The 144,179-nt window shown below is 42.0% G+C and overlaps 1 long non-coding RNA gene and 1 pseudogene across 2 annotated transcripts; one reads left to right on the forward strand and one right to left on the reverse strand.

Annotated features, from left to right (window-relative positions):
- Positions 1–27,065: 27,065 nt before the first annotated feature.
- Positions 27,066–47,750, reverse strand: LOC109888951 (uncharacterized; annotated as a pseudogene).
- Positions 47,751–63,861: 16,111 nt separating this feature from the next.
- LOC109889813 (uncharacterized) lies at positions 63,862–110,623 on the forward strand. Of its 2 annotated transcripts, XR_004209817.1 has the most exons (9): positions 63,862–64,113; positions 67,587–67,724; positions 68,323–68,500; positions 104,913–105,053; positions 105,320–105,480; positions 105,602–105,799; positions 109,290–109,406; positions 109,929–110,110; positions 110,361–110,623. It is a non-coding gene; the product is annotated as an uncharacterized LOC109889813 (long non-coding RNA). The 2 variants fall into 2 exon arrangements; XR_004209816.1 differs by having other exon boundaries at positions 105,320–105,799.
- Positions 110,624–144,179: the final 33,556 nt, after the last annotated feature.

Genomic DNA, 144,179 nt, shown 5'->3' on the forward strand with positions numbered 1-144,179 from the left:
GTTGAGAGCCAGGGCCAGGTTGGTTCGGAAACTTGCTGGGAAGTGATGGCAGACATGGGGTTTGACTTTGGACTCCAATGGTCTGCGAGGGCTGAGGAGGTTTTGGAGCCAGGCGTGGCGCAAGAGAATGTGGGGGTTGAGTTTGAACCTCACTATTCTGTGGACGAGGTGGTGGTTTTGGGCCGGGTGTTCGTTGTGAAGTTGACTGATTCTGTGATGCATCCGGATGTTGAACCTCCGACTTCTCTGACTCCTCATCTTGAACCGGCAACTCCTCCTGATCCGGACCTGGATCTTGAACCTGTGACTCCCCCTCTGACTACTCACTGGCAGAGGAGAATGACAACATGTGGTGCTCTGCCTGCTCCTGTAAGCTCCTCCTCCCACTGTTGAAGAGGGCCATGATCTCTATGGTAGGGGTTAGGCTCAACCCTTTGTTGTTGCTCTCGGTCAGGTTGGTTATTTTCTAAGGCTGCTATCATCTGAGCCTCCTCCAGATCCCTTTCAGTTTGCCATAGATACCACTGTTTTTCAAGCCGTTTGAAGCATGTGAAACCATGGCCATAGGTTTGGGTGTCCAAGCACCTACACTCCTCGTCAGCTTGACTGTCCTCTATGATTTGGTGTTTGATTAACCTCCTGTAGTTTACGGAACTTCATATGCTACATGACAGCAGCAGCTTGTGAGTCACTCAGGGCCTCTAATAGGACTCCATCCACTCCCATGGCTCTGAGATGACCAGTATGACGAGCGGCCCTCTGTTCTCATTAAATTAGATTATTTTGTGGATCTGAGAGATTTAACAGAACGTCGCTCTGATCCCACAGCGTGCCTCCTCCGTGAGGTGTCTTCCAGAGACTGGTGAAATGGCAGGCCTTATTGTGTTGGGGCCTACATAGGCTCTGAGGAGGAGAGTTTGGATGGAGAGTGTTGAGGCAGGTAGGCTGCCACAGATAGCTGCTGTGGTTGTGTGAATAATCTCTTCTGTGGGGGTAAACCTCATTGTCTCTCAAATGGGTTGGGGGCTGTTTCACCCTTCCGGCTCTTCCCACCCAAAACAGGCTCCTCTTTAGGCCTAGCTCCTGCTGGATGTGTGCTTGGTTGTGAGACAGTGAAGTTTCCACTTGCTTGCATCTCACGTGCCGGGCCCAGCTATGGCAGAGTCAGGCTGAGGTTGTAATTGAGGGTGGAGTAGTTGAAGTCCTCATCCATAGGAACCACCTGTATCCTACTCCATATCTGGCCTATTTTGAATGCACTGGGTGAGGTAGGAGCTGATACAGGTGCAGGTGCCGCGGTTAGAGGACAGGGAGAGAGACTTGAGTTTGCGTTTTAGATAATCTATGCTGTTTGTTTTCTTCTTTCAATCATAATTCCATTCAATTCCCTTATTGACTTGTATGTGTGTTGTTGGATACTGTGACGCTATATTTGACAGTCTTTCAGTATTGACACCGACGTTAAAATAAGATAACGATAACCTACTCTTAGCCTAGCTAGCTACAAACAGTAACTCCAGTTCGAAATATTTTGATAAAACTACACGCAATAACTTTTAATATCCGATTTCTAACATTAAACTTTCTAGCGCAGGGGTTCCACATATTATTTTAGAAATATACATATGCTGTCCCTGTACAGGGATCAACATCAGCGGAAATTTCAGAGTGACACTAATAGTACTCGATACAACTCAAACTTTCATTAAAACACACATGCAGGGTACTCAATTAAAGCTACACTCGTTGTGAATCTAGCCAACATGTCAGATTTTTTAAATGCTTTTCGGCGAAAGCATGAGAAGCTATTATCTGATAGCATGCAACCCCCCGAAATACCTAAAGGGGACAAAATAATTAGCGTAGCCGGCGCTACACAAAATGCAGAAATAAAATATAAAACATTCATTACCTTTGACTAGCTTCTTTGTTGGCACTCCTATATGTCCCATAAACATCACAATTGGGCTTTTTTTTTTATTAAATCCGTCCATGTATACCCAAAATGTCCATTTATGAAGCCCATCTGATCCAGGAAAAAACTGCTTTCCAAAACGCAACGTCATTTTTGAAATTAAAAAAGTTGCCTATAAACTTTGACAAAACACTTCAAACTACTTTTGTAATCCAACTTTAGGTATTAGTAAACGTTAATAATCGATCAAATTGATTACGGGGTGATCTGTATTCAATAGCAGCAAGTCTTGAAATCATGGTCCATATTCTCTCTTTCATAAACTTCCCCCGGTGTACTCGATGACAGGAAGTGCCTATTTCTCATTTCACCAAGGATTAACTTCACCCCAATTGCCAAGACTGGCGACATCGTGTGGAACCTGTAGGAACTGTAAACAGGGCCCTATCTATTTTCCCTTGCCATAGACAATACAGAGACTGGCGGAGGGATATTTTTTATTTTTTTTTGTGAACAGTTGTCTTTGGGATTTTGCCTGCTACACACATTCTGTTATAGTCACAGACATGATGTAACCAGTTTTAGAAACTTCAGAGTGTTTTCTATCCACACATACTAATCATATGCATATACTATATTCCTGGCATGAGTAGCAGGACGTTGAAATCTTGCGCAATTTTTAACAAAAAGCTGAAAAAATTCACAGCCTCTTTAAGATTAACAAGTCCAATACAGCAAATGAAAGATAAACATCTTGTTAATCTACCCATCGTGTCCAATTTCAAAAATGCTTTACAGAGAAAGCACCACATATGATTATGTTAGTTCATAGTCAAGTCAAAAATACACACAGCCATTTTTCCAGCCAAAGATAGGAGTCACAAAAAGCAGAAATATAGATAGAATTAATCACTACCCTTTGATGATCTTCATCAGATGACACTCATAGGACATCATGTTATACAATACATGTATGTTTTGTTCGATCATGTGCATATTTATATCCAAAAATCTCAGTTTACATTGGCGCCTTACGTGCAGTAATGTTTTGATTCCAAAACATCCGGTGATTTTGCAGAAATACTCATAAACATTGATAGAAGATACAAGTGTTATTCACATAATTAAAGATAGACTTCTCCTTAATGCAACCGCTGTGTCAGATTTCTTTAAAACTTTACGGAAAAAGCATAATCTGAGAACGGCGCTCAGAACCAAAAACAGCCAGAGGAATATCCGCCATTTTGGAGTTAACAATCTTCTTCATCAGAAGGTACTCCCAGGAATACCAGGTTCACAATAAATGACTGATTTGGTCCATAAAGTCCATCATTTATGTCCAAACAGCCACTTGTTGTTAGCATGTTCAGCCCAGTAATCCATCTTCATGAGGCTCAGGCACTTCATCCAGACAAAAACTCTAAAAGTTACATTACAGTCCTTTAGAAACATGTCAAACGATGTATGGAATCAATCTTTAGGATGTTTTTAACATAAAACATCAATAATGTTCCAACTGGAGAATTCCTTTGTCTTGGAACGAGCACTGGAACGAGAGGTAACTCTGTCGGGAGCGCGCGTCACGAGAACAAGGCTCTCTGCCAGACCACTGACTCAGAGGTCTCATGAGCCCCTCCTTTATAGTAGAATCTCATTCAAGTTTCTAAAGACGGTTGACATCTAGTGGAAGCCGTAGGAAGTGCAACTTTATCCATATCTCAATGTGTATTCGGTAGGCCAAGCTTTGAAAAACTACAAACCTCAGATGTCCCATTTTCTGGTTGGATTTTTCTCAGGTTTTCACCTGCCATATGAGTTCTGTTACACTCAGACATCATTCAAACAGTTTTAGAAACTTCAGAGTGTTTTCTATCCAATACAAATAATAATATGCATATATTATCATCTGGGACAGAGTAGGAGACAGTTCACTCTGGTCACACTATTCATCCAAAAGTGAAAATGCTGCCCCCTATCTCAAAGGTTTAACTAGATATTGTAACGTTAGAGAAGTTGTTAGAGCCGATTTGGACATATTTGCATAAAAGACTGAACATACGGAGCTCCATGTATATTTGTGTAAATATATTAAATATCAATGTACATGATGAAATATTAGGTACGTACCTTTATGATTTATATTTACCTGATTGAGATATATTCATTTGTTAGTGTAACTCAGTTTTTGCCCCATCCCCTCCCCTCTTGCCTATTCATTCTATTGTGGTAAGTGTGTTAGGATAAAGGCAGGAAGTTGGGCCTAAGGTGGAGGGAGATGTATAGTTTTTTGACCATACAGACATACAGACAGGTCATAATATGTATTTTCCATATCAAGTATTCTATGCTTTAAGTTGATTGGAGAATAATTTATTTGTTAGATATAAGAAGAATAAACATTTTTGTTGCACCATATCCCTGGATGTCATTGAATGTTTGGCTGTTTGGAAACCTTGAGTGTGGACTGTATGCGTACCAAACAACCCCGCTTCAGGCTTGGGCAGTGGCTATGGTAAAGACGAAAGGAAGCCACTACAGAAGTATTCAATGACAATACTTACTATCAACTTTGTTAGCAATAGCAAATCAAGTGATGATGATCCTCTTGTCGTGACGTTGTATTAGTTAATGTTGTTCATCGAATGATTACAAGTTTCTAATTGCGTGATTATCTGAATCAAGCAATTATTAAGTCATTAACCTGGGGCACCATGGGAAAACTAGTTTTTATTGAGTTTCTATTTCCCAAATTAACTCAAAGAATATCAGAATATCGATTTCACAACAGCCGCTAATTAACCAGTTATCTCTACCAATCTCGATCTGAACGTCGTATAGCCCGTGAATCTGCACGGACCCGGGTCTCACCAATGAGTTCGTACCACACCAATCTTAGTTGAATATTTATTTACTAAAAAGCTAAAATGATGATAAAAGATACATATAGACAAAACACATTATAGGCTATTATTAAAGGAATTAAATTGCTCTCTGTTTTAATACCCAATTAAAATTAAACACTCTGTCAATTCATAAGGATTTGTAAGACCCTTATTCTATAATAATGGACAGAGCCCAGTCTTAAAGTCAACCAGCAGAGTTTATTCATGAGAGTACTGAACACGATACAGTTTACCACAGGTTATAAACTGAAAATGACGTCATTAGTTTCAGCACCAACCCGTGCAATCTCCGTTCCAGTACAAAGGCTGTATCTCAAGCCTTCCCATATCTGTCTCCCTACCAATTTAATATAATTTATGAGCCAAGGTCTTCTCGTGTAGATAAGCATTCTAGCCAGTCTGAAGATATCGTTCATTCATTTCTACCAAGGAACAGACAGTCATTGTTCTAACTCTTGACCACATTCACACACATTATATTCAGTACTGGGATCAAGAAAGAAAACTCATACATATACAGAAAAGTATTCTGATTAGTACATATACAGTAACATAATAGTATTCTGATTAGTCAGTCCTGATTGAAATGTATACATAATTAGTCATCATTGATAAAAATTCCCTTAACAGCTATTGATTAGAACTTAGTATAACGGGACAACACACTATGGCGCGTGTTACCCAAAATAGGGGATTTCAAAGAGAGAGAGAAAGAGAAAGTACACGAGAGAAATATAAATTTGGGTGAATTTGTCAGCTATGCTTATTCTAACCCTAGCCTTGCCCCAAACTGCCACTCTTATGGGTCAGAATATAATGATGTAATTATGTGGGGTTGATCTCCGACGATTCTCTGCGTGGACCGTTCAGGGGAATGTTCAGGCTGCTCAATGACGCACCTCTCCGGCGCACCTTTCTGATCGTCCTCCTGATGTCAGTGTCTTTTTGGCTTAGGAGTCTGTTCCCTCACCCTTGCTATGGAAGGGGTCTTCTGAGGACAGACAGCTCTGTAGCTCAGAGCTCACAGCATAGGAATGAAACCTTTTAGATACCACGATTCGCTGGGATTGGATGCTAAGGGGGTCCGGCTTGAATTCACCCGCTTAGACACAGCTACTCATCCGTAGCTTGAGTAGAAAAGGATTTCTTTGTCTTCAAACTTGTTTTGCGTTCTTGGTTCGTTTACTTTTTAGACCTTGGCTGCAGCTTGGGTCACGTAGTCTTGTCTGTAAATTCTATACTCAGAGGTTTTATACCCTTGGGTCAGAAGTGGGCGTAACCGCCTTCAGGGCAGTTCTTTGGACGTACCAAGTTAATGAGGCAAGGTCTAGATTTTACTCAAACCCAATTTTAGACAACTAACTTAACATTTCATCTTTACCAAAATATTCCCTTTGGTTTGGAAATTTTCCACACAACGTACCATGTATAAACATCAAACATATACTAGGAAAACTCTTCACGTTACAATGTTTTCGTAATAACGTCATCTATTAACCTCTAGTGTCGAGCAATCCCGTATCCGGGAGCGTAATTATAGCCTCAAGCTCATTACCATAACGCAACCTTAACTATTCATGAAAATCGCAAATTAAATGAAAGAAATATATTCACTCACAAGCTTAGCCTTTTGTTAACAACACTGCCATCTCAGATTTTCAAAATAGGCTTTTCAACCATAGCTACACAAGCATTTGTGTAAGAGTATTGATAGCTAGCATAGCATTAAGCCTAGCATTCAGCAGGCAACATTTTCACAAAAACAAGAAAAGCATTCAAATAAAATCATTTACCTTTGAAGAACTTCGGATGTTTTCAATGAGAGGACTCTCAGTTAGATAGCAAATGTTCATTTTTTCCAAAAAGATTATTTGTGTAGGAGAAATCGCTCCGTTTTGTTCATCACGTTTGGCTAAGAAAAAAACCTGAAAATGCAGTCTCTACAACGCCGAACTTTTTACCAAATTAACCTCATAATATCGACAGAAACATGGCAAACGTTGTTTAGAATCAATCCTCAAGGTGTTTTTCACATATCTATTCGATGACAAATCATTCATGGCAGCTGTGTTTCTCCTCGAAGCAAACTAAAAATACACGCAGCTGGAGATTACGCAATAATTGCAACGGAGGACACCAAGCGGCCACCTGGTAGATGTAGTCTCTTAAGGTCAATCTTTCAATGATTTGCCTACAAATACGTCACAATGCTGTCGACACCTTGGGGAAACGACAGAAAGTCTAAGCTCATTCGTGATCCATACACAGCCATATAAGGAGACATTGGAACACAGCGCATTCAAAATCTGGGGCACTTCCTGTATGAAATTTCATCTTGGTTTCGCCTGTAGCATTAGTTCTGTGGCACTCACAGACAATATCTTTGCAGTTTTGGAAACGTCAGAGTGTTTTCTTTCCAAATCTGTCAATTATATGCATAGTCGAGCATCTTTTCGTGACAAAATATCTTGTTTAAAACGGGAACATTTTTTAATCCATAAATTAAAAGAGCGCCCCCTATATCCAAGAAGTTAACCTTTAATAACAATACAAAAATGACATCTGTAGGGTTGTGGTCTCCTGTAACCTGACCTGATCAGGACAGTCATGACACTCTCCTCCTGCTTGTGACCAGCTGGTGTTGCAGTAGGAGAGATGGGAGAAAACCATACCATGAAAGAACATTCTGGAAGCCTCGATGGAGAAAGAGTTTCTGACCGGAAATTGGCTATAGGCTGTATTTAAAACTCAGATGTTTTAGTGAATCATTCACTGATATCAAAGGGAGACTCGCAAATGTCAAGTATCTAAAGACCCCACTTATTGTGTACAGCTCTGGTAAAGCCTAAATAGGACAATGAAGTGTTAAAAACATACATTTTTAGATGCTTTAGCTGTGTTTTTACAATGAGTAGGTTACTGAGGTGAGTAATAGGTGAGTTTGAGGTCAAACGTTGGAAAATGAACCTGTATAAAATCCTGCCTGTAACCAAATTTCTGCCTGGCAGATCTTAATGTCACTTTAGCTTACGCCAAGCCCCATTCGTCTCCTATGTAAACTACACCCAGTAGAGCATTGTATATGATGCAGAAGGAAAAGGCCTATGTTGTTAAATCAAATCTTATCAACACATTAAAATACTGTTCCATTCCTAATGAGCCATCTTTGTTTACAGCAATCAGAGACTTGGGCTAATGACAAAAGATGTAGCGGTTAAGATGCTGAGATTTCTGTTTACAATAGACTATTTGGGTCTGGGTGGAAAGCATAGAAAAGTCAGAGTGAATAAGAATCACATTTGTCTTCGTTTTCTCAGAGATCCATGGGCCATAAACAATGGTTGAATAATACCTTATTCTTGCCAACAAGAATATTAGATGGGGCAAATCTCAAAAATGTACGTGTTTAACAAGATTCAGCATTATTCATGACACCTTTCAGAAGACTTAAGTGAAATCCCATCACAGACTGCTCCGTATAAACACGAGGTACTGGTACCCTGTGTATATAGCCAAGTTATCGTTACTCATTGTGAATTTATTATTAGGTGTTTACCCTTTCTGTTATTTCTCAATTTTCTTTCTATCTGCATTGTTGAGAAGGCCCCGTAAGTAAGTATTTTACATTTAGTCTACACCTGTTGTTTACGAAGAATGTGCCGAATGAAATTTGATTTGATATTACACGTAACAACACCCTGAGCGCATCGGACACGAAACACAGCACAAATGTAACAACTGCACAACAAAAAATAGTTAAACAAGTTCCTTGAATGTTACTTTGCTGGTGCCTGTTCATTATAGTGTAGACACTTGTGGTTTAGCTGCACCAATCAAAGCAGTGAAGTGTGTAGTGAAGCACGACTTTAGTTGTCAAAACCTTTCACCCTGGTGCGACGGGGGAAGCTAAATGCAATCATATCATGCAATTATACTATTTATAAAATGATCGTGTGTATATTTACAGTGTGTTCAGAAAATATTCAGAACCCCTTGACTTTTTCCACATTTTGTTACATTACAGCTTTAATAATGAACAAAAATTGAAAACATTACAACCTTACATTGTTTTTTCCCCACATCAATCTACACACAATACCCTTTAATGACAAAGCAAAAACAGTTTTTACGCATTTGTGCTAATTTATTAAAAATAAAAACTGATATCACATTTACATAAGTATTCAGACCCTTTACTCAGTACTTTGTTTGAAGCACCTTTGGCAGTGATTACAGCCTTGAGTCTTCTTGGGTATGACACTACAAGTTTGGCACACCTATATTTGGGGAGTTTCTCCCTTCTCAGCAGATCCTCTCAAGCTCTGTCAGGTTAGATGGGGAGCGTTGCTGCACAGCTATTTTCAGGTCTCTCAAGAGATGTTGGATTGGGTTCAAGTCCAGGCTCTGGCTGGGCTACTCAAGGACATTCAGGACTTGTTCCGGTGACACTTCTACGTTGTCTTGGCGTTGTGCTTAGTGTTGTTGTCCTGTTGGAAGGGAAAGATTTGTCCCATTCTGAGGTTCTGAGCAAGCTTTCATCAAGGATGTCTCTGTACTTTGCTCTGTTCATCTTTGCCTCAATCCTGATTAGTCTCCCATTCCCTTCCGCTGAAAAACATCCCCACAGCATGATGCTGCCACCACCATGCTTCCCCATAGGGATGGTGTCAGGTTTCCTCCAGATGTGACGCTTGGCATTCAGGCCAAAGAGTTCAATCTTTGTTTTATCAGACCAGAGAATCTTGTTTCTAATGGTCTGAGAGCCTTTAGATGACTTTTGGCAAACTCGAAGCGGGCTGTCATGTGCCTTTTACTGTGGAGTGGCTTCTGTCTGGCCACTTTAAAACTTCTTTGGGATAGGGGGCGGTATTTTGACGTCCGGATGAAAAACGTGCCCAAAGTAAACTGCCGGCTACTCAGGCCCAGAAGCTAGGATATGCATATAATTGATAGAAAACACATATAAAGTTTGTTTCTACAATAATGTCTGTGAATTTAATAGAACTGACAGGCAAAACACCGAGGACAAACCCCCCCCCCCCCCCCCCCCCCCCAAAAAATATGTCATCCTACCACTGATTTCAATGGCTGGCACTTTTATAACAGGGCGAAATCGTGCCTGATTGCAGTTCCTAGGGCTTCCACTAGATGTCAGTCTTTAGAAAGAGTTTCAGGCTGGTTTTTGGAAAAATGAGGGAGACTAAGTAGTTTTTCTAAGGGCTCCCATTTTGGCTGTAGTGTTTCCATGCGCATGGCCGAGATAGCGCGTCCTTTAAAAAAAATCTCCGGTAAAGACAATAACGATTCTCTGTCTTAAATTTTGTTGTTTATTTGTGTATTAGGGTACCTAAGGATTGATTATAAACATTGATTGACTTGTTTGGATAAGTTTATTGGTAATGTTTAGGAATCATTTTCTATGCATTTTGACCGATGGAAACCGAGTGGATTATTGACTGAAGCGCGCCAGCTAAACTGAGTTTTTATGGATATAAAGAAGAAATTTATCGAACAAAAGGACCATTTGGAATGTAACTGAGACCTTTTGGAGTGCCAACAGAAGAAGATCTTCAAAGGTAAGGCATATATTATAGCGCTATTTCTGACTTTCGTGTCGCAACTCCCTCATTGAAAATGATTTGTTATGCATTGGCATGCTGGACGCTGTTCTCAGATATTCACATGGTTTGCTTTCGCCGTAAAGCCTTTTTGAAATCTGACACCTTGGCTGGATTAATAACAAGTTAAGCTTTATTTTGATGTATTGCACTTGTGATTTTATGAAAGTTTAATTTGGCACTCTGCCATTTCACCGGATGTTGGCCAGGTGGGACGCCATCAGGTTCTTACCAAAGCCCTTCTTCCCCGATTGCTCAGTTTAACAAGGGCGGCCAGCTCTAGGAAGAGTCTTGGTGGTTCCAAACTTTTTCCATTATGGAATGATGGAGGCCACTGTGTTCTTGGGGACCTTCAATGCTGCAGAAATGTTTTGGTACCCTTCCCAGATCTGTGCCCCGACCCACAATCCTGTCTCGGAGCTCGACAGACAAATCCTTCAAACTCATGGCTTCGTTTTTGCTCTGACATGCATTGTCAACTATGGGACCTTATTTAGACAGGTCTGTGTCTTTCCAAATCATGTCCAATCAATTGAATTTACCACAGGTTGTAGAAACGTCTCAAGGATAATCAATGGGAACAGGATGCACCTGAGCTCAATTTCCAGTCTCATAGCAAAGGGTCTGAGTACTTATGTAAATAAGGTATCAGTTTTTTATTTTTAATACTTAATAAATAATTTTAAATGTCTATTTATTTTTTATCAATTTTAGAATAATGCTGTAATGTAAAAGTCAAGGGGTCTGAACACTTTCCGAAGGCACTGTATATAGGGCCCACAGACATCCTATGAAATTACAGTTCTAATATGTAATTGTATGTGTCAATAAAGGGCTGCCTGAACGATCTCAATTAAAACCAAAGGGAATACATATCTATCACAGCCCAGAGTAATGTACGCTGTCATCCTTGGTGGATAAATTAGTAACTCTCAAATAGTCTCCACACCCTTTTTGTTGATCAATTCCCACCTCCAGTAATTGCTGTACTCCAAATGGAGATTTACCATAGGGATAAACTCTCCAGTGACTCATTAAAATACTTAAATTGTACTGTATACAGTACTTTCATTTGCAATTTATACACTCTTAGGAAAAAAGGTTCCACATGGGTTATTTGAGGAGGGATAGGGTTCTACCAATAATCATTTTGATCTGAAGAACCCTTTTTGAAAGACAAGGGTTCTTTGTAAAGCAAAGGGTTCTACATAGAACCTTTAACATCTATAACCTGTAATGTGATTCAGAAATGAGGAAAATAGATTTTTAATTACAGAACAATGGATTCACTTTTTTAATGCTAGTTAAGGATAATATAGTTATCACGTTTCACATTGGATTTATTAACTACAAAAAGGTAAGACTTGTTTTATTTTAATTCTGGTGCCATTCTGCACACACACGCTTGTTGCCTAGCTAGCTCCGGTCTAGCTCTCAAAAGCTCTAGTCGACATTATGTGTAATGCAATGGAACTGAGTGTCATGATCAAGGGCTAGCTCTGGTCCAATGTTAGTTAAGACAACTCTCTGAAATTAAAAGAAATTCATAGTTCTTTCATGGGTGTAATTCTGTGGACCTAATTTAGATAATGCATGTCATAACAACAAGATTCCCAGTGCTCTCCTTACCTGCAAAAATGTAAAGTCCCCTGTCGCACTACACTTACCTGTTCAGTGCATGTACATAGCTTGCCCGCTCCTGTCAAGCTGATATATCCATTGGTGAAGTAATTTAATATCGAGCTAAATGTACAAAAAAATTATAGATTTCAGAGGTTTAAAAAGGAACAATACAAAAAATTGTGGGTTCATACCGGTTCCGAATTTTTATTTTGCTGGTTGTAACAGTGGAACGGAACGAAAACAAATGATGGTTCTGTTCAGAACAAACAGCACCAAAAACGGTTCCCCTATGGGAACGAACCATAGGGGAATTATTTAGCACCTTTTTTTTGTGTGCAGGGAAGTTCATCCCAAGGTCAACACTTTGACGAAATTGAGACGTACTGTATAACTGCACAAAAAATATCAGATAGCGTTTTTCCAGCTTTGTAAATGTTTTTTTTCTTCTTCTCTCCCTCATCTTCTTTACTTTTGGGGCAGATACCACTTTGTGGTGTTCTTTGTTTTGGTGCTCTAATGGTCCGGCCAGACTACACTTGGAGGTCTTTGACTGTCATGCTCTGTCTCATCATACACTAAAGATCGGTGATGTCCCTCTATTATGACTCTGAAAATTGATGAATCAGAAAAAAGGAATACTTGAGTACAATGATTTGTGTTGAGGCACAGAATATAGTGATTGCTGTATCTATTGCCTCTGTACACGCAGAAACCTTGTCGAATTCCTTGTGGATGCAGGAAAAGCGAAGGAAGCTCCTAGTCCAAGGCCACCTCAGACTTCATAGTGTCACATACCCATGACCTATATCCAAAGATCTTTTCCCTCTTTAAGAATGTGCTGAATAAAGTAATGAATTCCTTTCCTGATGTTGTGTCGCGTCTTGGAAAGACACACAGCTAGGGTCTCCCTTGTTTTCATTGTTTTTGGGTAGAACATGGTTATGTGTGGGGTTTTCAGAATAAAGACATTATTTTAACTTGGTAGTTCTATTTATCTAATAATACAATTATGTTACAGATATGTAAAACACAAACTGTTTGCAGTAGCTGTGCATGGGTAAATACATTTCAGTTTTTAATTTAATACATTTGTTAAAATGTCTAAAAACCTGTTTTTGCTTCGTAATTATGGGTATTGTGTGAAGATTGAGGGATGTTTATTTTTTTACTAAGTTTATATATGTATGTGTGTGTTACATATATATATATGCAGGGATTTTCTATGTGTGTGTGTGTGTGTGTGTGTGTGTGTGTGTGTGTGTGTGTGTGTGTGTGTGTGTGTGTGTGTGTGTGTGCTGAGAGAGGCTGGACTGAGGGCTTGTAGGCCTGTTGTAAGGCAGGTCCTCACCAGACATCACTGGCAACAACGTCGCCTATGGGCACAAACCCACCGTCGCTGGACCAGACAGTACTGGCAAAAAGTGCTCTTCACTGACAAGTCGTGGTTTTGTCTCACTATGGGTGATTTTCGGATTTGCGTTTATCGTCGAACGAATGAGCGTTACACCGAGGCCTGTAGTCTGGAGCGGGATCAATTTGGAGGTGGAGGGTCCGTCATGGTCTGGGGCGGTGTGTCACAGCATCATCGGACTGAGCTTATTGTCATTGCAGGCATTCATTCCCTCATGTGGTACCCTTCCTGCAGGCTCATCCTGACATGACCCTCCAGCATGACAATGCCACCAGCCATACAACTCATTCTGTGTGTGATTTCCTGCAGGACAGGAATGTCAGTGTTCTGCAATGGCCAGTGAAGAGCATGGATCTCAATGCCATTGAGCACGTCTGGGACCTGTTGGATCGGAGGGTGAGGGCTAGGGCCATTCCCCCTAGAAATGTCCGGGAACTTGCAGGTTTCTTGGTGGAAGAGTGAGGTAACATCTCACAGCAAGAACTGGCAAATCTGGTGCAGTCCATGAGGAGGAGATGCACTGCAGTACTTAATGCAGCTGGTGGCCACACCAGATAATGACTGTTACTTTTGATTTTGACCCCCCCTTTGTTCAGGGACACATTATTCTATTTCTGTTAGTCACATGTCTGTGGAACTTGTTCAGTTTATGTCTCAGTTGTTGAATCTTGTTATGTTCATACAAATATTTACACATGTTAAGTTTGCTGAAAATGAACGCAGTTGACAGTGAGAGGACGTTTCTGTTTTTTGCTGAGATTATTTCCTTAATCACTATAAAGGAGGAGATGTTGCTTACTTGTTGAGCAAAATCAAAGCTTTTAATGTATCCTGATGTCTTTGCTTGCTGGTTCAGTAGTGCCCCCCCCCAGAGACAACTGCAGGTATTGACAGGTCTGTCCTGGGCTTAGTGCTTGAGATGTGGGGCAGCAATTTTCTCGACAGATTCCTGAAGGAAGACAGCCCGATTACATGTACCTCTGGAAAATACAGAAATAATATGAGACCAACAACTTGTTGTTTATGCTTTGCATACCAAGTGTTGTCATCGATTCCTTGTAGAAGCACCACACCGCTGCTTTTGTCACATGAGATGGCAGCAGCTTTCCACCAAACCTTGTGTCCTGAGTGGCGTCCTGGTAACATATTGCAATATCCTCTGCGTAGTTGTTGATTAAGTTCACAACTCGCTGCATGTCCTCATGCTTCAGGTGTAACTTGTGCTTGCTTCGGCCAAAAAAGGTGGCGGCATACGCCCGATCTTAGATCTACGTGCTTTGAACAGACACATGAGAAATTACTCGTTCAAAATGTTGACACACACTGCTCTGCTACATTCTGTGCCCCCAGGCGATTGGTTCGTATCCGTTGACCTAATGGACGCTTACTTTCACATACCTCCCCTCACAGGAAATTTCTCAGATTCGCTAATCTATGAATTTCTGGTGCTCCCTTTTGGCCTCTCTCTGTCACCTCGTGTTTTTACGAAGTGTACGGAGGCAACGATAGCTCCACTCCGAGAGAAGGGCATTCCAGCTGATGACGTACATAGACTATTGTCTCTGCGTGCAATCGAAACAAGAGGTCTTAGAACAGAGTCAGCTATTATTGGAACAACTGGCACTTCTAGGTTTCAGAATAAAGACAGTAAAGATTGTTCTGATTACCACGCAGATAATCTCTTTCCTAGGTTTAATCCTGGATTCGGCATCGTTCAAAGCTCAGTGGAAACGTATAAGAACATTCCAAGTTTGCGTAGCACTGTGAAATACCTCACTCATAGTATCAGAGAACCAGGGTTACAGTCATAGCCTATAGTTTTGGAACCACTAACCCTGGCAATTTGACTGTTCAACTCATGGGGACACTAGCAATGGCTGCCAGTCCTGACTTGAACGGGAACCTCCATCTATGGATTATATTTCTATGGTTGGTTAAGGCTGTCAGTTTGCCTTTTGACAAATTTCTAAATACAATTATGACAAAATGTACAGTTTGGAAAGCAAATGGAAAAGTCTAAACAGGTTCTTTCGGACATCCCAAATCTGGTGTCACCCCATTGAAGTTGAAATTTAAAACAGTTAAGGCAAGGGCAGTGGTGGAAAAAGTACCCAATTGCCATTGTCATACTTCAGTAAAAGTAAAGATACCTTAAAAGAAATTGACTCAAGTAAAGGTGGAAGTCAGTAAAATACTACTCAAGTAAAGGTGGAAGTCAGTAAAATACTACTCAAGTAAAGGTGGAAGTCAGTAAAATACTACTCAAGTAAAGGTGGAAGTCAGTAAAATACTACTCAAGTAAAGGTGGAAGTCAGTAAAATACTACTCGAGTAAAAGTCTAAAAGTATTTGGTTTGAAATGTACTTAAGTAGCAAAAGTAAATGTAATTGATAAAATGTACTTAAGTATCAAAAGTCATTTCAAATTCCTTATGTTAAGTAAACCAGATGACACAATTTTCTCGATTTTTTTAAATTAACAGTTAACCAGGGGCTCACTTCATCACTCAGACATAATTTACAAACAAAGCATTTGCGTTTAGTAAGTCTGACAGATCAGAGGCAGTAGGGATGACCGGGGATGTTTTCTTGATAAGTGTGATTTAGATAATTTTCCTGTCCTGCTAAGCATTCAAAATGTAACTAGTACATTTGGGGGTCAGGCAAAATGTAAGGAGTACAAAGTACATTCATTTGTTTAGGAATGTAGTGAAGTAAATGTAAAAGTAATGTACAGCTACCAAAAAAATATACTTAAGTCATACTTTAAAGTATTTTTACACCACTGGGTAAGGGTTAAGGTTAGTGTTAGGGTAGAGATGTCCCAAAGATCCTTTGTCCAGCAGCATACCACCCTGCATACGACTACTGGCTTACTTCTGAAGCTAAGACGGGTTAGTCCTGGTCAGTTCCTGGATGGGAGACCAGATCCTGCTGGAAGTGGTGTTGGAGGGCCAGTAGGAGGCACTCTTTTCTCTGGTCTAAACAAAATATCCCAATATCCCACTGCCCTGTGTAGTGTGCCTTCTTTCGGATGGGACGTTAAACAGGTGTCCTGACTCTCTGAGGTCATTAAAGATCCCATGGCACTTATCGTAAGGGTGTTAACCCAAGTGTCCTGGCTAAATTCCCAATCTGGCTCTCAAACCATCACGGTCACCTAACAATCCCCAGTTTACAATTGGCTCATTCATCCCCCTCCTCTCCCCTGTAACTATTCCCCAGGTCGTTGCTGCAAATGAGAACGTGTTCTCAGTCAACTTACCTGGTAAAATAACAGATAATTTTTTTTTAAATCCTACAAGATATACCACATTGTCTACTGCTGAAACGAGCATATTAATCTGTCTGTAGAAGTTAACAATTAAAATTATTTCTCAACAGCTTGAGCGATTCTGAGCAAGCATCATTGTTTTTAAAATGAGCTTATAGGTAGGGTATACACCAGGGGTCAGGAAGCAGGTGCAGAAGGTACATTTAATAATTAACTGATACAGATGAACAAACATGAGAAGCGTACTGAACGTGAGAGGAAACAATACTCCCTTATGACCGACGAATGCAGCTTAAAGAGCATGAACTGACACAATTGATTCATTTGGGAGGTATTTTCTCTGACTGAGTTGAAATGTGATTACATGAATACATTTTGTCTTTCAATTCAATAGCGTTTCAATAACACAATAACACGGAGGACGCTGGGCCTATTGTGCCCCGCCCCATGAGCCTGGACACAAACCCATAATCTCTAGTGGCACAGCTAGCACTGCGATGCAGTGCCTTAGACCACTGCGCCATTCTTCTAGTCTACAAGTAGGGTAGGGTGAGTTAAAATGTTTTTACTACTTGTGTGCGAGCACAAAGACACCGTACCGGTACCCCCTGTATATAGCCTCGTTACTGTTTTGTTGTTGCTCTTTAAATTGTGTTATTTTTTTATTGTTTCATTTTTTACTTCAGTTTATTTTAGTAAATACTTTAACACGTATTTTTCTTAAAACTGCCTTGTTGGCTAAGGGCTTGTAAGTAAGCATTTCACTGTAAGGTCTGTTGTGTATGGGGCACATGTGACAAATAACATTTGATTTGATTGGAAACACACACACCCACACACAGAGACAAAAATCAGTACCATGGATAGCCACATGATATTTAGCAAAGTCGATTGGATGAAATATATTGTTTCACTGTATTAGACTAAGCATATGTGACTCGTTTCAGGAAACTAGGCGTATGTCACAACTTCACAGGAGAGGCGTTTGAACGTTTATGTTTATATTTCATAAAAAATCATATTCATATTCAAATTCATAAATGACAGAAATGCCTTCTGGAATATTTGGACTTTCATGTGCCTTAATAATAAACGTGTATGCTATCTGTAAATATGAATAAAGTTGCTCAATTACGAGCCTAGTTGGTTGAGCCACAAAAAAAGACAGGAACCTTCCTACCAGCCATGATTGGTTGAGATAATGAAAGGGCTGGACATGCCGAAGAGATGAGTTTTGGATTGGTCTACCGTGTAGTATCTTCTGTCTATAAAACGAGCTGCTCGTTATGTGTAGACAATCCTTTCTATTGCAGTTTTTTAACCAAGGAGAACTGTAAATGTGTTGCTACTGCTCTCAACCAGAGTGACTTGACACAACGGGCCAAGCAAGCTGTACAAACAAAACAAATGACACAGGGCGTCTTATTTAATGAAAGGGGTTGCAGACTGCCGTGAAGCGTTCATCCATGTATACGGGTAAGAGTCTAGCTGATGTACAGTTTCAGACATTGTACATGTCATGGCAGAATGCAATTTAAAGCTTACTGTTAGCTAGCTATGACAATATCACAACGGTTTGTATTGCTAGTACTCTATGGATTGGGATCATAGTTCATTGTTAACTTCTTGCGTCGAGCAATCCCGTATCCGGGAGCGTAATCATAGCCTCAAGATCATTACCAACTATTCATGAAAATCGCAAATGAAATGAAAGAAATATATTCACTCACAAGCTTAGCCTTTTGTTAACAACACTGTCATCTCAGATTTTCAAAATATGCTTTTCAACCATAGCTACACAAGCATTTGTGTAAGAGTATTGATAGCTAGCATAGCATTAAGCCTAGCATTCAGCAGGCAACATTTTCACAAAAACAAGGAAAGCATTCAAATAAAATCATTTACCTTTGAAGAACTTCGGATGTTTTCAATGAGGAGACTCTCAGTTAGATAGCAAAAAACAAAAAATATTATTTGTGTAGGAGAAATCGCTCCGTTTTGTTCATCACGTTTGGCTAAGAAAACCCCCCGAAAATTCAGTCATTACAACGCCGAACTTTTCCAAATTAACTCCATAATATCGACAGAAACATGGCAAAAGTTGTTTAGAATCAATCCTCAAGGTGTTTTTCACATATCTATTCGATGATAAATCATTCGTGGCAGTTGGGTTTCTCCTCGGAAGCAAATGGAAAAATACATGCAGCTGGAGATTACGCAATAATTGCGACAGAGGACACCAAGCGACCACCTGGTAGATGTAGTGTAAAATGGTCAATCTTCCAATGATATGCCTACAAATAAGTCACAATTCTGCAGACACCTTGGGGAAATGACAGAAAGTGTAAGCCTATTCCTGACGCATTCACAGCCATATAAGGAGACATTGGAACACAGCGCCTTCAAAATCTGGGGCATTTCCTGTTTGAAATTTAATCTTGGTTTCGCCTGTAGCATCAGTTCAAAATATCTTGTTTAAAACGGTAAAGTTTTTTTATCCAAAAATTAAAAGAGCGCCCCCTATATCGAAGAAGTTAAGCTAGCTAGCTATATGTCCAAACAAAAGACCAAGTTAAAGCATACTGTAGCCTGGTTGCGCTAGTGTTAACATTTTTAATGTGAACTGACAATGGAGAGTGTTTGTGAGACAAGAGGAGGGCTTTGTGGAAGCATCCATCTGAACATTGTCTCTGTGTTGTTACGTGTTAATAACATTTATACTATGTTACACAGCAGGCTAGGCGGATGGTTAAAGAACGCCTTGCATGGCTAAACATGGAGTTTTCTATCTGAAGTGTATGCTCATTAAAAGTAGTTAAACCTACGCCCCGGTTTGTCATTATATAAGGAACAAACATAACATTGTGTCAGATTGGTAGTTGCTATGAGGAGACAGAGAAAAGAAAGGAGTAACTCTTTCCGGGTCGAAAATTTAACATTCTACCACAAGTCAAGTGACGTGAGTAGTCGAAGATGCTAGCTTGCAAGAGCGAGGACAACGAGCCGCAGCAGCGAGAGTGACGGCAGTGAGAGTGACGGCAGCGAGAGTGACGGCAGCGAGAGTGACGGCAGCGAGAGTGACGGCAGCGAGAGTGACGGTAGAGAGAGTGACGGCAGCGAGAGGGACAGCAGCGAGAGCGAGGCTGCATTGGAATCTGTTGACGAGCAAGTTGATGAGCAACATACTGAAGTAAGAGAAATTAACACTGTTCCTGTTCTCCGTCATGGATAGGCTTAGTTCTTCTACTTCTATGCAGTTAACAGGAATTTTAGCTGACAATTGGAAACGTTTCAAGCAGAGATTCAATATTTACCTAGCAGCCAGTGGTGCAGGGGAAGATGACAAAGTGAAAGCTTACATTTGTCTGCATGTTATTGGAGAGGATGCATTGGACATTTTACAGTAGCTTTCAGCAAGACGAGGCAAACTTGACATTGACTGTGCTAATGGCTAAATTTGAGGAGTACTTTGTACCAAGCCAGAACGTCACGTTTGAGAGATACACGTTTTTCTCTCATGATCAGAAACAGGGAGTCAGCTTTGACCAGTATTTGGCTGAGCTGAACACACTGAGCAAAACGTGTGAATTTGAAAATCTGAAAGACTCACTAGTGAAAGACAGTATAGTCTGTGGCATACTTGATAATGGACTCAATGAGAGATAGCTGCGTGAGCAAGATTTTACTTTGGATAAAGCAGTGAATATGTGTCGAGCAACTGAAACCACCAGAGCACAAGCTAAAGAGCTGTGCAGGGATGAGACGTCTGTGTATGCAATAAAAAGAGAGGTGCAATACACACAACGCCTTACAAAACAAAAACAAGCAAAAGAGAGAAATCAAAACACTACATGTGGAAAATGTGGATTTATCCACAAGCCAAAAAATGCCCTGCATATAGCAAATCATGTAACAACTGTGGGAAAAATTATAATTTCTCAAAATGCTGCAAAGCTGAGGCTACAAAGAAAAAGGTTCACATAGTCAAGGAGATGGAAGAATCCTTTGTTGATTCTGTGGAAATGTGCAATGTAGTAAATGCTGAATAGATTGTGCCATTGACTGTGAGTGAAACTATAATACCATTCAAGCTTGATACTGGAGCACAGGTAAACCTGTTATTTCTGGATGACTACAAAACACTGAAGGTGAAGAGCAAAATACACCCGGTGGAAATTAAGGTTACTGGTTATACTGGGGAGAACTTACCAGTCAAAGGTAGCTGCATAGGAACTTTACAGCATAAAGGAAAACAGTTCAGAGCACAGCTGCTGATTGTGGAAAAGAGTGTACAGACTATTCTAGGAATCAATGCATGTGAAAAGCTCAATTTTGTTGAGAAGAGTGTGACATCACAGACTGAAAATGACCAAGAATCACTACTGGCTGAGTATGAGGATGTGTTTGAGGGTCTTGGATATTTACCAAGAGAACACAAAATATGTACTGATGACAAAATTACTCCAGTTGTGCATGCATGCAGAAAGGTTCCATTTGCACTGAGGAAAAAGCTCAAAGAGGAAAATTTATGAACCTACAGACTGGGTAAGCTCACTGGTTATTGTGGTGAAAAAGAACGGCGATCTCAGGATATGTCTAGACCCGAGAGATCTCAACAAAGCAATCAAGATAGAGCATTTCAAGTTACCAGAGAAGAGATAATGTCACAGTTTGCTGGAGCAAAGTGTTTCAGTAAGCTTGATGCCTCATCAGGATTCTGGCAAATGAAGATAGATGATGCAAGCTCAAGGCTATGCACATTCAACACACCTGAGGGCAGGTACAGATTTCTTTGTCTACCATATGGGATTCTCTCAGCGCCAGAGGTCTACCACAAGACAATCCACATGATCTTCGAGCACATTCCAGGAGTGGAGACTATGACTGATGACATCCTCGTCTGGGGGTCCACAAAAGAAGAACACGATGCGAGAGTGAGACAAGTGCTGGACCTGACACGGAAAGTCAACTTAAAACTAAACAAGGACAAATGCGAGTTTGGTGTGAAAACACTTACCTTCGTGGGAGATGTACTTTCTAAGGACGGGGTCAAACCAGACCCGAGGAAAACATCAGCCATCAACAACATGGAGCGCCTGAAGAACAAGGACGATGTGAGACGCTTCATGGGCATGATCACCTACCTTGCAAAGTTCATACCTCAACTGTCAGCACAGTCCGCTCCACTCAGATGTCTTCTGGAACAGAAAAAGGAATGGGAATGGTCCCAAGAACAGGAAAAACTGCTTCAAAAACCTAAAGAAGACAATCACAGAAGAGCCAGTGCTCAGGTTCTATGATCCAGAGAAAAGCACAAGGATTTCTGCAGACGCGTCACAGTTTGGCCTGGGAGCAGTTCTTCTGCAACAGCATGACGACACATGGCAACCCGTCACTTATGCGTCCAGAGCCTTGACAGGTGCAGAGACAAGGTATGCACAAATAGAGAACGAACTACTGGCAAGCACATACGCTTGCGAAAGGTTTCACCAATACATCTACGGATGAGACTTCGAAGTAGAAACCGACCACAAACCATTGGTGTCAATCATGTCTAAGCTACTGAATGATTGTCCAATGAGAATCCAGAGAATGTTGATCAGACTGCAAAAGTATGATATGAAGATGATCTCTACCCCGGGAATGTTCATGTTCGCCGTCGACACTTTTTCTCGAGCAGTCGACAAGAAGGAGAGTTTCGACACACAGAAAAACACTGAGCTTCAGGCCTACATCGACATGCTCGTAGCATCACTTCCTGTGTCTTCTGAGAGAATGGAGCAGATCAAAAGAGAGACCGCAGCTGACAAACAATGACAGAGTTGAAAGAAACAACACTGTTATGATGGCCTGCACAGAAAAATAAATGTCCAAGGAGAATACAGGATTACTGGATGTGCAGAGCAGAGCTCACCGTTGTGGATGACATAGTGTTCAAAGGCAACAAGATTGTCATTCCCATGACGCTACGCAAAGAAATGCTACAGAAAATACACGAGGGCCACTTGGGTGGGGAAAAATGCAAACGACGAGCACAAGAAGTAATGTATTGGCCAAGAATGAACCAGGAAATCAGCCAGACCACTGCTTCATGTGAACTGTGTTTGACCTACAGGCCAAAGCAGCAAGCAGAGCCGCTAATACCTCATTCAGTACACAACAGACCCTACTACAAAATTGTCAAAGGTGTGATGAAAAAGGCACACGATGGAAAGGAGAATATCCTAAAAAAAAAACCTGGATGCAGCAAGGGTGTGTGCAGAGAGAAGTTGCACCACAATCCTATGAGATCCAAACGGAGCATGGATCACAACTGAGACGAAACAGAGTGGATCTAAGGCTTCAGCCATTCACTCAAGGGACTGAGGATCATCAGGAGGATACTGCGTCAAATGCCTTTAGAAATGGACAATTCAGTCAGAACACCGACACTGACTGACAGTGAACGCTGTCCAACTGTTTCAGGAAGCACTTCAGCAGAACGACCAAAAAGGACTGTCAGAGCCCCTGAAAGGCTTATTGAGAATTGCTAAAAAATACAAAAAAAGGGCACCTGGACTGAATGTTTGGTTTATGTGAAAAGAAATAGAGCCACAATAGAGTATTGTTGGACAGACTATATTTAGTTGAAAAAAATTATTTAAAAAATTGAGAAAAATTTGGGGAAAGAAATGTGTGTTATTGAAAATTACATGTTATGCAGTTTGAGTAAACAAATGTGATGTGACATGTGTAGTTACATAGAAAAGTCATTTTCTTTTAAAGGAAAGAAGATGTATGTGTTAATAACATTTACACTACGTTACCCAGCAGGCTAGGCGGATGGTTAAAGAACGCCTTGCATGGCTAAACATGGAGTTTTCTAGCTGAAGTATATGTTCATTAAAAGTAGTTAAACCTACGCCCCGGTTTGTCATTATATAAGGAACAAACATAACAGTCTCTTCTCCTTTTTGGGCTGTACTCTGTGACCACCATCTTGGGCCCGGTACGCCGGACAGAACACTGAGGTGCCTGGGAACTTGCACCCTGGAACATGATCAGGATTGGAGGAGGGGATAGAACAGTGCTTGGGGGAGACTGTTCTTGCCTCTCTGGTGATGGGGACATTGCTAAGCCATGCGCTTCTTCCTCCTTACCCCCTGGGTGGGGTTAGGAGCAGGCTGGCCCCTTGGTGTCATGGGCGGAAAGGAGGGCTTCCCTGCAGCCCTGGGTTCGCAGCCTGAGGGGCTGGTAATCTGGGGATCTTAAAGGTTGAGGGTGGTCGACCTGCTGCAGCCTGGGCGATGGTGCGGCGAGGCACAGGGCAGGCACTGGGATGTGTCCTCTTGGGCAGACAGAGCTGGAGGGCTTCACCGTCCCTTTTTCTTCTCACACCATTTTTGCATCATCTCCACAGTGGGACTGAAAAGGCCTTTAGGGTCTAGTGAGCATCCAGGATTTTCAGCTTCTCACTGTCAGACACTGTGGATAGGTTGAGCCATCAAGTTCTCTCCTGGGATATCATGAGTCCCATGGCTCTCCCTGATGCCTGGACAGTGGCTTTGAGCAGACACAGGTTGAGGTCTGTGGTAATACAGATATCATCCCATAGACCCGGCTCTATTGTGACTGCTAGCTCCTCCTGTAGCTCTGCCTGGTATGCCCAGAGCATGGAGGCGGTGCAGAGAGCCTTCACCGCTGTGGTAACCGACCTGTAGACCTTCTCTGTCGTAGAAGACTCGAAGCTCTCATACTTAGTAAGGTGGGGCCAGCTGAGGTCATGGAGGACTCAAGGCTGGGGTGTAGATGGGAAGCCACCAGGGGTTCGATGGGGGGGGTGAGGGGGGGGGCATGTGGGTCAGCCCAAACCCTGTCATGTCAACACAGTCTAACATTGACCCACCCTGGACAGGGTTCTTGGGGGAGAAAGGTGTACTCCAGGTATGGGTACCCTCCTCCAGGCATCCTGGGAAGACTGGTAGTAATTTCATGGCTGCCCATTTAGCTTTGGGTAGCCTCTTACCCTCGTAGTGGGATGTGGTGGTCTCTGCTTCTGTATTGGGCCAGGGAATCACAAGTTTATTAGCCGTAGGTTTGCACACGTCCTGCAGGTCCACACCGAGAGCTGGTGGGGATTGCGCCCTTCCTGCGTGTTCAGTTTTGGATTCCCCAACAGGAGGCTTGGTAGCCTGAGCCTGAGGGGATGAAGGAATCTTCGTCTCCAATCGAAGATTCCGAAAGGAGACTGTCAGAAAGCCCTGTGGAGTCCTCCAGCAGCAGGGCCATGGCGTCGAGCTGGTCACCCCAGCTAGCACTAGTCGTCGCTCCACGATCTCCTGTGGGGATATCCATCACCTCCGGTGCGCTGGTCCCCATGTTAGGGTCCTGTTGACTCAGGCTAGCTTGTTGTGCTAGCCTGCGACAGAGGCTCTTCACGGTGAAGAAGGCACAGTGTGGACAGAGGCCGTGGGAGACTAATGCTTCCTGGGCATGTTGTAGCCCAAAGTATGTGGAGGTTACCGAGTGGGTGTCCTTGGCCTACATCTTATTTCCACAGGAGCAGATTCGTGCTGGGAGCTTCCCCTCGTTTGGGGTGGGAGATGCCTTTGTCGTCATAGCTTGGATGCTATGTTTTAGCTATCAGAAAAAATAGCGTGGTAGGCCAGTCCAATAGCTAGCGATTAGTATGGGTTATCTCCGACGGTGGCACTCTGTGTGATGGCCGGATACTGTTTCCAAAAGGACATTTTAGAAAAGATAGCTTGGTATAGCTAGTCAAAGTGAAAGAAAAAAAGCTAGCTAGCGTGGTGGCTAGCTTGCCAACGACTAGTCACTTTTTGGATACAGCTAACTTGGTCGTGAACGAGTTAGCCATGTCACAGCTGTAGCCGCTACTCCCTCTAATAATTTTCCTCTAGCTATGGTGAAGGGAAAGGAAAATTGTCACCACCGCACAATTCCGAGAATAGCGCCTGGCGAGCGAGTTGTAAGCTCACGTCTGTGGACAGTTTATCTATTTCTGGAAAATGTAGACATGTCGAGGTAAGCTTTCTGATGAAAAGTGAGAAGAGGTGTTTGAATGACTCAGACACTCTGTCAGGCCCTTTATAGGGTGGGAGGGATACCCTTCCCCGAAGCACGTCTCGATGTCCAGGCAATTATGGCTGGTGTAGACAAATACACTGGGGCATATTCCATGGTGAAATACTGAAACCAATAGTTGAAAGAGAACCTTTCTATTCTATTATGTCTATTGCCATAACGCAAGAAACTGATTTATATTTGGCGTGCGTGCTGCCCAAATTCTGGCCTTCCCAACTGTAAATCCTTTTGATAAAACTTAATCCACAGCTATTATTTACAAGCTATTGATCCTCTGTGGCAAAATTACTCTCTCTTGTGTTATAATTTGAATGTTTTTACTTGTCTGTTCAGACAGGAGAAATATAATTTGGGTAACAGTTTTTTTTGTAGACCTAATTCTGGCAAAATTATTTCAATGTATCAGGAGGTACTGAAAAACCTCCAGCACCTCTACGTCCCACTGCTATGATTCTGCTGCAGTCCAATTCCATGCTATGGCTCTTGGATCCAGCCCTCATCTTGCCGAGAGCCCCTCACCCATAATTGCCAATCTTTCGTTTTACTCTTATTGACCAGCTGATAAATTCATATGAATTGATAATCTTCAACACCAATACAATAAGTGACCAATCACAGATAACTCTATTAACGTCTCTATATCATGTAATCATACCAACATATGCACGCAAATTGACCCAATTTCTTAGTCGAGCTCTTGACAATAGACTTGATTAGCGAGAAGAGCCGGGGCCCAAGAGGCCCAAAGATTCCCATGACCATCATTAATATTCCTATTACCCTCAGTGTTTCTACATTACATGTGTGGGTGGAAATGGGCATTGGGTAAAGATTAAAGTTAAAGACGTATAACTTCATCTACACTCTCACTTCGATAGTGTGATTTAAGTTGAGCCATCAGGGCACATTTTCACACAGCATCTCAGAGAAGGATTACTGATCTATGATCAGTTTTTACATTTGAGATCATAATGAATAACATTATGGGGAGGGAGGGTCCTGATCCATTTCCATTTTAGTCATTTAGTTGACACTTTTATCCATAGCGACATAGAGTTAGTGCATTCATCTTAAGATAGCTAATTGAAACAACCACATATCAAAGTCGTAGTAAGTACATTTCTCCTCCAAGTCGGTGCTAGTAGGAAAACAAAAGTGAAAGTTGCATTTTATATTTTGGTGGGGGGGGGGTGTAAAGCTGAGATTTTATTTAAGACACTATTTGAAGAGGTAGTGTTTCAGATGTTTTCAGCATCAGCGGGAAGCTGGTTCCACAATTGGGGTGCTAGGACAGAGAAGAGCTTTGACTGGGCTGAGCGGGAGCTGATCTACCATACAGGTAGGATGGCCAAGAGACCAGAGGTGGCAGAATGGAGTGCTCGGTTTGGGGTGTAGGGTTTGAGCATAGCCTGAAGGTACGGAGGGGCAGTTCCCCTTGCTGCTACATAGGCAAGCACCATGGTAGTATAGTGGATGCGAGTTTCGACTGGAAGCCAGTGGAGTGCACAGAGGAGTGGGGTGACGTGGGAGATTTTGGGAAGGTTGAACCACAGATGGGCTGTGGCATTCTGTATAAGTTGCAGGGGTCTGATTGCACAAGCTGGGAGCCCAGCCAACAGAGTTGCAGTAGTCCAGAAAGGATATGATGAGTGCCTTTATTAGGACATGCGCCGCTTCCTGTGTGAAGAAAGGTTGTACTCTATGGATGTTGTATACATTAAATTTTATTTTATTTTAAATAAATAACAAAAATCTTTATTTAACTAGGCAAGTCAGTTAAGAACAAATTCTTATTTACAATCACAGCCTACCGGTGAACATTGGGTTAACTGCCTTGTTCAGGGGCAGAACAATAGATTTCTACCTTGTCAGCTCAGGGATTTGATCCAGCAACCTTTTGGTTACTGGCCCAACGCTCTAACAACTAGGCTCTAACCACTATGGCACCTGCTGCCCCATAGAGCATGAACTTGCTGGAGTGAGTCACTGTTTTTATGTTTGCAGAGAATGACAGGGTGTTGTCCAGGGTCATGCCAAGATTCCTTGCACTCTGGAAGGGGGATACCTTGGAGTTGTCGACCGTGTTGGAGAGGTCTTGGAGAAGGCAGGCCTTCGCTGGGAATAAGAGCAGCTCCATCTTGTCGAGGTTGGGCTTGAGGTTTAGGTCCGACATCCAAGCTGAAATATCTGCCAGGCACTCAGAGATGCATGTTGCCACCTGGGTGTCATAAGGGTGATGAGAAAAAGTAGTTGAGTGTTATCCGCATAGCAATGATAGGTGAGACCATGCGAGGATATGACCAAGCCAGGTGACATGGTGTATAGAGAATCCAGAATCGAGCCCTGGAGGACACCAGTAGTGAAACCACGTGATGCAGACACAGATCATCTCCATGCCACCTGGTAAAAGCGACCTGCCAGGTAGGATGCAATCAAGGAGTGTGCAAAGCCTGAGACACCCAGCCAATGAGAGGGTGGAGAGGAGCATCTGATGGTTCATGGTGTTGAAGGCAGTGGATAGATCTAGGAGGATGAGAACAGAGCAGAAAAAGTCAGCTTTGGCAGAGCGGAGAACCTCTATGACACATAGGAGAGCAGTCTCAGTTGAGTGAGCATCCCAGTGAAGAGGGATGCTGGCCTTCTAGGCAGAGTTGCAAAGAAAAAGCCATATCTCAGACTGGCCAATTAAAAATTTAAAAGATTAAGATGGGCAAAAGAACACAGACACTGGACAGAGGAACTCTGCCTAGGAGGCCAGCATCCCGGAGTTGCCTCTTCACTGTTGACGTTGAGACAGGCTGGTGCTGAATTATCTCCAATAGATGGGCCAGCTGCAAAGTCAAAATTGGCTATATCGTAACAATTCATGAAAACGGTCTTAATTTAGGGTTAGGGTTAGGCATTACGGTTAGCAGTGTGATTAAGGTTAGGGTTCATTTTTAAATATAATTTTATGACTTTGTGGCTGTGCCAGCTAGTGACCAATCTGCAGAGATGCCTCCAGAGCAAGATTCATGGCAATGAATGCATACCTGTGGATGCCAAAGTGATGCAGGCAGTGCTTGCCTCACAGTGGAACGAACGCCTGTCTGCCTCTCCTCCAGCACAACCTCAGGAAGAATGTCAAGGGAGCGCTCATCAAAGACGCCCAAGTCCTGGAGGACACACACAGGTGACACAGACAAAAAGGCCATTATTAAAAAGGATCAATAGTGTCTGTGTGTGCCTGTGTGAATCATATCATATCAAACTTGTTTTGCACATGCGCCGAATACAACATGTTAGACCTTACCGTGGAATGCTTACTTACAAGCCCTTAACCAATAGTGCAGTTCAAGAGAGAGTTAATAAAATATTTACCAAATAAACTAAAGTAAAAAATTATAAAAAGTAACAGAATAAAATAACAATAACGAGGCTATATACAGGGGGTACTGGTACCGAGTCAATGTCAGGGGGTACAGGTTAGTCGAGGTCATTTGTACATGTAGGTCAGGGTGAAGTGACTATGCATAGATAATAAACAGCGTAGCAGCAGTGTAAAAAACAAATGGGGAGGTGAGTGTGTGTGCCTGCCTGAATCTTTGTATGTGTGTCCATTATAAAGTGCAGTACATTCTGCAGCACCCTCTTTCACACCCCAGCAGGACAGAGGACCAGGCTGCCATGGTTATCCAACAGGCCTGCTGACCCCGTACACTGAATACAAAGCTAGACTGGGGAGACTTAAAAAAATAACTTTTTCTCCCCAATTTTGTGGTATTCAATTGGTAGTTACAGTTTGTCTCATCTCAGGAGAGGCAAAGGTTGAGAGCTGCGCATCCTTTGAAACACAACCCAGCCAAACTGCTTCTTGACGCAATGTCTGCTTAACCCAGAAGCACCAATGTGTTGGAGGAAACACTGTACACCTTGCAACCGTGTCAGCATGCATTGCACCCAGCCCAGCACAGGAGCCGCCAAAGCTCGATGGGACAAGAACATCCCTGCCGGCCAAACTCTTCCCTAACCTGGACGATGCTGGGCCAATTGTGCACCACCCCACAGGTCTCCCGGTCACGGCCGGCTGTGACAGAGCCTGGACTCGAAACAGGATCTCTAGTGGCACAGCTAGCATTGCAGTGCAGTGCCTTAGACCACTGCTCCACTCGGGAGGCCTGACTGGGGAGACAGCATGCATTTCTCTCTCTCACTCCCTCAAAGGCTAAGAATGGGCAGCCACAGGAGGAAGTGAGAAAGAGATGGCACATGGTGGTCAACGCAGGCCTCACCCTGGGCCCCGGCACTTTCTAGGTGGTGCTGGACGCATACCACACCCCAAAAAGTATAAACTCCTTCCCTTCCCTTATCCTTTTGAATAGCCATTCCATTTTATCATGACTTTGATGTACTGTCTTTCACCAGCCATGTATAGGACTGCCTAAACCTGCTATGCATGGCTCGCAATTGCTGATTAAGGTACCCCTCAAACTAACACAGATTTTGGAGGGGGCTTAGTTGGGAAGAGAGGGTTACTTGCTTGACAATTCAACATCTAAGTACTAGAGCCGTTCCTTGGAGGATTTGACTGACTCCTTGGTTCGATATGTCTGCATGACAAAACCCCCATAGCTCCTATACACAAGATCATAGAGCCTATGGAGACCCAGGGCTAGGGGGTTGGCTTTCTTTGATCTCCCTCCTCTCGAGTTCCTCACGGCTCCCGGATGCCCAGGATGAAATGAACACTCAGCTGCCTAATGACCCAGCCAGGGCCCTGCCTCTGACAGCCAGGCCATGGGACTGGAACAGACTAGCTGCTTATAAAGTCACGGGTCAGATTTTCAGGTCACGACTACTTTTCACCAGTATTCCCTCCTACGTTCTAACACAAACACCTCATGCACACGCTGCTGAGCATGTACTGAAGATGCATTAATTAGTCATAGGATGTAATGTTTTTTTATCATGCTGTTATTGGCCCCCAGACTGTCATCAGCAATGTACTGTAGTGAGACGTGCCTGGTTGTCTGCGAACTCCGCAAGCGAGAGCAGAAGGTCTAACCTTGGAGCACTTTGCCTTTTAAAACACTGCAATCTCTTTTCCATTATTCAAGCCACAATACTATGTGCCGAGTTTGCTGGCATGCCTCTCGCTGTTGCAGACAGTTGTGGGTCCTTTGTTTAGAGATGTGATTTTTTTTCCTTCTTCTGATTAATCAGCGATTCCTGGATTTTCAGACTTCATTTTCTCTTTAGAAGCCGGTAGCTTTTCATTTCCGGGATGTTATGCCAATCATCACACTGTTTGTCAGGGCTGGGAAGAGTCTGTGGCAAATTGCATCCTCCCCAGCTTCTGTCCTATTTCAAAGTGATTGTCCATCATTGTCGTATGATGTACATTATATACATATTTGTTGAGGTGGACAGCACCAATATGATTTATTAATGTAAATGCTTATTCAAATGTGTTGTTTGGTCCCCTCAGGCAACAGTGGACATGGCGGTTTGGCTCATCTCTATGCTCAGCCTCAGCACCACTCTACATGTGTTCAGAAGATACAGGGACACGCTGGAAGAAAGGAAAAACCCATACTCACTGAAATATTATTTCCGTTTTAACGTCTTATTTTTTTGAGCAGTGGAGGTCAAAACAAACGGACGAGTTGTGCTGGACGCAGCCTTCGCCAGCATTTGGAGAGAAATACACATCCACCCGTATTTATACATGACATCACGTTGTAGAACTGCATTTCTTTTTTCAACATCATTATTTACATATGTTTTGTCTACAGTTTTTCACAAGAGCTTCAAAGTAAAAAATTAACAAAGAAAAGCGCACTTGCTGCTCACAGGAAGCAAACTAACAGGAGTTCTTCATTAAGGCCGCCTGGGCTCTCTGTTTGTAAGGCATGCATATATTATATCTTTCTCTGTATATCACCTCCTCTCTGTACTGCCTGTACAACTCCAGACAGAGAGATGGCAAGAATGGCAGGGTATTGTGCATTTCCTCGCCAGCGTAGCACTATGTATACAAAAGTATGTGGACACCCCTTCAAATTAGTGAATGTGGCTATTTCAGCCACACCCGTTGCTGACAGGTGTATAAAATAGAGCATACAGCCATGCAATTTCCATAGGCAATTATTGGCAGTAGAATGGCCTTACTGAAGAGCTCAGTGACTTTCAACATGGCACCATCATAGGATGTCACCTTTCCAATTAGTTAGTTCCTCAAATTTCTGCCCTGCTAGCGCTGCCCAGTCAACTGTAAATGCTGTTACTGTGAAGTGGAAACCTCTAGGAGAAACAAAGGTTCAGCCGCGAAGTGGCAGACCATACAAGCTCCGAGTGCTGAAAGCGCGTAGCTCATAAAAATCGTCTGTCCTCTGTTGCAACAGTCACTATTGAGTTCCAAACTGCCTCTGGAAGCAACATCGGCACAAGAACTGTTCATCATGAAGAACTTCATGAAATGGGTTTCCATGGCCGAGCAGCCACACATAAGCCTAAGAACGCTACCTGCCAAGAGTGTAAAGTTTGGTGGAGGAGAAATAATGGTCTGGGGCTGTTTTTCATGGTTCGGGCTAGGCCCCTTAGTTCCAGTGAAAGGAACTATGACCTTCTAGATGATTCTGTGCTTCCAACTTTGTGGCAACAGTTTCGGGAAAGACCTTTCCCATTTCAGCATGCACAAAGCGAGGTCCACACTGAAATTGTTTGTCGAGATCGCTGTGGAAGAACTTAACAGGAACACCTTTAGGATGAATTGGAACGCCAACTGCGAGCCAGGTCTCATCGCCCAACATCAGTGCCCAACCTCACTAATGCTCTTATGGCTGAATGGAAGCAAGTCCCCACAACAATGTTCCAACATCTAGTGGAAAGCCTTCCCAGAAGAGTGGAGGCTGTTAAAGCAGCAAAGGGGGGGGGACCAACTCCATATTAATGCCCATGATTTTGGAATGAGATCTTCAACGAGCAGGTGTCCACATAATTCTGGTCATGTAGTGTATTTTTGGTATCTCACATTGTTCACATAGTAACATTGTTCACATAATTTTCACATAGTAACTTCATAGTTGTTTGACATTATTTTTACATTTGTATCACAAACCATTTTTTTTATCACGTTGAAAGTGGCCCTTTTTAGACCTATACTGTACTTGCCTCCTGTAAGATTCTATGATCTGTGAACTGTACATGATACAGACAACATTGTGTGTCATTATACTCCCTATAGTGTTCTTTCAAATATGTATTTCTAGATTCTGAAATGTCATTTTTTAAATTCATTATTTCATCGTTAACAATATTAATATTCATATCCCAAAAATTCCCTTTTTGATTTGGCTTATTTTTAGACATATTGTTTGCAACAATATACTCTTCAAACACATGCCCTTTCCAGAGTTGTCTCTCTTGTACCTTTTGTAATATAACCAATTTTCTACATAGAAGTTGATGTTATAGGTCATTAACCAACCACAGCCTTCCTTTATTAAGATTGCACATTCAGCAAATCACCAGCAGAGGGAGTCCCCTTTGAATCCTTTTTCTCATTCACTGTTTTGGTTGTGCTCATAAAATGTATTTTACTTTCAGATTTAGCAGGGAGCTCAATCTGTACATTTGACATACTTGTAGAGTATATTGTTCCAAACAATATGTCTTAAAATAAAAAAAGAATACTTTTGAGATGTTCATATAAATATTTGTAATTTAAATTAAATACTTTTTAAAAAATGTTTTATTTCAGAATCCGTATAGTCCATATTTTAGAGCACACTATAAGGAGTATAATGACACCAAGATGCGTGCGTAATCAACATTTTATGAACATGAACTATTTGGTAGTAATTACTTTAAATACATTTCTAAAAATGTTTGCTAAGTGAGGCCTTAGGACATTGTGAAGCCAAGCTGAACTATGTGGTTTATATAAATGTTCCCTTGTTTACTGATACTGAACATCAGCAGTGGGAGGTTCTTCAGGGTGAGGGTATGGGATGATATGTAGCAGTAAAACCAGCTTTCCATCAAGATTCCATAACACACTGAAGAATTAATACATCAAAAAGATCAGCCATCACGGTGGGGGAATAACATAGCATTGCCCAAACAAACACTTTTCTAATACATAATGGGGATGGGCTTGGTGAATTGTATTCAACCTCAAATTTATAGACATAGCTATAGATTCAAGGACAGACCATCCATGATATAAAAGTTATTGTTTTAGCCATGTTTTGAGGCTATATAGTGTTTATTTACATTACTTTGTTTACAAACATTGGAGTAAAATAAGCTTATATTTTGGCTTCTGATGGATACAGTGCCTTCAGAAAATATCCACACCCCTGGTCTTTTTCCACATTTTGTTGAATTTAAAATGGATTAAATTTGGATTTTGTTTCACTGATCTACACACAATACCACATCATGTCAAAGTTTAAATGTTTACAAATTAATTAATGAAAAGCTGAAATGTCTTGAGTCAATAAGTATTCAACCCTTTTGTTACGGCAGGCCTAAATAAGTTCAGGAGTAAAAATGTGCTTACGAAGTAACATAATACAGTTGTATGGAATCACTCTGATTTTTGAATGACTACCTCATCTCTATACCCCACACATACAATTATCTGTAAGGTCCCTCAGTCTAGCAGTGAATTTCAAAGACAGATTCAACCACAAAGACCAGGGAGATTTTCCAAAGGTTTGCAAAGAAGGGCACCGATTGGTATAAAACATTTGGTGCAGTTATTAATTACACTTTGGATGGTGTATCAATACACCCAGTCACTACAAAGATAAAGGTGTCCTTCATAAATCAGTTGCCGAAGAGGAATGATGATACTAACATAAATGACAGAGTGAAAAGAAGGAAGCCTGTACAGAATAAAATGCATCCTGCTAGCAATAAGGCACTAAAGTAACAATAAAGTAACTAAAGTAACAATAAATGTGGCAAAGAAATGTACTTTTTGTCCCGAATACAAATCATTATGTATTATGTTTGTGGCAACCAACACAACACATCACTGAAACACAGCACTCTTGATATTTTCAAACATGGTGGTGTCTGCATCATGTTATGGGTGTACTTGTCATCGGCAAGGGCTATAGAGATTTTTAGGATAAAAAGAAACGGAATAGAGCTAATCACAGGCGAAATCCTAGAGGAGAACTTGGTTCAGTTTGTTGTCCAACAGACACTGGGAGACAAATGCACCTTTCTGCAGGACAATTACCAAAAACACGAGGCCAAATACACACTGGAATTGCTTACCAAGTCTTAATGTTCCTGAGTGGCCTAGTTACCGTTTTTTAAATCAGCTTGAAAATATATGGCAAGACTTGAAAATGTCTGTCTAGCAATGATCAACAACCAACTTTAGTTTTTTAGAGCATAATGGGCAAATATTGTACAATCCAGGTGTGCAAAACTCTTATAGACTTACCCAGAAAGACTTTTGGTACTGTCGCAAAGCTAACTAAAATGCAATTCCCCAAGAGAGGATGGCTTTTACTTCAGCAGTGATAAAGGATCCTATTCCAACTAAACTACTGAAAAAGCTGCTTCCTGTGGTTGGCCCTCTTATGTTGAACATAATAAATGGCTCCCTATCCACCGGATGTGTACCAAACTCACTAAAAGTGGCAGTCATAAAGCCTCCCTTAAAAAAGCCAAATCTTGACCCAGAAAATATAAAAAAATTATCGGCCTATATCGAATCTCCCATTCCTCTCAAACAGTTTAGAAAAAGCTGTTGCGCAGAAACTCACTGCCTTCCTGAAGACAAACAATGCATACGAAACGCTTCAGTCTGGTTTTAGACCCCATCATAGCACTGAGAGTGCACACATGAAGGTGGTAAATTACCTTTAAATGGCATGAGACCAAGGCTTTGCATCTGTCCTCGTGCTCCTATACCTTAGTGCTGCTTTTGACACCATCGATCACCACATTCTTTTGGAGAGATTGGAAACCCAAATCGGTCTACACGGACAAGATCTGGCCTGATTTAGATCTTATCTGTCGGAAAGATATCAGTTTGTCTCTGTGGATGGTTTGTCCTCTGACAAATCAACTGTACGTTTTGGTGTTCCTCAAGGTTCCATTTTAGGACCACTATTGTTTTCACTATATATTTTAACTCTTGGTGATGTCATTTGTAAACATAATGTTAACATTCACTGCTATGCGGATGATACACAGCTGTACACTTCGATGAAACATGGTGAAGCCCCAAAATTGCCCTCCCTGGAAGCCTGTGTTTCAGATATAAGGAAGTGGATGGCGGCAAATGTCTTACTTTTAAACTCAGACAAAACAGAGATGCTAGTTCTAGGTCCCAAGAAACAAAGAGATCCTCTGTTGAATCTGACAATTCATCTTGATGGATGTACAGTCGTTTCAAATAAAATTGTGAAAGACATCGGTGTTACTCTGGACCCTGATCTCTTTTTTGACAAACATATCAAGACTATTTCAAGGACAGCTTTTTTCCATCTTCGTAACATTGTAAAAATCAGAAACCTTCTGTCCAAAAATTATGCAGAAAAGTTCATCCATGCTTTTGTCACTTCTAGGTTAGACTACTGCAATGCTCTACTTTCCAGATAAAGCGCTAAATAAACTTGGTTAGTGCTAAACACAGCTGTAAGAATCCTGACTAGAACCAACACATTTGATCATATTACTCCAGTGCTAGCCAATCTACACTGGCTTCCTGTAAAGGCTAGGGCTGATTTCAAGGTTTTACTGCTAGCCTACAAAGCATTAAATGGGCTTGCTCCTACCTATCTCTCCGATTTGGTCCTGCCGTACATACCTAGACATACATTACGGTCAAAAGATGCAGACCTCTTTATTGTCCCTAGAATTTCTAAGCAAACAGCTGGAGGAAGGGCTTTCTCCTACTGAGCTACATTTTTATGGAATGGTCTGCCTATCCATGTGAGAGACACAGTCTCGACCTTTAAGTCTTTATTGAAGACTCATCTCTTCAGTAGGTCCTATGATTGAGTGTAGTCTGGCCCAGGAGTGTGAAGGTGAACGGAAAGGCACTGGAGTACCCAGCCACCCTTGCTGTCTCTGCCTGGCCGGTTCCCCCCTCTCCACTGGGATTCTCTGCATCTAACTCAATTACAGGGGCTGAGTCACATGCTTACTGGTGGTCTTCCATCCCAACCCTAGGAGGGGTGCATCACTTGAGTGGGTTGAGTCACTGACGTGATCTTCCTGTCTGGGTTTGGCACCCCCCTCGGGTTCGTGCCATTGTTGAGATCTTCGTGGGCTATACTCAGCCTTGTCTCAGGGTAGTAAGTTGGTGGTTTGAAGATATCCCTCTAGTGGTGTGGGGACTGTGCTTTGGCAAAGTGTGTGGGGTTATATCCTGCCTGGTTGGCCTTGTCCGGGGGTATCGTTGGACAGGGCCACAGTGTCTCCCGACCCCTTCTGTCTCAGCCTCCATTATTTAGGCTGCAATAGTTTGTGTCAGGGTCTACTGTCAGTCAATTATGTCTGGAGTAATTACCCTGTCTTATCTGGTGTCCTGTGTGAATTTAAGTATGCTCCCTCTATCTCTCCCTCTCCCTCCCCTCCCGGAGGACCTGAGCCCTGGGACCATGCCTCAGGACTACCTTGCCTGATGACCCCTTCCTTTCCCCAGTCCACCTGGTCGTGCTGCTGCTCCACTTTCAACTGTTCTGCCTGCAGCTATGGAACCCTGACCTGTTCACTGGATGTGCTACCTTGTCCCGGACCTGCTGTTTTTGACTCTCTCTCTCTCTATCGCACCTTCTGTCTCTATCTCTGAATGCTCGGCCACAAAAAGCCAACTGACATTTACTCCTGAAGTGCTGACCTGTTGCACCCTCTATAACCACTGTGATTATTATTATTATTATTTGACACTGCAGGTCATCTATGAACGTTTGAACATCTTGGCCATGTACTGTTATAATCTCAACCCGGCACAGCCAGAAGAGGACTGGCCACCCAGAGCTTGGTTCCTCTCTAGGTTTCTTCCTAGGTTCCTGCCTTTCTAGGGAGTTTTTCCTATCCACTGTGCTTCTACAGTGCCTTGCAAAAGTATTCATCTCCCTTGGAATTTTTCCTATTTTGCTGCATTACAACCTGTAATTTAAATAGGTTTTTATTTGGATTTCATGTAATGAACATACACAAAATAGTCAAATTTGGAGAAGTGAAATGAAAAGAAATAACAGAAAAGTGCTGAGTGCATATGTGTTCACCCCCTATGCAATGAATCCCCTAGGTAAGATCTGGTGCAACCAATTATCATCAGAAGTCACATAATTAGCCAAATAAAGTCCACCTGTGTGCAATCGAAGTGTCACATTATCTCAGTATATACACACGTGTTCTGAAAGGCCCCAGAGTCTGCAACACCACGAAGCAAGGGGCACCACCAAGCAAGCAGCACCATGAAGACCAAGGAGCTCTCCAAACAGGTCAGGGTCAAAGTTGTGGAGAAGTACAGATCCGGGTTCGGTTATAAAAAAAATATCAGAAACTTCAAACATCCCATGGAGCACCATTAAACCATTATTAAAAAATGGAAAGAGTATGGCATCACAACAAACCTGCCAGGACAGGGCCACCCACCAAAACTCACAGACCAGGCAAGGAAGGCGATAATCAGAGAGGCAACAAAGAGACCAAACATAACCCTGAAGGAGCTGCAAAGCTCCACAGCAGAGATTGGTGTATCTATCCACAGGACCAATGTAAGCAGTACACTCCACAGAGCTGGGCTTTGCGGAAGACTGACCAGAAAAAAATTAATTGCTTGAAGAAAAAAATGTTTGGTGTTCGTCAAAAGGCATGTGGGAGACTCCCCAAACACATGGAAGAAGGTACTCTGGTCAGATGAGAATACAATTGAGATTTCTGGCCATCAGGGAAAATGCTATGTCTGGCTCAAACCCAACACCTCTCATCACCCCAAGAACACCATCCATGTTTTTCCATTGGCATGGACTGGGAAACTGGTCAGAATTGAATGATGGATGGTGCTAAATACAGGGAAATTCTTGAGGGGAACCTGTTTCAGTCTTCCAGGGATTTGAGACTGGGACAGAGGTTCACTTTCCAGCAGGACAATGACCCTAAGCATACTGCTAAAGCAACACTCGAGTGGATTAAGGGGAAACATTTAAATGTCTTGGAATGGCCTAGTCAAAGCCCTGACCTAAATCCAATTGAGAATCTGTGGTATGACTTAAAGATTGCTGTACACCAGCGGATCCATCCAACTTAAACTTGTTCACGCTACCACGTTCCCCAAGGGGTACCACCCCCCCTGCTCAACTGAAACAGTGGCGCACAGAATGCAAAAATATTCTTAAAAATATTTAACCTCCACACATTAACAAGTCCAATAGCTCAAATGAAAGATAAACACCTTGTTCATCTACCCTACAGATTTCTAAAATGTTTTACGGCAAAAACATAGCACATATTTATGTCAAACCACCACCAAAGATACGGCTAATTTAAATAGCCATATTTGTCGAACAAAAGATGCAATCACAAAATTAAAAGAAAAATAATTCACTAACCTTTTGAAAATCTTTTGAAAATCTTTTGAAACCTTTTGAAAATCTTCATCAGATGACAGTAATAGGACATGTTATACAGTACATTTATGTTTTTTTCAATAATATGCTATTTATATCCATAAATCACTGTTTACATTGACGGCCATGTTCAAAAAATGCTACTCAAATGTCCGGAGAAATTATGATAACTCCGCCAGATAACAGCAATACACATCATAAACTTTGACTAAATATACATGTTCTACATATAGTTAGAAAGATACACTCCTTCTTAATTGCAATCGCTTTGTCACATTTATTTTTAACGTTACAGAAATCGTTCATTTTTCAATAATCTGAGACGGCGCTCAGACATTAGCAATATTTCTCCGCTATGTTGGAGTCAACAGAAACACAAAATTACCACATAAATATTCCCTTACCTTTGATGGTCTTCGATCATAAGTCGTGTAAGGAGTCATACTTACCAAAAACTGCGTTTGGTTTTCAAGTCTGTGTCTTTGTGTTCTCAAACATGACAAATTCCGGCTGAAATGCAGCCAAAATTCAAGGGGTTGCACATCAAAATTTCAAAATTACATATTATATTTCGACTAAACTGGTCAAACTAAGTGCAGAATCAAGCTTTAGGATGTTCTAAACGTGCAAAACAATTCTCAACTCGAACAGACAAACCGGTATCGTGTAGTGATTCCTGGAACAAAGGGAACTCCAGGCGCATGAAAGTGCATGTGTTTTCACGTGACACCAATGCTTTTGCCCGCCAACGGGTCAAAGCACGCGCGATTCTCACAATGAAATGCCCTGTTGAAAGAAGACATCTCGCTGAAGAGATAGAAACTGTTCCCAGATCCGTAGCTGGTTGGGAAGGGTGGGGGCGATGACGTCAAAGTTGGCCCAACTTTCCTGATGACAGAGAGAGTTTGGGAGAATGGCTGCCCTGTGAGTTCTGCTTTACATACAGACATAATTTGAACGGTTTTAGAAGCTTTAGAGTGTTTTCTTTTCAATAATAATTATTATATGCATATATTAGCAATTTTGGACGGATTCTTTTTCTGTTTACTATGGGCACGCAATTCCTCCAAAGGGGGCAGTATTCCGCCTAGCCCTAACAGGTATGAGCAGGAGCAATTTTTCCTTTAAGAATGGGTAGAAATCCCACCGGCTAGATGTGCCAATCTTAAAGAGACATACCAAAAGAGACTTGCAGCTGTAATTGCTGCAAAAGATTGCTCTACAAAGAATTGACTTTGGGGGCGGTTAATAGTTTTGCACGCTCAAATTCAGTTTTTTTGTCTTATTTCTTGTTTGTTTCACAATAAAACATATTTTGCATCTCCAAAGTGGTAGGCATGTTGTGTAAATCAAATGATACAACCCCCCCCCCCCCCCCGCCCAAAAATCTATTTCAATTACAGGTTGTAAGGCAACAAAATAGGAAAAAAATCCAAGGGGGTGAATACTTCCGCAAGCCACTGAACATCTGCATTGCTTGTTTGGGGTTTTAAGCTGGGTTTCTGTGTAGCACTCTGTGACTTCGGCTGATGTAAAAAGGGCTTTATAAATACATTTGATTAATATTTTGTATTTTAATCCCATTTTGTGATAACAAAAAAAAAAGACACTGTATATCAGTTCAACACAGCTCATGACGCAGTCATAAATTATATTCTTCAAGAATCAATGCCTTATGGCCAACGTGACATGGTGTGATGAAAGAAACATACAGGAACTCAAATCCTTCTGTTCACCTGATTTAGAATTCCTCACAATCAAATGTAGACCGCATTATCTGCCAAGAGAATTCTCTTCGATTATAATCACAGCCGTATATATCCCCCCCCAAGCAGACACATCGATGGCTCTGAACGAACTTTATTTAACTCTCTGCAAACTGGAAACAATTTATCCGGAGGCTGCATTCATTGTAGCTGGGGATTTTAACAAGGCTAATCTGAAAACAAGACTCCCTAAATTTTATCAGCATATCGATTGCACAACCAGGGGTGGAAAGACCTTGGATCATTGTTACTCTAACTTCCGCGACGCATATAAGGCCCTGCCCCGCACCCCTTTCGGAAAAGCTGACCACGACTCCATTTTGTTGATCCCTGCCTACAGACAGAAACTAAAACAAGAGGCTCCCACGCTGAGGTCTGTCCAACGCTGGTCCGACCAAGCTGACTCCACACTCCAAGACTGCTTCCATCACGTGGACTGGGAGATGTTTCGTATTGCGTCAGATAACAACATTGATGAATACGCTGATTCGGTGTGCGAGTTCATCAGAACGTGCATTGAAGATGTCGTTCCCATAGCAACGATTAAAACATTCCCTAACCAGAAACCGTGGATTGATGGCAGCATTCGTGTGAAACTGAAAGCACGAACCACTGCTTTTAATCAGGGCAAGGTGTCTGGTAACATGACCGAATACAAACAGTGCAGCTATTCCCTCCGCAAGGCTATCAAACAAGCTAAGCGCCAGTACAGAGACAAAGTAGAATCTCAATTCAACGGCTCAGACACAAGAGGCATGTGGCAGGGTCTACAGTCAATCACGGACTACAGGAAGAAATCCTGCCCAGTCACGGACCAGGATGTCTTGCTCGCAGGCAGACTAAATAACTTTTTTGCCCGCTTTGAGGACAATACTGTGCCACTGACACGGCCTGCAACGAAAACATGCGGTCTCTCCTTCACTGCAGCCGAGGTGAGTAAGACATTTAAACGTGTTAACCCTCGCAAGGCTGCAGGCCCAGACGGCATCCCCAGCCGCGCCCTCAGAGCATGCGCAGACCAGCTGGCCGGTGTGTTTACGGACATATTCAATCAATCCCTATACCAGTCTGCTGTTCCCACATGCTTCAAGAGGGCCACCATTGTTCCTGTTCCCAAGAAAGCTAAGGTAACTGAGCTAAACGACTACCGCCCCGTAGCACTCACATCCGTCATCATGAAGTGCTTTGAGAGACTAGTCAAGGACCATATCACCATACCTGACACCCTAGACCCACTCCAATTTGCTTACCGCCCAAATAGGTCCACAGACGATGCAATCTCAACCACACTGCACACTGCCCTAACCCATCTGGACAAGAGGAATACCTATGTGAGAATGCTGTTCATCGACTACAGCTCGGCATTCAACACCATAGTACCCTCCAAGCTCGTCATCAAGCTCGAGACCCTGGGTCTCGACCCCGCCCTGTGCAACTGGGTACTGGACTTCCTGACGGGCCGCCCCCAGGTGGTGAGGGTAGGCAACAACATCTCCACCCCTCTGATCCTCAACACTGGGGCCCCACAAGGGTGCGTTCTGAGCCCTCTCCTGTACTCCCTGTTTACCCACGACTGCGTGGCCACGCACGCCTCCAACTCAATCATCAAGTTTGCGGACGACACAACAGTGGTAGGCTTGATTAGGTGAGGGCCCTCGGAGTGTGGTGTCAGGAAAATAACCTCACACTCAACGTCAACAAAACTAAGGAGATGATTGTGGACTTCAGGAAACAGCAGAGGGAACACCCCCCTATCCACATCGATGGAACAGTAGTGGAGAGGGTAGCAAGTTTTAAGTTCCTTGGCATACACATCACAGACAAACTGAATTGGTCCACTCACACAGACAGCATCGTGAAGAAGGCGCAGCAGCGCCTCTTCAACCTCAGGAGGCTGAAGAAATTCGGCTTGTCACCAAAAGCACTCACAAACTTCTACAGATGCACAATCGAGAGCATCCTGGCGGGGTGTATCACCGCCTGGTATGGCAACTGCACCGCCCTCAACCGTAAGGCTATCCAGAGGGTAGTGAGGTCTGCACAACGCATCACCGGGGGCAAACTACCTGCCCTCCAGGACACCTACACCACCCGATGCTACAGGAAGGCCATAAAGATCATCAAGGACATCAACCACCCGAGCCACTGCCTGTTCACCCCGCTGTCATCCAGAAGGCGAGGTCAGTACAGGTGCATCAAAGCTGGGACCGAGAGACTGAAAAACAGCTTCTATCTCAAGGCCATCAGACTGTTAAACAGCCACCACTAACATTGAGTGGCTGCTGCCAACACACTGTCAATGACACTGACTCAACTCTAGCCACTTTAATAATGGGAATTGATGGGAAATTATGTAAATATATCACTAGCCACTTTAAACAATGCTACCTTATATAATGTTACTTACCCTACATTATTCATCTCATATGCATATGTATATACTGTATTCTATATCATCGACTGCATCCTTATGTAATACATGTATCACTAGCCACTTTAACTATGCCACTTTGTTTACATACTCATCTCATATGTTATACTGTACTCGATATCATCTACTGTATCTTGCCTATGCTGCTTTGTACCATCACTCATTCATATATCCTTATGTACATATTCCTTATCCCCTTACACTGTGTATAAGACAGTAGTTTTTTTGGAATTGTTAGTTAGATTACTTGTTCGTTATTACTGCATTGTCGGAACTAGAAGCACAAGCATTTCGCTACACTCGCATTAACATCTGCTAACCATGCGTATGTGATGATTTGATTTGATTTGATAATAATAATAATAGTAATAATAATTTGTATTATTATTTATTTAACTATTGTAGTCCTCATTGTATCAGGAAAGCAAACATAGGCTGATGTATTGAATTCAAAATACACTAGCTAGCTTTCTTGGAAACATCGCTATTTAGCTATCTTGAGAAAGATGATTTGCCCTGAATTCACAGGGAGGAAAAACATGTATGTAATCCAGACTTAACCTATACACATTTGGCTATACAAAATACAAAATTAATTAAAAACATTCAAACCAAAAAGTATTACATATTTACAAAATGTACCGGAGCGCTCTGCCGAGTCAACTTCTAAATCCCAAAATGGATGTAGCAACCCCTTTAATCATTCTATCTGCACTGCTTAATTGCAATCATTTACAGATTGATTGACAGACAATCTGTTACAGATTAACATCATCTGTTTATTTACAAATGAGTTAGTTTCGACCAGAGCTATGATAGCTTGCAGGTGTCTCGCTGATTTCAGTGTCAGATTTGATGTAGATTGAGTAGGAAGGAGAGACTGGGTTGGTAACGGAAGTAGTAATACCTAATTGCACATGCTCACTCGCTTCCTTCTCTCTGGTCCCCATATGAGCGCAAGGTGGGGGACGAGAGCCGAGTGGAGAGTGGTCTCCGTTGTGACAGGCATCCGTCGGCAGTGCGACTAGCCCAAAGCATGGAGAAGGACCTGCTCCGTCTGCTGGCTGGCGTCAGCTTAATCAATTCTGAGGTCAGATGACCATCCTTGACCCCTTTTCCCTAATATGCTGAGTCTACATGTTTCTGCTCTCCTGACCACACACTATAGTCACCACGACTTTTCTACACACACATTAAATTATTCTATTGATGCGTGTAAAGTGAAAAGTGAGGAAGAAAGACCAATATTAGCAGGAGAGTAGAGACTGTGATTTCTGTGATTTAATCAGATTGAACCCTGAGGTGCAGGTGTTGATGTACTTCGGTCTTGTTCACTCTTCTTGATATTTGAATGCAGCATTATTCTAATCCTCAGACTGTGTGATTCAACAGCCCCATCGGACCTCCAGCGCCAAGCTTTTAATAAAGTCTTCAGAGGTATTAACTTGACAGCGCTTTGAAGAAAAGACAAACATAATCTAGAAAAAAAAGAGATGAGATAGTCGAATTCAGAATTGGAGCATCTACATATTTTATAATCTCCCTCGCTTTGTCCTAAGAGAATAGGTTCCCTTTGTTTATAGAGAGGTTGACTTCAAAAGGTACCCCTTAATGTGGTGATACAAACTCAAAGAGTTTCACCTCAGTTGTTAGCCAAGCAGGCACCGCAGTTATAATCATTGTTTTTCTGGATCCACCAACTCTGCTGCCTTTGATCCAATCAGAGTTTTGATGACTATGGCTATGTTTGTATCTTTGCTATTTGCTGGGAGGTGTTATGCACTCCATGGAGGCAGAGTTAAGGTGAAGAGATACGCACACACACAATCATACATGGTTGAGAGTAACGGGTTGTTACATGTAACTGATTACAAAAAACTAACTGTAATCCGTTATATTTCCAGCAAAAATCGGATTTAAGGATTACTTACAGGATTACTTTTAAATTCAGAAAGGATGTTTGTGAAAAAAGTATTTGCCACCTTTCTGCTCTCTCAATGACATTCAAATCAGCATTGAAAACATTTGCAAGTTTAAGTTTATTCTGCCTGAGCAAGTCTCACAGGTCAGAGACCATTATGATGACGCACCAAATGTGTTTGATGGATTGTGGGGAAAAAAGAAGGAATAGGCTTTTGTAGGCTATGGTCCACATTTTGTCTTCCAATGGTCTTAATGCTGTCGCCATCCAAAGATTTGCCTATACATCCAACTTGGAGGTAATCCAACGCTTAGAGGTAAGGACTACAGCAGTTGTGTAGCCTACGGTTGATACGGATATCAGCAATGATGTAAATAATGCTGCTCTCTCATTTATTTGTGCCTTGGTTGTTGTAGGTGGCTGTTCACAAATATAGGTGTATTTTAATCCAATAATGGTTGAATTTAAGAAGTTTAAGCTGTCTATCAATCATTGTTTTAGCACTCTGCACAGGTTCAAAGTGCGGGACCAGCCTATGGAATAAAGGTTTGAGGGAGTTCCTCCCTTCTAAACTCCTCTGTGGTATTGTGCTCCACACATACAGTCAAAAATAAAACTACGACTGGGGCTTTTATTGCTCAATCTAATTTATGCTGATTAAAGAAAATCCATATGGACACATGATCTTGCTCAGATTTGATAGACCTTAAACAGCTGCAAATTATCGAGATATCAGTGTCACCAACAGGCCTATAGCAAATGCAGCCTAAGGCATTCCATTTTCACATGATAGTAGCACTTTTTAATAGAGGTCAAAGCAGCATTGTGGGGCGGCAGATAGCCTAGTGGTTAGAGCATTGGACTTGTAACCGAAAGGTTGCAAGATTGAATCCCTGAGCTGACAAGGTAAAAATCTGTCATTCTGCCCCTGAACAAGGCAGTTAACCCACAGAATACCATTCCATGAGAGCACCATTTATTTTTCAACTCAAAACAATGTGCCCAATCAGTCCAACATGACAACAAAATAAACAAGAACAATAAAGTAGGCTAATAAGTCATTTGATTTTGTGCTATGCTCAGGTAAAACCATTTTACTAATCTACATTTCCATATTTCCAAGTCCTATTATTGAAGATCAAGAGGTATTTAATTCATTGGAATGACTGGAAATTCGCCAGACTGGTTGTTCATATAAAGACATGTTATTCTAATGCCTCTTAACGGGAAGGTCATCTAAAAGTAACTGGAAGTAATCAGATTATGTTACTGAGTTTGGATGATCCAAAAGTGAAAATTTTGGACAGGAAACTAGTAATTAACAAATTACATTTAGAAAGTAACCTACCAAACACACATACGACAAAACATGTAGATACATTTGCAAACCACAGCTTATCACTATTTGTGGTTCTCAATTTTTTTAATATATATATTTTTTACCTTTTATTTGACTAGGCAAGTCAGTTAAGAACAAATTCTTATTTTCAATGATGGCCTAGGAACAGTGGGTTAACTGCCTGTTCAGGGGCAGAACAACAGATTTGTATCTTTTCAGCTCGGCGATTTGAACTTGCAACCTTCCCTGCCGCCCCATATGACCAGCCAAGTGTGTATATTGTAGTCACAGAGCTTGGTTCACTAGTTTGTTTTCTGTTCTAAGTATTGTCTTTTACAGTACATTAAATAGAGCCAGAGAGCAATGGAACTGCTGAGACAGACAGGACAGGATGGCTAGGTCTAAGAAGAATATCACACTGGAGGATAGCACTTATACAGTACAATTTGTAAAACTTGCGACACACTTACTGCCCAGTCACCTTCCAGAGAGCAGAAGGTACATAGTACATAAGCACAATTACATTACATTGAAAGTAGTCCATTAAAACCCTCCTGCTGTTGATTCGGGCAATGCAGGTGCTGTAAAGGTGGTACTTACATAAACCTCTCTTAGTTAAGATGTTGCTGTAGCTGATGTCAGTTTGTAAGTACAGAATATAATGCTCTTCTCTGCTTCCGGGGCAGTCGGTGCTGTTGGTTCTGCTGTTGGTTCTTCTGTGGCGGAGGGGCTGATCCAGCCGTGGTGTGTATCTGCTGCAGGGCGAGCTGGCCAGGGGAGAGAGGACATCGGCGGCAGGGAGGAGCTGAGGAAGAATGGAACTGGGAAGGGAGCAGAGAGGACCGGCAGCATCCACGGCCTCCCCCTGGGCCATGCAGTCCTCCAGGATGTGCGGAAGGCTCTGGAGGTGTGTGTGTGTGAGCATGTGTGCGGGTCAGCTAGACAGGAGACAGGGCCATGGGAGATTTAAAAGGTGTTTTGCTAATTAGGTTTGTCAGAGAGTCAGGTTCTATTATCCTTTAATGTGTGTGATCGGGACCTTTGCTTTCAAGGGTATTCCCTCCCCTGAAGAGGTATTACATTGGACACGGCACAAACAAACACACTCTCTCCCACTCTGGTCTTATTGGGGTAGACAGAGGGCAGAGGCAGACCTGCAGTAAGACATGTCTTACTTCCCACCTTGAAATTTTGTTTTACTGCAGGGCAATTTGAGGGATCAGAGAGCTGTGCCTGTGTATTATTCAAGGGCAGCAACTGGTCTTCAGGTTTCCCAAGTCTCTTTGAATTAGTGATCTATAAATAAGTTCCTGGGGGGGCTGTTGAATAGCTTTTTGAATAGCTGGTACCGACAGAGAGGGTCGCCTCACTTCTAGTCCTGAGGAAACTATGCAGTATTTTGTTTTTTTTATGTTTTACATTGTTAGCACAGAAAAACGTAAGAGTTATTACATAAAGCTGGGCGACGTCAACTTACCAGCACTACGACCAGGAATATGACTTTCCCGAAGCGGATCTTTTGTTCGAACCACCTAAGGCATTCAAACTGTTTCCAGAGGCTGACCCAAAACAATGTCGCCACAGGAGAAGTAGACGGAGCGGCCTTCTGGTCAGGCTTTGGAGGCGCTCACACCACCCACTGCTTCCGAGTATTTCACTTGCTAATGTCCAGTTTCTAGATAACAAGGTAGACAAAAAAGAGAGATATCCAGGATTGTAACATGGCTCTCTGGGGAGCTATTGCATCTTGTTTGCATCTTGTTTATGCCGGTCAGTCATGGCCCATCCATATATTTATATTTATATACACATATTCTTATTCCATCCTTTTACTTAGATTTATGTGTATTGGGTAGTTGTGGAATTGTTAGATTACTTGTTAGATATTGCTGCACTGTCAGAACAAGAACAACAAGCATTTTGCTACACTTGCAATAACATCTGCTAACCATGTGTATGCGACCAATAGAATTTGATTTGATCTTCTTCACAGCTGTACTGTCATACACAAAAAATGGTAGACTATAGGCTACTTGGCTATTGCATGGCCAGGACAACAACAAAAACCGCACAGGCACATTACTGTGAACCAGACTTCGTTGTAGTTGGGTAGCCTACTTTCATTTTTATTAAATGAAACTGAAAACAAGCAATTTACAGGAAAATAATGTCACGCCCTGGCCATAGAGAGGCTTTTTATTCTCTATTTTGGTTAGGCCAGGTTGTGACTAAGGTGGGCATTCTATGATAATTTTCTATGTTTTTGATTTCTGTGTTGTTTGGCCGGGTGTGGTTCTCAATCAGGAACACCTGTCTGTCATTGTCTCTGATTGAGAACCATACTTAGTTAGCTCTTGCCCACATGCAGCGTACCACGCTGCACCTTGGTCCTCATCTTCTTCCACCAATGGCCGTTACTGAACTACCCACCAAAAAAGGACCAAGCAGCGTGGTAACCAGGAGCAGCGTGGAATGGACTCATGGACAAGGGAGGACATTCTGGACGGGAAGGGTTCGTAAACATGGGAGGAGATCCTGGCTGGAAGGGATCGCCTCCCATGGGAACAGACGGAGGCAGCCAGGATAGCGGAGGCAGCAGGTAAAGGGAGCCAGCCTTTTGAGGGAACACAGCTGGCAAGGAATCCCGAGAGGCAGCCCCAAAAATGTATTGGGGGGAGCACACGGGGAGTGTGGCTAAGTCAGGTAGGAGACCTGAGCCAACTCCCCATGCTTACCGTGGCGAGAGGTGGACCGGGCAGGCACCGTGTTATGCCGTAAGGTGCACGGTGTCCCCAGTGTGCAGGCATAGCCCGGGGCGCTACATCGCAGCTCCTCGTATCGGCCGGGCTAGAGTGAGCATCGAGCCAGGAATAATGAGGCCGGCTCAGCGCATCTGGTCTCCAGTGCGTCTCCTCGGCCCGGGTTATATAGCACCAGCCCTACGCATGGTGTCCCCTGTTCGCCAGCACAGCGCAGTGTGGTCTGTTCCACCCCGCCGCACTTCCCGGGCTACAGGGAGTATCCAGCCAGGACAGGTTGTGCAGGCTCGGTGCTCGAGACCTCCAGTGCGCCTCCAGTCCGGTACATTCGGTGCCACCTCCACGCACCAGGCCTCCTGTGGCAGCCCGAAGCACCAGGCTGTCTCTCTGTCTCCTCCCTCCAGGTGCTGCCTCCTGTCCGGCGCTTCCAGAGTCTCCCTCTTGTCCGGCGCTTCCAGAGTCTCCCTCCTGTCCGGCGCTTCCAGCGTCTCCCTCCTGCCCGGCGTTTCCAGAGCCTCCCTCTTGTCCGCCGCTTCCAGAGCCTCCCTCCTGTCCGCCACTTCCAGAGCCTCCCTCCTGTCCGCCGCTTCCAGAGCCGCCCTTCACTCCGCCGCTTCCAGAGCCGCCCTTCACTCCGGCGCTGCCAGAGTCGCCCTTCACTCCGGCGCTGCCAGAGTCGCCCTTCACTCCGGCGCTGCCAGAGTCGCCCTTCACTCCGGCGCTGCCAGAGTCGCCCTTCACTCCGGCGCTGCCAGAGTCGCCATTCACTCCGGCGCTGCCAGAATCACAGCCCCTCAGTCCAGAGGTGCCCCTCAGTCCAGAAGCACCCTCTACGAGGGCCAAGACTGAGGTGGGACTGTCACACCCTGGCCATAGAGAGGCTTTTTATTCTCTATTTTGGTTAGGCCAGGGTGTGACTAGGGTGGGCATTCTATGTTAATTTTCTATGTTTTTGATTTCTGTGTTGTTTGGCTGGGTGTGGTTCTCAATCAGGGACAGCTGTCCATCATTGTCTCTGATTGAGAACCATACTTAGGTAGCTCTTGCCCACATGGGTTTTGTGGGTAGTTATTTTCTGTTTAGTGTATTTTGCACCTGACTGAGCTGTTTCAGTTGTTCCTTTTGTTACTTTGTATTTAGTGTTCAGTTCTATTTAATAAAAACATGAACACGTACCACGCTGCATCCTGGTCCTCACCTTCTTCCACCAACGGCCGTTACAAATAAGGTTGTTTCTAAATTAAGAGGGTCACCGGCATCAACATATCTCACACCATGTTGAGCACATGGACACATGTCCATGGCGGGGATTTTACACACATCCAAGATAATTACATGAGCTCGCAAAAAGGGAAAACCCGCTCACATGTAGGGCTGTGGTGGTCATGAAATTGTGTCAGCCGGTGATTGTCAAACAAATAACTTCTGGTCTCACTGTAATTGACCGTTAATTAGCATCTCCTGGCTTCAATGCATAGCCTACAAGCCACTGATGCAGACCTTTGGAACATCTACACTTTAAAAAGACTAATACATCATTGTAATATAGCCTACACCATCACAATAAATCCATGATTTATTTTATACAGGTCTAAAGAGACATGATATGAACATAAGTTGTCCTTATTTTAGGCCCTGATCTGGCTATGCCATTTGCCTGTGGACTACACTAGTTCATTTAGCAGACAAGATTTGCTTAGAATTCCATGGCATTATTTCACATTAATCAAATCAAATTGTTATTTGTCACATAAACATGGTTAGCAGATGTTAATGCGAGTGTAGCGAAATGCTTGTGCTTCTAGTTCCGACAATGCAGTAATAACCAACAAGTAATCTAACTAACAATTCCAAAACTACTGTCTTATACACACAAGTGTAAGGGGATAAAGAATATGTACATAAAGATATATGAATGAGTGATGGTACAGAGCTGCATAGGCAAGATACAGTAGATGGTATCGAGTACAGTATATATATATGAGATGAGTATGTAAACAAAGTGGCATAGTTAAAGTGGCTAGTGATACATGTATTACATAAGGATGCAGTCGATGATATAGAGTACAGTATATACATATGCATATGAGATGAATAATGTAGGGTAAGTAACATTATATAAGGTAGCATTGTTTAAAGTGGCTAGTGATATATTTACATAATTTCCCATCAATTCCCATTATTAAAGTGGCTAGAGTTGAGTCAGTGTCATTGACAGTGTGTTGGCAGCAGCCACTCAATGTTAGTGGTGGCTGTTTAACAGTCTGATGGCCTTGAGATAGAAGCTGTTTTTCAGTCTCTCGGTCCCAGCTTTGATGCACCTGTACTGACCTCGCCTTCTGGATGACAGCGGGGTGAACAGGCAGTGGCTCGGGTGGTTGTTGTCCTTGATGATCTTTATGGCCTTCCTGTAGCTTCGGGTGGTGTAGGTGTCCTGGAGGGCAGGTAGTTTGCCCCCGGTGATGCATTGTGCAGACCTCACTACCCTCTGGAGAGCCTTACGGTTGTGGGTGGAGCAGTTGCCGTACCCGGCGGTGATACAGCCTGCCAGGATGCTCTCGATTGTGCATCTGCAGAAGTTTGTGAGTGCTTTTGGTGACAAGCCAAATTTCTTCAGCCTTCTGAGGTTGAAGAGGCGCTGCTGCGCCTTCTTCACGATGCTGTCCGTGTGGATGGACCAATTCAGTTTGTCTGTGATATGTATGCCGAGGAACTTAAAACTTGCTACCCTCTCCACTACTGTTCCATCGATGTGGATAGGGGGGTGTTCCCTCTGCTGTTTCCTGAAGTCCACAATCATCTCCTTAGTTTTGTTGACGTTGAGTGTGAGGTTATTTTCCTGGCACCACACTCCAAGGGCCCCTACCTCCTCCGTGTAGGCCGTCTCGTCGTTGTTGGTAATCAAGCCTACCACTGTTGTGTCGTCCGCAAACTTGATGATTGAGTTGGAGGCGTGCGTGGCCACGCAGTCGTGGGTGAACAGGGAGTACAGGAGAGGGCTCAGAACGCACCCTTGTGGGGCCCCAGTGTTGAGGATCAGCGGGGTGGAGATGTTGTTGCCTACCCTCACCACCTGGGGGCGGCCCGTCAGGAAGTCCAGTACCCAGTTGCACAGGGCGGGGTCGAGACCCAGGGTCTCGAGCTTGATGACGAGCTTGGAGGGTACTATGGTGTTAAATACCGAGCTGTAGTCGATGAACAGCATTCTCACATAGGTATTCCTCTTGTCCAGGTGGGTTAGGGCAGTGTGCAGTGTGGTTGAGATTGCATCGTCTGTGGACCTATTTGGGTGGTAAGCAAATTGGAGTGGGTCTAGGGTGTCAGGTAGGGTGGAGGTGATATGGTCCTTTACTAGTCTCTCAAAGCACTTCATGATGACGGAAGTGAGTGATACGGGGCGGTAGTCGTTTAGCTCAGTTACCTTAGCTTTCTTGGGAACAGGAACAATGGTGGCCCTCTTGAAGCATGTGGGAACAGCAGACTGGGATAGGGATTGATTGAATATGTCCGTAAACACACCAGCCAGCTGGTCTGTGCATGCTCTGAGGGCGCGGCTGGGGATGCCGTCTGGGCCTGCAGCCTTGCGAGGGTTAACACGTTTAAATGTTTTACTCACCTCGGCTGCAGTGAAGGAGAGGCCGCATGTTTTGGTTGCAGGCCGTGTCAGTGGCACTGTACTGTCCTCAAAGCGGGCAAAAAAGTTATTTAGTCTGCCTGGGAGCAAGACATCCGGGTCTGTGACGGGGCTGGTTTTCTTTTTGTAATCCGTGATTGACTGTAGACCCTGCCACATACCTCTTGTGTCTGAACCGTTGAATTGAGATTCTACTTTGTCTCTATACTGACGCTTATCTTGTTTGATTGCCTTGCGGAGGGAATAGCTACACTGTTTGTATTCGGTCATATTTCCGGTCACCTTGCCCTGATTAAAAGCAGTGGTTCGCGCTTTCAGTTTCACGTGAATGCTGCCATCAATCCACGGTTTCTGGTTTGGGAATGTTTTAATCGTTGCTATGGGAACGACATCTTCAATGCACGTTCTGATGAACTCGCACACCGAATCAGCGTATTCGTCAATGTTGTTGTCTGACGCAATACGAAACTTATCCCCGTCCACGTGATGGAAGCAGTCTTGGAGTGTGGAATCAGATTGGTCGGATCAGCGTTGAACAGACCTCAGCGAGGGAGCTTCTTGTTTTAGTTTCTGTCTGTAGGCAGGGATCAACAAAATGGAGTCGTGGTCAGCTTTTCCGAAAGGAGGGTGGGGCAGGGCCTTATATGCGTTGCGGAAGTTAGAATAGCAGTGATCCAAGGTTTTGCCAGCCCTGGTTGCGCAATCGATATGCTGATACAATTTAGGGAGTCTTGTTTTCAGATTAGCCTTGTTAAAATCCCCAGCTACAATGAATGCAGCCTCAGGATGCATGGATTCCAGTTTGCAAAGAGTCAAATAAAGTTCGTTCAGAGCCATCGATGTGTCTGCTTGGGGGGGAATATATACGGCTGTGATTATAATCGAAGAGAATTCCCTTGGTAGATAATGCAGTCAACATTTGATTGTGAGGAATTCTAAATCAGGTGAACAGAAGGACTTGAGTTCCTGTATGCTTTTGTGACCACACCACGTCTCGTTAGCCATAAGGCATACGCCCCCGCCCCTCTTCTTACCAGAAAGATGTTTGTTTCTGTTGGTGCGATGCGTGGAGAAACCAGCTGGCTGCACCGACTCTGATAGCGTCTCTCCAGTGAGCCATGTTTCCGTGAAGCAAAGAACGTTACAGTCTCTGATGTCCCTCTGGAATGCTACCCTTGCTCGGATTTCATCAACCTTGTTGTCAAGAGACTGGACATTGGCGAGAAGTATACTGGGGAGTGGTGCACGATGAGCCCGTCTCCGGAGTCTGACCAGAAGACCGCTACGTTTCCCTCTTTTACAAAGTCGTTTTTTTGGGTCGCCGGCTGGGATCCATTCCGTTGTCCTGGGTGAAAGGCAGAACACAGGATCCGCTTCGCGAAAGTCATATTCTTGGTCGTACTGATGGTGAGTAGACGCTGCTCTTATATTCAGTAGTTCTTCTCGACTGTATGTAATGAAACCTAAGATGACCTGGGGTACTAATGTAAGAAATAACACGTAAAAAAACAAAAAACTGCATTGTTTCCTAGGAACGCGAAGCGAGGCGGCCATCTCTGTCGGCGCCGGAAGGGCCATTTATAGTAGGAATAATACAATTGATCATAGCTGAATAAAATACAGTAGAAAGGTATAATAATTATAATTCCCTTTTCCAGGCTGCATGCTCAGAAGCACCTCTCACTCACATGGCTCTCAGTCATGTGATCTGGTTTTTCTTTCAGGCTACAAGTGAAGACAGACACATCGGGGATGCAACTGCACGTGATCTTTTCCAATTCCGAGGTGCATACTGAAGATATTGGAACAACTGTCCACATTTTATTTATATAGCCCTTCGTACATCAGCTGATATCTTAAAGTGCTGTACAGAAACCCAGCCTAAAACCCCAAACAGCATGCAATGCAGGTGTAGAAGCACAGAAACTCCCTAGAAAGGCCAAAACCTAGGAGGAAACCTAGAGAGGAACCAGGCTATGTGGGGTGGCCAGTCCTCTTCTGGCTGTGCCGGGTGGAGATTATAACAGAACATGGCCAAGATGTTCAAATGTTCATAAATGATCAGCATGGTCAAATAATAATAAGGCAGAACAGTTGAAACTGGAGCAGCAGCACGGCCAGGTGGACTGGGGACAGCAAGGAGTCATCATGTCAGGTAGTCCTGAGGCATGGTCTTAGGGCTCAGGTCCTCCGAGAGAGAGAAAGAAAGAAAGAGAGAATTAGAGAGAGCACACTTAAATTCACACAGGACACCGAATAGGACAGGAGAAGTACTCCAGATATAACAAACTGACCCTAGCCCCCCGACACAAACTACTGCAGCATAAATACTGGAGGCTGAGACAGAAGGGGTCAGGAGACACTGTGGCCCCATCCGAGGACACCCCCGGACAGGGCAAAACAGGAAGGATATAACTCCACCCACTTTGCCAATGCACAGCCCCCACACCACTAGAGGGATATCTTCAACCACCAACTTACCATCCTGAGACAAGGCCGAGTATAGCCCACAAAGATCTCCGCCACGGCACAACCCAAGGGGGGGAGGCGCCAACCCAGACAGGAAGATCACATCAGTGACTCAACCCACTCAAGTGACGCACCCCTCCAAGGGATGGTATGAAAGAGCCCCAGTAAGCCAGTGACTCCAGCCCCTGTAATAGGGTTAGAGGCAGAGAATCCCAGTGGAAAGAGGGGAACTGGCCAGGCAGAGACAGCAAGGGTGGTTCGTTGCTCCAGAGCCTTTCCGTTCACCTTCCCACTCCTGGGCCAGACTACACTCAATCATATGACCCACTGAAGAGATGAGTCTTCAGTAAAGACTTAAAGGTTGAGACCGAGTTTGCGTCTCTTACATGGGTAGGCAGACCATTCCATAAAAATTGAGCTCTATAGGAGAAAGCCCTGCTTCCAGCTGTTTGCTTCGAAATTCTAGGGACAATTAGGAGGCCTGCGTCTTGTGACCGTAGCGTACATGTAGGTATGTACGGCAGGACCAAATCAGAGAGATAGGTAGGAGCAAGCCCATGTAATGCTTTGTAGGTTAGCAGTAAAACCTTGAAATCAGCCCTTGCCTTGACAGGAAGCCAGTGTAGGGAGGCTAGCACTGGAGTAATATGATCAAATTTTTTGGTTCTAGTCAGGATTCTAGCAGCCGTATTTAGCACTAACTGAAGTTTATTTCATGCTTCATCCGGGTAGCCGGAAAGTAGAGCATTGCAGTAGTCTAACCTAGAAGTGACAAAAGCATGGATACATTTTTCTGCATCATTTTTGGACAGAAAGTTTCAGATTTTTGCAATGTTACGTAGATGGAAAAAAGCTGTCCTTGAAATGGTCTTGATATGTTCTTCAAAAGAGAGATCGGGGTCCAGAGTAACACCGAGGTCGTTCACAGTTTTATTTGAGGTCCACAGTTTTATTTGAGGTCCTTCACACTCCAACAGATTAGAATGTTTAGCTTGTTCATAAACATTTAGCTTATTTCTTCACATTACAAGCACAGCAACGAGCACACGGCAGTATGCTTTAAGCGTTCCATTAGCAGGAAAACACCATTCTCATAAGTGACTTCATTTTTATGGTGATAATTATTTTCCTCAAACTTGAAACTCACACGCTACGTATGTATTCTAGTTAGGCTCTTAATTTTAAGAAGTTATTTGTAACCTGGCTCAAATCGGTCTTTGAAATTGTGTTTCTTACATCGGATAAAAGTAGAGACTCAGAGCTACAAAATGGTATATCATACACTGCATTTTTGAGGAACAATGGGAAAATAATTCTGCTTTGAAAGTTGATAAACTTGTAAACTCAGTTTTGAGAAAATGGCCTTTGAATGATTTGGTACTTACTGGAGAGCTCTCCTTTGTATACACCCGCTAGCTGTCTAGAGCATATTTAACTGTTAACTGAAGAGATCCATCAGACAATTTCTTGGGCCACTATGCCTATAACAGACTTCTTCTGTCGCAACGTCCCTCTAAGGCCCTTCTGCTAGCTTGCTATCCACGGCCTGCTAGCTGTCTGAATCGCCGTGTCTCTAGCCAGCCTAACTACTCACTGGACCCCTATGATCACTCGGCTACGCATGCCTCTCCCTAATGTCAATATGCCTTGTCCATTGCTATTCTGGTTAGTGATTATTGTCTTATTTCACCGTAGAGCCTCTAGCCCTGCTCAATATGCCTTAGCTAACCCTTTAGTTCCACCTCCCACACATGCGGTGACATCACCTAGTTTAAATTATGTTTCTGGAGACAATATCTCTCTCATCATCACTCAATGCCTAGGTTTACATCCACTGTATTCACATTCTACCATACCTTTGTCTGTACATTATACCTTGAATCTATTCAATCGCGCCCAGAAACTTGCTCCTTTTACTCTATTTTCGGACCGTGCCAGACGACCAGTTCTTATAGCCTTTAGCCGTACACCGTACACTTATTCATCTGGTGATGTAGAGGTCAATCCAGTCCCTGCAGTGCCTAGGTCCACTCCTATTCCCCAGGTGCTCTCATTTGTTGACTTCTGTAGTCATAAAAGCCTTGGTTGCATGCATGTTAACATTAGATGCCTCCTCCCTGTTTGTTTTATTCACTGCCTGAGCACACTCTGCCAACCCGGATGTCCTAGCCGTGTCTGAATCCTGGCTTAGGAAGACCACCAAAAACCATGAAATTTCCATCCCTAACTATAACATTTTCCGACAAGATAGAACTGCCAAAGGGGGCGGAGTTGCAATCTACTGCAGAGATAGACAGAACTCTGCAGGCTAACTATCCAGGTCTGTACCCAAACAAACAGTCCACCTTTCCAGAAACAAGTCTCTCACCGTTGCTGCTTGCTATAAACCACCCTCTGCCCCCACCTGTGCCCTGGACACCGTATGTGAATTGATTGTCCCCCATCTATCTTCAGAGCACGTGCTGCTATTTGGCCTAAACCGGGGCATGCTTAACACCCCAGCTGCCTACAATCTAAGCTTGATGCCCTCAATCTCACACAAATTGTCAATGAACATACAAGGTACCACCCGAAATCCGTAAACACCGGCACACCTCTGCTGTCTACAATCAAGATCTCAGTGATCACTGCCTCATTGCCTGCATCCGTAATGGGTCTGCGGTCAAACGACCACCCCTCATCACTGTCAAACTCTCTCTAAAACACTTCAGCCAGCAGGCCTTTCTAATCGACCTGGCCCGGATATCCTGGAAGGATATTGACCTCAACCCGTCAGTAGAGGATGCCTGGTTATTCTTTAAAAGTGCCTTCCTCACCATCTTAAATAAGCATGCCCCATTCACAAAATGTAGAACCAGGAACAGATATAGCCCATAGTTCACTCCAGACCTGACTGCCCTTGACCAGCACAAAAACATCCTGTGGTGTACCGCATTAGCATCGAATAGTCCCCGTGATATACAACTTTTCAGGGAAGTTAGGAATCAATATACACAGGCAGTTAGGAAAGCCAAGGCTAGCTTTTTCAAACAGAAATTTGCATCCTGTAGCACAAACTCTGGTTAGGCTATTTTCATGTTATCCAGAGTGTTGGTGACTAACTGTGCTCCTGGCAACAATTTAATTACGCTCTTTTGCCAAAGTTTACTGGCCATATTCAACCGGTGTTGAGCGTTCGTAAATTCATCAGTCATTCTTTGCTCTGACGAGAGTGTTCTGAAACAGTTGTTGCAGTGACGTTGTATTGAAATGGATACTTCCATACTGGAGTCTTTTGTTAAGTTTTAATAGCAATACATAAAAAATAATAATAATTTTAAAAAAGCAGTGTTAGACAGGATTACACTACACATACTGACCTGCTCAAATAGACAGAAGACTTCTATATGGCAGACCAATCCAAATTCACCTCTCAGCATTTCCAGCCCACTCATTATCTCAGCCAATCATGGCTAGCGGGAAGGTTGATTGCTTTTTCTGTGGCTTAAGCAACTAGGCTCGTAATTTAACAATTGTATTAGTATTTACAGATGGCATACAAGTTTGTTATTAAGGCACATGAAAGTTCACAAAAAAATGTATGTTCAAAAGGCTCTCGTGTGAAGTAGTGACCTGCAACATACATGAAACGGGTCACATTTGGCCACTTTAGTTGTGATACAAACCTTATCAAACCATACAGGCCTATGGGCTAGGCTACATGAGGTGTGCGACTATGATTTCCTAAAATAAAGGCATGTGCTGTTTCTTGTTTCTTCTTTCTTCTGAGCATCATTCACATGTGATAGGCTAATGATGTCACTTATCAGACAATTTTTTTATTTAATCTTGTCTTTACATATTATACGTGTGAAAATTCTGATGGTTTAGAATGGACCATTATCTTGCACCTGTCTCGAACAGAGCCAGGGGGAAAAATACATTAAATAACGAATGGAGGATGCTTTTCATGTGGTTCATTTTCATGCCAGCCAGGAAGGCTATACTCAGTTATAAAGCGAAGCAATGTGCTTAATATTCGATTGAGTTGAGAAGTTGAGAAATAAATATCGTAGGAATCTCAAATAGAAAATATATTTTGATTTGTTTAACACATTTTTCGTGTTATTTCATAGTTTAGTTTAAAATAGAAAAAAAAATAAAGAAAAACCCTGGAATGGCATAGGTCGGGGTGTGACTAGGGTGGGCATTCTAGTTTCTTTATTTCTAGGTTGGCCTGGTATGGTTCCCAACCAGAGGCAGCTGTCTATCGTTGTCTCTGTTTGGGGATCATACTTAGGCAGCCTTTTCCCACCTGTTGGTTGTGGGATCTTGTTTGTGTATAGTTGCCTTGAGCACTGCATAGCTTCACGTTCATTTTGTTCTTTATTGTTTTTTGCCAGTTTACGTAATAAAATGATGAACCAGATTCAGGTCAGATTCTTACAACAACATTCGTGACAGAAGATCCCACCACCCACGGACCAAGCAGCGTGCCCAGGAGGAGCAGGGATCCTGGGCCTGGGAGGAAAGCCGGGAGTGGAGGACATCCTGGACTTGGGATGAAATAATGGTAGGAGCCTGCCATGGAAGCAGGCGGAAGCAGCGAAGGAGGGACAGCGACAACACCAGGATTCGCGGCCTAAGAAGCAGCCTAAGAAATAACACGTATGGGAGGCACACTGGGTGGAGCTGAGGGGTGAGTCAGAGACCGAGGAGGAATATTGGGATAGAATGAGCGAGGAGTGGTTGGTGAAAGATGAGGAGAGTGATGAGAGAGGGCTGAATAGGCAAGACAGTCACCCTGAGGAGTGTGTTAGCCATCTGATGCCACCTGTGCCAGCTCTCCGCACTTGCTTTGAGGAGAGTGTCATCGTTCTGGTACAATGTGTGCCGGTTCTACGCACCGTGTCCCCAGTGCGCCTCCCCAGCCCGGTACGTCCTGTGCCAGCTCCCCGCACTTGCCGTGCGAAGGTTGTCATCTGTCCAGCACACGTTGTGCCAGCTTTACGCTCCAAACGTCCAGTACGCCTCCACGGCCCAGTACGTCCTGTGCCGGTTCTATGCATAGTGTCTAAAGTGCGCCTCCACAGCCCGGTGCGTCCTGTGCCAGCCCCCCACACTTGCCGTGCGAAGGTTGTCATCTGTCCAGGACACATTGTGCCAGCTCTATGCTCCAGACGATCCATGGTCTGGAGCTACAGGCGACGATCCCCGCGCCAGAGTCCCCACCGAAGCGGGCAGATCCACCAGCGGAGCGGGGTCTATGTCCCGCACCGGAGCCGATTCTTACAACAACGTTTGTGACAATCAGTGAATTCTAACTGTACTTAACCTTGTTGGGATAGGGGGCAGCATTTTCACTTTTGGATGAAGAGCGAGTGAAGAGCGAGTTCACCCAGAGTGAACTGCCTCCTACTCTGTCCCAGATGGTAATATATGCATATTATTATTAGTATTGGACAGAAAACGCTGAAGTTTCTAAAACTGTTTGAATGATATCTGTGAGTATAACAGAACTCACATGGCAGGCGAAAACCTGAGAAAAATCCAACCAGGAAGTGGGAAATCTGAGGTTTGTAGTTTTTCAAAGCTTGGCCACCGAATACACAGTGTCTATGGAGTCAAGTTGCACTTCCTACGGCTTTAGAAACTTGAAAGAGGATTCTACAAAGGAGGCCTGTATGAGACCTGTTTGAGTCAGTGGTCTGGCAGAGTGTCTCAGGCTTGTGATGCGTGCTCCCGACAGAGTTACCTCTCGTTCCAGTGCTTTTCTTCAGACATTGGAATTTTCCGGTTGGAAGCTTATTGATGTTTTATGTTAAAGATTGATTCCATACATCGTTTGACTTGTTTCTACAACCTGTAACAGAACTTTTCGAGTTTTTGTCTGGATGAAGTGCTCTCGCCTCATGAAGATGGATTACTGGGTTGAACACGCTAACAACAAGTGGCTATTTGGACATAAATGATGGACTTTATGGAACAAAACAGTCATTTATTGTCAAACTGGGATTCCTGGGAGTGCCTTCTGATGAAGATCATCAAAGTTAAGTGAATATTTATAGTGTTATTTCTAACCTCTGTTTACTCCAAAATGGCAGATATTTCTCTGGCTGGATTGGGCTCTGATCACCGTTCTCAGATAATGCTTTTTCCGTAAAGTTTTTTTGTAATATGACACAGAGGTTGCATTAAGGAGAAGTCTATCTTTAATTCTGTGAATAACAGTTGTATCTTTTATCAATGTTTATTGAGTATTTCTGCAAAATCCTCAGATGTTATGGAATCAAAACATTACTGCACGTAACGCACCAATGTAAACTGAGATTTGGGATATAAATATGAACATTATCGAACAAAACATACATGTATTGTGTAACATGATGTCCTATGAGTGTCATCTGATGAAGATTCTCGAAGGTTAGTGATTAATTTTACCTATATTTCTGCTTTTTGTGACTCCTATCTTTGGCTGGAAAAATGGCTGAGTGTTTTTTTGGACTTGGCTATGACCTAACATAATCATATGTTGTGCTTTCTCTGTAAAGCATTTACATTAAAAATATGTTTATCTTTAATTTGCTGTATTGGACTTGTTAATTAATGTGTGAAAGTTACATATTTAAAAAAATGTTTTTGAATTTTGTCACTGACTTTTCAGCGGAATGTTGTCGAGGGGTTCCACTAGCACCTAGAATGATAAATTCTATAAACACTGTTTCCCATGCTTGTTCATTGAACCCTTAATGAATATGCACCTGTGGAACGGTCATTGAGACACAAACATCTTTCAGACGGTAGGCTATTAAGGTCACAGACTTAGGACACTAAAGAGGCCTTTCTACTGACTCTGAAAAACACCAAAAGAAAGATGCCCAGAGTCCCTGCTCATCTGCGTGAACGTGCCTTAAGCATGCTGCAAGGAGGCATGAGGACTGCAGATGTGGCAAGGGCAATAAATTGCAATGTCCGTACTGTGAGACGCCTTAGACAGAGCTACAGGGAGACAGGACGGACAGCTGATCGTCCTCGCAGTGGCAGACCAAGTGTAAAAACACCTGCACAGGATCGGTACATCTGAACATCACACCTGCGGGACAGGTACATAGATGGCAACAACAAATGCCCGAGTTACACCAGGAACGCACAATCCCTCCATCAGTGCTCAGACTGTCCGCAATAGTCCAGCCTCTCTCAGCCTAAGGGCGTATAGGCCTGTTGTAAGGCAGGTCCTCACCAGCCATTACCTGCAACAACGTGGCCTATGGGCACAAACCCACCGTCGCTGGGTCAGACAGGACTGGCAAAACGTGCTCTTCACTGACGGGTCGCGATTTTTTCTCACCAGGGGTGATGGTCGGATTCACGTTTATCATCGAAGGATTGAGCATTACACCAAGGCCGGGAGTCTGGAGAGGGATCGATTTGGAGGTGGAGGGTCTGTCAGGGTCTGGGGTGGTGTGTCATAGCAGCATTGTACTGAGCTTGTTGTCATTGCAGGCAATCTCAACGCTGTGCTCATCCTGACATGACCCTTCAGCATGACAATGCCACCTGCCATACTGCTCGTTCTGTGCATGATTTCTTGCAAGACAGGAATGTCAGTGTTCTGCCATGGCCAGCGAAGAGCCCGGATCTCAATCCCACGTCTGGGACCTGTTGGATCAGAGGGTGAGGACTAATGCCACTCCCCCCCAGAAATATCTGGGAACTTGCAGGAGCCTTAGTGGAAGAGTGGGGTAACATCTCACAGCCAGAACTGTCAAATATTGTGCAGTCCATGAGGAGGAGATGCACTGCAGTACTTAATGCAGCTGGTGGCCACACCAGATACTGACTGCTACTTTTGTTACCCCCCCCCCCCCTTTGTTCAGGGACACATTATTCCATTTCTGTTAGTCACATGTCTGTGGAACTTGTTCAGTTTGTCTCAGTTGTTGAATCTTATGTTCATACGAATACTTACACATGTTACGTTTGCTGAAAATAAACCTAGTTGACATTGAAAGGACGTTTATTTTTTTGCCCAGTTTATAAGGGTACAAGGCGAGACCCAAATGCAGACACAGGAAGCAGATGGTTGATTCCTGCCAATCGTAAGCACAGGAAGTCACATACTGCGGACGCACCCAATACTATGTTAACTGCTATGTTTACTATGCAAACAGTTTTAACCATTTGCTAACCTATGCTGCTATGGTTACTATTCTAACTGTTATTTTCCACACTTTATGGACTTTTAGCTGAGTGGCTATGCACTGTACCTGTCTAATGGAAATGTGTCAGGTTAGAGCATCCATAATGCAGCAAGGATAAAGGTAATTTTCACATGGGTGTTGACCAAATGGCTTCTCCAGCAGCAGATGGGACAGAAGTTGGACATTGAAGACGAGGTACAGTAACATAACAGCCCAGGTCTCCCTTGGGAAATAGGTTTTCTGACCTCAATGGGACTTTCTGGTTAAAGTCAAGTTAGTCAATATGAGGAGCTGTTTATGTATTTTTACTAAAAAGCAGTTATTCCCCCAAGCTCTGTATGTCAGCGCAGTGATAATGTGAGAAGACGTGATTCATCACCCAACCATCAATAACTCATTATTTTAACTCAGTTACAGTACCACAAGGAGAGTGAATAATGTATTCATTTCAAATGTCAGTCTCATTGATATGTGTCTCACTGTGCCTGTCAGAGACAGCATTGTTAACAAATCTCTATGGTTTTAACTGGTAAGCCTCAGTAGCATTGTGATAAAATATTTAGGTATATCTATATTTGACATTTTAGTCAGTAAGGAGACAATCTTGTTCAGAGCAACTTACAGGAGCAATTAAGGTTAAGTGCCTTGCTCAAGGGCCCATCAACAGATTTCTCACCTAGTCGGCTCGGGGACTCAAAACAGCTTCAGTGATATTTGCAATTCGTTCCAGTCATTGGCAGCAGAGAACTGGAAGGAAAGGCGGCCAACGGAAGAGTTGGCTTTGAGGATGACCAGTGAAATATACCTGCTGGAGCGTGTGCTACGGGTGGGTGCTGCTATTATGACCAGTGAGCTGAGATAAGGCGGGGTTTTACCTAGCAAAGACTTATAGATGACCTGGAGCCAGTGGGTTTGGTGACGAATATGTAGTAAGGGCCAGCCAACAAGAGCATACAGGTCGCAGTGGTGGGTAGTATATGGGGCTTTGGTGACAAAACAGATGGCACTGTGATAGACTACATCCAGTTTGCTGAGTAGAGTGTTGGAGGCTATTTTGTAAATGACATCGCTGAAGTCAAGGATCAGTCGGATCAGTCAGTTTTACGATGGTATGTTTAGTAATCGGAACATTTGGTAATGAGAAAGTTTGTTTCAAGTTTTAATCTCACTTGCACAAGTACAGTGCAGTACAGTGAAATGCCTTTCTTGCAAGCTCCAAACACAACAATGCAGTAATAAATATCAATGTAGCACTGAAAATAATGTAAGGTAGAACAAAACACACATGAAATAAGAACACGAGAAAGTAAGAAGCTATATACAAGGTCAGTTCCAATACCATATTTACAATATGCAGAGATACTGGAGTGATGTTCGACGAGCACGTGTCCACATACTTTTGGTCTTGAATTTTGGGTTGACGATTAGACTATAGTTGCTATATTTTACCTCCAAATATGACTCCAGAGTGTTTTGTACAACAGATACAAATTACATACTGTATGTGCAATAACTAATATCATAGGCTAAATAATTTGTGAAATTCAAAACTAGATATAATACTCACTGCTAGTAGCTAAGTATTCATCGAAGAGTACATTTAATGCCCTAATAAAAACTTTGCAGTTGTAGCCTACTACCCATGAGACACACAGGCCTATTTCCTGCAATTGCCGTTGCGCATTTCTATATCTCAAAGCCATATCACATATATTGGTTGTAAAATAGTTGCTTTTGAGCTGAATATTAATACCCTCCTCTCTCCGACAAGGAAAAGGGGACAACGTTTCCAAAGCTGTGTTTTTCCTGCAATTGTATTTTGAAATGTTATACAATCAGAACATATTTTTCTCTTGTGCGGTGGGTGGCTCAATCATCACAGCACCAGGCCCCAACGAGGGCACAGGCTCAGCGTCAGGGTAGACACTTTCATTACAGGAATCATGAGGATAATGCGCTTTGCTTTTTGACCAAATCATAGTTTTAGATGCCCAAATAATAGGACATTTGAGTGAGGTAACGCTGTGGAATGTGCTCTTTCAACATTTCTAGGCAGCCTTTATGTTTTTTTACGACTGATGATCTTGTCTGTCTAACTGATGACAGAGTTGGAGCAGGTGTCTTTGCTGATGCCGTGTTGGACTTTGAATGTGAGGCTGAGCTGTGGTCACCCAAACTATCAGAAAACCAAGCCAGTCGTTGCCCACTGATCAGCCAAATGCTCATGATTGATTAGTATAACAGAGAACAAAAAAGTATCTTAACACCACCTTTTAAAATCTTATATGTATATTTTTTTATTTAAAAAGGTATGGGCCTGTTAAGATACTTTTTTGTACCATTTCTAACTTTAAAAAAAATGTGTGTGTCAATTTCGACCAGCAAACCAACAAAAAAATGGTTCAGATCATCTGGGGTTAGCCAGAATTGCCGGATGTAACTACCTAACTGCGATTAAAAAATGTTTTTGTCAAAAATAGCTTCTTAGCAAAGGGCATTTACTCAAGCAAGAATTTTGCTTGGTCTGAGTGGGGAGGGAAAAGCTGAAAATGTACTGTTATTGGCAGAGATGTGAACTCCCTTTCCAATTGGTCTATTAACAAATTGATCACATGGTGACATCACAATGGAAGGACAAAACTCCATCCCCCAAAACAGACTGAAATTTCAGGTGGTGGGATCATTTTCACAGTATTATTCCAACCTCAGTGTTTAAATATACACAATATAAAACACAGAAATCACGTTTTTGACTGCACTGGGCCTTAAAAATATGGGATGGGATCAAGTGTTTGTTAAACATAGCAAGATGAGCTGCACATAGTATCCACAATAGAACATTACAATATACTCAGAGCCATATGCAGTAGTAGTTATAGTAAATATGTTGAAACAATGTGCAATATACAGTCCTACCACTGACTTCAGTTAATGGTTATCTTCAAGGCTTTAAGGTCCCACTCTTAGTATGGTTCTCCAAAATGGTGACTGTCAGTGTCTATATTCCTGTAGCAGTAACATTTTGTCAAATTTCTGACCGGTTGACTAATTGCATTTTTTGCAGACTTATTCAATTCAATAACATTTGACCCTTTCAAGGCAAAGCCGGTCGGAGATGTTGAGCAATGCTGCATGTTTAAGAGGATTGAGCATGGTCCACAAGTTAGGTGGACATCCTCACAGTTACTGAGAAATCTCTCTGTCTGTCTCTGTATGTATAATTCCATGTGTGCCCTCACAACTAATGCTCCGAATGTATAATGCCATGCTCCTAATGCTTTCGCACCTTCTTCACGACTGTGCGTGCGTGTTTGGACCATTTTAAGTCTTCAGTGATTTGGACACAGGAACTTGAAGCTCTCGACCTGCTCCACTGCGGCCCAGTTGATGTGGGTGGGGCATAATCCTGTTTGTCACTTGAGTTCCATAAACCTGCTTAGACCGTTACGGAATGAAAATGAATATCTCGTGCTCTATCACTCTCAAACACCACTAAGTAGACATAGAGGAAATCCGATTCCCACACACACCAGTTATGCTGTCTTATTAGGTGTGTGGCATTTTACTTCCAAGCAGTCCATATATTGTAGTGTTGTTTCCAGAAGCTATGGAATCCAGACACGTTAAAAAATAAGAAAAAGTTTTGTGTTCTGTGTGTGTGTGTGTAGGCATGGGGAGCCCTGAGGATGACCTGACTCTGAGAGCAGCTTTGTATGGAATGCTGTTCCACATCCAGGCAGACAGCTCAGACTGGAAGGGAGCTCTGAATCTGCTGAAGCATGCTATCCCCACACAAGAAACAGGTTGTGAGTACTGGGTAGAGATGGCAAGGGGAATAGGGGAGAGAGAAAGGCAGAAGGGAGAAAAGTGTGATAGAATATAGATGGAAGAGAACAAGGGATAGACATGGTGAAAGGAAAGGAGGAGAGAGAGGGAAAAGGATTTATACAACACTCCTATTACTGCCATCATCATTTGTATGCATGCACATGCAAGGTATTCATACCTTGATATGAATATGACGTTATAAATTAGTATGTACGTAGATGTATGTTTAATGAAATTTCATATTTTGGATAGGGAAAATTATTTCAATATGGATGCCTCAGCAAAAAAGACCTCATCCTTATTGGGTGAATGAGCATAACTTTAAATATGTATGATTTGTCAAATCTACTGCTTAATAAAAACAACTTTGTGAGGGCATTTCAGAGCGTCAAATCCTTATGAAAACATTAGGTGTTGATAGTTCAGCCGAAGGATGTGCACATCCACATAGTTACTGGAAATGACAATGTGAAAACAAAATGTCTGAGCAAGGACAGTATGATTCGGGTCTACATGATGATATGAAAAGGGCATAAGAGTGTGAAACTGTATGTTCTCTCCTTGACTGTGCCTTAGGCTCCTGTTAAAGCACTGGGTGCTGGTGATGTCCTGGCTAGGGGAGAGCGTTCTGCTAGACATGCCGAAGTTCAGGGATGAACTCAGTGCCACATGTGGGAGCAATGGAGTTGCACTGTGTGCTGGGGAAATACTAAAGCAGCTGGCCAGCTACCAGAACTCCATAATCTCCCTACTGGTAGGTGGTAACACAAACACACACACGACGCACACTCACATAAACACAAATGCACACACACACTTTCCACATTCACTCTTGCGATAGACTACTTTAGAGACATACACATAGCTTCAGTGCTCTCTTCGAAGTGTGAAAGATTGCAGCAGTTCCTTGCTAGGTTTGAATCCCAAGTGGAGCTATTGCGCTTAGGGTGTTGAAGGACTCTAGCAATATCTAGTGGAAACTTAGTGCTATTGCAGCTGTGCTCTGTGTATCGCGCTTAAGCTGTGGCTTTGTATGCGTGAGCCTTATGGGTTTATGGTGTGTAGAGTGTGAAGAGTCACTGGCAGAAGGTGGATTACCTGTTGGAGTTTGGGGAGTGGCTATACTGTCAGAACTTTCCCCTGGCTGACTCCCAGCACCAGTGGGCTATTGACATCCTCCTGCACATGAACACTGACCATAAAGAGAGCAATAGAATGTTTCTCGTCATTGCTATGCATTTTGTATCCTTGCTATGTAAAAGTATGTTTAGCTGCTCAAGAATAGTAAACCATTTCCTCTTCTTCTCTATTAATAGAGAAGACTTGTGCCCAAGAGATGCAAACTGAAAGAACCGTAGAGGAGAGAGAATTCCCAAGGAGGTACTGATTTCTCTTGGGATGAGTATGTAGAATGGCAATGCTGACCTGGGATCAAATACTATTTCAAATATCTTCAAGTACTTTAGCAGGGCTTGATTATGCTTGCCTGGATCCAATAGAATATTCTCAGCTGCAATCCTGCCACTTTGGCACTCCAAGTAGGCCAGAGCAGATGGCAAAGTATTAGAACATTTTCAAATAGTGTTGAACCCAGTTCTTATGTAACGTTACAGTGCCTACATAAAGTGTTCAGACCCTTTGACCACATTTGACCCTTTTTCCACATTTTGTTGTTACAGCCTGAATTTAAATTGAGATTTTTGGTCACTGGCCTACACACTTTACCCTATATGTCAAAGGTGAATTATATATACTTTTACAAATTAGTAAAATATAAAAAGTTGAAAGGTCTTGAGTCAGAAACAGTTTAACATGATTTTTTAATGACTACCTCATCACTAAAGAATGCCCGTTTTATTGCTTTTTTAATCAGAACAACAGTTTGCAAAAGGGTTTTCTAATGATCAATTAGCCTTTTAAAATAATAAACTTGGATTAGCTAACACAACGTGCCATTGGAACACAGGAGTGATGGTTGCTGATAATGGGCCTCTGTAGGCCTATGTAGATATTCCAGTAGATATTCCATCAAAAAAAATCTGCCGTTTCCAGCTACAATAGTCATTTACATCATTTACACTGTATTCCTGATCAATTTGACATTATTTTAATGGACAAAAACATTTGCTTTTCTTTAAAAAACAAGGACATTTCTAAGTGACCCCAAACCTTTGACTGGTAGTGTATTTTTTCAAATATTGCTTTGTTTGCTCTTTTCCATATTATGTCTATCTCTGATAAGCTACCCCGGAACGGGCTGAAAATAGTCCATATTAATATATGTAGCCCAAGAAATAAGGTTCATGTAATCAATACCTTGCTAACGTCAGATTTAAAATATGAACATATTAGCCATTTCTGAGACTCACTTAGATAATTCATTTCATACAGTGGTAGCCATACAAGGATATAACATCTATAGAAGAGGCAGGAATGCTTATGGGGGAGGTGTTGCTGAATATACTCGGAGCCCTATTGCTGTAATGCTTAGAGAATATCTTATGTCAAGTGTTATTGGAGTGTTTTGGTTGCAGGTTCTCCTGGCACATCTAAAGCCTTTTCTTTTGGGGTGTTGCTATAGGCCACCAAGTGCTAACACTCAGAATCTAAACAATCTGTGTGCTTTATAGTGTATGTGATGTCAACAGAGAGGTCTAAGTTTTTGGGGATCTGAATATTGACTGGTTTTTATCAAGCTGTCCGCTCAAGATGAAGTTTCTCACTGTAACCGGTGCCTTTAATCTTGTTCAGGTTATTTCCTTGTCTCATCGTACTCTAGCAACTTCTTGTGGCGGGCCGGGCGCCTGCAAGATGACTTCGAGCGCAAGTTGGACAGTGATTTCTCCGAAACATTGGTGTGGCTGGCTCCCGGGTTAAGTGAGCAGTGTGGCTTGGCAGGGTTGTGTTTTGGAGGACGCATGGCTCTCGACCTTCGCCTCTCCCGAGTCTGTAGGGGAGTTGCAGCGATGGGACAAGACTGTAATTGGATATTGTGAAATATTAAGAGGGGTAAAAGTACAAAAAATATGTAATAAAGAGGTCATACAAAATATTTTGCTGAGACTTATATGGATAATGTTAGAAATATTTGTTGGTCTGAAGTGATTAATTAGGAGCATCTAGACACTCCACTTGATGAATTTATGAAATTGCATCTTCCAATTATTGATAAACATGCACCTGTTAAGGCTCCACAAATTGATGAGGAATTGAAAAACTGTATGGTTGAAAGAGATGGGGCAAACAGAGTGGCTAATAAGTCTGGCTGCACATCTTCCTGGCTGACTTAAAGTGGGCAAACGAGGGCAAGAAATGCCAACAACGGGAAACAATAGGAAAGAGAAAGGAGGATAGAGAGATTAAAGTAGATGTCACGTGTCAAAATTTTGATTGATGACCCTATGTGAACCTATGTGAACACTATGTGAACCCTATGTAGTGATGACGTGTGCATGTCTTCTGGTCAGGCAAGCCTGGTTAGGTGGGGGCTATGGGGTGAGTAAGGGTCCATTTGACAGGCCGTTAATGATTGATGACCCAAGCCTGATAGGCAAGCCTGGTTAGGTGGGGGCTATGGGGTGAGTAAGGGTCCATTTGACAGGCCGTTAATGATTGATGACCCAAGCCTGATTTATGACCCTATGTAATGATTTATGACCCTATGTCATGTAGAAGGGTGCATGCCCAGGGTTGAGTAAGTGACCATGTGTCAGGTCAACCTGTTACTGTTTCTCACGGTTTGGGTTGGTTAAGGCCCCTTATAAAGCCGCTGAACAATTCCTGTTTAAGAGTGCACAAGATCTTAAGAATAACCATGGAATTTGGGATCGGTACCAAACAAGTGATGACGGTAACAACTGAAGCAGGCCCTCGGGTTGCCCATAGAGCAAGGGCAAAGTATCAACCAGCAATATATGATGCGCCAAAAAAACGTTTTTTAAATGTGTATAGAACCCAAATACCGCCAGCAAATGCTCTGACAGATCAAGTGTTGATGTCTAATGGCCAGCAGTGGGGGTATCGTTTTGATTACCTGGCCTGTAGAGTGACCCTCTATACGGTAGATGAAGGAGAAGAATATACAGACCAGACTGTAGGCTTGGAATATGGTGTTGAAGACTGGTCGGTTTTTCGCAAGGTTGTGTGTCCTGAACTGAGCCTTATCACCAAGGGGTATAGTGTGTTCACGGGCCACGAGACCCGTTGGGAAGGTACCCCTGACTCCTCAGGACAAATATTTCACAGGGTGAAAATACAAAGAAAGAATGGCCGACCGTGCGGCAGCGTGGAGTTCTATATCGGCACCGAGGCAATCCGAAACCACAACCTTAGGGGTGGTGGCCTGACTGGGGATACCCGACTGCGTCTGCTTATTCCTTTTAATAGTTGGGATGTACTGGAATTGAAAATGTTGCAACCGTTGGATGCTCTCTTTGTACAGAGCCAACAGCGTCAGAGCCTTGTTCATTTAAAGAAGTGCATAATATATACGAATCGTAAAGATTACGATGCAAAAGAGCCTCAAGAAGATACAGCGTCAGAAGAAAACTAAGTAAGCGGATGCTTTAACCCCGCCCCCCCAGATACCCAATGGCCTTGTTCTACAATAAAAAGAAAAAAGCAGCCAGTTCTTCATTTCAGCATACACCATGGATCTCCAGACCATCTACGAGGAAGCCACTACGTCATGGGGGCCCGACACTAAAGACTCTATGCCACGAAGCCCTACACTCTACGCACCCCTGGCAAGACCCGTGACACCCCCGACATTTACCCAGCCTGAGGATGTGTTTGATGGGGTGGCCAGTACTATTTTTGTGGATACAATCAAGGCCTCTGTAGCTACACTTTTAAACGTGGTGATTGGCGAATATATACGAGAAAAATGCATCGGCTGTGAGATCAATCATCCCAGCCAGCGTCGTCATCCTTGCCTCTACGACCCTCCTAGATACTACTTTTTCAATCATTTTGAGGAGCTGGTGAAAAGACTGTGGTCCTGCCGTTTTATACCAGCGCTGGTCATCGCCCTGGAGTCTATGGGTATTGCGCCGTCTATCCCTAGAGTTTACGGGGTAACCGAAGCCTTCCTACATGAACTGAAGGAGGCCATCTTCATCCATGAGAAACTCAAAGAAATCCGACACACCCTGGTGGACGACAACAAATACAGGGAAGCTGTGGTGGCTGATGTGATGCTTTTCTGGCTCAATAAATCCCAAGAGACCGAGTGACATTTTGTTTATTTAGAGCTATGGGTAACTATGTGTCTACGATGTTTGAGCGAATAAATACATTTTTTCTTTTGAGAGACCTTACAAATGTTATGCATCAGATTATTGAAAATAAAGTGAACAATGTAAAGTTCTACACAACCCACAATACAGGGGTTATTGTAGAGCGTGTGTTAAAAATGGAGCAAATCATGAAACATGTCCGACATACGGGCGAGAGTTTACAATGGTCACATATGGTATCAAGGCTTGTTGAGGATTCTGAAGAACTAGAAATAACTTTGGCTAAGATTTTACATTATTTGTTTGAACCACCCTTTAATGTGAATGTGTATCATATTTGTTGTTTATATACTTATATATCAGACGTGTGTGTTTTAAAAATTCAGCGAAACAAACCTGTAAATCTAAACAATATATACAGGGTGTTGCATGCTGTGATTGTTGAGAAAACGGGGACTTGTATCTTGCAACAAATCCTGAATTGTCTGTATACGTAATAATTGTTGCATTCTTAAAATAAAAATTCACAAACTGAAATGTTGTCGTTATATGAAAGTGGCTCATTACAGTTATTGTACCTCAGAGAGGCAAGAAGGATGGCTGAGCAGCTGTTGAAAAACATATATTATAATCCCTCTAACCCCGGGTCTTATGGGGGTAAAGAGCGTTTACAGAGAGCTATAGTCGAAGAAACAGGTAGTCTGTTAAGCGATGCTAAAGTGAATGAATGGTTATCAGAGCAAGATGCCTACACTCTACATAAACCTGTAAGAAAACATTTTCCAAGAAATAGAGTTTTGTCTACGCATCCATTATCCCAATTTCAGGCGGATCTATGTGACATGCAGTCCCTTGCCGATAAAAATGATGGAAATCGCTACATGCTAACGGTTATAGATATTTTCTCTAAATTAGCCTATGTAAGGGTGTTAAAAAATAAGAGCGGGGCAGAGGTGACCAGGGCCTTTGAATCGATCTTGAAGGCAGGAGGCGCCCCCAAGAAAGTGCAGACGGATGGCGGAAAAGAATTTTTTAATAAAACATTTCAGAAGCTAATGAATAAGTATAATATAGTACATTTTGCTACAGGCTCTGATTTGAAAGCTTCGGTTGTGGAACGCTTTAATAGGACTTTGAAAGAGCGGATGTGGCGCTATTTTACAGCTCACAACACCAACCGATATACAGACATAGTTCAGGATTTAGTAAACGGGTACAACCACAGCTACCATAAGACTATACGTATGAAGCCCTCGGAGGTCTCTTCGGAAAACTCTTTTCAAGTCTTTAAAAATATGTATGGTTTGTTCCCACTTCGCCGTAAGAAAAAAATGACTTTTAAATTCCTAGTGGGTGACTTGGTGCGTATATCAAAGTTGAGGGGTGTTTTCGACAAAAAATACGAACAAGGCTTTAGCTCGGAGTTGTTTACCGTTACCGAATGTCTGCCACGCATTCCGCCGGTCTACAAATTAAAAGATTATGACGGGGATCTTATAGAGGGATCTTTTTATGAGAAGGAATTACAGAAGGTCCAGTTGGGTAAAGACAAAGTCTTTCACGTGGAGGAGATTCTAGATCAGAAGAGAGAAAAGGGTAAAAAATGGTTGCTGGTCCGCTGGAAAAACTGGCCTCAAAAGTTCAACAGTTGGGTATTGGAGCAGGATGTGGTGGAGGCAACGGGGCTTAATTTAAACCCCTAGTCATGATAACTAGCGCATCATTCGCGTGTACACAGTTGGGCATCATGGAACACAGCGGCTTCTACCTGACTCTCCCCAGTAATGCGTCGGCACAGATATATCGTAATAATCAGAGTTCGAAGTATACAACCAATTTTCCAAAGCCTATAGAGTTATCAGAGGCTTGGGAAGTAGGTCTCAGCGAGATTACATACCCCCATAGTTGGTATAATATCAAAGCTAAGGACCGTGATTTTTATTGCAAAAGGTTCTCGGAACCTGCGAAACTTATTAAGCTTAAAAAAGGTTTCTATAGAACCGTCGACAGGATCGTCTCAGAGTTGAATGAACACCTAACCCTGAACAAGATGGAAATATTCCTATTCTACAATCCAATCCATAAAAGGATACAAATCTCAGGGCCTGCTAACGGAGGTATAAAGACCAGCGGTAATTTATCCTACATGTTGGGGATGGGTCCCAATAAATGGACGTATGTGAACGATAAATTATTCCCATTCCCTGCGGATATACATGCAGGCTTTTACAACATATTTGTCTATACCGACATCATAACCTATCAAAGGGTCGGAGACAGCTGTGTGCCCCTCCTGCGAACAGTTCATATAGACGGCAAGGATGGGGACATCGTCACTGTCAATTATGACAAGCCGCACTACGTACATGTCAGCAAGAACTATATTGAAAACATTCTGGTTGAGCTTAAAACGGATCAGAACGAAAACATTGAATTTACTTATGGTAAAACGATTGTAAAACTCCACTTTAGACCCACCAAAACCTCTCTACATATATAATAGCTGTATTATATTTATAAACATAATACAAATAAAAGTGTTATGGAGCACCATCAGCTCGACCCTAACCGTTATGTTTCATACTATGTGGATCAAGTGGGTAATGGACTACCAGGATATCATGGAGCGCCGACAATGTATGGTTCGGGGATAGGAGGTATATTCCGTAACCTCTTCAGGATGGTTTTACCGTTTATGAAGAGAGGCTTCAGCATAGCCAAACCACATTTAAAATCAGCGGCTAAAAATATAGTAAGTGAGGTTGTAGCCAATGCTATGACCCGAAGGGCGTCACCAGAGGTGGAGCATCAAGAAGGCTCGGGGCTTATGATATTGTCTCGAAGGCCAAAAAAGAGACCCCCTGGTTTAAGGCGTAGGCCGGCACCTAAAAAGCGGCGGTTAACTGTTAAAAGAACCTCAGTAAGTCAAAGACGGGGTAAAGTGAGGAGGTCTGTACCAAAACAGGCTAAAAGAATACTAGGAAGTATTTTCTAAAAGAATAAGTGACATGGCTCTTTTACATCGAATGTCCTCTGAAGCTATAAAGACAGAACTTGATCTTTTCACGGCACCGTTAACGCAGCATTCAATAGATAGATCCAGTTATGTGGAGATAGCCCCTCTCTCTGCTATTACCGATAACGGGCCTATCAAATTTTTCATACCAGGCCATGGTGACAACTATCTGGACCTCAACAACACCTTGGTGCATTTACGTCTAAAAGTGACCAAAAGAGATGGGTCTAATATTGCAGACGATGCCAAAGTGAGTCTCATTAATTACCCCTTGGCCACCATTTTCTCCCAAGTTGATGTGACTTTGGGTGAACGCCTAATCAGTCAAAGCAGCGCTACATACCCTTATAGAGCCATCATGGAGTGTTTACTAAACTACTCCGAAGACACTCTCAAAACCCAATTTAGCGCCGGGCTGTTTAGCAAGGATACTGCAGGAGCCTCTATGGAATCGACAGACCCTTCCACCGGTGCAAACAAAGGACTAGCGGCACGAGCTCGCTACTGCGCCGAATCTCGAGAGTTTCATTTGCTAGGCCCTATACACTCTGACATTTTCTTTCAAGAACGGTTACTCTTAAATTCGGTTGATTTAAGATAAAAATTAACCAGGGCCAAGGATGATTTTTGCCTGATGTCTCCCCAAGACGGGGATTTTAGTTTGAAAGTGTTGGGGGCAACCCTTTTTATTAAAAAAGTATCTGTATCTCCGGCCGTGCGCCTGGGTCACTCACATGCTTTGATGAAAGGAAATGCCCTTTACCCTCTCCAAAGAATTACCATGAAAACCTTTAGCATACCTGTGGGCAGTAGAATCTGCAGTCAAGAAAACCTATTTCTAGGCCCTTTACCTAGATATGTGGTTATAGGTCTGGTTGATCACGCCTCTAATACGGGCAGTTTAGATAAAAACCCCTTTAATTTTCAGCACTTCAATGCAGAGTATGTAGCGCTCTGTCAGGACGGACGTCAGGTTCCGGCGAAGGCTTTCCAACCACAATTTAATAACAACATATCTGTGCGAGAATTTTACAATCTATTCCTGGCTACAGGGCGACATCTAAAAGATCTCTCTTTACCTATTGACAGAAATGATTTTGCAGAGGGTTACACATTGTATGCTTTCAATTTATCACCTGATGATGACACCTCAGGAAATCTGTCTGTGGTGTCCCAAGGTAACCTCAGGCTGGAAATGCGTTTCCGTACACCTTTAGCCTGTACAGTTAGCATGATTGTTTACGCATGCTCTGATTCAATCTTGGAAGTGAATGCCCGAAGACAGGTCTTAGTGGATTATTATTAAGGACCTTTGAACAAAGACATGAATACCCAAGAATTGGACGGTCTCATGAGCCGCTTGATTGGAAAACAATTTTGTGGAGTGTTGGCTTGTGATGAATTACCTATTGAGATATGGTCTGAGAGGCCTGCAATGTTTATTGTCAATACCCATCCTAAACACATGCCTGGTGAACATTGGCTAGCTATGACATTAGAACAGGAAGGTGGACGAAAAATCTCAACTTTTTTTGATTCCTATGGCTTTCCCCCCGGTTTTTCACATTTCCCTAAATCTATTAAAGATTTTTTGACCCTAAACGGTACAAAGATCTACTACAACATCAAACAAGTGCAAGATAACCTTTCCACTACATGCGGTCACCACTGTGTATTTTACCTGTGCCAAAGAGCCCGGGGAGTTTCTTTTGAAGATGTTATGTCTCTTTATAAGGATGATTTAAGAAGTAATGATAACCTTGTATCTTGTTTTGTTAGAAAATATCAAAAGTGTTCAAATGTGTGTCCTTTAAGAACGCGTAATCAAGGCGTATGCTCACGTCATATGTTTCAAGAATGCCACAAATGTTAACTTGCTTATTTTTCAAATAAAAAATTTATTGAATTTAATCATAGTCATTCAAAAGTCATTTTCAAAAGTCTAACCACGCCGAGAGATCGGGTTTAGGAAAAGGTCCTGAGACGTTCATGGGAGTAAATGAGTTAGCATCATCGCTTTCATATGGGGCCGGTGTCGTTGGGGCATCTTTAGGGGTGCTGTATCTCGTTGAAGGCTTTTGTTTTAAAGCTTGAATCTGTTGACGAAGCTTATGGTTGGGTACACCGGAGAGGGGGATGTTGAGGATTGCCAGGGCCTTAAGAAACTGACGCCAGCCGGGAGGCCTTCGGTCATCAGCAACCTTGTGGGCAGCCGTGGTACTTTTAAGCAAGTCCTGCATATGGGACCCCCTAACCACAGAGCCCTGAAGGATAAACTCTCCAGAGTCGTTCCAAGCAGCTATCCCCTTTGAGTCTTTTATCTTGTTCATAATGTATTTAACATTCTTCCTGTTACGTAAAGGCACATGTGTCAGTAGGTCATGCATAACTTTATCTTCAAATGGCATTTGAGCTTCACCCGACATATTATCTCCACTAGGTAAGATCGACGGTACAGGCCTTACAGGGGCATGGCTATCGTTAGGTTCGACATCTGTTAAAGGGTCCGGTAGGGAAAGGGTTAAATGGTTAGTCTCTCTCTCCCCTTGCTTTACCCGAGTCAAATACCTTTGCATTAGGTTTGTGTATTTTTGAATCTTATCATAGGGGTTCAATCCTTTTCGGTTCAAAACATCCTTCATGGCCGTATCCAAATCATTTTCCGCTGTTTGTCTGATATCTTCAGGACCCTGCATTTGTTTTTTAAGTCTATCCAACTCTTGTTGAGGCACCAAGTACATTTTAGTGGCCATCACACCACGTGTTCAACCCCCACGTCTGGCCGCAATAAGGCTGGTGATGAAGGGCACGGCTATACTGAGTAAAGGTAGAAGAAAACCCCCAGACTGTTGTATACTATGTCTTTTCTTTTGAAGACTGGCCCTTTTATTGGCAAAGAGTTTGATCGCTGTCTTTTGTCTCCTTAATTTTTTCAATTGGTTCAGGGTGAGTGGAATGCGTCCTTTGAGAAGATTCAAAGCAATCTCACATAGGGCTAATATGAGATCTGAAGAACAGCGACCCAAGATGGCCTTCCGTTCTTTAGCTGTAGAACCCACTAGCCTTCTCAAGAGGGGGAGGTTTCTTTTTAAACGCAGAGACATAGCGTTTACTTTTTAGGAAGGTATGCAGCAGGCCTCTCCCCCGGAAACAGCCCTGTACGTAGCCTAAGGTGTTCTGGAGTATTTGCTTTTAAATCCACGATTAAATAAGAAAATGGCTCTTTGGTAGCGTCCTCATAGCTCTCCATAAAGTATGATTTCCGTCCAGGGTACATCTGCTGAGCTAGAGTGCTAATTTGCAGTTTGTCTCTAGGATTTTTAAACAATACCATGTAGTTGGCATTCAAGCTAATGGTCCGACTATTTTTACCTTGGTGAAACACATTCTGGACCAAGTAAAGCACGGACAGGTTTCTATGATGAGTATATTGGGTAAAAGCTCGTGCAATTTCAGGGTGTTCGCTACCAGCAAATAGCATATCGTCCAAAACCAGCAGATTATTTACATGTGGGGGGAGAAGTTCATCATCAGACAGAGAATCGGGTATTCCTTCAACAAACTTGATTTTTATTGTCTTCAATAATTCATCATACAGAGGTTGGTAACATGAATAACACCATACAATATTGTCAGGCTTTTGAGATAACACATGTTCAGAATTCTCTAAAATACTTTTTACAAAAAAAGTTTTACCACTGTTTGAAGGGCCTGCAATTAATGCTGAAAAAGGCAATTGTAGACGGGGGTCAAAACCCTCGACAGCAGTCATAATATCTTAAGCTTTAAGACACACTGGGGCTTGTAGCATAAGTCAGTAGCCAAAGGGCAATGTGGTACCGTCAGGCAATAGCTGTCTCTTGTCATAGACTACCCTGAATCTTTTAGTGAGTGGTGCGTTTCTTAGATGGAACCCCTTTTTATCCCTCACTATTTTGTTGTAGGAGCTCAAAATCTCCAAGTCACTATTCTTGTCCTTTACGAACCCCTCGACCAAGCGCGTGATTGATTCCAAGTTTACACGCGGTGCATTTTCATAGTTTTGAGTCACGCCTTTGGCTTTCAACACCACGTGATTGGCTTTAGTCCTAAAAGCATAGCTTTTTGGACCACATGAGGACCATTCTGTAATATGGTCACCCTCTTCGAGTTCACTCGTTAAACCCCCAAGATAGTTGCTAAGTGGGGGGGTCCAATCCCCCGGTTTGCTTACATAGACCACAGAGTCTGTGTCGTGGTAAAGAACCCGCCTCTGAAGCTGTTCCATGAGGGTGTACAGTTCAAGGCGGCCATAGGCTGTGGTAAATGCTGCAAGAAACACATTTACATTACCCGGGGGTAGAACCCACTTTTGGTGGCGCCTCCATTGCACCAAGGCAATGTCTTGACTCAAGAAGGAAAAATGTGAAATTTCGTATTGGTCCGAAAAAACAAATTCCAAAAATTCTTCGGGGTCTTTAATGATCGAAGTTGTTAGCATATTGCATCTCTGCGCTAATTTCCCCCAAAGGGAGTTCAAGTACAATTTCGACACATTTCTTTTGGTTTTGTTGACCTCTATTCTGTCAGGGTCAAGAAGTATGCCTTCTCTGTCATGGTAGTCTTGAATGTACTGGTCTTTACTTTCTTGATCTGTGACCGATGCAGGATAGCCTGAAGCCATCTGCTTGCATCTCAAGAAGGTTTTGATGTACTCTTTAAAAAGTGTGTCTGATTTCCTGGAAAAGTTCCACACTTCAAAGATTTTGGCCACACGATACCCCTTCTCTAAAGCCTTAAGGAATTCTACAGTGACCCATACACCGGTCAGGGCTCTTTCTTGATCTGTGTGATCACAGGGGTTTTCCTGGTTGTGGTTTTCACAGCATGTGCGACAAAGGGGAAAGAAAAGTTTTCCTTTAGGACCCTTGTAAGGCAACACAGGTATAAACAGCCCCCTAGGAGGGTAGACAGTCGCTTTGATTAAACCAAAATAATTTTGGGGTTCGTCAAAGTCGCTGTGAATAATTTCAGGATGCCCTATAGGATAGAATGAGGAACTCATTACATGAGGATATAGGGATGTAAAATCTACATAGCCTATTGTCTCGTCGGGTTGAGCTACATAACGCAATGTCAAAGCATTGGTCCGGCCTCCAAACAAGGCCTGTCGCGGTTCCAGGGGCTCTGGAGGGTCATAATGGGTAAGGAAGGCCTTAACACTAGGATCTGCCTTTTTGAGGGCTGTCCATTCGTGCTCCCACAAAACCACAACTTTTAACCCGTAAGTAGCCTTTAAAGAATTCAGTTTGTCTTGAAACTCTTGGTACATTTCCCCAAAAATCTTTTGGGTTAGGACACACAAGGTGTGGGGGACAAAGCATAATTTACAACCGTGGAAGAAACAACCGTTGTACTCATACACTGTCTCAACCCCGTCAATCTGTGTGTATCCATCTACATGGTAAGGCCCAAAAGCCTTCTCCCCCCGATTCAAAGCATGTTGGATAAAAATATCTTTATCCTGGGCCAAGTACTCCAACCATTGAATGGAACCACTAGAGTAGGCCTTGAATTGGCGTCGGTAGTTGTCTGGCGATGGGATAGCTATAGATTCAGGAGTTAGATAGTGTGTACGATAGGTTTTCATGCACGCTGATGCAATAGTTGTACAGCTCCAGGGGTCAATGCCCGCATCTTTGATTACCTCTTCTCTGAATCTGAGGCATCCTTCACGAAGTATAACAACGTCATTGTCACAGTATGATTCCATCTCTTTATGGAAATCAAAAGTGCCATGTCTTACGGTCTCGTACCATGTCATGAATCTCTCACGCTCTTTGGGAGACATTTGATCACACCCGTACATTTCGGGGGCTGGATAAGATCCTATATAATGTAGATTCTCCTCAGATGTGAAGAAATGAGGGAAATAGCCTTTGACAGAGTTTTCAAAACCCAAGGCCTCTGGCATTTGAGCCAATCTCATGGGTAAGAAGCTTAAGCTGTCAATGTATCTCTGTTTGAAGGCGGGGTCAACAAAGCATAATATTTTACTCCCTTGAGCTATGACACTGGGGGCCACGCCTTGCTGTATCAAAGGGTTCAGAAGCAGATAGGCGTCATAGGCCCTAGCATTGTGAGCTATAAACGTGAAGTTTCTGTACTGGGCTTTTCTAAAATGTTTTAGAAAGAGCCGGGCACAATTGGGTCCCTCGGCCGACCATTTTTCACCCTTGAAAGTCATGGTTGACACAAAAATAGGCAAATGAACCCCTGATTGCTGATTTGTCTTAAAATCATAAAACACATATTTCTCTGTATGTTCATCTTCAGCCAAGGGCTGAATGTAACACTCATGTGTTACTTCTTGAACCGCTTCCGCGTCTCTGCTTTTCAAAGGACCTTTACAGATTGGGCAGTGTATAATTCCACAAACATGAGGTTTAGGGCTATCTATTTTAAGGTTGTAATTGCAATGACATTTTGGACATTTCTTGTTAATGTCACAACTGCTTACAGATTTACATGCCTTGGGATGCCATGTTTCAGTTTTGTGTTTTTCGTAACAGTAGGCCGAACGACATGTGCGGTGACAATCCGCACAGGGGGTCAAGTTTAGCGGCTGCATAGGGCAATGTTTATCCAGACATACTGAACAGTTGTAACGGCACGAGTGCCCCCCCATGCGTGTGTAGCCGGTATGACAGGCTGGACAGACATATGGCGCGCCTAAAAAGGCTGTGATGTTAGTTACGGCATAGTAATGCTCATTTTGCACATAAAAGTACATAGTCTTAGGATGTGGTTCGGGTATATTTTGGAACTTGAGGAGAGCGTCATTAGCCCTACTGTGGTACAAAACCACAATCTTGATGTTCAGAAAGTTTTCAAATTTGACTATGTCTGAGAAAGCCACAGCATCCTGTATACCGAGACCCACCGCAGTTTGTAGCTCTCGAGCTTTTTGTAACGCGGCTTGATCAGTACATCCTGGGCTGAGTAAGTGGGCCAAACCTATGGCAAAACATAGCTTATTACCTGGATTGTGAACGTTTATGAGATAGGCCCTTTTATTGCTTATGATTTCGGACTGCATTAAACTCTCGAGCTTTCGTCTCTGACCCCCGCCCCCTTGTGGTTGTCGTACTAATTGTACTACAAGTTCGAGGGTCCTATCTGCTAGCACGTTTAAATTTGACTGAACAAGGCGTTCTAGCAGTTTAACAAATTGTTCAAGCTCTGCTTCACCATTCTGTAAAATAAGCGATACCTTGCTCTGTAGACTGTCTCCACAAATTTCCAACTGTAAGAGATCCCTAGGTTCGCTATAATCTCTAATCCTCGCTAACAGTTCATTCAAAGTGTCCATAAGCATTACGTAAAACACAGCATATTCCCGAATCTGACCCCCCCATGCGAAATTGAAAAACTGGCGAACCTCAATATTGTTGAATTTATTTCGACGCAAAACATGTACACTTCGATCAAGACCTCCCCCCTCCAGATTTGCTAGGCAATTGTCCAACTGTTCAAAAACATCGTATTGGGTTTCAGACTCTTCGGACATTGGTGTTAAAGGCTGATTTATAGGTGTCTGGGGTGCCGAATTAAACCTAGCGCTCTCGTTCTGTACACTGATCTCAAGACCGCCCCCCTCCAGATTTGCTAGACATTTGTCCAACTGTTCAAAAACATCATATTGACTTTCAGACTCTTCGGACAATGTTGTTAAAGGCTGTCTTAGAGGTGTCTGTGGGGCCGAATTAAACCTAGGGCTCGCGTTAAGCTGGGTAATTAGAGATATGATGGTTTCGGGAATCTGTGTTAACATGTTTTCCTCAGAAGGCCCTGACTCATTCATACGTGTAATAATGTCTATGAGTTCGGAGGGAATCTGGGATAATAGATTTTCATCTATTGTCATTATGTCAATTACCCCCGAATCATTCATATGGTTAACTATATCTTGGAGCTCTGTAGGGATCCTGGCTAAGAGGGTTTCAATTGTCTCACTTTGGTCTATAGGGGGCGCCATCTGTCTAATTAAGGATGTGTGTGTGTGTGTGTGTGTTTACATGTGTGTTTTTTAACGGCGGTATTTGCTTGTTTTAGCCCTAATGTTTTTTAACATACGGGGTAGCTCGCTACGCCAGAATGACACATCCTGATTGTATTGATGCTCGAGTAGAATACACATGCGCCTCTGGAATAGAGCCTTTCGTGATTTTAAACCCAGGGTAAACGCTTTGAAAAAACGTTCTTGGTCTATTTCAGAATCTGCTGTTTCCCCCACAGAATTGGCCGATTCAAGAAGGTTGGCAGCTTCACAGAACATCAAATCGTCTACCTCAGAAATGTCATTTAAATCTTTGACATCATCAGGTTTCGCTGTTTTCTTGACTGGTGTCTTTGGAGCCTCCTCGGGGATGCTTGTCTGGGCATCCTCCGATGTTTGTGCGTTATCTTTATAAGCCGGTGAGGAGTCTGAAATAAAAATAATACGTACAAAAATAGGTTATTAACCCTAAAATATGTTAAAAATGCCAAATACATTTCAGATATAAGCCTATATATTAACAATACATTAATTAAATACCTCGGCTTTTTTGACGAGGGCTGTTCTGAAGAAGCTCTGAAACCAGGGGCTGATGTCTTTGTTCAACCTGTATTACAGCATCTGCAGGTTCGGTAGATGGTGAGCCTGAAAAAAAAAAAAAAAAAAAAAAAAAAACAGCATTAGGCCTTGTTTTAACATATTCCGGCATAAAAAAAATATATAAATATTAAAATAATAATATATATAAATAATAATATATAATTGATTCATACCTAGTCCTTGGAACGACGTCTCGTGAATATCGGCCAAGTAGAATTGTTCGGGTGAAGCGGAACTGTGGATCTGAGCACTAATTATCCTTTGGTGTTTAGAAATATGGGGGACAACGTTGTCCTGGCCAAGGGGAGTTGACCTGCCGTTTAAAGTCTCTGTTCGCTGCTTTTGTGTAAATACATCCTGGGAGTAGGGCAGAATTGTCTCGTAGTCATATGCTTCGCAGAAACCGTTCAGGCTCCATAGGGCCTCGTTTAACCTTCTAGGCTTTAGGTCCTCTGTAAACATATAAAATAACTTTTAATATAAGATGCCCACACTTTTTGTTTTTAAGGTATAAATATTTTTATGTATGGAATTCTTGGAGCTTACTTACGTTTACAATTCAGGGCAGGCGTTTGTTTGTCTGCACTTTGTTCCGGAGCCCCATTGGATGGTTCGAGCTCAGTAAAAACCTCGGAGTATCTGCGTGAATGCTTCAGAATCTATAAAACATTCGACAATATTAAAGCTATAATCACTTTAGCTAATATTGCCTTGTTATACGGTAAGCATACTGATCCTAATGATTGTTTAATATTTCTATAACATCCCACGCTTTTCAAACAATTCCCCACAACAACCAAATCTAATAAAGATTTATTTCAAGAACTCACCTTGCGATAGATCCATTAGACTGTTTTCCCCGATTATCTTTTTTAACGCTTCAGTCCGATAACGATTCTTGGAGTTTCTGGAGGTGCTGTTTGCATCGGAACTAAAACGCTGCTAACATTGCCCATGGTTTCTAGCGCTTTTGTACCCTACGACCTAGAGAAAAACCCCTGAATGATTTTTTACATAGCATTTGGGGTTTGTCGTTTTTTTCGGGCTATACCCCCGCCCATGGTATATTTGACACATTTCAAACACATGGTATTGGGTGTGTCTAAACATTAGGATCCTATTGGATCTTCTAAAATCTCCGGGGTGCTAGCACCTAGATGCATGGGGGGTGGGTTGGTCTCGACATCGCTGGGATGAATGACTTTTTAGCCCACCTAAAAAAATAGTTTTATGAAAGGCCTTTAAGATTAGGAGTCGTAAGACACAATATTATTGTTGGGGGGTAGGCATCTGTTTTGCAGGCTAGTGTAAACCTTGGTTTCAAACGACCCACCAGGCATGCAAGGGTATTTTTTTAACAAACAACCCGCCCCCCCTTTTTCTGTTTTTGAAACACACACACACACACACACACACACACACACACACACAGCCACTACAGAAAACTCCCTCACGCACATACGCGCGCACATGGCTTTTTCCGCAAGTTTTTTCTCAGGGACAGACGGCGCTAAGAGTGAACAAACGCGAGAGTTCATAACGTGGTGAGATTCTGATTTTAAAACCATTTATTTCATTCAAAATATTTAGTACATACATTTTATATCCTTACATTCTTAAGGTATTTTACGATGCCTTTCTTACAGATCCTGGGAGCTTATGCAACCAACCGCCATTGTCCGTGTCGAGTTCGCCCTCAAAAGGCAAGGCTCTCTTGCTAGGTCCATCAACACTTGGTAAGTTTTCACTCCAGGGGTAGATCCTCCGTCGGGCCTTTTGGTCTTGACTCTGTCTCAAGGAAAGCCTCGCCCAGCGCTTTAACTGTTCCCCATTTTGGAAGAGAATGTCCAGCTTATTCATAAGTGTTATGAAAATTGGATAATCCACCCATTTAAAACTAAACACAGGAATAAAAAAGTTTACATGTTTGCGTGCTCTGGAAGCTACAGGAGAATTGACAGACTTTGTAGCATTAGCCTTATCATAAAGGTCACAGGCTAAAATTGTCACTTTGTTGTCAGGGCTATAGTCCATTGAAGCAATTCTTAGAGCCTTGAGATCACTGCGGCCGCAGACCTGTTCTTCCAACGCATATCCTGGCACATTTGTAACACTCAGGACCTGTTCAATTTTACAAAGAGCCAGCCTGATGTTTAGCCATTCTCTCATCCCCAGAGCCGGGGGAAAACTCCCAGGTTTTGCAGGATAAAGGGGTTTGGGTCCACGGTCTGTGAATATCTTTACCGTAGAATCCTCCGGGTGGAATATGTAAGACATGTGGCCCTCACTCGTACCCAAAAATCCTTTAAAACATTCTGGAGCTTCACACAGAACTTCTTCAAGGCTTTGGTCACTGGGTTCATGACAAGCCGAGCATAACATCCCTAAAATTGGCATAGGTGTCATTTTTGTTTAATATTCAGGGGGGTTATCATGTGCACTCTTAAACAGGAATTGTTCAGGCGCTTTATAAGGGGCATTAACCAACCCAAACCGTGAGAAACAGTAACAGGTTGACCTGACACATGGTCACTTACTCAACCCTGGGCATGCACCCTTCTACATGACATAGGGTCATAAATCATTACATAGGGTCATAAATCAGGCTTGGGTCATCAATCATTAACGGCCTGTCAAATGGACCCTTACTCACCCCATAGCCCCCACCTAACCAGGCTTGCCTATCAGGCTTGGGTCATCAATCATTAACGGCCTGTCAAATGGACCCTTACTCACCCCATAGCCCCCACCTAACCAGGCTTGCCTGACCAGAAGACATGCACACGTCATCACTACATAGGGTTCACATAGCGTTCACATAGGTTCACATAGGGTCATCAATCAAAATTTTGACACGTGACATCTACTTTAATCTCTCTGAGGATACCTAGTCAGTTGTCCAACTGAATGTATTCAACTGAAATGTGTCTTCCGCATTTAACCCTAGTGAGCCATCGTACTATCATGACTTGACTTTCATTAATCTGATGATTTATTTATTTAATCCACTAACAATGTTTAATTATTACCCGATTAAATGAACCATGTAACAATTAACTCATTAGGAATTTGGGAATTTGTTTAGCGAGTTACCATCTCCCAAATTAAACTCTAGAAGATATGTTGATAAGTCACTTATTATTTCATTACATCATATCAGTCTCATTCTGAACAGTCGTGACCCTCTTGGATCCAGAAAGAACCCCAGCTTTGCTGATTATTCAGTACGACATAATACAATGCACACACACTTACATGAGACAAAAGTTCCTAGTGGACTGACAAGATATGACAGCATATTACACAGAGATGGAGAAGGGGGTGGGGAAAATAGAGAGATTTTTTTGTAATTTCTTTAGGAATGTCTTCACATTAATCACACACCTTGCACACGAACCCCCGTGCGCTTTGGAATAAGAAGCAATGAATATATTTACACGTTTGAATGCCGCTGTTCGTCATCTATCTCTGTTGAAACCAAACCTTCTTGAGAGGGGGTTTGTTAGCCTTTCCACAGCCCACTTGTACATGCTCCGATTGTCCACCAGAGGTCACAATGTCCTTCTTAGTTGTCCAGTCTCCAATGAGCTTTGTTCAGAACTTGTTCTTAGCTCGTGTGGATAGTCAGAGTTTGAACCTCTTTTACACGGACAGCTGCAGCCTGTTCATGTTCGGGTATAGTCTGGTGAGTGTTTCTTCTTCACCTTGTGTTTTATCAACCATTTCCCACATGTAGCTAAAGCCCCATTTGTTTCTTGTCTGGTAGGTGTGGTTATCTTCTCATCTAGTGTTGAAGTTGAGAGTTTCAGAGTTTCCAACCAGTTGAACGTGTGGACCACGGTCTCACATCTTCTGGTATGATATGTTAACCTCTCTGCGCACCGAACCCGTTAGTGGGATTAAATTTGACAACATACGGTGATCGCTACATAAATAGTCATATTAAATATTCATGAAAATACAAGTGTCTCACATGTTTCGAAAGCCTAGAATCTTGCTAATCCAACTGCGTTGTCAGATTTAAAAAAGGATTTACTGCGAAAGAATACCATGCGATTATCTGAGGATAGAGCCCCATAAAAAACAACTATTTCAAACAGCACAGGAGTAACAAAATCACAAACTGCAATAAAATAAATTGTTTACCTTTGACGATCTTCCTCTGTTTGCAATCCCAATGCTCATTGATCTTTTGTTGATTAAATCCATTTTTATAGCCTAACACAAAACATTTTGTGAACCGCTTGTGTCGTGAATTCCGTCTCATTCCATTTTCGACAACACATTTGATGTAAATACACACACTAAACGGGACTTTTCCAGTCATGTTTGGTTTCATTGCAATCAACTGGTTTGTTTGTAACACAACCAAACCTGATGGGTCATTTCGCGGGACGTATTGACTGAAAGAAACCGATTTGAAGACAACAAGTAATGACATCATTGTGCACCAATGATATGACCGCTGTTTTATTGATTGACTGTATTTTAACCCAATGACCACTGATTGTCTTGCAATCTAGCTGGGTAGGTAGCCAATGAGCTGAGGTAAACGGCAATATGTAATGGTTATGTGTTGGAAGACCAACCCATGTAGTAAACTCCGGCATAAAGAGGGTCATTCGCCATTGAAGATTCATACTGGAAGGAGCGCATGTTATGCACAGCACTATTTGGCAAAGGATATGCATATTCTTGGTTTCATTTGAAAGAAAACACAATAGATCTGGTTTAGATAATACAATGAAAAGAACCATACATTTTTTTTATTGTTGTATTATCATCTTTAAAATGAACAAGACAAAACAAACTTTCAGATAGGATGATGGGGACAATTTCAATGAAAAAGGGCAGCAGGGCAGCAGTACTTGTGCAAAGTTTCAGAATGATAACTTCCAAATGAGTGTTCTACATGACATTTATCATGAAGTCACCCAGGTGTCCCACACAAGTAGCCCAAATGTACCCAAGTGGCCAAATTCGTGAGGTTATACATTTTGAATGGAATAACTATATACAAAATACCAAAATGGTATTCTAACACACTCCCCCCCAAAAATTTAGAAAAAACATGAAAAAAAGATATACATTTATAAAATAACAGTATCAATATTTGGAAGACCCTCAGTCCTCTCCACAATATTGTGCTGCTGATGCCAGGTGCCATAGCAGTCTCTTTCTGCTGTAAAGCAGAGGGTCACCAAGCATGTGGTGCAGGTGATGGGGGACTTCATTTTGCAAAGAACACAGCGACGCCTCCATGCTGTGCCCTTTTGGCCCTGAGGCACATCCATGCCTGCAGAAATATATTTGGGCAGATGAACACCACTTGTGGCAGGAGCAGAAGGGACAGAGGTAGAGGGGCCAGAACGTGGTGCATTGGTGCTGTAGCCAGCAAGCTCCTTGATGAGCAGCTCTCTGAAGGCTAGCTGTGAGATGGGGGGCTTTACCCAGCTCTTAGGCATTTCCTTGTGTAGGATGAATGCATTCACCCCAGCAATGTCGATGAAATGATAGAAGAATGTCTTGTACCATTTCATCATATTATGGAGAACATTGCAATAGCCTATCAGCACATCTGACAGGTCCACCCCTCCCATGCTCTTGTTGTAGTCCTTTATTGCAGTTGGAATGGGGAAATGTTTTGCGGTCCATGCCCCAGTAGCGCTGAGACAACAGGTGTCCGGCTGGATGAACCAGCTTCAGTGGGGGATGGACACCTTGGCACTGGGGGCTCCCATTCGGAGTCAGTGTCACTGTGAAAGAAAATGTTCAGTTAGAATAGTTTCACATATGAGCCCTGTATCAACAGGTATAATAAAAATATATAGAGAGAGTACAGGGAACATAAGGTTGAATATATTATTATAGACCTGCTAGATCTACTGTCTCATTTATATTATGACAGACCAGCTAGATCTACTGTCTATTTTATATTATCACATTTCAGCTAGATCTACTGTCTTTATTATATTACAACAGACCAGCTGTATCTACTGTCTCCATTTCAATTTGGCCATTGTTGTGGGCCTGCCCTCCCCTCAACAGCCTCAAATAGGATATTTCATGTGGCAGACACACGCATCTCGGCCATGCTCCCTCTAATCCACAATATGTATATATGCACACACATACAGTGGGGCAACCAATTGTGCAACTTCTCCCACTTAAAAAGATGAGGCCATTAATTTTCATCATAGGTACACTTCAACTATGACAGACAAAATGAGGAACAAAATCCAGAAAATCACATTGTAGGATTTTTTATGAATTTATTTGCAAATTATGGTGGAAAATAAGTATTTGGTCACCTACAAACAAGCTAGATTTCTGGCTCTCACAGACCTGTAACTTCTTCTTTAACTTCTTCGATATAGGGGGTGCTCTTTTAATTTTTGGATAAAAAAACGTTCCCGTTTTAAACAAGATATTTTGTCACGAAAAGATGCTCGACTATGCATATAATTCACAGCTTTGGAAAGAAAACATTCTGACGTTTCCAAAACTGCAAAGAAATTATCTGTGAGTGCCACAGAACTGATGCTACAGGCGAAACCAAGATGACATTTCAAACAGGAAATGCCCCAGATTTTGAAGGCGCTCTGTTCCAATTTCTCCTTATATGGCTGTGAATGCGCCAGGAATGAGCTTACACTTTCTGTCGTTTCCCCAAGGTGTCTGCAACATTGTGACGTATTTGTAGGCATATCATTGGAAGATTGACCATAAGAGACTACATTTACCAGGTGCTCGCTTGGTGTCCTCCATCAAAATTATTGCGTAATCTCCAGCTGCGTGTATTTTTCCATTTTCCATTTGCTTCAGAGGAGAAACCAAACTGCCACGAATGATTTATCATCGAATAGAGGAGTTAACACCTTGAGGATTGATTCTAAACAACGTTTGCCATGTTTCTGTCGATATTATGGAGTTAATTTGGAAAAAAGTTTGGTGTTGTAATGACTGAATTTTCAGGTTTTTTTCTTAGCCAAACATGATGAACAAAACGGAGCGATTTCTCCTACACAAATAATCTTTTTGGAAAAACTGAACATTTGCTATCTAACTGAGAGTCTCCTCATTGAAAACATCCGAAGTTCTTCAAAGGTAAATTATTTTCTTTGAATGCTTTTCTTGTTTTTGTGAAAATGTTGCCTGCTGAATGCTAGGCTTAATGCTATGCTAGCTATCAATACTCTTCCACAAATGCTTGTGTAGCTATGGTTGAAAAGCATATTTTGAAAATCTGAGATGACAGTGTTGTTAACAAAAGGCTAAGCTTGTGAGTGAATATATTTATTTCATTTCATTTGCGATTTTCATGAATAGTTAACGTTGCGTTATGGTAATGAGCTTGAGGCTATGATTACGCTCCCGGATACGCTCCCGGATACGGGATTGCTCGACGCAAGAAGTTAAGAGGCTCCTCTGTCCTCCACTCGTTACATGTATTAATGGCATCAGTATAAAAGACACCTGTCCACAACCTCAAACAGTCATACTCCAAACTCCACTATGGCCAAGACCAAAGAACTGTCAAAGGACACCAGAAACAAAATTGTAGACCTGCACCAGGCTGGGAAGATTGAATCTGCAATAGGTAAGCAGCTTGGTTTGAAGAAATCAACTGTGGGAGCAGTTATTAGGAAATGGAAGACATACAAGACCACTGATAATCTCCCTCGATCTGGGGCTCCACGCAAGATCTCACCCCGTGGGGTCAAAATGATCACAAGAACGATGAGCACAAATCCCAGAACCACACGGGGGGACCTAGTGAATGACCTGCAAAGAGCTGGGACCAAAGTAACAAAGCCTACCATCAGTAACACACTACGCCGCCAGGGACTCAAATCCTGCAGTGCCAGACGTGTCCCCCTGCTTAAGCCAGTACATGTCCAGGCCCGTCTGAAGTTTGCTAGAGAGCATTTGGATGATCCAGAAGAAGATTGGGAGAATGTCATATGGTCTGATGAAACCAAAACAGAACGTTTTGGTAAAAACTCAACTCGTCGTGTTTGGAAGACAAAGAATGCTGAGTTGCATCCAAAGAACACCATACCTATACCTACTGTGATGCATGGGGGTGGAAACATCATGACTGATCCGTGTAAAGGAAAGAATGAATGGGGCCATGTATCGTGAGATTTTGAGTGAAAACCTCCTTCCATCAGTAAGGGCATTGAAGATGAAACGTGGCTGGGTCTTTCAGCATGACAATGATCCCAAACACACTGCCCGGGCAACGAAGGAGTGGCTTCGTAAGAAGCATTTCAAGGTCCTGGAGTGGCCTAGCCAGTCTCCAGATCTCAACCCCATAGAAAATCTTTGGAGGGAGTTGAAAGTCCGTGTTGCCCAGCAACAGCCCCAAAACATCACTGCTCTAGAGGAGATCTGCATGGAGGAATGGGCCAAAATACCAGCAACAGTGTGTGAAAACCTTCTGAAGACTTACAGAAAACGTTTGACCTCTGTCATTGCCAACAAAGGGTATATAACAAAGTTTTGAGATAAACTTTTATCGACCAAATACTTATTTTCCACCATATTTTGCAAATAAATTCATAAAAAATCCTACAATGTGATTTTCTGGATTTTTTCTCTCATTTTTTCTGTTATAGTTGAAGTGTACCTATGATGAAAAATACAGGCCTCTCTCATCTTTTTAAGTGGTGGCTGACTAAATACTTTTTTGCACCACTCTATTTACTTAAGAAACAGTAGATATCTGTCCTGCTAATGCTGTGTTTTATGGTCTCCACTCTAGCACCCTGCAGCTAGTCTGGGTGTTGTGAACATGGGTTTTGCTAGAGATAGCTGGAGCTGACAATTAATTGACATTATGATAAAACCTACAGATGGCATTCCAGTGACAGGATGTGGGGTGGTTGTAACTGGGATGGAGAGGAGTAGAACAATGACTCATAGTTTTCCAGATGCCAGGAAGATGAGACAAAGTAAAACACCATCCTGTGTAGATAACCAAGGTGGCTTATGGGAAGGTTAGAAATGACTGACTAAGCAATCTTGGTATCAGCTATATAAAAACTGAGCGTGGTCTGTAAAGTCTAGGCTCTCAGCCTAACAGTCAGAACAAGACTGACGGTCTCATTATTGCAATAGTTAAATCGATATTAAATTTTAAAAAATAAAAAATGTAAATGACCAAGTCTCTCTCAGTACTGAATTTCCACAACAACATATATTTTCTCAACGGGTTATTGTCAATAATATCAAAGGCTGCACTGAAATCTAAGTACAGGTCAATTTATTTAAACCAATCATTAGTCATTTGTGCCCTTCTCTATACTTTTATTTTATTTTACCTTTATTTAACCAGGCAAGTCAGTTAAGAACACATTCTTATTTTCAATGACGGCCTGGGAACAGTGGGTTAACTGCCTGTTCAGGGGCAGAACGACAGATTTGTACCTTGTCAGCTCGGGGGATTGAACTCGCAACCTTCCGGTTACTAGTCCAACGCTCTAACCACTAGGCTACGCATGCTGAAAGTCTGTGGTTCATTTGTTTACAGAGAAATAGCATTGTATTTGGTCAAACAGATTGCTCAGAGCTGGCAGCAAGCTGATAGATCTGCTGTTGGAACCAGTAAAGGCCGCTTTACCACTCTTGGGTAGCAGAATGACTTTGGCTTCCCTCCAGGCCTGAGGACAAATACTTTCCTCTAGCCTCAGATTAAAGATATGACAGGAGTGGCTATAGAGTCAATTACCATCCTCAGCAGATTTCCATCTATGTTGTCAATGTCAGGAGGTTTGTCATTATTAATCTCTAACAATAATTTTCCACCTCTCCCACACTAAATCCTAACATACAACGCTTTTCTATCATTATTGTTTTTTTTATGCATGAGTACTGTCATGACTGTCCTGTGAGGTTCAGAATGGTCAGATCAGACTGATGGGAGGGGGACAGTAACCAGGCCTCTCTCCCACAAAGAGGAGAGGGAGAGCTGCTGGAGGGTGACCTTCACACCATGTCGTAAATCAAGCAGGAGAGAAATCTCTGTCTCTCTAGTATTGGGATCGGAATATCTTTATCTAGAGAGAGACTTTTGCCAGCCAAAAACTCGAATGTTATAAAATTTTACTTTGGAACAAATATTTCGAACATCCGAAAGTGGGAAATGGTCAGAGATGGTCTATGGAACATTAATGTCTATTTTGTGATGTCATTAAAAATGGTATAGTGAAAATACTGTAACTTGGAAAGTGTACACACTGTCAAGTTTACATCCAATATGTGGTGTAGACCGATGGTTCCCAAACTTTTTATAGTCCCGTACCCCTTCTAACATTCAACCTCCTGCTGCATACCCCCTCTAGCACCAGGGTCAGCATACTCTCAAATGTTGTTTTTGCCATCATTGTAAGCCCACCACACACACACTATACGATATATTTATTAAACATAAGAATGAATGTGAGTAGGTAGGTAGCCTAGTGATTAGCGTTGGGCCAGTAACCGAAAGGTTGCTAGATCAAAACCCCGAGCTGACAAGGTAAATAGCTGTTGTTCTGACACAGAACAAGGCAGTTAACCCACTGTTCCTAGGCCATCATTGTAAATAAGAATTTGTTCTTAACTGACTTGCCTGGTTAAATAAACGTTAAATTAAAAAAACATTTGTTCATCAAAAATTGTGAATAACTCACCACAGGTTAATGAGAAGGGTGAGCTTGAAATGATTCACATAACTCTGCATTGTTGTATTGGAGAGAGTCTTAAATCCTTTTCCGCATAGTCTGTGCCTGTATTTAATTTTCATGCCAGTGAGGGCAGAGAATCCACTCTCGCATACGTACGTGGTTGCAAAGGACAACAGTGTCTTATAAAGGGGGGGGGGGGGGGGGGGGAGTGGTGAGCGTAGTAGAGATATACCAGTATAGAGGGATAGGCCAAAATTGATAAGTTTCACAAAGATTGGATTTTAGCATTTATAGCAATGGTAATCAACTGTACTGCAGGGATGAAATGGAAGTCACAGAAAATTGAGGTCGTGGTGGCAACTGCAGAGAGGTATTTGGGTGTGCGAGACTTGACATCACAGTTACAGGGTTAAGTGTGTTAAGTGGTGATGTCCCATCCTTTCAGGATGATGGCATGAAGTAGGAATACATGTCATTAGTGGAGTAGGGTGGTGTTAATTTTATTTTATATAATTTTAAAATTAGTGAGTGTAGTGTTAGATGGTAGGGTATTTATTTAGTAAATGTTTATTTTTGAAGCATAGTATAAGGGAGTTGTACTCTAGTCTAGTGGGGGGTGGTAATGCAACAAATAGGATACTAACCGCCATTAAACCTCATAGAAGAAGAAGTAGTAGTTGGGCGTGAAAGTTCAAGTGTGCCTAGTATGTGGAGTCTCATTGAAATAGAGTAGGGTGTCTACATGGGTGGAGAATCACGTGGCAGTTAACTTTTAATATGAAATGAACTTAAACATGATTAGACTGTAGTTTACTACAGTGTAAATAAATATTAATAATGAAAAGAAGGGAAGGGCCCTCATGCGTCTAAGTGCAATGAGTCGAAGTGCAATCAAAAACTGTAATCATCATTTTTAATTAGTATGGAGTACCAATTTATTTGTCTCTGCCTGCAAATCGTCCTCCTAAAGGGTAGGCTATAACGTATAGGGCTACGCAAAATGTAGCAAGTGTCGCTGTCATCATTCTTGCTGCTTCCAGTTCAGTAGCCATACCTACGACATCAGTGGCGCGTGTGGTCTCAATTAAACACAGTAGGCTATATCCTACGTATACATGGGCAGAGAAGCACGGGGCAGTTATCTTTCCAAGAAAATGTACATCCTAAATGGGCCTATGATTAGGTTTACTACATTGCCTAGAAATAGGCCTACATTTTGATCACCCATTTTTACCTGTCTGAAAAAACTCCTACAAGCTAGGCTATAAAAATAGCTCAAGGGAAAGTGTAAGTCTCTCCAACTCTGCTCTCTTCAAACTACATCTAGGCTGATATAGCCCAGTAATACAATGTTAGGACCATGTGAGAATGTCTGGTAATTTAACCTATTTCTTAAGTTATTTTAAATTGCTGGGACCATGGCTGGCAAGTGAGCTGCGTCACATTTGCCTAAAATAACATTGCTGGACTGTTGTTGCGTTTGGCTGAGAGTCGGACATAAAGCCAGCGGGGGCTGACAGGTTGAAGAAATCGATCCTGCGAAGACCTCTACTGTGCACCATGACAGTGAAACCTGTAACGTTAAGAGCTGTTTATTACTGATGGTGTCAATGTCAAAAGTAGGGAATTAGCTTTGGAAACTGACAGATCAATACCCAGCTAGCGATGAGGAATCTGCCCAGAAGCAGCCGAACTGATTGAATCGGGTGCCGGACTCGGCCCGGAATCAAAATGAATGACTGCCCAAGTACATCGGCCCATTTCCGTCTACCGACTTTGCCGGCATTTTACCAGAATCCCCCCAGAAGTGGCCGTATACAAAATGACCAGATTTAGTCATTTTAAATATTACTCTTATACATAGAAATTATACCCATCCAAAGCTGATCAATTGCCTTCAACAATGTATCAAAACACGACTTAAACAGGAAAGACTCTTAAAGAATTTAATTTCAATGTTCATTTTAAAAAATGGATCACAAACAATGAGAAGTAGGTCTGGTCACTTCTCACCCGCTCTCTCCCTTTTCTCCCTCCATCTCTGTCAGGGGCTAGCTCCATCCACCGTTTAATCTCTTTTTCCACATCAGGAACTTCAGTATGCCTTTGTAAATATCAGAAAGAGAGAAAAAATGTACTTCCTAGCTGACAATCAAATTGACATGCTGGCCTGTTTTTATTTAATTAACCACTTTATGCCTCTCTGCCCCATGCAGTGGCCTTGAAAGCAAACTTACCGATAACAACACTTTTTAAGGCAAGAGGCGCAAAAGCCTGTTTACCATTGGCCCCTCTCCAAAACATAATCAATGCAATCACATTATAGATGAGGGGTGGGCAACTTTGATGTTGGTGGTGGCCACAATATGGACCTGACATGTAACACTTACGATCACACACTGGCTGCTGCTGTTGTTGAATGTTTGTATTGTTTGTACAGATGAACGTGGTACCTTCAGGCGTTTGGAAATTGTTCCCAAGGATGAACCAGATTTGTGGAGGTCTACAATTTATTTTCTGAGGTCTTGGCTGATTTTTTTTTATTTGCCCATGATGTCAAGCAAAGAGGCACTGAGTTTGAAGGGAGGCCTTGAAATACATCCACAAGTACACCTCCAATTGACTCAAATTATGTCAATTAACCTATCAGAAGCTTCTAAAGCTATGCCATCATTTTCTGGACTCTTCTAAGTGTACGTAAACTTCCAACTTCAACTGTATGTATATTACTTAATATTTCAATATGATATGAATGATGTAGTGCTCATTACTTTAGACACAAATTCATGCACTTTAAAAGACACATTTGAATTTTGAATAGTTCGAATCAGGAGCGTGGCCATCATTTTTTGGGGGATAGGCCTAGAAAAATTTGGATAGGCATTTTTTTCTACTTGTTTATTACATTTATTTTGCGATGTGCACCGTATATTATTTTGTAATACAATCATTTTATACTAGTGCATAGTACTTGGAGTAACCTCGTTACATATATAAATATTTACCTATCCCACCATATTAAAATAAGCGGCAACTTTAGACCAGTTGCCAACAACATAAAACTCATCTTCAGATGCACTTTAATCTCAATGGGAAAACAAGCCTATATTTGATGTTACCATTTTACCATGGCGGGCAGTAGTACTATAAAAAGCTACCTTTAGCAGACGTATCGTAAGGCGTGACCTTCATCACAAGGCGCAGACGGCGAGGATTTTAGTGGAATATGGCGATGATTTCATCATAATCCAATGTATCTGTCAGTTGACGCTCAAAAGACAGCAAACTGAAGTGGTTCAGCCGGGCGCTTGTCATTGATGTGCGAAGATGATTTTTTTTATCCTAGTTGTTGTATAGAAAAGTCTCTCCACACTGCATGAAATCATTGGAAGTGTGACAATGATCCTTAAAACCTGTTGGGGCTTGGGGCTCCCATTCAGCTGATAAAAATATTATTTAGAAATATTTATCTTTCACACATTAACAAGTCCAATACAGCAAATGAAAGATAAACATCTTGTTAATCTACCCATCGTGTCCGATTTTTTAAATGTTTTACAGCGAAAACACAACATATATTTATGTTATATGACCACCAAATTCAAAAACACACAGAGCGGTATTTCACAGTCACAAAAGCATAAATATAGACAAAATGAATCACTAACCTTTGATTATCTCCATCAGATGACACTCATAGGACATCATGTTATACATGTATTGTGTGTTTTGTTCGACAATGTGCATATATATATATATATATATATATATATATATATATATATATATATATATATATATATATATATATATATATATATATAAAATCTCAGTTTACATTGGCGCGTTACGTGCAGAAATAATTTGATTCCAAAACATCTGGTGATTTTGCAGAAATACTCACAATAAACATTGATAAAAGATGCAAGTGTTATTCACATAATTAAAGATAAATGTATCCTCTATGCAACCGCTGTGTCAGATTTTTTTAAATTTTATTACAGAAAAAGAATCTGAGAACGGCACTCAGAACCCAAAAAAATAGCCGCCATTTTGGCGTCAACAGAAGCTACAAAAACACTATAAATATTCACTTACCTTTGAATATCTTCATCAGAAGGCAGTTCCAGGAATCCCAGTTCGACAACAAATGACTGACTTGTTCCATAAAGTCCCAAAAAGCCCATAATTTAGCCACTTGTAGTTAGCTTGTTCAGCCCAGCATTCAAACCTCAAAAAGTATGAGCAATTCCTCCAGACAAAAACTCAAAAAGTTCTGTTACAGGTCGTAGAAACAAGTCAAATGATGTATGTAATCCATATTTAGGATTTTTCAAACATTAATCAGCAATAAGGATCCAACCCGGAGAATTTCATTGTCTGAAGAAAAGCATAGGAATGGTAGTACACTCTCTCGTGACCACACGTAATGAGACCGAGGCTTTCTACCAGACCACCCACACAAAGAGCTATTATGAGCCCCTCCTTCATAGTAGAATCATACAACCAGAATCTAAAGACGGTGACATCTTGTGGAAGCCCTAGGAAGTGCATGCTCATCCATATCTAACATGGACATCCAATGGCACTGTTTTCTATATTGAGTTCTCACTTCCTGTTTGGATTTCTTCTCAGGTTTTTGTCTGCAATATGAGTTCTGTTTTACTCACAGACATAATTCAAACAGTTTTAGAAACTTCAGAGTGTTTTCTAACCACCAGTAATAATACTATGGATATATTCCCATCTGGGAAAGAGTAGGAGGCCGTTTACTCTGGGCATGCCTTTCATCCAAAAGTGAAAATACTGCCCCCTAGCTTCAACAGGTTTTAACAGAGAATTTATATTAGGGAAAATATCATCAGGGCAGCTGTCAAATACACTCGTTATGGAGGAAAAGTCACTCTTTCCCATTTTCATTTTGCGATGCATCCGCTGAAAAAAACAGTGAATTCAGCATCCTGATCGCATGTGGTCTTCCGCTGCTCTTTAAGGCCGCAGGTTTGGGATTCTTTGGAAAAGGAGGCTGCCGCTTGCATGATCCCATATGTGTCTTCTTGAAATCTTGAGTTTAACTCCTGAATCTGTCTGTCTAGAATATTGTTCCAAAGTTGCCTCAGGTCACTGTCACTCTTGAATCTGGATGTTTTCCCTAATGAAGTTGTGACTACACTGTCTGCCAATTTTACAGGCAGTTTTCACTGCCTGATGCACTCACATCCCAATTACTAATATCATGTTTAATCATCATCTCTTCAGTTAGGGGGAGACTTTGATAAGGTTCTCAAGCTGAGTTCTCTGAATGTAGAAAAGCTGCTTTTGAGGATTTCAATTAAACCAACACAGTCCGTCACAGATAATGTAGAGCTTTGTAACCCCTTCGTAGCAAAATTACTTGTGTCAAACCATTTACTAAATGTGACTAACAGGGATAAAGACTTCTTGTTCTGGATTTGTTGTAAGAGGACTTTGAATTTGGTTTGTCCACAAGCCTCTGAAAAATCTGCAAGTACCTCTAAAAGGACATCTAGCAGTAACAGCACTTTTACTCACAGACCTTGATTTTGAACTCCACCGTACATCTGTGGATCTTTCTAGCTCGATACACGGCCTATCGGGATGCAACTCTTTCTGTACTTCCATGAATTGAGCATGTTTGTGGGATCCACTCATAAATGTGTGTAGCTGGTTTTGGTCCCGACTCTTTTGCCGCAGTGCACAGAACCAAATTCAAACGGTGCGAGTTGCAATGCACATATACGGCTTGCTTAAATGTTTGCTTTAGTAGGACATGTACCCCTCCTCTGTTCCCTGACATTACTGAAGCACCATCGAAACAAAAACCCACACGCAGAGTGGGATCCAACTCCAGGGGTTGCAACACTTCAAGTATTTTCTGAGAAATTCCTTGTGCAGACAAATAAGCGGTTTCCAACAGCTCTTTCTTTAATCATTCCCGCATGAATGTATCGAATGCACACAGCAATAAGTTCTCGTTTAGGTTGATCTTTATATTAATCTGCTAGTATGGCAAAATATGTGGAAGGCGCAGAATGAACTTCATCTTTTATCCTGCACAGTAACAATGATGCTGCACACTCCAGCAACTCGTTCTGAATTTCTGGGCTCATCAGCGTGGCATTGCGAGGTAGCTCATTAAGCCTGTTTTGTATTCCTGAGTCATACTTTGAGATGAAATTGAAGATTTCTAAAAAGTTACCTTTGTTGATTGCCTCTATGGTTTCTCTATGCCCTCTGGGTAGAATATCCTGCTTTGCAGACATTAGAACAATATCTATGACCACAGTTTCATTCTATAAAATCCATGTTTGCATCACCGTGTATTTGGTTCAACACAGTCCCATGACTTCTAGGCCTATGGGTCGCCTTGTAGGATTCAAATTTTGCAAGGAAACTAGCATGTAATTTGCTATTTTCATGTTTGAAACAAGCATTTCTTGTGAATTTCCAGTTTTTAAATCCATCTCGTACAAATCTGAATTCCAAATTTGCCCCGGGAAGTGCCTACAAAACGTACAATAAATTGCATATTTTGCTTTACTATACTCAATCCACACGAACTGGTCATACCACCTTGAAGAAAAGCAGCGTGATTTGCCATTTATCATACTTGAAGGGAACTTTGCTAGCTCTGGTTGGCAGGCTGGTTCATCAAAGATAGACAAATCTGTCAGTGGACCTACTGCAGGTTCACCCCCACCCGCAGCATCAAGAATGAGAGGAGACGGTGGGGTAGGCAAGCATGCCTGGCTCAACGTGGCATTGGCAGTTGTGATGACGATTGCGTTTGTTTCTATCCTGGTGCCACCTGTGAATGTCTTATTCTGGAAGCTATTGGTAGATTGATTCAAATGATTTTTTCCTCCAGACGTCTTTTTTTGAAAAACCTAGCGATCGACTGGTTTGCCATTGCTAGAACTTCTAAATTACCTTAGCTGGTGAGTCAATTCGAGTAAGCTAGCATGGTAGAGCTTGCTAGCTTATGCACTACAAAGTAAATCCACGTGACATTGCCAGGTTGTTCAGGTAAACCACTGCATGATTTTTAAAAAAATGTAACCAATAGTCGGAAGCCAACTTGATTGTCGCGGACTATTTCTTTTGTTACATTATATTAAAATTACCCATCAAAAATAAATCTCACATGCATTTCTTTTTAAAATGTAATAAAATAAAGAAAAATGATTTTAATAATAATACACTTTTTGGGGCTTGGCCTGAGATCAAACTGGGTAGGCCACGGTCACACAAAATAATTATAATTAGCTGGCTAGCTATTTTGTTTCCATCTTAACAAAAGGGTATCTACCGTCTTGAGTTCCCGTCACAGTTGGAATACCAAGCGCATCATTAACTTGTGTGCGGGTAGACAGGTTGAAGTAGATCTGCTCGAACGCAGGTGGTGGTCCAACGTGGATGTTTAAACTCAACGAATAGCCGTACTCAATATGCACAAATTACTTTCAAAGCTGAAATCTAATTGACTTCCGTATCAATTATAATTGAACTACCATTTTATGGAAAAATAAATAATGAAATGTTAATCATAAATTGTAATCATATCCTAGAGAGTAGCCACAATCGGCCCGAGCCGCAAGTAATACATTTGGGCCATATGACTCAAATCGAAATTGACCCAAACTCAATGTTCGCATCCTAGCCATAAGTAATTCTGCCGAAGGCGGGCCTGACTCGGTTCACATGACGTCGGCCGAGTGCCCAGACTCTCAGACGGAATCGGCCCAGATGCACTGTGCTAGCTGGGTATCGTTACATTGCCATACTTACTAATATAACTCACATTGCACTGAAAAAAAGTCAATGTCAATCTTCAATCGTTTGGCCGATTTGTTTCATCATTTGATTCAGGTCTAGTTTGATTGAGGCAAAAATAATAGCTAATGGAAGCTCTCTCTCCAACGATACATCAACTGGTGAAAGCTTGCCAAGTTAATTTACTTCTGAAACGGGACAAAACAAAGGCTACAAACAACTGCTGTTAGATAGCGATATGAGGTGGCTATTACTACTATCTTAGAGATAACAAGAGACTAGAGATGACCTGGCTGCGGTAGCTACTCACTAGCATAGCTTATATATTCACCTCAGTCCTGCGAGTAAACACTAGTTTAGTATTTTTTTCTGTTAAGTTAAACAGCAGAGTATTCTGAGAGTACTCTGTTCTGCTTCCTTTTACAACTCGGTGAAAGAGTGCAACATGTACACACAAAGTTCAACTCTCTTGTGCTGGTCCAGCCAGCTGTCCAGAAGCTATTCCTTCACACAGCCTGTCAGCCTACTCTGTGGTGTCCACATAGCATGGTCCTAAATCCAGTCGGATAAACACTCCAAAACAGCCTACCTGACTTCTCTGAGGCGTTCCCATGGTTGTTGTATCACATTCCAATGATAAAACTGGGGGAGACAAAAATGCCATTTCAGAATGTGGGGGACATTTCTCCCAGTGAAAGTTGCGCACCTGACACCTACCCTAATATAATAATAGTGTTAATTACTATTACAGGTCTTCAGACTAACATATTCCCATGGTGTCACTAACTTCTACAGTTAGTGGCACCAGCCCAAGATTTGGTCAGAGCCAAATCATGAGTAATTTTAAGTCATTCATGGTGCTTTATGAAGAAGTATAATGGACTACTGAGGTATTCAAGTCTCATCTAACACGTCCAAGCAGAAATGCATGATTCAAGATACAGTGGCTTGCGAAAGTATTCACCACCCTTGGCATTTTTCCAATTCCTATTTCTAGAATTAAAATATATTTTTGGGGGGGAGGTTGTATCATTTGACATACACAACATGCCTACCACTTAGAAAATGCTAAATCTTTTTTATTGTGAAACAAGAAATAAGACAAAAACAACAGAACTTGAGCGTGTATAACTATTCACCTACGCAAAGTCAATACTTTGTAAAGCCACCTTTTGCAGCAATTTCAGCTGCAAGTATCTTGGGGATTGTCTCTCTAAACTTGGCACATCTAGCCACTGGTATTTTTGCCCATTCTTCAAGGCAAAACTGCTCCAGTTCCTTCAAGTTGGATGGGTTCCGCTGGTCTACAGCAATATTTAAGTCATACCACAGATTCTCAATTGGATTGAGGTCTGGGCTTTGACTAGGCCATTGCAAGACATTTAAATGTTTCCCCTTAAACCACTTGGATGTTGTATTAGCAGTATGCCTAGGGTTATTGCCCTGCAGGAAGGTGAACCTCCGTCCCAGTCTCAAATCTCTGGAAGACAAACAGGTTTCCTCAAGAATTTCCCATCCATCATTCCTCATTCCTTCAATTCTGACCAGTTTCTCAGTCCCTGCCGATGAAAACATCCCCACAGCATGATACTGCCACCACCATGCTTCACTGTGGGGATGCTGTTCTTTGGGTGATCTGAGGTGTTTTGAGAACGAACAAAAGATATCTCAGTTTCAATGTCTTAGCTTAGAGAGAAGAAGCCTCGTGAGGTATTGGTCCGTCACATGTTATGAAACAAAATGGTAAATAGAATTGAGGGATCCCAAATTGTGACAATGCTGCTTTCATCTAACTAACGCTCTGTTTACAGATGTCTGGGAAGGAGTGTGGTGATCTGGGTAGTCAGGATACCTGGCTTGATAAGGCTGAGACATGCCTCCGTATGGGACTGAAATTGATGCTGGAAAAGACGCTGAACCAAGCTCCTAAATTCAGGTTCTCTGGAGAGCAGGTAAGGCTCCTGATTTAGGTCCTGGAGAGCTTCTGGGTTGTGCAGGCTGTCAATAAATCAGAAAATCACCTGATTAAACTCCTAAAGGTCCAGAGACCGACACACCATCTTGATTAGTTTGATATTTGAATCGGGTGTGGTACTGTAGGACATGGTCAAAAGCCTGCACACTCAGGCCTTTAAGAGACATGGTGTACAGTGTTCTACTCTCTGCTGTGAAGAAAGCAGACTTCTAGATGTCACTGACTCAATGTGCTGTCTTTCAGAGGGGTGGTGGAGCGTGTGCATGCAGCCAGCCCTGTCGTGCCCCATCCAACCAGTCAGTGCAGAAGCTCATGGCTTCTCAAGCTCAAGCTCATGGCTGCCTTTGACACCCTGAGAGAGACCGCCAGTGAGTTCCTCTGGCCACAGAGAGCAGGCTGCTGAGGTCAGACATCCACACAACATCATCGCATGATCTGATCCAATTTGGGATTAATAACGTTCATGTATGAATTTAATCATCCTATCTGCAGTTCCTCTGTTGGTCTGCTTCAAATCATTCACAGCATGTGTTCTACTTCGTAAGATACTGGCTAAACATTTTGACAATAAGGAGGGGAAACGACACCACATGATGGCTGGCTACTCCTTCATGAAGCAGGCCGGCTCCGCACAGGAACATGTGGTGCTGAACGCCCAAAGCCTGTTCCCTTCATGAGAGGTTTTAAGCTAATACTGCATATCTTCCCAACACCAGCCTTCAAGTGAGAGCATTACAAACATAACATACAGTACCATACAGTTAAACTCTTAGGTAATACTTTGTACTTGTTTTTAAAACATGTTGTAATTGTACTAAACATCACCACCAGTTGGTGGTGTCAAGTTATTCTGTTCTGATTCTGATCTAAGGATGGCATGTGCATGAAACAGAAAACAGAACACATTTATTGGAACAATATCTCAGCAGTGTTCTTCATTGTAATAGAGTTTGTGTTAATAAGTGTGCAAATCCCATTTTGCTTGGCTGTTAGAGTTCCTCAATCCAGAGTTTTGGCTATCTGTTCTTGAACTAAAAGCATTTGCAGATGGCAAACAAATTACACTCTATTTAGGGAGTAACTGAACATGTTGATAGGGGTGGGTAATTAGATTTGGTTGTGAAAAGTACATATATGGCTTGTTGTCAGAAAGCCTAATTTGTTGCTTGGACACCTGTCGAGCCAGGGCTGCCAAGGCCAAACCAGTGCTGCTAAATCATTTATTGACTTGAATTTGCCTTATGTTTTACTACGGATTTTGTTTGATTATAGAACAAGGAATTCTTAAAAAGTAGAGAATCATTCATTAAAAATGGGATAAATATACTATAAAGAAGTGTTGTGGAAATTCTTACACTGGGACACTCAAAGTCAATCTTGAATGAATCATTGTTTATTTGTCAGCGCGCTGGAGAGGTTCCAACCAACTCAATGCACCATAGTACACATGTCAATCAGGAGCTCTCCTTGTGAAGTTCCAGCAGTTGTCTTATATACGGCTATACATAGACAAGTTATAATTGCATGATTTAGCATAATTAAATAATCATTACCATTTTGTTTCATAACATGTGACGGACCAATACCTCACGAGGCTTCTTCTCTCTAAGCTAAGACATTGAAACTGAGATATCTTTTGTTCGTTCTCAAAACAAGGTCTGGGCGCACTGCCAAATTTTGCAGATACTGATAAGTGAGGATTCTTTAAATCAGTCACTTGCATGAACACAACCATTGGTGAATAGAACACAGAAATTTGTTATAAGAAAAGCACAAACATTCAAATTCCCATTACAAGAAGTTAAGCCTCGGCCTGTTCATGCCTTCTTCACAACAACAAAAATCCATAATCTAGCCTTTCTTACTGCACATGGTATATCAGCCAAATTATTGTTGAATGTGTGTGGACTCTGGAGGTTCCACCTGTTTGCTCCAGAGCTCAGTTCGTTCAGACAGACAAACCACACACACACAAACACTGTTTGGTGGTTTGTCAGCAACATCTGATAGGAGACGACTTGCCATATGAAGAACAAGCATTCTAAGAGCCAATGTCAAAGATGGAGCAGATATGACTTGCACCATCTCCATCTGGATCTAATAATGAAAAGACATTGAAACAGTCACCTGCTTCATTATTAAACCACCTGCTGAAATATGTCAGAATCGTGTGTCGGCTGTATAGAAATAATAACACTGAAAGTGAAGATCCTTAAACTAAATAATGAGGGATTCTTTCCACCTAATGGAGGTGTAGATTACATCTCACATTCCAGTTAAAACTTAAATGAGGCTGCATGGGATTTCTCTTAAATGCGACTCCGTGCAGTCAATCACAATGTCTGCTATGGGTATAATGCAGGGAGCCGCTTGTGAATTTGACAGCTCTAACGCAGTTCCACCTCAGACCGCCGGCTAGCGCGGATTTGATAGAATCTTGCCCAAGTTTCAGATGGGAATACAATGTCAGATATTTTGTATTTATACAACAATTTAATGCATTGTCACTGTACTTAATCTAATAGCACAACCAAAATGGCATGGATTGCAGTTGAGATTACATTTAAAGCACATTATGCAAGTGATCAATGCTGTTTGAGATTCTGTGCATATATTAGTACAGCAATTGTGAAGATCTCCACAGATCTGTGACCTTTGCATGCTATCGTGAACATGCAGGCTTTCTATAATTACAATTATAATTTCTATAATTACAACTATAATTCTATAATTATAGTTACTTATAGTTACTCATTTTAAGGTTGAATAAATACTGTTACATTAGTTTGCAAGATAACATGTGTAGCTCCCTTCAGTAACCATGAGCATAACCGTTCCTTGATTTTAACTGGCGGCTTTATTCTGTAGTTTTAGTCAGAATTATCACCTTCCGTGAGAACTATAAAGTAAATGAAAAATACAGTTAAGCACACTCTTACAACCTTATCTTACGAGTGACTTATTAGCTTGGTATAACTCTGAAGTGCTTACATACATAACAGTTTAACCGGCGCTATAACAGTATCATATTAAACACATGAATAAAAGAAAAATACCTCATTGGCTGCTTATTACAGAAGGGAGGAAATCAAACTTCACACGTATTATTCCTGGCATGAATTCACACTTCATCCCAGCATACACACTGCAACCTTTATGAACTACGCCCGATGACATGAAAATGTAGCTAACACAGCGCAGGATTGCCTTCCCTCCAAAAGTGTGTTGCTACAATAAGGATCCCCGTTACAACAGTATTAGCTACGTAGTTCCGCTTGTCTTATTATTTCCCCTGCACAGCAGACACGTAAACAATTCAAACAAAAGACAACAACATAACCTCTAACTGTCAGTTACACCATGTACTGTATTACCAAAGTAATAATGAATTGTGTTTGGTTGCCAATGCAACCAAATATTTAAAGGGTAGGACTAAATCAAATCAAACTTTATTTAAAGTGCATTTTAAGTTTGATTTAATTTTGTCCTATTCTTTAACTTAGATTTTTGGTTGAGATAGAGACAAGAATCCAAGATATCAATTATTAATTTGTAGGCACACTGGAATTAAAGCCATACTAAGTCAGTGGCACAGATGGAACTGTCCAAGCAGAAGATACATCTCCTTCAAATATTGATGTTTGGTTGCGTTGACAACCAAACACAATTCAATATCAAGTTTGTGGACAAATACCCCCAAGACATGCTAACATCCCCTGTTATTGGTAATGGTGAGAGAATAACATGTTTTCGGGGTATGATCTTTGACCCTCTAACTTTCTCACTCATCATTATTCACAACTCATTCAGGATTATCCATAATCATGGTGGCATCCACATCAATGTAGAAATGTTTAGAAACATGATTTGTCCTTATTTATAATAAAAGTCATTCCAAAATGACACAATACATTATTTACCATTCATTCAATCTGAAACACAACAAAAACTGCAAAGGCATCCAACATGTTTGTAGAATCACAAGCTTGAAGTAGTCATTGCATGCTAGGAATATGGGACCAAAAACTAAACTTTTGAATACTTTATTTATAAGAATCGTTAAGGGTGATAATAATTTTGACCCCTACCCTTTTTAGATTTCCCCCTTACCCTCCATCTCCTTCCCTTCTTCCTTTATACAGCCCTCCATTTCCAAGTTTGTATTGTGAGCGTTCATGACCAGATTGTAAACTAATCTTGATTCTATAAACAGGAGGAGGACTGATCAGAGTCTAAAGCCAGCCCTGAGGAGGAGTTAACCAGAGAGAATGGCCGAGATTCAAGCAGAACTGAGCCCAGACAGTACATGGCCAAATGTGCTGAGTTGCAGGTATTGTATAGCTTACCTGAAACAACTGACCTATGACCCTTTCTCCACTTTAATCTGGTGTCCTTAGACAAAACCTAGTCTATCTTGGCTAGTCTTAATATCAAAGACAGTCTTTATACTAAAAGTAACCGGACAATGTCAAGTCCATCCAGAAATGTAACTCTGAATTTAGTGCACTAGATTAATAGTATAACTTGTGCGTTATGCTAGTATGTTGGCATACACAACTTGAAGATACTTGTTTTCTGTATCTGTGTGTGTGTCCGTGTTTAACTATATTTGTGGGGACCAGACTAACTGGGGACATTTTGTTGGTCCCCACAAGGTAAAATGCTATTTCTAGGGGGTTTACGGTTAAGGTTAGAATTAGGTTTAGGGTTAGGAGCTAGGGTTAGTTTTAGTGTTTGGAGCTAGGGTTAGTTTTAGGAGCTAGGGTTAGGGAAAATAGGATTTGGAATGGGAGTGAATTGTGTGTCCCCACAAGTTTAGTTGTACAAGGCTGTGTGTGTATGTATCCTACAGGAGGAGGGTTCTGCCTAGCAGCTGCTGGCTCTGGCCAGTGAGGCTTTAACGCAGGCCATCAGCCTCTCTCTGCAACACAAACCCCCCCTAGCTCCAACCTCTCAGAAGCCTGTCTCAATATGCTGGAGTGTCACGTCCAGTTTGACCCGTGTGCCACCGGTCAATAACTGGCCCTGCTTCAGGTATGTACTGTATGTGTGGGGGGAGGGGTGTGTGTGTGTGCATACATATAGAACTGTTTTATATCTGTGTGTGCACATGTGTACATGCCTGTGTATGTCCGAACGTGTGTGTAGTTAGATGCTGTCTTGGTCACTACGATGTGTGTCACAGTCTAACTGTTTGTGTGCTAGTGTCCCTACTCCCTTCCCATTAAATCTGAGAGCTCAACATTGTGTGCTCTTGCTAATCTCTGTTCATCTCTATTCCCAGAGCTGCTCTTGCACAGCTATTATGGCTGACATTCTAAGATCTGATTGCAGATTGTGCCAGCGCTCTGCACTACTCAACCTACACAGGGACCTGCTCCTCTCTCACAGGAGACCACTAGCCTACTGAAGGGAGTGGAGGGCACCCTCAATTCAACAGATCTTTTATAAGCACCATATAGACATTCACTTGAGCACTCATTACTGGTTCCCCATAAATGTAATTCAATACATTAAATTAAGCCTTGTTTTGTTTCACACACTGAATGCCATGTGGTCTCACTGTGATGCATCCTCCATCTTTCTTAGCTGGCTAATTGCTCTTTTAAATTGTGTGTTCATTATTTGACATACCAAGCTTTGGATAAAATATTTATTTGCAGTTACCATTTCAATTGTGTATCATAAATAATGTGTACAAAATGCATCAACATGTATAACATGTGTGCCCAGGCCTACAGCCACCTGACCATTAACCCCAACCACCTGAGTCTCCTGGTAGAGCTGCCCTCTAACCTGAAGATCCTGCTGCTTCAGCACACAAGACAGGTACTTGTCAACCACAGGAGGCTGCTGAGGGGAGGACAGCTCATAATAATGGCCCAAACCGGGGCCAATGAAATGGCATCAAACACCTGGAAACCATGGAAACCATGTGTTTGACATATTTGATACCATCCCACCTAGATACCATCCCACGAGCCCATTATCCCCATTTAAGGTGCCACCAACCTCCTGTCAACATCGGCTTTTATTTAGTCTATCTACCGTGTCAAACACATACAAGTACATAAGTCTACTCTGGCCCCATCTGTTACACTGGCTCATGGTCTAAGTTCATGACCGCAGGTCACATTAGGTTATTTGACATACTTTTTCTGGTGCAGAAGTGGCCTTGATGCAATACTTGATGATGCCACCAGAGGGCTAGTCACATCTTATGTCCTTTGTCGAATCAGCACAGTCAGACTCCTGCTGAAGCACATAACATACTGTAAATGCCACCCATGTATATACTGTACTGTTATGACACAGTTTGCAGACAAACAAGTCAATTGTGTGTTATTTTTTTTAGGTCAACTCTCTGTGGAGCTTTCTATGAGAGGAGCATTGGGTGGTAACCAGTAACAGGATTGCCTTAGATTATAGGTGTGTGTGTGGTGTGTGTGTGGTGTGTGTGTGGTGTGTGTGTGTGTGTGTGTGTGTGTGTGTGTGTGTGTGTGTGTGTGTGTGTGTGTGTGAGGGAGGATGTTTTTCATTGTTATTATATGGAATTCGTTTTTTAAGAGTAGGCAAATATGCCATTGAAATGGCGCAGCACTGAACTCAGCATTCAGACTTCAACTTTAAAGAAATAAATTCCAGCGTAACATTTAGTTAGTACTACGGGTCTCTCCCTAGCAACATGAAAGGTTCAAAGCTAATGTAGACGAAGAGACACATGGAGAGATGAACACTGAACAGTAAGATACCTGTACACGGACTCTTTCACATTTGCCAGCACCATGCTTCACCGTAGCGATGGTGCAGGTTTCCTCCAGAAGTGACGCTTGTCATTCAGGCCCAAGAGTTCAATTTTGGTTTCATCAGACCAGCGAATCTTGTTTCTCATGGTATAAGTGCCTTTTGGCAAACTCCAAGCGGGCTGTCATGTGCCTTTTACTGAGGAGTGGCTTCCGTCTGGCCACTCTACCATAAAAGCCTGATTGGTGGAGTGATGCAGAGATGGAAAGTTTCCCCATCTCCACAGGGGAACTCTAGAGCTTTGTCAGAAAGACCATTGGGTTCTTGGTCTCCTCCCTGACCAAGGCCCTTCTTCCCCAATTGCTCAGTTTGACCGGGTGGCCAGCTCTAGGAAGATTCTTGGTGGTGCCAAACTTCTTCCATTCAAGAATGATAGAGGGCACTGTGTTCTTGGGGACCTTCAATGAAGCAGACATTCTTTGGTACCCTTCTCCAGATCTGTGCCTTGACACAATCCTGTCTCGGAGCTCTACGGACAATTTCTTCGACCTCATGGCTTGGTTTTTGCTCTGTCAACAGTGGGACCTTAGACAGGTGTGTGCCTTTCCAAATCATGTCCAATCAATTGAATTTACCACAGGTGGACACCAATCAAGTTCTAGAAACATCTCAAGGATGATCAATGAGTCTCATAGCCATTGGTCTGAATACTTAAAAGGTGTGTTTAAAATTTTTTTTTTTACAAACAAACATTTTTAAATGGTTTTTGCTTTGCCATTATGGGGTATTGTGTGTAGATCGCTGAGGATTTTTATTTATTTAATCCATTTAGAATAAGGCTGTAACGTAACAAAATGTGGAAAAGGTCAAGGGGTCTGAATACTTTCCGATGACACTGTATGGCGGTGGATCTTTGATCTATTTTACTTCTTCTGGTCGTGGGGTCGTTGTTAAGGTCAACGGCATCATGAACTTTACAAAGTACCAGGAACTTTTTGCCAAAAACCTGGTTGCCTCTGGTTGAAACTTTGCTACAAGTGGACCTTCCAGCAACACAACAATCTAGAGCACACTTTTGTGAAGCAAAATCTCTTTCTCTGAGCAATTGTATTAGTATAGAATAATATATATTTTCCAGTATTTTGCATACAATATAGCTCAGTATTTGTATTATTTATTTTATACAGTCTTTTTTGGATCCCACTGTATCACAACTGAAATAAACAATTTCTCCAACAGTACAGAAATTCACCACCAAACCCCTGCGTTCACTACATTTAAAATGTCATAACCCAGTCATATTTCTTTACTCTTCACCATGCATGGCATGTTTTTTTTGTTTTTGTAGAATGACCATGTGAAAGTCAGTTGTGGTGACTTTTCTACTCCAAAATGAATGATAATAAAATGATGCTGTCACCAACTACAATATAATTTCCCCCTGCACTGATCTAGCTAATGATTAGCACAAATACAGATGGGCAAACACCCCATGCTTCAGCCTATTTATTTATATCCATTATGCTGAATCAGTTGGGCTACAAGTGATAATGGATATTGCTAAATAGCGCTACAAGTGATAATGGATATTGCTAAATAGCGCTACAAGTGATAATGGATATCGCTAAATAGCACAGCAGCCTGATAATATGGAGCAATATGTTGTTAGGCTCATTTATGCTTCCCAAACTTTTTCAGTCATAACCCCCTTTCATTATGGGAGAACATCCTGTGTCTAAACATGATTAGTGCTTTCCCCCCACAAGTTTGGCCTTCAAATTTGCATAAATAAGGATGATAGGTTACTGCTCTTGGTCAATGGTCAGATTATGGGAGACAGGCTGGCTTCCTCTGACTGGGAATAGAAACAGGCTCGTTTGAGGTTCATAGAAACAGCTCTTCTCTAATTCTGTGGCCTACTCGAAATGAGATATTTTAAAAGTGACCAATTACCACTCGGTTTGAGAAATGGCACTTAAATGCATTTAACTTTCTCCATTTGATAAAACCTTATTTTCTATATAATTCTTATTAGTGCGTATGTCAAATTTGAGTGTACTATTTTATTTGTTCAAAGTTAACTCACAGATTTGAGGGTTTGTTAAGAATAGAGAGGAGAGGGGAAAATAGATATTGTGCGTCTCCGTTCTCCTTACTACAAGCCTTGCTCAACTTTGTTCCCCTCTGCAAACCACAGGCTTCTGAGGTCTGGGTCAAACCAAGAGCAGAATTAGTGGCGGGAGAGCCAATCATAAAAGTAGGAAATGAGTAGCACTGTGTGTATGTAAAGACACTGAAAGCCAGTAGCTGCATGGTGCTTTACGGTGGGGAAATCATTTTTGATTAACTAAATTCATCATGGTGTATATATTATTGAGGGGTGGGGGTGGGGGGGTGGTCATGACACATATACTGTATGTCTTTACTAATGCAGAGATGCCATGGCAACTTTGGTTGCATTTGAAGGTTTCTGTGGACAGACTCTGAACTAGGCCAATGTAATTTAGGTCATGCAACAGTACATCATAGGTTTAAGGACACTACAGGAGATGCAGACAGATGTAGAGGGTCGTGTGCTTGGTGAGGAGAGGACCTATTCCCCTCATCCCATCATAAATGTTTTCCTAGAATTGTGACAAACATGGGTTGAAATATTCATACAGTACCTACATTGATAAACTTTAATTACAGGCTTTGGTTATCTTACCCCATCCTGCCTGTTTATAGATGTAACTAAGTCGATGATACGACTACAAACTAACAGTTGTTTTTTTATAACAAAAAAGGAAGAAAATAGAGCGTCAGATACATAAAATACATTACAAAACAAAATAACAGCAGGTATAATTTTCAGCAGTAGATACCATTTTAAAGTGCAGGCTAGCATTATAACTTAGTAATACATAACATTAGATTTATTTATTTATTTATTTTATTTTACCTTTATTTAACCAGGTAGGCAAGTTGAGAACAAGTTCTCATTTACAATTGCGACCTGGCCAAGATAAAGCAAAGCAGTTCGACAGATAAAACGACACAGAGTTACACATGGAGTAAAAACAAACATACAGTCAATAATGCAGTATAAACAAGTCTATATACAATGTGAGCAAATGAGGTGAGAAGGGAGGTAAAGGCAAAAAAAGGCCATGATGGCAAAGTAAATACAATATAGCAAGTAAAATACTGGAATGGTAGTTTTGCAATGGAAGAATGTGCAAAGTAGAAATAAAAAAATAATGGGGTGCAAAGGAGCAAAATAAATAAATAAATAAAAATTAAATACAGTTGGGAAAGAGGTAGTTGTTTGGGCTAAATTTTAGGTGGGCTATGTACAGGTGCAGTAATCTGTGAGCTGCTCTGACAGTTGGTGCTTAAAGCTAGTGAGGGAGATAAGTGTTTCCAGTTTCAGAGATTTTTGTAGTTCGTTCCAGTCATTGGCAGCAGAGAACTGGAAGGAGAGGCGGCCAAAGAAAGAATTGGTCTTGGGGGTGACTAGAGAGATATACCTGCTGGAGCGTGTGCTACAGGTGGGAGATGCTATGGTGACCAGCGAGCTGAGATAAGGGGGGACTTTACCTAGCAGGGTCTTGTAGATGACATGGAGCCAGTGGGTTTGGCGACGAGTATGAAGCGAGGGCCAGCCAACGAGAGCGTACAGGTCGCAATGGTGGGTAGTATATGGGGCTTTGGTGATAAAACGGATTGCACTGTGATAGACTGCATCCAATTTGTTGAGTAGGGTATTGGAGGCTATTTTGTAAATGACATCGCCAAAGTCGAGGATTGGTAGGATGGTCAGTTTTACAAGGGTATGTTTGGCAGCATGAGTGAAGGATGCTTTGTTGCGAAATAGGAAGCCAATTCTAGATTTAACTTTGGATTGGAGATGTTTGATATGGGTCTGGAAGGAGAGTTTACAGTCTAACAGTCTAAGATGTCATTTCATAATGCAGATACATTTTTCAGAGCTTTCTTGAATCAACTACTACCAAAAAATGTAGATTTAAATATGAAATAAGGGTATTCGCTGCGTCTCAGGATGCCCGGACACTTTAAGGACAGAAAGGGATACCACAATTTCAGGAATGTGGGTCTGCAATTCTGTAAGTCCATTATACATTTTTTCTAATGGCTTAAAGTCTACAACATGTTTTAACCCACCCACTTTTCAATTGTGGTTTTCATTTTTCCAACACACAAGAATACAATTCTTGGCAAAGTATGAAATAATTACCAGTAAGCTTGTCTTGTCTGAGTCAAGCATTATATTCCGCATGTGTTTAAGGAGGTAAAGGCTTGGGGATTGTACCAATTCTACCCCCCAAAAATGCTGAGTGTCTATATGAATAGAGCACCTGAAATCTTAGCCTATTGCAGTGCCAGAATTGGTGCAAGAAAGTTTGTTTCTCCTTCCTACATTTTGGGCAATTTGGTGAAGAATACGGGAACATATGGTTTAATTTAACAGGGGTAAGATAAAACTCGAAAATGAATCTGTAGTTAGTCTCCTTAATATTCGGAGTAGAACATGTGTAGTGGATCTCATTAGAGATCCCCAACCATACCTCAAATTACATACCAAATCATTTCCCCACATCCTTTGCATTGGGAAAAAGGCAGATTCACATTGTCTGGATAGTGTACAATACATCTTATCAAATATTCCTGTGATAGATATAGATGTGGTTATTAACTCTTCAGCGTTTGACCTAAATAAAACAAATCCGTACCAGGAATGTTGTATTAATTATGGATTCCGATTAATTACTTAATTGTATTCAATCCACTATGCAACAGGTCAGTGAACCTCCTAAGACCCAAATGTGTTGGGTTTTGCTGACCAACAGTAAAATTGGAAAGACCCCCCCCCCCCCCCCCCCACACACACACACACATAGATTCACGTTTGACCAGAGTACTTAATTCTGAGCTTTTTGTTACACCATATAAACCTTGATACACATTTTTTCAAATAATACAAAAGTATAATATGGTAAGTAACAGGGCAACATTTCAAATGGATTATTAATTCTGGAGAGAATGTTTCCTAACATTTCTGATGATAAGGCTTGATTGTCTTTTTATTTATAGGCCTACATAGACATTTGAAATTCATCATCACAGCCTGTCTGGATATAAAACAAGTGGAACAAACCTCATACATGCATTCAACATTTTGAACCTCTGAAATGGTCTACAATTAAGTTAAGTATTAAAAAATACAACAGATGTAGTTTATTTTCAAGGATGGCGTTTTCTCAACCATTGCTAAAATATTTACATTTGGGATTTCCAATGCAAGCTTGTCTACCATTAAAAAGGTTAAATCATTTGCATAACACTTGTCGGTGCTCAAAAGGTTGCAGACTTAAATGAGCAGGGACGGGGAATTTGGAATCTGGTGTGTGTCTCTACGCGTGTGTCTGTCTGTGCGACGCATGTACACACGTCACCGTAAACAGGGATTAGTTGTGGATGAGTGTGGCCGGAGTATTAGAAAGAAAATGACATTCGCTTTCCACACCTAGGACCAACATTACCATCATTTTGACATCTACAGTTTACCATTGTGTCAAGAAGATGTACTGCCTGAAGACACTTTTGGAAAGGCCTATTTGTTATTCTACGCAGTGCTTTGCATGAAACATGCACATGATGAATTCGAGCATACAATAAATAGACTGCCTTTAGGAAAGCAATGCTTATTTGGTTTAAATTATTTTTTTTACAGGAGATATGTTTACTGAAAAGTAATAGTACACGGTCTGATGTTTGAGGGTTCAATGCTTTGCCAATCTCAGTTAATCCAGAACTAAAATCTTTGCGCAATTTGGTGAGGGATAGTCTGTCCATGAGAGATTACTAGTTTGCAAATGTTCACAACAGAAGTAAGAGTGGGTCATTGGAAAACTTTCGGAGTGTTGCTCTATTCTTTCAACATTGTCAATGAAATCTAAATGTCATTGGCTTTGGCAATAAACCTGAAAGTAAAGTCATTAGAATTTCAGTCAAAATGCTGTGTAATTTAAATTGCCAGACAACTGCTTCCTGTATTAATTCTGCATCCTGTTTGTGACAGTTAAAAGTGACAACAAAAAAGGGGACCAAAGGTAGAAGGGAACCAAGGGAAAGGGAGATCAAAGCGAAGCCATCAAAGTGGTGAGTTCAGTAAATTAATCTGTTCCTGCCAGATGCAATATTGCAATATTACTTTTACCTACCTCAGCACAGGCAATTATTTAAGAAATGTATTAAGTCCCCTTGCTTGCGACTTCTGTAATGATCCTGTGTCTGGCTTCTAAGTGATATTTATCCTCTCTCTCTCTCATTTTCTCCATTCAAGACTCATTTTTTCACTTTCCCCTCTTGTTGTGTGCAGAGGGGCAATTGAATTCAAGCCTCACAAAAGATAAATCAATTGTTAAATAATTTATAGCCTGTCTTATGGGTAACACGGTTGACGTCTTATGGGTATCGCGGTTGACGTCTTATGGGTATCGCGGTTGACGTCTTATGGGTATCACGGTTGACGTCTTATGGGTATCACGGTTGACGTCTTATGGGTATCACGGTTGACGTCTTATGGGTATCACGGTTGACGTCTTATGGGTAACACGGTTGACGTCTTATGGGTATCACGGTTGCCGTCTTATGGGTATCACGGTTGACGTGTTATGGGTATCACGGTTGACGTGTTATGGGTATAACGGTTGACATGTTATACTCGACCCGCTCCGTTTTCCACCGCCACAAAAGAGTAGAACCAGCTCACCTGCTTTTACACTATGTTAGATGTTCAGTATCTATTTAGAAAACAATGACATTATTTAAAAAGGAACCGTTTGTGGTTGTCTTTGTATTTGATCATGTTACCACAACATTATTTTTTTATTGCAGAAATCAATGTGTTTATGGTAAAAGCCAGTATGAAAGCAGTCCTAATTGAGCATTTATGTTTCACCACCACCCTGTGGTGAACACCAATATACAATGCTTTCAGAAAGTATTCAGACCCCTTTTTTTTTTGTTTTTTTTTTTTTGTTTTGTTAAATTACAGCCTTATTCTAAAATGGATGAAACTACATACACAATAAAACCCTCAAACTACATATACAATACCCCATAATGTCAAAGCAAAAACGTGTTAAGAAATTGTTGCAAATTTATGTTCAGAAATATCACATTTACACAACTATTCAGACCCAACAAGTTTGGCAGACATGTACTGTCTGGATGGATGGGGAGTGTCGGTACACAGCTATTTTCAGGTCTCTCGAGATATTTGATCCGGTTCAAATCCGGGCCACTCAAGGACATTCAGAGACTTGTTCCAAAGCCTCTCCTGTGTTGTCTTGGCTGTATGCTTAGGGTCGTTGTCCTGTTGGAAGGTAAACCCTGGCCCCAGTCTGAGGTCCTGAGCGCTCTGGAGCAGGTTTTCATCAATGATCTTTCTGTACTTTGCTCTGTTCATCTTTACCTCGATCCTGACTAGTCTCCCAGTTTCTGCCACTGAAGAACATCTCCACAGCATGATGCTGCCACCACCATGCTTCACCGTAGCGTTGGTGCAGGTTGTGATGTGGTGCAGATGTGATGCTTGGCAATTCAGGTCAGAGTTAAATCTTAGTTTTATCAGACCAGAGAATCTTGTTTCTCATGTTCTGAGGGTCTTTTAGGTGCCTTTTGGCAAACTCCAAACGGGCTGTCATGTACCTTTTACTGAGAAGTGGCTTCTGTCTGGCCACTCTACCATAAAGCCCTGATGGGTGGAGTGTAGCAGAGATGGTTGTCCTTATAGAATATTTTCCCATCTCCACACAGAGGAACTCTTGCCGGAATAAATGGTTTTCCGAATCCTCTGCTCTCTGCGCCTGACTCCACACCCATCACTCTTCTAAGGCTGACACGGGCGGAAATTGAGATAAAAGCACCCTAGCCTGAAGAAGTTGGGCATGCTTGTTATCTGAGAAATGGATTTCAAATTGGTCTGTATTTTACGGATAAAGCTGACACTAAAAGAAAATCGAACTAATTAATTAACTAACTAATTTTTCCCAACATCCTCTGAAGAAGGTTCTTGAAGCTCATACCAAACAAACAGACCAAGAAAAAAGATGGTCGGTTTTGGATACAGTGCCATAAAGGTTGAGGGCACCGAGCTTGGATGGTGGGATGTTGGCAAGAAAGCCCCCCATTCCATGGAAGATGAAAGCACTGCAGTTGGTCAGCAGCTGCTCCACCTCCGAGACTGACACACACATTTCATTGTTAGTGGAGCAAAGTGCAGCAGGCAATGCAAATACATCACGTGAAAAGCATCAGCCATGAGATTGGTATGCATATGTGACCCTACCGTAGCACTTGTGTCAGTACTGCTAATGAGTGTGTTGAGTGAAGGTGACTCTTGACCTGGGGGTGTGTTCACTCCACATGAAGCCCTCCCACAGTGGGGTGAACTTCTGGCTGTATGCCTCCAGAGTCCTCTTCATCCTCCCTGTCTGCCTTCTGACACACACACATACACACAGAATGAACAGAACATATACAGGTTTTGGATCTTGTGAAAAAATGTTATTCGAATTGAGTGAGGTACATAATTGTAGGACCACCTAATGTAGAAGCTGGATTGCAGAATCTAAATCTAAACTGTACCTAAAAAATTGCACTGCAAAAAAATTGTGGTGTGAAGTGCGATTGGGGACATGTCGAGGCAAACACTACGCTAGCATATGGAATTGTTTTAAGATAGTCATACCAAGGATCATTTAGCTATTTGATTAAACATTTTTGGGCCACTTTAGGTATATATACAGTATATATAAATACATAAAAGATTTACAAATAATTGAATGAAACTTTGAATGTGGCCTTATAAGTCTATAAGTGCTATAAGTCTATAGAAACACATTGAGTAACATTCATACATGAAAAAAACTGAAAATAAAAAAATTATCAAAAGGAAGTTTGTTTTGAAATGTCTGTCCTATATCTTAGAGATAAAATAAAGATCAGGAAACTCAATTGTTTTTGACACATTTAACCTTAGGCATTAGACTACTTCTATATATACTTACATTTTTTTTTTACTGGTACAGGGCTACCTTCAGGCAAGTCTTGTGGCTTGTGGGTGTCCAGAGCAAAACCAACATGTACGTGTCCTGAGAGACTCACCTTTCCAAAGAGGGGTCATAATAGTTTGTAGGCTAGCATTTTCCAAACTCGGTCCTGGGGACCCCAAGTGGTGATTCTAGCCTGATTCAGTTTATTAACTAGCTAATTATTAGAATCGGGTGTGCTAGATTAGGGTTGGAGCGAAAACCTACAGGATGGTAGCTCTTCAAGCGACAGGGTTAGAGAGCCCTGCGACAGACAGAAGTTGGCAGATCGGCAGTACCGACTTCAGACGAATCCCGTGACGCTTGTTGGGATCTGTATAGCAAAACCACTACCACCATGTATGTGTTTTTGAGTCTCACCTTTCCATAGAGGGGTCATAGTTTAGGCCAAACCATTCGGACACTACAGATCTTTTCGTGAGATCTTTTCATCTCATTGTCTTGACAAACACCTCTGTAGCTCTAGTTTAAACATACACATTTTGGGGGAGGGGGGGGGGGGGGGGGGTATTAAGGAAGGTTTTAAACCAAAGATGAAATCAATAAATTGGAGTAGAAACCAGTGTTATCTTAAATCAGTTACTTTTAGGGGCATATTCTACACCAAATTGGAGGCGCCTCTTCATGGGCTTGTATTCTTGGATGTTTCAGCCAGGAGTGTCTTGCCCTTAGGTGTCTACTTCAACTAAACTCAGCATAGCTCTGCTCACAAAGGTATCAGTAGAGATCAGGGCCTATATTCATAAAGTGTCTAAGAGTAGGAGTGCGGCTCTAGGATCATCCTTCCCCCCTGTCCATATAATTGTATGAGTTATTATATAAAAGGGATATCTGATCCCAAGACACTTTATGAATATTGGCCCAGGCTGTCAGAACAACGCAGTTTATCATCTGGGGCCTTATCCTAATCAACGATTCTCTTGGGAAATTTGCAAAATCATAAACACAGACAGTAATAATGACAAATAAAATATGACACCACTGCAGTACTAACACAACATACCTCAGACTTAGTAAGCCATTAGTCTGTGTCCGCATCCCAAATAGCATCCTATTCCCTATGTAGTGCACTACTTTGACTATGGTCGCTGGTTAAAAGTAGCGCACTACATGTAGGGAATAGACTGCCATTTGGGACACATCCCATGTGTCAGAGACTTGTTGTTTACCATCTACTATTCCACTGGAATGTCCAAAACTTAAGAAAACCAAATAGAAAACAGCGTTATCATTCAACTCCAAAGACTCCGGCATTCAGCTACTCGTTCAGAGCATGGAACATAACTCTAACGAAAGTTATGACGGGGCATATTTGTAAAGGATGAACCTAGAATGAAGCTCACATTATGTCAGATGACTGATTAACATGATATAGGCCTATTCAATTTTTGATGTAGGTTTAATGTAGCAAGTGTTCACATGTAAAAAAAATATGTAATGTTCTGAATCTGTCCCCTGTAGATGAAATAGTTATTATAGGCACTGGAGAGCAAGCTGTCAATGAATGTTAATCACCCATTGAACTGTTCCAGCAGATTACAGAGTCTGGAGCTGACAGTGCACCACCTGTGGTCTAACACTGTGTCACACTTTGGCAGATCCATTGACCAACACCTCCACAATTGATTTTGACTAGGGGCCTTGTCTATAAACATGGCTTACAACAGTTGTCACACAAACATCTGTACAAGGTTGAAGTGTTGTACATGTAAGAGTAAATCGAAAAACACACTTGACTAACACATTGACAAAAATATATATATTTTTTGCTGAACTTATGTTATGAAAAGATTGAAAAGGTACACTATTTTCTTCTAATTTGCATTATGTGAAATTAATACCGGTGTCTGAAAATAGCACAAAGAGGTAAAAAATGTGATAGTTTTTGGGGGGTTGATTCATCATGTTCATGTTGCAGGCCTTTGGTACTTTGGAGGCAAAACGATGACTCCACTCAGTGGCTACTGTTTTTTCCACCAAATCTTCCTGAAATAAATGATCACACACACCAAACAAGCCTTTCAAACACTTCACAGGCATGTCTTGCAGCCAAAACAAAAGAAGTTGTGTGTGGATGACACTGGGGAGTATTTTATCTGATTGACAGTGGAAGTCAGGCTGACTTCAGCCCTACATATTGCCCTGGGCCTCATAATACCACATACAGGCGGGGCTTTGGCACTTCTAACCCAACACAGTGGTGGGAATGTCCAGACTATGTTGCCTAGTCTGAATTACAGCTGTTACTTATTACAGCTTTTACTTACTCCATAACAAGCCAACCCCACTCAATTAACAAGCCAACCCCACTCAATTAACAAGCCAACCCCACTCAATTAACAAGCCAACCCCACTCAATTAACAAGCCAACCCCACTCAATTAACAAGCCAGCAGGAACCAGATGTTATAGATAGCACCATGACATGAGATGTTATCAACAGCTCTTCTCTTTTTCCTTCCGTCTGGCCTCACACCTTGGGCTAAATTCATTGACCTTCCTTCATAGCCTATCTAGGGACTACGGAAGAGCCCTTTTACTAACTCCAGAACATGGACATTGATGTAAACAATGAAATGTTAATGTCCACGGTCCCAGTCAAAGAAATTCCAGTAGTAGTTTGAATGCTGCCAAGAATACATATGAAGGTCATTCCACCTATAGAGTGCCTTTGGGGTAGTGCAATTTGGAAAAAGTAAATGTTTCACCTAATTCAAACCGTTGGTCATAAAGAGCACATGTTCAACTTCATACAAGACATGTTCTCCCATCTCCAGAGGTTAAATTAAGAATTAAGTGTCAATTACATAACAGGTTGAAGATTTCATCTTAAGCCAGGCATACAGTAACTCCCCTTGTAAGAGGAAGCTTGTTGTGTGCAGGTAGGGGCAATAGAATGCAAGTTTCACGCCCCCCAAAAAATGCAACTGTTAAAACATACGGGGTGCGGAGTGCTAAATAAATAAACAATCTTCAGAAATGACTTTGTCAAAGTAACTAGGGGTTTACAATGATGGTGGGTGAAAAAGTGGGTAAAAGTTTTGGTTAAGTGGGTTAAAAAACCTCCTAGATGTCAGAAAAACATCAGCAAGTCTTTTCACTTCAGTAACTCTTTATTAATATAAAACACATCTGATTTATTGATTTTCCCATGTAGTATATAGGGCACTTCATTTACATAATAGAACAGACTTAATATTGGTGCACAATTTCCTCTTAATATATCAAGGGACATAAAAGCCATTCTATTCATGGAACGACCCATCACCAGATTATTTGTTATCTTTTTCGACCTTGTCCGGAACAGCGCCAGCATGCTACGGAATCCAAGATTGAGGTGCAAAATAGGTAACGCATTGGATGCTCTTCCTACGACTTTATCCAGTGAAGTTTATTAAGTTGCATCCTCTCATGCCCTTCCTTCACAGGCACTGCACGATATAGCACGTCGTACAGCTGCTTGATGCTTTGCCTCAGTATGGTAATAAAGACACAGGGCGGTTCCAATTGAGTACTCGTGTGTCAGTCTCTCGCTCTCTCATTTGATCCCTCTTTCCATCTCTAAAAAAAAACTAAACAGAATGGAGCTAAGCACAGGCAAAATCTAAGAGGAAAACCTGGTTCCTTCGGATTTGCAGACAATGAGAGATGAATTCAGGACAATAACCTAAAACACAAGGCCAAATCTACACTGGAGTTGCTTACTGAGAAGACAGTGAATGTTGCTAAGTGGCAGAGTTACAGTTTTGACTTAAATCTACTTGGAAATCTAGACCTGAAAATGGTTGTCTAGCAATGATCAACAACCAATTTGACAGAGTTTGAAGAATTTAGAAAATAATAAAATGGGCAACTATTAGACAATCCAAGAGACTTACCCAGAAAGAGTCAGCTTTGGTCACTGCCAAAGGTGTGTCTACAAAATATTGACTTATTGTAAAGTTATTGAATTATGTAAATTGTATTTAGACCCCTTGACTTTTTCCACATTTTGTTACTTTACAGCCTTATTCTGAAATTGATTAAAATAGTTTTTTTTCATCAATCTGCTTACAATACCCCATAGTGGTGAAGCAAAAACAGGTTTTTATAAAATCCCATTTACATATGTATTCAGACCTTTTACTTAGTACTTTGTTGGAGCACCTTTAGCAGCAATTACAGCCTTGATTATTCTTGGGTATGACACTACAAGCTTGGCTCACCTGTATTTGGGGAGTTTCTCCCATTCTTCTCTGCAGATCCTCTTTAGCTCTGTCAGGTTTGATGAGGAGTATCGCTGGACAGCTATATTCAAGCCTCTCCAGAGATGTTCAATCGAGTTCAAGTCCGGGCTTAGGTGGGGCCGCTCAAGGACATTGAGACGTGTCCCGAAGCCACTCCTGCGTTGTCTTGGGTGTGTGCTTAGGGTAATATTCCCATTGGAAGGTGAACCTTGGCCACAGTCTGAGGTCCTGAGCACTCTGGAGCAGGTTTATATCAAGGAAGATCTCTGCACTTTGCTCCATTCATCTTTCCCTTGTTCCTGACTAGTCTCCCAGTCCGTGTCACTGAAAAACATACCCACGTCATCCAGACTTGACGCTTGGCATTCAGGCCAAATAGTTCAATCTTGGTGTCATCAGAACAGAGAATCTTGTTTCTCATGGTCTGAGAGTCCTTTAGGTGCCTTTTGACAAACTCCCAGTGGGCTGTCATGTGCCTTTTAATGAGGAGTGCCTTCCGTCTGGCCACTCTACCATAAAGGCCTGATCTCTGAGTGCTGCAGAGATGGTTGTCCTTCTGGACTCAGTTTGGCCGGGTGGCCAGCTCTAGGAAGAGTCTTGGTGGTTCCAAACTTCTTCCATTTAAGAAGGATGGAGGCCACTGTGTTCTTGGGGACCTTTAATGCTGCAGATTTTTTTTTTTGTACCCTTCCCAGATCCGTGCCTCGACACAACGCTGTCTCAATGCTCTACAGACAATTCCTTCGACCTCGTGGCTTGGTTTTTGCTCAGACATGCACTATCGACTGTGGGACCTTATAACGACAGGTGTGTGCCTTCCCAAATCATGTCCAGTCAATTGAATTGACCACAAGTGGACTCTAATCAAGTTATAGAAACACCTCAAGGATGATGCACCTGAGCTCAATTTCAAAACATATTTAAATAAGATATTTCAGTTTTTTATTTTGAATACATTTGCAAACATTTCTAAAAACCTGTTTTCACTTTGTCATCATGGGGTATTGTGTGTAGATGGTTGAGGAACATTTTTGTTTAATCGATTTTGAATTCAGGCTGTAACACATCCAAATGTAAAATAAGTCAGGGGGTATGAACACTTTCTGAAGGCACTATCAATATTCTCTATCCACATTTCTCCCTCTCTCCTTTTCCCTCTCTTTCTCCTGTAGTGGTGGGCACCTGGCCCTGGAGAGGCCCCTGGTGACAGCCCTGCTGCTCACTCTGAGTGGTGTGATGTGTTCTTATTAACCAGTGGTACAGCAGCTCCGAGAGGAACATACTGTACAGTTGAAGTCAGAAGTTTACATACACCTTAGCCAAATACATTTACACTCAGTTTTTCACAATTCCTGACATTTAATCCTAATAAAAATGTCTGTCTGTACACAATTGTTGAAAAAATGACTTGTGTCATGCACAAAGTAGATGTCCTAACCTGTCACAACTCGGCCCCTCTCCTTGTTCGGGCGGTGTTCGATGTCACCGGCCTTCTAGCCATCGCTGATCCACTTTACATTTGTTTTGTCTTTGTCTTACACACCTGGTTTCAATCCCCCAATTACTTGTTCATTATTTAACCCTCTGTTCCCCCATGTTTGTTTGTGAGTAATTGTTTGTACGTAATACGATCTGTTATGTGGGCTTCACTTTATTGTATTGTATTGGTCTATTTCTGAGTAAATTACGTTCATTTACTCATATCCTGCTTAGTTACACACAGACCTCATTACATAACCGGCTTGCCAAAACCATAGTTTGTTAACAAGACATTTGTGGAGTGGTTGAAAAAGAAAAAACTTCTGACTTCAACTGCACAAAATATGGGCTACATCATAGAGAGTGAGTTCAATAAAATAAGATCACATTACTGTATGTAAATTAAAATCAGTTTTATATACCTAAACGTGGTCATGACAGCTTTAATTTAAGGTGTGATATGAAGTCTATAAATAGCCCTAATATGTGTTGTGTGTACCATGTGTGTTTTCATGTGTTGTAGATTTGCTGAGGGTGTTTCTGACCTCTGGCCAGACTGTCACTGAGGAAGGGATAAATCCAGAGCACAGAGAGACACAAACACTGAATGGGGCTGGGCCCTATTCAATCATATCTGGTAGCATTCTGTTAGGTCAGTGAAGAAACATGTCGAAATTGATAAGTATTTTTGTATTTATTTTAGATTTAGATTTTTTGTCAAAAATACTTTGCAGAATGAGTACTTTTTTGCATTTCAAAATGTCATGGGATGCATTTGTTCTATTATTTCAATTTTTGTTGGTGGCACTATGCTGGAATAATGACATTAATAGAGTGAGCATTTAAGTGCATGTATTCAGACCTCAATCAGTCTTGCTACCAAGCAAAATTTGCTTTTGACTTTTCCCATTCATGACACATTTCTTAGAATTGAAATGTTCCTAAAAATGAATACTGCCCCTCTGTCAAGTATTATGATTTGAAAGACAGAGAATGTGTGCTCTCTCGATCTCGCTCTCTCGTTTACAGATACAGTGTGTCATGATGATTAATCAAATAGAGATGGAAATGCACATGATGCTCAACCAAGAGTGATCCCTTCACCATCAGCCTTCAATTGTGTCATCTACGGACTAACTAACCTAGTTGTGACATGATACAATTCAGTCTCTCGTAATATGCATTATCAAATTTAACAAGACCCACCCCCTAAAAAAATGAGAAGAAAACAGCATAAGGTCATCTAATAAAAGTTGAGGCTGTAAAATTACAAGCAGATCCAAAAATATATTGCCCAAAAGTAACTCGACATTTTTGTAAGAGACAGTTCACCATTCATTGCTTGGCTTCAGTGAGATGTTGTTCTCCTCCACTTGTTTCACCATCTGTTTCATTGCAGCCAGCAGAAATAAGCCATGTAATGCGCCTGGCACCAGTGGTGGGACAGGGATGGTAACAGAGAGAACTCTAAGGCATCATTGTCCACTCCCCTCGGCCCCTAGGAAAGAATGTTTGGGCCCCGGTTTATGGAGCTCTGCCATTCTTTGGAATTACACTTTTATCAAAGCCAATAATATAATCAAACCCTATGAAAGCATAAGGATGTACAGTACATAATATGTAGGACCACATGGTTTGATTGTAAGAGGACTAGATATAAAGTAGGCCACAGGACAGCACCTGGGGCTGTATGCAGTGTAGTGAGGACCCATGTCAGGTATTTATGCTCTACACCCACTTTTATAAGTGGACATTGCATATACTCATTAATCCCCACTGATGCGTATAAAAGCAGTGTACTGGAGGTATACGCTGTATCAATTATGTAGTAATATCGAGAAATCATGCACAAAGTAGCCCATACAATCACAAAGCACGTGAAATACATACACACGCCAGCCACAAACATGTTACGTAACCACGACCAACCCTGACATAATTGGTTGGTAATGTCCTTTTCCACGTTGTGGAAACATAATCTGAAGGTAATATCATAGGCACTGCATTTGGTCATCTTCCTTATCTCCTCAACACGTCGCAGCAACAATATTTTCATGACGTTACATGTTGGCCCCGATGTGCTCAGGAGTGCAGACGGCAGGTGAGAGTTCCCTCTCCAGAGCCTGGTGGATGTCCATATCTACGTCCCAAAACATGGGGCCAACAATACGGGTGGGCGGAATGATGGGCTGGAGGGCACTTACAGGACTCTCAACCGACAGCGAACCACAGGGTAAGGGAAAGTGGGTCTTCTGGCATCTTGGTGTCCAGGCGGTGATCATCATCCTCTCAACCTACGTGGAACCACAGGGTAAAGGAAAGTGGGTATAATCAGGATTCGGAAATGTGTTGAGGTGGTAAGTGCCATGCCTACTCCCCATCTCCAGCACTCGAAGTCACCGGTCTACTAACCACTGGACCTGGCACCTTCATTACGCACACCTGCTCCCATCATTACGCACACCTGGACCTCATCATCACCTTGATTACTCTCCCTTTATTTAGCCCTCATTAGCCTCAGTCATCAGGCAGTATTGGCACAAATAGATGAGACAGATATTACACTGGGAGTATAAATCTGAGACATCCGGTAGGCATTTCCTCTCACTACCAAATATGGTAGTGAGATGAAGCCCAGTGGACGGCAGTGGGAGAAGATTGAGCTAGATGGATTTTGGCCGACATCCATCAAATTTTCTCATAAAGGAAACGTTTGATTTCCATAACTAGAATCAATAACAAACAGAGTGCACTAAGTTTGGTAGACTTGACTTACTTAATTGTTTATAGAGATTACTTTGTTTAGGACGAGTGCACTAGATAGTGGGCGTTTTCCTAATGAACGTTATGCATATTCACTAAGGCACAAATGGTCTTCATCCTCTTCTTGGCGGTAGCTAGCTTGTTCCAAGTAGATCTCTAGCTGACTAGCCAATTCACAAAAAGAAAAAAAACGCATTTGGCATAAATAGCCAGAAATAGATTTATTTGCAAGTTTTCCCACTACTAGTACTCCTTCTGTGAGTCAATTTTCTTCACGATTAGAAACATACGTCATCAATTAAATACCTTGTTTATTGTAAAATGGAAGGGAGGAAAATCATTTTCCAGTTTCCAACAGACGTTGAAAGGTATGTAATAAATAATGAAAAAATGCATTTGGAGTAATTATTGCATGGTGAGGCACATGTTGTTGGTTGTGTAATCAGTAGTGTGCTGTAACCACCATGACCACCCATCGAATCAATCACCAAAGCAATGATCACTGATCGATAAAACATGCTAGATACCAGTAATGAAACAAATCTATAGCTAGGTTTAACACAACTAGCACGAGTCAGCAGGCAGCTAGCGAATGTTAGTTTACCAATCTGCCCGGCCATATTACATCCAAGGCCATCCCAGGGCATGCTACACAATCAGTAGAAGCCATCATTTGTGACGCTGGGTCATTGCAAAGTAATTTATCGAGTTGTAGAATACCACCTCTTAAATTATAGAGGAAGTCTGTAAAACATTATATAGGCAACTACTTATGTTCTGTTGCCCTATGATCAGATTAAGTAAAAAATACCACAAAATATAGTCTACTATAATTATATGAATCTTCAGGAAATAGACAAAACTCAAAAGGTTGTACATTTATGAAATGCATGTTAACGTGGTGAAGAATAGAGAACATATTGAATCCATGAAAGTAGAGCATTTGATCACAACCTGGAAGAACACATTGTGCATGTGTAGCAGTGTGATGTTGTTCCCCTAGATTATGCACTAAATTGTACACAAGAACCATTTCAAATAGGCCAGGTCAAGAAGGGATTATAATAATTTGATAATAATAATTCAGTGTGTTTTTTTTATTTAATTACAGCTGCATAGCTAATGTTATTTTTTGGTGTACAAACACTTTCATATCAATATTGTACATACACGTGATTGTAAAAGTTTTGTATATTTTTCTCCCCCCCAGTTTTATAATTTCACTGTGAGTCAAAAAGCAGCATCTGTGTGCTTTGGGACAATGCAGACTCCTCAGAGTGGTCGGGTAGGCTGTTTGGTGGTTTCTATCAGCTGGATTTAGGACCACGCGGACACATCAGAGCATGTGAACAGAGGCCGCTTTTGTCTGTGCGTTGTGCTTTTTCTCAGAGTTGTAAAAGCAAGCAAAGCAGAAACTGGGTACTCTTAATTTGACTGATGTAGCTGGCAAGGTAACTGCTGTTTGACTGAACAGAAGAAAATGTTTTTTTTCCCAGTGCTGAGCTAGTAGTGTAACTGACATGTAACATTAGCTAATGTTTCATCCCCTCTCGACTGAAGTTCTGTCTGAAGTGAATGGCTAGCTACCACAACCAGTTCAGCTCTAGCCTCTAGCTATCTGTCTGGTAGCAGTATCTAACAGCTGTTGTGTGTATGGAAATGTTTTGTAGCCTTTTGTTTTGTCCCGTTTCAACAGAAATAAATTAACTTGGCTTGTTTTTGCCAGTTGATGCACCATTAGAGCCAGCCAGAAGTTGGCTAACGCTAGTTAATATTTTTCAATCACAGTCAGTATAGCAATGCAACATTATTGGTCTGTCAGTTTCCCTACCTAATTCCCTACTTTTCACACTGACACAGTATATACAGCTCTACAGGCCTCACTGTCATGGTGCACAGTCAGCACACAACACAATGTTTATTATGTCTTAACAAGATCAGATGGTGACAGGTGTCACAGCAGGGTCAGACAGCCAGGGAAGACCAGTCTATGGAGCTCAGGTGAATGTTGCAGTATATTATTATTTTTTATATTTTTTATTTTACCTTTATTTAACCAGGTAGGCAAGTTGAGAACAAGTTCTCATTTACAATTGCGACCTGGCCAAGATAAAGCAAAGCAGTTCGACACATACAACGACACAGAGTTACACATGGAGTAAAACAAACATACAGTCAATAATACAGTATCAACAAGTCTATATACGATGTGAGCAAATGAGGTGAGATAAGGGAGGTAAAGGCAAAGAAAGGCCATGGTGGCAAAGTAAATACAATATAGCAAGTAAAACACTGGAATGGTAGATTTGCAATGGAAGAATGTGCAAAGTAGAAATAAAAATAATGGGGTGCAAAGGAGCAAAATAAATAAATGTATTAAATACAGTAGGGAAAGAGGTAGTTATAGGTGGGCTATGTACAGGTGCAGTAATCTGTGAGCTGCTCTGACAGTTGGTGCTTAAAGCTTGTGAGGGAGATAAGTGTTTCCAGTTTCAGAGATTTTTGTAGTTCGTTCCAGTCATTGGCAGCAGAGAACTGGAAGGAGAGGCGGCCAAAGAAAGAATTGGTTTTGGGGGTGACTAGAGAGATATACCTGCTGGAGCGTGTGCTACAGGTGGGAGATGCTATGGTGACCAGCGAGCTGAGATAAGGGGGGACTTTACCTAGCAGGGTCTTGTAGATGACATGGAGCCAGTGGGTTTGGCAACGAGTATGAAGCGAGGGCCAGCCAACGATTATAACAATCAGTGAATAGATAAAGTTCCATCTTGAGTTGATGGGTAGACTACAGTATGGGATCTGGGAATAATGGTAATTTAAATTATTGAACCATTGATTATATTCTTGGATAATATGATATATAAATGTCATGCCTCATCTAGGCTGTATCTAGGCTGTATCCCAACCGGCCGTGATTTGGAGTCCCATAGGCCGGTGCACAATTGGCCCAGCCTCGTCCGGGTTTGGCCAGTGTAAGCCATCGTTGTAAATAAGAATTTGGTCTTAACTGACTTAAAACAACAACAACATCTAAGCAGGATCAGATGTTGACAAGGGTCTCAGCAGGGTCAGGCAACCAGGTATGACCAGTCTGTGACGGCACTGAGGTGAACTTTTGCAGATGCAACCCTTTATTCTCTCTGTGCAGCAAACACGGGACAAGACAGAAGCTTCAAAGATTGAAACTATTTTAAGGCAGTCTGACAAAACCTCCAAAGTTGATTTCCAAAGTGTATCAAGGATTTTGACCATCTTTTCCTGATGACACAAATCATGTAAAACAAAAAATGTGAGGAAGACCTGGAAGACACTACTGATGATGAATGCCCAGTAATTTTCATAGAATCTCAGACATAAATTACTGCAATTTAAGACCCTCCATAGAATGTACTATAAGCCAGTGAAACTGAATATCATGCACTCAGAAATGTAATTCCTCTGCTGAAGGTGTAAAACACTAAAGGGGACATATTTCAATATGTTATGCTCTTGAGAAGGCTGGCTGATTTCTGGCAAAGAGTATGTTCTTTTATCTCAGCATGTCTACAGATTCTCCCTTCTCCCTGTTTTTGTTTGCTTGGAAATGTTGATACTGGAGACTGTTATCAGAAGAAACTGTGTAACCTAGCATTTATAGCAGATAAGAAATGCATTGTCATTAATTGGAAGGTTTGTTATCCTCCCATAATGTCACAATGGATGGCAGGAATGTCAAATGATGTTTCACTAGATTTGATGTATTACAAGATTAATGGTATACTGTGCAACTTTCATAAGGTCTGGATGCCTTATATAGAATACTGAATGACAAAAGGAGTCTGTATTGAAAACATGCCCACGTCAGGGGAGATACATATTTAGGGAATCACTAGCTGCTGGGTTGCTCAGTCCTGGCCCTGAGTGTCTGCCGCACTGTTGGTTTTCACTCTGGCCTTGGCCTAACACACCTGAAACCAATAATGAACGTTTCAGTAAGATCCTAAAGTGGTGTAGGGTGTGTTGGGTTGGGGCTCTGAAAGGCGGTGGACCCCTATGGGCAGGACAGGATGATCCAGCCATATTGTGTGCGAGTAAATAGAGCTCTACAATACTATTAGGCCTATGTTATGAATTACAGTACTCTCCGTAATTATTGGGACAGTGAAGCATTTTTTCTTCTTTTGGTTCTGTACTCAAAGTTTTGATGTGAAATCAAACAATGACTTTGAGGTTAAAGGAGCAGACTGTCAGCGTTCATTTGAGGATATTTTCATCCATATTGTGTGAACCGTTAAGAAATTAAAGCACTTTTTGTACATAGTATCCCATTTTTATGGGACCAAAAGTATTGGGATGATTTGACTGGTCCCACATTCATAGCACGCGATGACGACATCAAACTTGTAACTCTACAAATATGTTGGAACCATTTGCTCTTTCTTTTGTTTGTGTTTCAGTCTATTTGTGCCCAATAGAAATGAATGGTAAATAATGTATTGTCATTTGAGTCAATTTTATATTTGAAAAGAAGAATGTAACATGTTTCTAAACACTTCTACATTAATGTGTATGCTACCATGATTCAATTCATGATACCATGAATCTTGAATAAATAGAAGTGAGAAAGTTAGATGCACAAATATCATACCCCCAAGACATGCTAACCTCTCACCATTAAACTAATAGGGAAGCACATGATATTTGTGCGTTTATAATTTTCTCACTAATCATTATTCACAATTCATTCAGGATTATCCATAATCATGGTAGCATCCACATTCACGTAGACGTGTTTAGAAACATATTTGAGTCTTATTTACAATAAAAATGACCTCAAAAGGGTCATATTATATTGGGTAGAAATGCAGGAAATTAGCTTTAGATACCCAAAAAGGACCCCCAGACCCCCGTTAGGTTACCCCCCCCCCCCCTTTCTAAAACTAAAGTTGCGCCTGTGTTCAAGTGGTATGACCGATTTGAGAATTGAAAGATTTCTTCATTGAAAGTGAATGAAGCCAGGGTTAATTTTGTCAAAGATGTTAATAACTAACCTGCTCATCTGTGGTTTTGTATGTTAAGTCTGAGAGAAAATGACCTCAACAATGATTTTAATATGAATGTTTTACATTGACATTTTAGTCACTTAATCTGAATCGCTCCTGTAAGTCTGTTAAGTGCCTTGCTTGAAGGCACATCTACACATTTTTCACCTAGTTGGCTTGGGTATACGAACCAGCGACCTTTTGGTTAGGATATCTGCCAACCTAATGGTTTTGGTTGCACAAACATTTTTGGGTGACCCAACTAAAGTCATATAGAAATGTGAGTTATAGATATGTCATTCTCATTGAAAGCATGTTTATGATGCGTTAGATATGTTCTAAGTGCGCTATACAATATTTGTGGTTATGGTAAAATGTATTTAATTACAGTTTAGATGGCACAATGATTCTCTACACAATGGCTCCTTGTTTTGTCACAAACTGAAATTAGGTAAATTATAATTTTTGCAACCAGGAAATGGTAGAGCAATTTCTGCATATTCCACCTTTAACTGTTTAATGCTAACCGCTAACTAATGTAGCACTAGGTACTAGCTAGCTATCCTGCTATGTCGTGTTTTTGTTACATTGATATACACATGCCTCTTCTACAATTACTGTTAGCCTGTATAAAACGAGAATTGAATGTACTGTTGTAGCCTATGTAATACAAGGGTGTTACATGGTACTTCCGGCGCCGACAGAGATGGCCGCCTCGCTTCGCGTTCATAGGAAACTATGCAGTTTGTTTTTTTACGTGTTATTTCTTACATTGGTACCCCAGGTCATCTTAGGTTTCATTACATACAGTCGAGAAGAACTACTGAACATAAGAGCAGCGTCAACTCACCATCAGTACGACCAAGAATATGACTTTCGCAAAGCAGATCCTGTGTTCTGCCTTTCACCCAGGACAACGGAATGGATCCCAGCCGGCGACCCAAAAAAACGACTTCGTAAAAGGGGGAAACGGAGCGGTCTTCTGGTCAGACTCCGGAGACGAGCACATCGTGCACCACTCCCTAGCTTTCTTCTCACCAATGTCCAGTCTCTTGACAACAAGGTTGATGAAATCCAAGCAAGGGTAGCATTCCAGAGGGACATCAGAGACTGTAACATTCTTTGCTTTACGGAAACATGGCTCACTGGAAAGACGCTATCGGAGTCGGTGCAGCCAACTGGTTTCTCCACGCATCGCGCAGACAGAAACAAACATCTTTCTGGTAAGAAGAGGGGCGGGGGCGTATGCTTCATGGTTAACGTGACGTGGTGTGATCATAACAACATACAGGTACTCAAGTCCTTCTGTTCACCTGATTTAGAATTCCTCACAATCAAATGTCGACCGCATTATCTACCAAGGGAATTCTCTTCGATTATAATCACAGCCGTATATATTCCCCCCCAAGCAGACACATCGATGGCTCTGAACGAACTTTATTTGACTCTTTGCAAACTGGAATCCATTTATCCGGAGGCTGCATTCATTGTAGCTGGGGATTTTAACAAGGCTAATCTGAAAACAAGACTCCCTAAATTTTATCAGTATATCGATTGCACAACCAGGGCTGGAAAAACCTTGGATCACTGCTATTCTAACTTCCGCGACGCATATAAGGCCCTGCCCCGCCCTCCTTTCGGAAAAGCTGACCACGACTCCATTTTGTTGATCAACGCTGGTCCGACCAATCTTATTCCACACTCCAAGACTGCTTCCATCACGTGGACTGGGATATGTTTCGTATTGCATCAGACAACAACATTGACGAATACGCTGATTCGGTGAGCAAGTTCATTAGAACGTGCGTTGAAGATGTCGTTCCCATAGCAACGATTAAAACATTCCCAAACCAGAAACCGTGGATTGATTGCAGCATTCGCGTGAAACTGAAAGCCCGAACCACTGCTTTTAATCAGGGCAAGGTGACTGGAAACATGACCGAATACAAACAGTGTAACTATTCCCTCCGCAAGGCAATCAAACAAGCTAAGCGTCAGTATAGAGACAAAGTAGAATCTCAATTCAACGGCTCAGACACGAGGTATGTGGCAGGGTCTACAGTCAATCACGGATTACAAAAAGAAAAACAGCCCCATCACGGACCAGGATGTCTTGCTCCCAGACAGACTAAATAACTTTTTTTCCCGCTTTGAGGACAATACAGTGCCACTGACACGGCCCACAAATCACAGACAAACTGAATTGGTCCACCCACACAGACAGCATCGTGAAGAAGGCGCAGCAGCGCCTCTTCAACCTCAGGAGGCTGAAGAAATTCGGCTTGTCACCAAAAGCACTCACAAACTTCTACAGATGCACAATCGAGAGCATCCTGTCGGGCTGTATCACCGCCTGGTACGGCAACTGCTCCGCCCACAACCGTAAGGCTCTCCAGAGGGTAGTGAGGTCTGCACAACGCATCACCAGGGGCAAACTACCTGCCCTCCAGGACACCTACACCACCCGATGTCACAGGAAGGCCATAAAGATCATCAAGGACAACAACCACCCGAGCCACTGCCTGTTCACCCCGCTATCATCCAGAAGGCGAGGTCAGTACAGGTGCATCAAAGCTGGGACCGAGAGACTGAAAAACAGCTTCTATCTCAAGGCCATCAGACTGTTAAACAGCCACCACTAACATTGAGTGGCTTCTGCCAACACACTGACTCAACTCCAGCCACTTTAATAATGGGAATTGATGGGAAATGATGTAAAATATATCACTAGCCACTTTAAACAATGCTACCTAATATAATGTTTACATACCCTACATTATTCATCTCTTATGTATACGTATGTACTGTACTCTATATCATCTACTGCATTTTCATGTAATACATGTATCACTAGCCACTTTAACTATGCCACTTTGTTTACATACTCATCTCATATGTATATACTGCACTCAATACCATCTACTGTATCTTGCCTATGCCGCTCTGTACCATCACTCATTCATATATCTTTATGTACATATTCTTTATCCCCTTACACTTGTGTCTATAAGGTGGTCGTTTTGGAATTGCTAGCTAGATTACTTGTTGGTTATTACTGCATTGTCGGAACTAGAAGCACAAGCATTTTGCTACACTCGCATTAACATCTGCTAACCATGTGTATGTGACAAATAAAATTTGATTTGATTTTTTAGTTATCACCAATTACATGAATAGCTGAGACCTATATAATTTGAGGTATGTAATTAAAGAAAATAGTTAATGTATTTGTGATAAAGAGAGAGATTGTTACAGTAGGTAGACTAATTTTTAACTGCCTTTTTAAAATTATCAATTATCTTGGGTTGATAAAAGGATGGAGAGGGAATGAGTAGTTACAGTAGCTATCTAGCCTGCTGACTAATAAATGCATAGTCTGTTTTGCTGTCTACAATATGTCTCTCTTTCTATCGGCCAGATTGCTGAAAGTCAATGTACTTGCTAGGCAAAATGTTAAACTTAGTGAAGGTCTTCTCTAGTATCTATCAATGAACTAAATAGTTCATGATTTGTCTGTCTTTACAGTTCCTGAAACAGTCAATGACCTGATGCATAGATTCTAAAGCAGTCCACCCACTCAGTTACAAGTAACCTATTCAGCCACCTCCCAGGGAAGAGAGGGAGCAGAACCACCCCTCCTTAAACCCAGTCAGTAACCAGGTTTTCATCCAACCTTTTTATGCGAGTAAATTACATGTCGGATGAAAATTGTTTATGACATGGGTGATATAAACAAAAAATGGCGGTAAACATTCCCCTTTATGTTTTGTACTTTTTTTAACAATACAAAACAAACAGATGCACGTAAACATCAACGACATCACACCTGCCCAGACTCACCTGCTCACACCCCCATCTCTGGCATTTTTTTTTCTTTATTTCACCATTATTTAACCAGGTAGGCTAGTTGAGAACAAGTTCTCATTTACAACTGCGACCTGGCCAAAATAAAGCATAGCAGTGTGAACAGACAACAACACAGAGTTACACATGGAGTAAACAATAAAGTCAATATCACATAGGAAAAAAAAGAGAAAAAAAAGAGTCTATATACATTGTGTGCAAAAGGCATGTGGAGGTAGGCAAATAATACAAATTTAGCAGATTAACACTGGAGTGATAAATGATCAGATGGTCATGTGCAGGTAGAGATACTGGTGTGCAAAAGAGCAGAAAAGTAAACAAATAAAAAACAGTATGGGGATGAGGTAGGTAAATTGGGTGGGCTATTACCGATGGACTATGTCCAGCTGCAGCGATCGGTTAGCTACTCAGATAGCAGATGATTAAAGTTGGTGAGGGAGATAAAAGTCTCCAACTTCAGCGATTTTTGCAATTCGTTCCAGTCACAGGCAGCAGAGAACTGGAAGGAAAGGCGGCCAAATGAGTTGTTGGCTTTAGGGATGATCAGTGAGATACACCTGCTGGAGCGCGTGCTACGGGTGGGTGTTGCCATCGTGATCAGTGAACTGAGATAAGGCAGAGCTTTACCTAGCATGTACTTGTAGATGACCTGGAGCCAGTGGGTCTGGCGACGAATATGTTTATTTATTTATTTTATTTTACCTTTTATTTAACCAGGTAGGCAAGTTGAGAACAAGTTCTCATTTACAATTGCGACCTGGCCAAGATAAAGCAAAGCAGTTCGACAGATAAAATGACACAGAGTTACACATGGAGTAAAAACAAACATACAGTCAATAATGCAGTATAAACAAGTCTATATACAATGTGAGCAAATGAGGTGAGAAGGGAGGTAAAAAAGGCCATGATGGCAAAGTAAATACAATATAGCAAGTAAAATACTGGAATGGTAGTTTTGCAATGGAAGAATGTGCAAAGTAGAAATAAAAATAATGGGGTGCAAAGGAGCAAAATAAATAAATAAATACAAATTAAATACAGTTGGGAAAGAGGTAGTTGTTTGGGCTAAATTATAGGTGGGCTATGTACAGGTGCAGTAATCTGTGAGCTGCTCTGACAGTTGGTGCTTAAAGCTAGTGAGGGAGATAAGTGTTTCCAGTTTCAGAGATTTTTGTAGTTCGTTCCAGTCATTGGCAGCAGAGAACTGGAAGGAGAGGCGGCCAAAGAAAGAATTGGTTTTGGGGGTGACTAGAGAGATATACCTGCTGGAGCGTGTGCTACAGGTGGGAGATGCTATGGTGACCAGCGAGCTGAGATAAGGGGGGACTTTACCTAGCAGGGTCTTGTAGATGACATGGAGCCAGTGGGTTTGGCGACGAGTATGAAGCGAGGGCCAGCCAACGAGAGCGTACAGGTCACAATGGTGGGTAGTATATGGGGCTTTGGTGATAAAATGGATTGCACTGTGATAGACTGCATCCAATTTGTTGAGTAGGGTATTGGAGGCTATTTTGTAAATGACATCGCCAAAGTCGAGGATTGGTAGGATGGTCAGTTTTACAAGGGTATGTTTGGCAGCATGAGTGAAGGATGCTTTGTTGCGAAATAGGAAGCCAATTCTAGATTTAACTTTGGATTGGAGATGTTTGATATGAGTCTGGAAGGAGAGTTTACAGTCTAGCCAGACACCTAGGTACTTATAGATGTCCACATATTCTAAGTCAGAGCCGTCCAGAGTAGTGATGTTGGACAGGCGGGTAGGTGCAGGCAGCGAACGATTGAAAAGCATGCATTTGGTTTTACTAGCGCTTAAGAGCAGTTGGAGGCCACGGAAGAACTGTTGTATGGCATTGAAGCTCGTTTGGAGGTTAGATAGCAGTGTCCAAGGAAGGGACAGAAGTATACAGAATAGTGTCGTCTGCGTAGAGGTAGATCAGGGAATCGCCCGCAGCAAGAGCAACATCATTGATATATACATCCGCATCACTCTCGCATCACTCTCCACCACATGGCCTCAAACTGCACCATTTTGTTTCTCTCCGTCGCCCACACACTTTCAAGATTGACATAATAAAGCATTTGACCGTTCCATTGTGTTAACATTGGTTGATCTCCAGTTTAAGTATACATTTTTGAAGAAAAGTATCATCCAACCCGTCGGGTACGTCCCTCATTGTCGGTAAAATGTCCAAATTTAGTCAAAACCAAAAGTGTTAGACAAGGTGGAATCTTTTTGTGCGAGAAATGACGGTGGAGGCGCTTTTAATTAGCAAATATTGATATAATAATATCATAACAAAGTAAACTTGGAGTCACGCAATGACGTGTGGTCCTCCCACTTGTCGGGAAAGCATGCAGTTTATTAGGCTACTGATGAAATAAATGATGATGAATTTCACAGGGTGGTGAAAGTGCAAGGTGATGAGCTTGATGCTCCTTTCCAATAAATATTGAGGGTCTTACTCTGGTGACATGATCATCTACGCTTGGCTGCCGTTTGACAACACAAATGATCTTGCTCTTTTGTCCATTATAATCTCATCATGTAGGCTATACCTGCAGTGTATCTGTGAGCTGTTGGCTAGAGTGCACGTCCCAATACCAGAGTGGGCACATTCTCTATATATGCTTAACAAATTGTGAGAAAACCATCAGTAAAGTTGAAAATGTGATGGAAATCCATTTATCTTAGATTTTTTTATTCAAATGGGAATTTAACTGCACAAGTTACTTTTGTGTGTGCACTACGTCATCACACATAGCCGTTTATCAGCAACAAGTCAATTTAATGGAAACATCTCTGGTGGGAAAACTCACATATTGTTGTTATACAGATTTTTAAATATTCGCATGAAAATCTGTCGCAATTGGATGGAAACCTAGCTACTGAGAGTACGTTTTGTGTGTTTTTTTTCTATCTATATTAATTCCTAATAACCAGTCTCTCACTGAGACTGGATTTCTGAAGAGACTTACTTTTCACCTGCCCATGATTGCCTGACATTAGTGTAAGTAGATCCAATTTAAATAGTGCCACTTCTAATGATATGTGAGGTTTCACTCTTAAACCTGCCACCATGTTTCCTTCTGAACTGAGCTAATATATTGAGCAAGCAAATCATTTAATTTAATAACTGCAATAACTCAGGCTGACCTCAACTGAATCCCTAACCTATCTAACTTGCGAAACCCTCAGTTTAATCCATACCCCCGCTGACCCCCCTTCCTCCAACTTGGACAGGTCCATCCCTAATCACTGGTAATCGGGCAGGTCGTAGGGACAGCTTCATCTCATTAAATGAGGATCACTCTGGCAGTGAAGATGAGCGTTCTCATCAAGGAGAGATCTCTCATGCCTGAGCATGACATCCTGTTTCCACCCAGGTAAGCATCACCTCTAGCAGCCCTGTCACTATTACAACTGCTTGAGGAGTGTCACTGGTGTTACTGCTGTCTGTCTGTATGTGTCGGTATGTCAGTTATCCCTACAGTGAGGACTACACTAAACCAACCCAGTAAATGAACAATCGCTGGCCTTCCTGGTGCAACCGCATCCTCATGTCTCACACTGCCCAAGACATCATCCATAGAGTGAATGCACTGGCAACTAAGCTATTCACAATTTTTTGACTAGTGGCTTCTTTAATTAATTATGGTAATTAACTATTTCACATGAGTGAAGTGAGTGAATAGTGAGTCCACACTTTTTGCATCCCTTTACCAACAGCATTTCTGATTGAAATCAAACTTGATTTGTCAAATGCGCCGAATACAACAAGTGTAGACTTTACCCAACAGTGCAGTTCAAGAAGAAGAAAATATTTACCAAGTAGACTAAAATAAAAGTAATAATAAAAAGTAACACAATAGAATAACAATAATGAGGCTATATACAGGGGGCACAGGTATCGAGTCAGTGTGCGGGGGTATAGACTAGTTGAGATCATCTGTATGTGTAGGTGGGGCGAAGTGATTATGCATAGGTAACAAACAACAGCGAGTCGCAGCATAGTACAAAAGGAGGGGGAGGGGTCAATGTAAATTGTCCAGTGGCGATTTTATGAATTGTTCAGCATTCTTATGGCTTGGGCGATAGAAGCTGTTGAGGAGCCTTTTGGTCTTAGACTTGGCGCTCCGGTATCGCTTGCCGTGCGGTATCAGAGAAAAGAGTTGAACTTGGATGACTGAAGTTTAAAACAGTTTAACTTGGATGACTGAAGTCTCTGACAAATTTATGGGCTTTCCTCTGACATCGCCTATTATATAGGTCCTGAAAGGCAGGAAGCTTTGGCCCCTGTGATGTACTGGGCTGTTCGCACTACCCTCTGTAGCGCCTTACGGTCATATGCCGAGCAGTTGTCATACCAGGCGGTGATGCAACCGGTCAGGATGCTCTCGATGGTGCAACTGTAGAAACTTTTGAGGATCTGGGGACCCATGCCAAATCTTCAGTCTCCTGAGGGGGAAAAGGTTTTGTTATGCCCTCTTCACGACTGTCTTGGTATGTTTGGACGATGATCCTTTGTTGGTGATGTGGAAACCAAGGAACTTGAAACTCTCGACCCACTCCACTACAGCGCCGCCGATGTTAATAGGGGCCTGTTCGGCCAGCCTTTTCCTGTAGTCCACGATCAGCTCCTTTGTCTTGCTCACATTGAAAGAGAAGTTGTTGTCCTGGCACCGCACTGCCAGGTCTCTGACCTCCTCCCTATATGCTGTCTCATCGTTGTCAGTGATCAGGCCTACACACCCCTGAGGGGCCCTGGTGTTAAGGATTAGCGTGGCAGACATGTTGTTGCCTACTCTTACCACCTGGGGGCAGCCCGTTAAAAAGTCAAGGATCCAGTTGCAGAGGGAGGTGTTTAGACCCAGAGTCCATAGCTTAGTGATGAGCTTCGTGGGCACTATGTGGTTGAACGCAGAGCTGTAGTCAATGAACAGCATTCTCACATAGTTGTTCCTTTTGTCCAGGTGAGAAAGGGCAGTGTGGAGTGCGATTACATCATCTGTAGATCTGTTGGGGCGGTATGTGAATTGGAGTGGGTCTAGGGTGTCTGGGAGGATGCTGTTGATGTGTGTCATGACCAGCCTTTCATAGCACTTCATGGCTACCAACGTTTGTGCCACTGGGCGGTAATCATTTAGACAGGTTACCTTCGCTTCCTTGGGCACAGGGACTATGGTGGTCTGCTTGAAACATGTAGGTATTACAGACTCGGTCAGGGAGAGGTTGAAAATATCAGTGAAGACACTTGGCAGTTGGTTCGCGCATGCTTTGAGTACATGTCCTGGTAATCCGTCTGGCCCAGCGGCTGTGTGAATGTTGGCCTGTTTAAAGGTTTTGTTCACATGGGCTACCGAAAGCGTTATCACACAGTCATCCAGAATAGCTGGTGCTCTCGTGCATGCTTCAGTTTTGCTTGCCTCAAAGCGAGCATAAAAGGCATTTAGCTCGTCTGGTAGGTTCGCGTCACTGGGCAGCTCACGTCTGGGTTTCCCTTTGTAGTCCGTAATAGATTTTAAGCCCTGCCACATCCGATGAGCATCAGAGCCGGTGTAGTAGGATTCAATCTTAATCCTGTATTGACACTTTGCTTGTTTGATGGATCGTCTGAGGGCATAGCAGGATTTCTTATAAGCATCCGGATTAGCCTCCCACTCCTTGAAAGCGGCAGCTTTAGCCTTTAGCTCGATGCGGATGTTGCCTGTAATCCATGGCTTCTGGTTGGGATATGTAAGTACAGTCACTGTGGGGACGACGTCATCGATACACTTATTGATGAAGCTGATGACTGAGGTGGTGTATTCCTCAATGCCATTGGATGAATCCCGGAACATATTCCAGTCTGTGCTAGCAAAACAGTCCTGTAGTGTAGCATCCGGGTCAT

The sequence above is a fragment of the Oncorhynchus kisutch genome, linkage group LG4 (assembly GCF_002021735.2).
Source record: "Oncorhynchus kisutch isolate 150728-3 linkage group LG4, Okis_V2, whole genome shotgun sequence".
NCBI classification, from domain to species: Eukaryota; Metazoa; Chordata; class Actinopteri; order Salmoniformes; family Salmonidae; genus Oncorhynchus; species Oncorhynchus kisutch.